General features: G+C 42.1%; 9 protein-coding genes, 1 long non-coding RNA gene and 2 other non-coding genes across 18 annotated transcripts; 5 read left to right on the top strand and 7 right to left on the bottom strand.

Moving 5' to 3' along the window:
- Positions 1-4759: 4759 nt before the first annotated feature.
- On the bottom strand, positions 4760-10936 carry LOC4333093 (GBF-interacting protein 1). Its single transcript, XM_015776970.3, has 9 exons — positions 10690-10936; positions 9768-9894; positions 8915-9041; positions 7935-8500; positions 7155-7470; positions 6753-6993; positions 6543-6632; positions 5586-6023; positions 4760-5489 (listed from the first exon to the last, which is right to left on the bottom strand). The coding sequence occupies exons 1-9, from the start codon at positions 10726-10728 to the stop codon at positions 5118-5120; spliced, it is 2316 nt and encodes a 771-aa protein (XP_015632456.1). The 5' UTR covers positions 10729-10936; the 3' UTR covers positions 4760-5117.
- A 4756-nt stretch (positions 10937-15692) lies between these two features.
- Positions 15693-15840, bottom strand: LOC112938449 (small nucleolar RNA snoR135). Its single transcript, XR_003241649.1, has one exon. It is a non-coding gene; the product is annotated as a small nucleolar RNA snoR135 (small nucleolar RNA).
- A 319-nt stretch (positions 15841-16159) lies between these two features.
- Positions 16160-18336, bottom strand: LOC4333092 (probable small nuclear ribonucleoprotein G). Its single transcript, XM_015772477.3, has 4 exons — positions 18229-18336; positions 18107-18129; positions 16510-16631; positions 16160-16386 (listed from the first exon to the last, which is right to left on the bottom strand). The coding sequence occupies exons 1-4, from the start codon at positions 18261-18263 to the stop codon at positions 16324-16326; spliced, it is 243 nt and encodes an 80-aa protein (XP_015627963.1). The 5' UTR covers positions 18264-18336; the 3' UTR covers positions 16160-16323.
- Positions 18337-18562: 226 nt separating this feature from the next.
- LOC4333091 (uncharacterized protein At2g37660, chloroplastic) lies at positions 18563-21899 on the top strand. 2 transcript variants are annotated; one of them, XM_015772476.3, is made up of 9 exons: positions 18563-18844; positions 19149-19235; positions 19327-19385; positions 20179-20274; positions 20456-20536; positions 20793-20852; positions 20936-21109; positions 21364-21459; positions 21560-21899. In XM_015772476.3, the coding sequence occupies exons 1-9, from the start codon at positions 18646-18648 to the stop codon at positions 21632-21634; spliced, it is 927 nt and encodes a 308-aa protein (XP_015627962.1). In that variant the 5' UTR covers positions 18563-18645; the 3' UTR covers positions 21635-21899. The 2 variants fall into 2 exon arrangements, with proteins under 2 accessions (XP_015627962.1, XP_066165135.1); XM_066309038.1 differs by lacking the exon at positions 20456-20536.
- A 15322-nt stretch (positions 21900-37221) lies between these two features.
- Positions 37222-39434, top strand: LOC4333090 (protein ELF4-LIKE 3). The gene is made up of 2 exons (XM_015772707.3): positions 37222-37421; positions 38582-39434. Exon 2 carries the CDS (start codon positions 38649-38651, stop codon positions 38991-38993), a length of 345 nt encoding a protein of 114 aa, XP_015628193.1. The 5' UTR covers positions 37222-37421; positions 38582-38648; the 3' UTR covers positions 38994-39434.
- A 25802-nt stretch (positions 39435-65236) lies between these two features.
- LOC4333089 (putative ubiquitin-like-specific protease 1B) lies at positions 65237-70835 on the bottom strand. Of its 3 annotated transcripts, none has more exons than XM_015773256.3 (10): positions 70141-70835; positions 69726-69805; positions 69540-69633; positions 69297-69395; positions 68626-68718; positions 68427-68546; positions 67843-67946; positions 67562-67634; positions 67238-67345; positions 65237-65698 (listed from the first exon to the last, which is right to left on the bottom strand). In XM_015773256.3, the coding sequence occupies exons 1-9, from the start codon at positions 70606-70608 to the stop codon at positions 67283-67285; spliced, it is 1194 nt and encodes a 397-aa protein (XP_015628742.1). In that variant the 5' UTR covers positions 70609-70835; the 3' UTR covers positions 65237-65698; positions 67238-67282. The 3 variants fall into 3 exon arrangements, with proteins under 3 accessions (XP_015628742.1, XP_015628740.1, XP_015628743.1); XM_015773254.3 differs by lacking the exon at positions 65237-65698 and adding an exon at positions 66861-67115; XM_015773257.3 differs by lacking the exon at positions 65237-65698 and adding an exon at positions 66861-67115 and having other exon boundaries at positions 67843-67901.
- A 4919-nt stretch (positions 70836-75754) lies between these two features.
- Positions 75755-80044, top strand: LOC4333088 (transcription factor MYB1). Its single transcript, XM_015773937.3, has 3 exons — positions 75755-76027; positions 76140-76269; positions 78992-80044. The coding sequence occupies exons 1-3, from the start codon at positions 75895-75897 to the stop codon at positions 79692-79694; spliced, it is 966 nt and encodes a 321-aa protein (XP_015629423.1). The 5' UTR covers positions 75755-75894; the 3' UTR covers positions 79695-80044.
- A 387-nt stretch (positions 80045-80431) lies between these two features.
- On the bottom strand, positions 80432-80504 carry TRNAK-CUU (transfer RNA lysine (anticodon CUU)). Its single transcript has one exon. It is a non-coding gene; the product is annotated as a tRNA-Lys (tRNA).
- A 2001-nt stretch (positions 80505-82505) lies between these two features.
- Positions 82506-83621, bottom strand: LOC136355641 (protein ALP1-like). Its single transcript, XM_066308470.1, has 2 exons — positions 83030-83621; positions 82506-82954 (listed from the first exon to the last, which is right to left on the bottom strand). The coding sequence occupies exons 1-2, from the start codon at positions 83571-83573 to the stop codon at positions 82506-82508; spliced, it is 993 nt and encodes a 330-aa protein (XP_066164567.1). The 5' UTR covers positions 83574-83621.
- Positions 83622-90291: 6670 nt separating this feature from the next.
- On the bottom strand, positions 90292-92782 carry LOC9270741 (uncharacterized). Of its 3 annotated transcripts, none has more exons than XR_001544425.3 (5): positions 92456-92782; positions 92158-92273; positions 91951-92019; positions 91115-91617; positions 90292-90525 (listed from the first exon to the last, which is right to left on the bottom strand). It is a non-coding gene; the product is annotated as an uncharacterized lncRNA (long non-coding RNA). The 3 variants fall into 3 exon arrangements; XR_003241277.2 differs by having other exon boundaries at positions 91930-92019; positions 92456-92780; XR_010739837.1 differs by having other exon boundaries at positions 90292-90498; positions 92456-92780.
- Positions 92783-96419: 3637 nt separating this feature from the next.
- LOC4333086 (MOB kinase activator-like 1A) lies at positions 96420-103656 on the top strand. Its single transcript, XM_015774624.3, has 7 exons — positions 96420-96746; positions 96879-96927; positions 97802-97910; positions 101391-101484; positions 102267-102400; positions 102549-102712; positions 103302-103656. The coding sequence occupies exons 1-7, from the start codon at positions 96721-96723 to the stop codon at positions 103377-103379; spliced, it is 654 nt and encodes a 217-aa protein (XP_015630110.1). The 5' UTR covers positions 96420-96720; the 3' UTR covers positions 103380-103656.
- Positions 103657-120844: 17188 nt separating this feature from the next.
- Positions 120845-123168, top strand: LOC4333085 (uncharacterized). Of its 2 annotated transcripts, none has more exons than XM_015772342.3 (2): positions 120845-121010; positions 121871-123168. In XM_015772342.3, the coding sequence occupies exon 2, from the start codon at positions 121920-121922 to the stop codon at positions 122835-122837; it is 918 nt and encodes a 305-aa protein (XP_015627828.1). In that variant the 5' UTR covers positions 120845-121010; positions 121871-121919; the 3' UTR covers positions 122838-123168. The 2 variants fall into 2 exon arrangements, with proteins under 2 accessions (XP_015627828.1, XP_066164827.1); XM_066308730.1 differs by lacking the exon at positions 120845-121010 and adding an exon at positions 121030-121635.
- The last annotated feature ends 20045 nt before the right edge of the window (positions 123169-143213 follow it).

The raw sequence follows: 143213 nt of genomic DNA, 5'->3' as shown, positions 1-143213 counted from the left end.
TCATAACCGACGGATTTCGGTGGGTGCGGTGCGGTGGACGGACAAGAGACACCCAAGACAAGAGTGTGCTAACCATGCCGAACCAACCGTGTGCAGCAGATGGAGGATAATTTTCTATTATTAAATATTTTTAATTGAAGTGTGCATGCAATACCAAATGAAGAATTGGCAAACACCGGTGGAATTGGCCAGTTGGCCCGGCTATTTTCAGCTATTTCATCAGTTTATTTGTTTCACATATCTAAAACAGTGTTTCCTGAAAAAAAATTATTTTCTTAGAAAAATAGTACAAACACGCGCTCACTCACCCCATGAACGTACATACGCACACTACCACTATGAGCACCTCCTAAAGACTGGGCTGTCATATCTTGAGATTGATGAAGTCCTCCGGAAGATTGGACCGATATATTGACGAAGTCACCATGGGCGCCTCGTTATCGACGGGTATGTAAGAATAATTAGCCGTAAATGCGAACACCTGTATCAAATCTAGAATTTGAACCCGAGAGGGCTGGTTACAACACAAGAAAACTAGCCAATTGAGTAATGCTCCCTTAAAAAAATTATGTAAGTATTGCTCAAATCCCTAGTTCTAAGATATTGTTATTAAGTTCATTTACCATGTTATTTAATTTATATCTACTAGCCGAAAACCTGTGTGTTGCAACGGATTGTTAAAATAGCAAAATTAAGTTCTTGTTAAAAATATTTTTTTAATTAATTGAAACAAAATCTTTCATCCTTCGAAAGAAATATCATGCTTAGAAAATTAAAGAGGTACCTACAGAATTGCAAACTACTGACTCACCCAAATCCTAATATCCTCCCAGCCTGTATATATTACAGCCTACACAAGCAGACACTGGTGGAGGTGGTGATGGTGGTGGTGTGCAATTGAGATCCCCTGCAGTACTGCACACTCCCCTGCATGTGCAGTACTGCAGGCTGACATATGGGCCCGAGGGCTATGGGGCCTACATGTCAGCCTGCAGTACTGCACATGCAGTACTGCAGACGACCTATGTCCGGTGGTGTGGTGCTTCTGGGTTATAATTCATTTTCAGAGTTCTATAACTATAATGAAAAATCTGACTTTTAGGGAGCTAGAGATTCTACGAATAGCTACAGTTGCAGCCACCATAAGCTACCTAAACATGCCCAACTTTTAGGGGTTCTATATGTTTCGTTGATGCTTATACTTATAAGCCAAAATTTGATTTTTAAAACTTATTTTTAAAGTTGATTTTGTGGTTTTCTCATTGTGGTTTATTTTACAACATTTGCTTTTACGTCGTTATGAAAACATATATAAAATTTTACCCATAAATTATTTTTTCTAGTAAATTGTACGAATAAGTATAAGGATAAACAAAATGATGGTTCCGCAAGTATTGTAGTATCAATCATACCAAGCCGAAATAATATCAATCTCATTTAGTATCTTAATTTTTTTTCACTATTCCGATCCATACGATCAAGTTCTTGTGTAATGTCCCGATCCTACGTAATAATGTGAAGTATTTTTAAAATCTAATAAGATCCCGATCATATGAGACTGTCACTCAAAATGATCTACCTAATATTCCGACTAGTATCTTTGGCTTGTATCTAATAATGAAACATTATTTAGTGAGCTTAAGAGTCTGAGACTCTGAGTAGCTCGTGAGAATCTGAAAATAAAAAACCTTTATTTTTCAGCCTTTTGACTTCAAGCTTATTTTCTAAATTTTATAATCTGGATGATAATATGAATTGTTCTGGAGCTTCTCATAATTAGAGTTATGTCACAGGCTCTCCAAACCGAGCCAGACCGTCCTTGAGCAGGAGATTTTTTTTTCCACTGCACGTATCAGCGCACATATATATCAGCCACATTTTGCCCACGCTCTGCTTGTTGGTCCAGCTAGCGAGCCTGATGATGATGACGACTTGATGAGATCTTTTGTGCCAACAACTTCCTCTAGAAAAGCATCTAAAAAATTGCAGATGGATAAGACCAGACCAAAATACCTTCCCTTTTTCTACATGTGCATGCCTACTACATCTAGATACGTTAAGCAGTCAGTAATCCAACAGCTATGGTGCCATTAATTTTCTTTTTATAAGCTGCTGGATAGGAAGGGCCTGTTTGGGTCAGGATCTATTTGGCATAGTTCTAGTTCTAGCTCTACCACCTCTTCTGAAGCTAAAGTCCAACCAAATAATTCCAGCTCTATCTAAAATAGGAGCAGAACTAGGTGGAACGCTGTCACAAAATAAACTAAAGAAGTGGATGGGTTTAGACTACTCCACAACTTTACTCTAGACATAATACTAGAGTTAAATTTAGAAGTTGAAGCTCTACTTCGAAGAATACGTGTTGACGACATTGGATTCAATGCAAAGGTCTTTGTAATATATACGCATGGCCATCTTTGCGATGTGGACTATCGGTATGTTTGGCCACTTATAGAAAATTCTTTAGGTTGAACAACTGCTAAAACAGGGTCACAAAATCAGTATGGTGATATGGTCCCTAGCCTTTTATATTTAGAAAATTATTTTATATTTGTAGACTGGGTATATGATTATATATGTGCACGCCTACCGTGATCCCTCGGTGAAAAACTTTTGATGCTTTAATTATAGCCATGTTTGGGGGAGCATTTTGCTTCACATTACAAACCAGTTTTAGATTAGGGATTTGTAACCCGTAGAGAAAAAACTCACTCAAATGTCCGTGTAATGTTCCATAGAGCTTAGTAGATTGCTGGTGAGCCAATAAGCTCAATAGTATCTGTTCTATACTCCCTCTTCCCAACCACCACTCCTTTATTTTTTGCGTGCACACTTTCTAGACTGATAAACAATATATTTTTTTAAAAAATAATATATTAATCTAATTCTATTTTTTTAAATTAGTACTTAATTAATTATATGCTAATCTATTGATTCGTTTATTCTGAGAGAGGGTTCTCAACCCTCAATACCGAATACACCTGTGGGCATCAGCAAGTATATGTTAATGAGGGAAGCAGGTCCTCTGACTTAACTGCTGTGCAAGTTGAGTCACTGACATGTGGGTCCCATGTAAGTCCCACTTTTTTATGGCCTACATGTCAGTGACTCAACTTGCACAGCAGTTAAGTCAGAGAATCCCTTTCCGTTAATGAGCTCAGTATTAATGTGGGACCGTGCTATGGGTGGTAGTAGGAGCAGACATCCTCCATAATTCTTATTTGCTCGAGACGGCATTAAGGTGGGGTCCACAGGATTTAAAAAATCATCGCTCATGGAAACCCTATGGATGAGCTCAGGATCAATCCCTAATTCCTCTCAACTTCTTCTCACTCTTTCCACCGGCACCACATTCTCCTTCGCTGTGACCCAGTGTCGCATTCTGCTATGTTCCCGCCCAACACCGCAATCCGCTCCGTCCCCGCCCAATGCCGCAATCCGCTCCGTCCCTGCCGGGAGCCGCAAACTTGTCCGTCGCCACCACCCAACGCTGCAATCCGCTCCACCCCTAACATCGACGCTGCAATCCACTCCGTCCTTGAAACCGACGCCACATTCCCCTCCAACCCCACCACCCAATGCCGCTGCTTTTTTTAATTTTGCTGTCAAAAAACATTGTGTACATGTCATATTTTATTTCCTTACTTAAGGTAGTAGTGAAGATGAAGCAATGAAGCACTTTAGCCGATAAGGTTTAATTTGAGAATGATAAATATTTTGGTGTCCTTGGTCTTGGTGTTATTTGCTTACGTGATGATCAAACTGGGATGGAGAAAGTAGTAAGTAGGGACATTTAATGCTTACTAGTTAGTTTTATATACTCCCTCATTCCTAAATTGATTATCATATAATGAAAACTAAAATTTCTCAAATTGATCATCGTATAACCGCATGGACATGGATTTCATCGGAGTACAATTAATACAGCACGGGAGAATGTGTGCATGCTAAAGGATGCGATTATGCATTGTTTTTAATCGATGCATTTATTACGGGAGAATGTGTACATATTGTGCATGGCGTTAAAATTATCCTTGGTCTTGATGTATAAACATTATAGGGAGATCAATATGGGATGAAGATAATAACATATTAACATTATAGGTGCCCTACCAATAAGGAGTAGACGGCCCCGTTGTTTCGCTTATTTGTGGAATAAGCCAAACGATATATTTGCAAACGAAAAATAATTTGTGAATAAAACTTTTATATACATGTTCTTAGCGATTTAAAAACAAAGATTGAAAAATAAATTTTGATGAAAAAAAACCTAAAATCAACTTCAAATTTAAGACTGAAAATTTAAATTTTAGCTGATGAGCATAAGTACAAGTGAAAAGATGAGGCGTGCTTTCACACACGAGCCGACTTGTTTGATTGATCCCTATGAGCGTTATTGCTACCGCCATTAAACTATTGAGCTAGCTCTATCAACAGCAGAAAAGTAGGGTTCTATCATAGTATTTGTGTTAAGCACGATCGCTTTCCACGAACTATAATCTTGTTTATCCACAACCACTTTCCACCTTCCAATCTGTCGTCTTAAAATTTTGAGATGCACCTTACACCTAACGCATAACCATGTGACGTTGATTTAACAATTTGTTACGTCGAATCATGGTTGATGGTATCTTTCACCCTGAACCTTTTATTACTGTGTTTAATTTAAACCTCACTAGTGAACTGTCCTAGCATATCTGATGCAGCACTGCAGCATTCAGGTGTATCCAGAGCAACAACTCGGGTACTCGACAAAATCTCCAGGGAACAGCGGAATTATCATGCGATTTGAGTTGAACTCATAAAGCATTTCGGAGCACACATTTCATCGATCAGAAAAGTTAAGATCGAACTGATGTATACTATAAAACCAGAAATAAATAAGATAGCAAACTGGCAGTCAAAATTGGTGTTTCCAATGCAGGACACGCTTTGGGCGGTGCAAGATGAACTGGAATACTAACATGTTTTTCCCTGCATCATAAACAAAAGGTGGCAAGTATCATGAGTTACTTGCATTAGAGCATAGCTCTTCAATCAGTTCTTTTCTTTTCTTTTTCTTGTCGATACGAAACCAGCTCACTTGTCGTCTCATGAGAGCACTGCCATCCAAATCATCATAAAAAACTGGGAGGAGCCCAGCCGAGATGGCTGAGTTGGTTTTGCTGAAATGCTCCAACCTGAGCTCCAGAAGCCATGGCTGCCATATCAATGCCGATATTTCCAGCCAACGGCGGACAGGCTGGCTGATGCACCATGGGTTGTGGGTTCTGCACCATGGTCATCGTTGTCGGCTGCAGTCCGTGGGGCATGGCTGGGAACTGCAGGTGAGCAGGGTGTTGAACTGGGCTGAAAGGGGCATGACCATTGTGCGGTGGCAAGTATGCTGTATGGGGAGACATTGGTTGGCCCATCATGTTGTAGAATGGTGTTGACGGCATGACGGGAATATCTGTAGGAGCCTGAATCCACACATCTGCTGTTTCAGCCTGCAACCAAGCACAAATATTATTCATGTTAAGGTACAGCATGTGTCAAAATTATGATCAGAAAAGGCTTGGTCTAAGGATGAAATATATAATTACCTGAGGGTTGAGTGTGTAAAGATTGTTGTCCTTATATTTACTCATATTGGCATCTTCGACACTACCAGTGCCACCAATTACACCAGTATTGACTGGGTAACCATTCTGATTTGTAAAACCACCGTATCCAGCAGGGCCACCAGGGAACATTTGCTTACACTGATGAGGTGGTCCATATTTCATGCCATTGGGTGCTAGCTGTGACGTTCCGTTTGGCATTACCAAATAGCTGCTGGCACTTGGCAATTGTGTAAATGCTGGATTGCTTGAATAGTTTTGAACAGCCACTGGAGGCACATAGTATGGAGAGAAAACATGTCGATATGGCAAGCAGTTTGGATATTGCGATACATGCATGTGGTACATTTGAGGCACTGGGTGCTGAGTTGCTGCAGTAACAGATAACTGATTGAAATTTGCAGCATGCAAGCCCATCACCTATCAACAGAGTTTCACACAATGTCACAGCTGCTAAGGAAACATTGATCTTGGACAGTGGATAAGCCCTAAGAAGAAAAAGCTAAACATCCAGTACTATAACTACAAGTAAATGCTGGAGCCATCAGTCAAGATTAGTCCAACCATTGATAAAACATAATTTCAGGCCAAAAGTGCAAAAACAAAAGATAAAATACTAGCAGGTAGTATGGAAAAGCAAGCTGCGTTAACAGCTTGGATTCCCTTTTAGCTTCTTTGGAGCTGTAACAGATGTTCACATAGACAAATGCAGATCTCTGATGCTTCTGAAACTTCTAATACAAGGTCAAATAACCAGGTTCTCAAAAACCGTTGCATTCACAATCTGCAAATAAATCTAGAGGAATCCAGACTTGAATATAAAGGCTGTTTGCTTAAGTGTGCTTTATGAATGTAAAATCGAAAGCGACGTATAGCAGACAGGCAGACACCAGATCATAATAACCGGACTTGAACATAAAGGTGGCATGGTGGTATTACCTCAGACGGATAAGGTATATTTTGGGTCGCCTCACTATCAACAGCTTTAGTGATAAATGGCATCTCATACCTAGAATCTGGCTCATATTCCTGGTACACGAGAAAAAGAATGAATGAATGAATGTCAGGTAAAACCACTAAGCTGAACCACGAATAAGAAACACTGCCATCCACTTAATATATTCTATCCACTTAATATATTCTATTCACCTTAAAGTCATGCACTGCTGAATTGTCCTGATGCTGGGGTTGAGGTGAAGAATGTGAGACCTGGGTTGAAATCATATCATTTGTCCTATGCTCTCCAAAAACACCTGGACTCAAGACCTCCATGTCCTCAGTCAATGGGTGCTGATATTCGGAAACTGAAACAAAGGAATCTGATTTCGGAAGCATGACACAAGAGCCAACAAGATCCGTCTGGTCAGTAGGAGGCACATCATCAGTTGATCTGCAAGAGTATAATGCGTCAAACTGCAATCAACGAATAATTACATGTGGCATGTCTCAGATTTAATTTGGACACAAGGATAACTTCATAGTAGAAATCTGAACACTTCAACAATAGTTATGATGCAAGATTATATCAAAGAGAAGATGCAGCAAAATCACCTTGAAGAAGAATGGGCATTAAACTCTCTGTTAGTTGAAGCATCAGGAGCTAATGTAAAAGCCTTCGACTCAACATCACATTCAAAATTACCAAATATAAGATGTGTTCTTTCTGAGTCTGGTACCCTGAGGTGTGCAGGTATGATGACATGCTCATCTTCAGAAACATTAGTTTGTGAAAGCTTCTTAGACAAACCAGCCATGTGTGCCTGATTACCATCAACAGATGATGCAGCACTAGAATGTACCACATTATCTGCATGATTGGCAGGACTGGGGCTTACTGATTTGGGTTTCCACTCCAATTGTGGGTTCACTGCATATAAACCACAATATCTGTTTAACAAAAATGCAGTTCTCCAAAAGATGGAAAACTAACTTAAATAATCTCTGCCCATCTAGAATTGTCCAAATACTTTGAAAGACAGTACATAAGAATTTATACAAAACTGAATGGCAACAATTAGCATCATTGGTTTTCAGAAAATATAAAACAGTGTTACATAGAGAAAATGTACAATGATGTGGATATATAATACAATAAGGCTCCAAGTCAAACTATGCATTGCTAACACTGGAAATTACTCAAATGAATATATTTTGTCATTAGCATGTTATGCTAAGCAAAGTGACCTAACAGGCTAACAGCTACTGCTCTGTTCATTTTTGAGCAGGAAAGAAGTTTATGTCCGAATGTGCAACAAAATGACATACCCACCATAATTGTACTTTTTACACATCTCAATTCCCAACCAAGTAAGTTTCCATGGAAACGCTAACCTTTTGGATGACCAACAGGAGTATTTGGCTTAGAATGATATTGACTCGAAGAAGATGGTCTACTGCTCAAGTGTGTAGATGAACTAGGACGGGAGTTTTTCGATGATACACCAGAGGATCTAGATTGCTGTCCATTTGAAGCATTCTCTTTTGTTGCTGTACTTGTTGGCACCTTAACTGAACTGTTTGAAGTGGATGTATTTGTTGCTGTATTATCAGATGGCCGTTGCCTAGCACCAACTACTCCAACCTCACGCTTTATTGCTCCAAAAGTCCCAGCTGATTTAGAACCAGGAGAGGGTACATGTATTGGATCTGACGAAGAGCAGCAAAGTTCACCAGTAAAATTATTTGTTCCTGATGGCACAGCAAGCACTCTGTTCTGATTACCCTTTGCTAGAACTGCATGTGAACCAACCATTGTTGTAATCATCCCATCAGATTGTCCCACTGTTTGGTCATTAGAAGGCTTGACTTCTTTGCGTCCATTATCAGCTTGAGCTACCCCACGTCCATTAGAATTTTGAGTAACCGGATGGCGTTGTGCAGGTAACTTTTCAGTTGAGCTTCAGAGAAACATGACAAAGACATATATGAACAGAAGTGATACTGGTGAAATTTTTGAAAGCAAATTCAGTTTCCATGAAAGAAAGCAAGATGTCAAACCATAAAGCAGTGAAACGAATAGTGCTATTAAATATTCAAGTAAATAACTACTGGTTGTGAATTGTATAATGCAGATAGAATAGCACATGGGAAAGAAGGCATGTCATTCAATTACACAATAAGTACATCTACAGATGTATTATAGTTTGTTCTATACAACTGCTAACACAATTTTTGATCATTTGATTACCTCAGCTGACATATTTTTCTATCTGTGTAAATACTCAAGTGCATATTCCAAAGGGAAAATATTGGAAGCAATATGTTTGATATTGGAAGCGATCTGTTCATTTCTACTATCATGCATACTCTACCTTTTGTCTCCAATATTGGAAGCGATCTGTTCATTGCTTGGGACTCCATTATGAAATGATCCTGGTATAGTCTCACCAACTACCTTCTGTCGATTGTCTTTCACAACACGAAACTCCCTAGTGACTCCTACAAATATCAGCTTTTAAAAATTAGACTATATAGCGCCTTGAATTGGTCACAGAACAGCTAAGTAGAACATAGAATAGTTGTTATTACTGGTAATAACAATAACTTCTACCCCAGGAGTCCAGGCTATGTTGAAAATGAGTAGCATTCAAGCTAGTAGAAGCTATTTTACAACCACCAAAAAGACAATTTATTGTGATGTAGAAGAGTTGCCAACCCTCCATAAATTCCTTATTTCATAACTGTTTGCCCAGGCAAATATATCCATCGTGTTAGTATGGCAGTGTAGAAGTACACTTACAAGCATGCAGTTGGTGGTAAGATGCCCAAGGGGCTAAGAATACAAGGAAACATGCATTTCTTTCTGTCTTAATCAACGATTGGCTGATAATTTGAATAATAACTCTGATTAAGCAATGTAAGGGTTTTCCCAAGATGGCATTGTTTGCAGATGGAATTCACAAAACCAATCACATGTCAGCATCAATAAAAACGATAATGAGCAAATCCAGTAACATATCATCTCAGATACCACAAGCTTGCACTTCGGGCAACAATAAGATGCAAACATTAACCACAGAGCACACTGTACAGAAAAAACAGAAGTGATCCTCTAACAGGGTAAAAATATTCACGCAATGCACCTGGAATAAGTACCACAGAAGACATGTTCACTCACTAGTTATTAAAAAGAACACTTTATGCTATTTACTTATGAAAGTTTACCAGGCAATGAATTCCGAAAGTAACCTCCTTTGTTAGTGTTCCTATTAAAAACTCTTCCAGGTCTGGCCCATTCTGCTTGCCTTTCCTTTTGTACTCTGGGATCATTGGAACCTTGGTGACTTGTGTTCTGCAATAACAGAACAAGCTAAGAATAGGAAAAGACTTGGATAAACACAGTAAGTCAGTAATCACAAATCATATTGTTGATGCCTCATTAACAAAGTAAAATCCTAAATATGAAATACATTTTATATCAAAATAGCAACAGTTAGCAGGCTATAACATTTTTGAGCTTTTCTTAATCAGAAAGCCAGTAATATTTATTAGCAAAAAACTAATAGCCAATTTGTATATCAAGTATGATATCCAAATCTAGTGTGGGCTTCCACTGCTAAAGTACCAACAGGACACGGTACAACGAAGAACCAAATTTTTACTAGTAGTGTCCACATTAAAATCCTATGACCCTTAAGAGGAAACATCCATCCATCTAAAAATTTATTGCAAAACACAAACATCAATCCTTTTAATTTCAGACCTAATAACAGGAAGGTCTGAAAAAAAAAGCAGCACTACTTATTATAATAATAAACAATAAAACGAGGTTTCACATAAGGTCGAACACAGTTAAATTCAAATATTAAACACGTTAGCATTCATGCATCATCATCAGGAGCGAATATACACAGCACATTCAGAACCCCATCTCTTTGTTATTGTCATGTCTCCATCAAACACAGGATCGGACCTAATCGCGGGGGCATAGGGTTTCAGCTGAACTCCAAACTGCACCCCCAACCCACAAATCGAGACGAGATTGGATTGGATTGGTTAATAAGAACAGAGATAACGAAATCGATTAAACCCTGAACGGATCTCCAATCTGCCCATGCCTCTTTTATTTTTTTCGTCCGAAACTGACCTGCCTCATCTCCGACCGGTCGACGCGCGCGGGTGGCATGGGGCTGGGCGACCTCGCCGGCGAGCGGCGCGCCGTCTAGTCTAAAACCTCCCACCCCCCGCTTCACCGCCTACCTCCTGGGCTGCTTCCGCAGTGGGAGTTACGGTGCGGTGGCCGGAGTGACGGCGGCGGCGGTGGCCGGGGAGGTGGGATTACGGCGGAGGCGGAGGTGGGGAATAGGGTAGAGAGAAGGGATTTGGGAGGGGTTGGGAGGAAAAGATAGATTATAATAATATTTATATATAACGTCGGTTTTGTCGAATTTTTTTCCCCGGTGAAAATTTGCGGTTTATACCTCGCTTGTTACCAGGATTTTACTTTGGGCCCCTTTATACTACATTCTTTTCGTTTTACACTCCATCCGCTCTCTCCTTTTGCTTTACTTTAGAATTTTTCCTCTTTTCCTCTTCTTCTCCGATTTCGACATGGCGTTATTGTTGCGTTTTCCCTATTTGTTCGATAGTACCAACGTGGGCAACAGGCTGGTATTGTTGCGTTCTCCCTATTTGTTCGATAGTACCAACGTGGGCAACAGGCTGGTAGCTGCTCGGCGCAATGCCATCCGATATCGCATTGTTGTCATGTTCTTTGTAGGCACTCTTATTTCATGTCCACTATTGTTGTTGTGCAAAAAGGCTAACGAACGCCCGCGTGCCACTCTTTTTAGTTTTTTTTGAATTGGGCTAACTTTTCTTTTTTTTTCCCTTGACGCACTTGGACTTTTGCGGCCAAATTTAAGTGGCTACACAAGGGCCTTGTGGCCCAACCTCTTTTTTTAAAAAAAATGAATATTTCTATATACAAAGTTTCCACAATTTATATTTCTATGTATAAAGTTTCTATACTCTATGCTTGTTTCTTTGTATAAAGATTTTATACTTTATGTTCAAAGTTGGTATGTCCAAAGTGTACGCATATAAGGTTTCTATGTATAAATAAGTTATATTATATATAGTTTGCATGGCAAAATTAAAAAGGTTAACAACACTGGCTGAAAAGGGGAAAGGCCAACATGCCCACAATGCATGTGGTGTATTCACGAGCACATTAGACTTCCCCGTTTTGTGGTCATTGGCGCCTTTGAGATGATGAAAATTAAGATTCAATAAGAGCACGCAAAATGAGAAAGTCATTAGCGCATGATTTTTTTAATCAAACTCGAAAATGGATCTATTTAATATTTTAGAGCAACTTTTATATAGAAAGTTTTGTACAAAACACACCGTTTAACGGTTTAAAAACATGCTAACAAAAACCGATATGGAATCTGCATCTTAATCATACCATGATGAAATCATCCTCTTCTCTTTTGTTTTGCAGCATTATCCACAACCAGTGTTGGCAACGTAAGTGTGTTTGAATTCAATGAGAAGTTCAGAAAGAGTTCAAGGTGAAGAAAAAGAAAAGACGGGTCCAAAGTGAAAAAGTATGCAACTTTCATAAGCAGAGTAGTCCAAAATACAATGTAGTTCTATGTTTCTACATGCTGCTCAAACATATCTGCGCAAAAGTAAAGCCGAATATAAAATAAAAAACATTTTGGTCTGTATTTTCATTTTCTCATTTTTAACCTTTTTTTTCTAAACTAAAATGAGCAAATTTAGAACGTTGAGCAGTGGTGAAGCTTGAAGACAACTTTGAGGGGGCTAATGTGCAAAATTAATTTGGTGTACGCTATTTACTGTTACCTTTGCTACTACAATCGTAAACAAATATTGTAGTTTTTGGAAAGTTGGAGGATCCATAGCTAAGCATCCACGCAGCTCTGCACCTCAAGTTAAATCCATTATTGTCAAAATGGTGTAGTTGTGCATGTGTGTATGAATATGCGTCTTTAGTGTGATTTTTTTAGTGGAAAAATATAAACGTCTTTAATGTAGTTAAAAAATATTGGTTTGATGAAACTTTTAACTGAATACTAAAAAAATGTAACAAATGTTAATGAATCTATATCTTTACCTATTATAAAAATTTAAGGTGTTTTTGCCTCTCAAAATTCGTACATCATCCTGATAGCGCACGCTTTAAGTTTCCATCTCCGTTCTGTGTAGTAAAAAAAAGCAACTCACGTCTGACTCCTTTTTTTTATCCGCAACCGTTTCTTTCTGTGTTTTTTTCCGCGTTTTTTTTTCGGCCCAGTGTTTTCCGATCCCTTCTCCACCTACTTTTTTTCCGTCCGGTTTTTTGTGGGCCCAGTTTTTTCCACCGTCCGATCAGTTATTTTTTTTGTTTTTTCATTTTTTTTGCTGGCCTGATTTTTTTCCCTTCTCCACCTGCTTTTTTTGTCCGATTTTTTAGTGGATCGCATTTTTTTTTGGTTTCGTTTTTTTTTCAATCTCCTCATCGGCACGCCTCAGCCCATTTAACTTGTTGAATTTAATTCTATAGGTAAGTTTGGTTTGCTCCGATTTTAGGAAAAAAAAGGGAAAGAGAAAATCGAATATATCAGAAAGCCCTCGAGAAGATTGAAAAACATTAGGTCGAATTGAATGGGGAGGATCAGCTCCGGCATTGTATTTTATGGAAACGGGACTACTTTTCCGAGGTTAAAGACAATGGTAGGATGTGCAAGCTGAATGCCGAAGAGAGGTAGCGTACTAGGGCGGTTGTAGGATGTGCAAGCTGGACCTGCATTATGGGTTGCGCCGAAGAGAGGTAGCGTACTAGGCCGGGGCTGAAAAGGAAGAAAGAAATAAGCTTTCCACCCAAAAACAATAATAATTTTTATTAACTTTTTAATTATAATGTATAGCGATCCCAATGTATAAAATTATTACTCAGCTCCTAATAGTTATTGTATAAAAAAATACTTTACCCGTTGCAACGCACGGGTATTTTTTCTAGTATATTATAAAACTACAACTTTCTCAATATGGTCCATATATTGAGAAAATCTTGTCGCATTATTATAGTTTGCATTTGCATATAGCTTTGAAAAAAAAATAGTTGTCATTTGTAAAACTTACTCGGTTAACATTCCTACGGTCCTACTCACTCGAGTCTTCTATTTAACATGATTGCTGACACCCATTTCCTCATAGTTATTTATAATAGCCCGTCAACAATTGGTAGTTTTCTCGCGACTGAGTGTGTTCATAATTCATAAACCCATTGTCCTTGAGTAAGATTGTGTGGTGATGCCAGGTTTCCTTTTATATCAATATGGTTGATCGGAGTTGGTGTTCAATTATCAACAAAGCAAAAGGTGTAACGAGATTGATTGGATGATGAAGGTTAGACATATTGGATGAGACTGTAATCAGGAGGACTAGGCATAGTGTAGTGTGGAGGATGGATGCTCCTACTTTTGTCCATCTAATTCTCGAGTGGAACAACTTTAGTTAATTAATACAACACCCTTTCCTAAGGAAACAACATAACTTTTGGAATATCAAATACACAATATTTCCCTTTTGTGCCATTAGTTTGAGGGCATGAAAAATGTTTTCCCTTATGTAGAGATGAAAACGATATGAAAACGGATGGACACCACATCTGTCGTTTCTGTTTTCACTTTTTTCTTCGGAATCAGAAACCCCAAATAAAAAAACAGAATTGAATATTGTCGAAATTGAAAACATAGCGAATACAAACCGACACGGATACAATAATGAAAATTTATCGGAACAAAAAAAACCCATCAAACTTTGTCAAGTCCACTTATTGTCTCAAGTCTCAACACTACATCACAAAACACAATCAGCTAGGATGCTAACTTAAATTGGGTTAGGCTATTAAGGGGGTGTTTGCATCCAGGGACTATGTCACATCGGATATTTAGACATTAACTTGAAGTATTAAACATAGACTACTTACAAAACTAATTATATAAATGAGAGTTAATTCGCGAGACAATTTTTTAAGCCTAATTAATCCATAATTAACACATGTTTACTGTAGCATCACATGGGCTAATCATCATAGATTAATTAGGCTCAATAGATTCTTCTCGCGAATTAGTCCAGGGTTATGGAATGTGTTTTATTATTAGTCTACGTTTAATACTAATTAGTGTCCAAACATCCGATGTGACAGGGCTAAAATTTTAGCCCCATCCAAACAGCCCCTAATATGATGGCCTTTGTAACTCTTAGAAATTCCGAGAAATTGGTTGGACAAAAAATTTCCACGTTTGCTTTTGTTTCTAAAAATTTCGGCTGACAGTTTCCGTTTTCAAAAACGGGTTCAGAATCCAGAAAATTTCCGAACTGTTTTCATCTCTTTTCTATATGTTTATTTTGGATTTATTTTGCATTATAGTTTTGTATGAGACAATCCTAGATAACAATAAAGTTATTACTTGAGATAGATAAGTGTAGTTATTAAATATAAATTAAAAAGTCATGTACATAAGCCTAATGTAAATAATTAGTGGTACTATCGTCACAGTGTGATGATAAAAACACAGGCTCTTTCATATTTGCTATTTTCATTTGAATTACTCTCCGGTTTATAATGTTTGACGCCGAATGCTGTCAACATAAACTTCATGATATAAACCAACGGATGGGTAAACTACTACATATTTTTTTTTACCCTTTTTTATATTTTAATACATTGTATGATGTATTTACATAGTCCTTCGCTTGAGCTGCGCTGTCGAGTGGAAAATCGTGATTATAATACATCATTGAGCTTAATCACCTCATGTTGTGTTAATCTTAATCACCGTGTCTTCGTGTTAAATGAATGTGTATAACTAATCTTCTCTGATAATTAAACATAGAGCACGATCAACAAGCAACAAGAAAATAACTTCCAATGCGCATTGACTGCAAATTATTGTAGCAGCACACGCTTAGGGTTGGGGGCCAACAACAAATTTTCTCGTTGCAAATCCAAAGTTGAATTTTTGAATTGCAGTTAGCAAGCATGAAACAGAAGACAATAAAACAGCACATTAAACGATCTATTCAAACTGTAGCTGCCCACTATACCTACAGCTATCCTCCTTGTGGTTAATCACATGTGAGGAAAATGATTGTTGGAAAAAGCTGATATCAAGCTTAACCCAACTGCCCACTCTCCTCAAATTTCTATAGCAGGAAACACTTTCGGCAACAAACGCACAGCATATAAGCAGCGTAATGCCGTTACACACAATCCTGCACTCTGCTTAATAAAACCTTGCATTCTAAGGTATCAACCATATCGAAGGCACAAGAGTAAAAATTGAAATAACTAGCAAAAGGCTCAATAGAACCCAAGGTTTCTTCGAATATTCTATATGCCCTCCGCAATAGGCGATGTAAATCAGTAACAAATCAAATAACCTACTTTAATGCATGCGAAGGACTGCCAAAAAACATTTATATAGTCATCTTTGAACCAGGAGCTGGCACAGAGGAGCCAGGCCTGCTGTGAAGATGACGAGCAATACACAACAGCTACAAAGAGCATGGTGTGGATCAGCACAACACGGAATTGGGGCTTGCAAACAAAAATATCAAAGGTTTGTCATTCCATATTCAAGAAACGAAGTCAATATTCCACACATCAGTTAAGGACAAGGTACAACAAGAACATCAACAGCATATACATCAGTTTTCTTGCTACCAGCTCTATAGCTACTGAATCAGGAATATGCCACGGGAGTCACTGGGATTTGGGCACTGGCTCCAATGCCTCAATCATCACAACACTGTTCCCCCTGACAACCTGCAAATGATTTAGGGGCATCAGCATATAATCAATGTATATATTGCAACTTGCTAGTAAATCTCCTTGCAATAAGTATAGAGTTTAAACAAATAAGCAAGTGATTCTTCACAGAAGGCTTACCACCATTCCAATATCAGTCTTGTCATTTCCATTGACCTCTACCGTGTTGTCCACCACCAAATTCATAAACTGATCGAATCCACGGAGCGTACCAACAATTACACGGTTTGCATTCAGCTTGACTGAAAAAAAAGTTGAACAGTGTTACAACTAGACACTAAAGAGGACTCCTCAATGTAAAAAGTACAATATTGAAACCCATCATTTCACCAAGATCAAGGTGATGATGATTAAAATAATGAAATGGCAAAACACAATTGGATTGAGGTGCATGACCCTTTCTAGTCATATACTTGTAGACTTCAATAATGAAGCTAAAAATGAAACCACCAATCAAGGAACCAGTCTTTTCCACTAAGGTCAAAATGACTAAGGAAACCTTAAAACATCACATATATGGTGATACCAAAGAACATTTCAGCCATGATGTAGCCATCTTACAAACAGGTTATGAGCAACCACAAAAAACTTGAAATGTTCATTCAATACCAGCAACATTATGGGCCTCGTCTTTACATAATAGTATGATTGACACAATGGAAGTTTAGAGTAGCAAAAAACAGATAACCAGAAAGAAATCACACAATAATACCATCTAGCATCAGATGCGAAGTTTGAACTATCATGTATCATGTAGAGTGGTAATACAACAGTAAATACAAAATGGTCAGGTTTACTTATTTTTTCCCTCGACAGCAACCCAAGATAAAGAAAAAAACAGTACTGTGCAACTATTATGCTCAAAGAAATGAGATGATTTGCATAAGCCGGCAAGTTTAAAAAGATTGATATGGCAGCCTATCAGAGTAACTATGACAATAAAAGCCTCATTTGGAATGAATCCATAGCTTTTTGGATATCATCATCATGTAGAGCAGCCAACCAATTTGAAAGTAAGAAGGAAAATCAATCACAGTTAATTACAAAGGAAACATGCCACTGAAATGAATAGAGTAGACACAGGAAACTGAAAAACAATGAAATACAACACTGTGGATATGAGAACACATGAATGAATGATAGCATAAATACTCAGACTAGATGTTACCATGAAATGGCATATCACAGAATGCCCATCAGAGTAACTATGACAATAAGCTTCATTTGGAGATAAATCCATAGCTTAGATATTGAGTTCATCACTTAGGGCATTAGGACATTGGAATACCAACGTAGAAAAGACAGCAAATATAAACAATCTAAAGAGGACATAACTGACAACAGCGACTCCACGCCAAAAGAAGATAACAAAATCAGGGCGCCTCTAATAGGGCTAATTTCAGGCCATAAATGTATGACCAATTGGTCAAAATGCATAAGCCAAGAACCCTAAAAACATACAAAAAATTCAGCTAATGAAACAAAATGCACACCCTGAACAACCGATCTATTGCTTTGAGCAATGAACAGCTTACCACAGTTGAATACCTATTCATCCTTGTTTTGAGCAAGAACAGTTTACTACACCTATTCATCCCATTCAAAAGCTTTGGCGCAGTTCTAGCTATCAGTAAACTATCTTCCAAAAGCGAATCTACCCGAGTACTACAATTACAATAGCTAAACCACGAAGGATTATTAATATTATTTTACTTACTCTGGAGCTTCTTGTCCATGTACCTGGCGACCCACCAAAGAAAAACTCAAATCAGTAAACCGAACACCAGTTAAAAATCGATGGAAACACACGTGAGGGAGAGAGAGGAGACGGAGGCTTACTTCTTGAGATCCGGGGGCTGCCCCGATCGGCTCATGACGGGAGTAGAGAGGGGAGGAGATCTGGAAGCGCCTCCACTCCTCTCGGCAGCAGCAAAAAACCCTCGCGATGAGGAACCCGAGCCGACGCGTCCAGTTTTAAAGCGAGGAGGCGGAGCAGCCGCCGCCGCCGCCGCCTCAAAACCCTAAAACTCCCGGCCCACGACTGAACTGGGCCCGTACCATCGTGGGATGCCGTCGGAGTTAGCGGCCCATGGCTGAACTGGGCCGTGAGAGTTGGCGGCCCATGACTGAGCTTGTTGCCTTATCCTCGTCGTCGCCGCGAGAGATCACCTCCGCCGCGCACGCGAAATCCGGCCGACGACGACGACGTGACGTCACGCGCCGCAGGCGAAGCAGCACGGTCCACCACCACCAGATATGCCGCCGCCCACCGCCCTTCTCCCCGGCCGCTCCGCCGCCCCGCGCCCTCCTCCTCCTCCTCCTCCGCCGCCGCAGCTTGCGTCCGCCGCGAGACTCTCTAGGAGGCCCCTCTTCAATGCCGCCACCGCCGTCGTCGTCCGGTCCAGGAGCAAGGACGAGGCCAGCTTCACCGACCGCATCCTCGACTACATCGAAGGTGCGTTTCCCCCCTTTTTTTTTCCCCTGAATCAACACAAAATAAATTCTCGATTCTTCAGTTGCTGGTGCAGGATTCATGGGCACGGGTAGCCGTGCAGTGATGCTATAAAAATGAAGAAAAAAAATATATCAAACTTGTTTATGTACTTTGGTAGTTTGACATGCAATTGCTGTCATTACATTGCCTTGTCTGTCAGTGGACGAAGTCTTTAAAATTAAGCTGATTTTATTTTATTGGACAGCTTAACTAGCTAAAGCATTATGTGACTTAGTTGCATTCTTCTGAAATATTCGTCGTATAGGGGGTCCAAAGTTGAGGCGGTGGTATGGAGCGCCCGATTTGCTTCCCAAGGATGGGAGTGCTGAGGATGGGGAGGATGAGCCTTCAGGTGCGTAGAAACAGTACGCTGCGTTCTTTTTTTTTTTTACCCTTTCCTAGACACTGTTTCTTATTTATTGCAAATTTGGGACGAGAAATAGATATCGAGGAGCCTCGAGATGCTGTGCTAGTCACCAATGGCGATAGCGAGATTGGACAGGTTGCCATTATTCTTCAAGTTACTCTTTTGTTCTGCTGCAGATTTGCTAACGAATCCAATGTTCACAAAGCCTAAAAGTTGCTTGCCATTCACTAGTGAGTAGTGACCAGAATATTATACTACAATCTTGATATGTGGGTACACAGCCACATGATCAGATCATTGGGCAATAATTTGAAACTTATACCATCAACTTATTGTTTCAGGATATAGATAATGTAGATCCACAGCCACATGTCAGGCGAGTAATTTGAGATTTAAGATTGGTGTATATAATTATTTCCATATAATATAATATCCTATATGGATTTCCGCTGAATATTCTTTCTATGCATATTCTTATTGGAGAAACCATTTTATGATTCAATCATTTCTCCTTTTTTTGCTGCATGGAACACAGACGTGCATGCACACCACCATACCCGCACACACACATGAGTGGCCCCCTTAACAAATGCTCAAGAGACAGTCTACGGATAAATTCACTATCAGGAATTTAGGAGAGTAAAACCGAGCCGTAATTTGTTTTTCTTTTGGGAGGTCGCTTTTGTGGCAACTTCCATCTACTTTGACAGCTTCTTGTTGAAGTAAGAAAGCTTGTATATTTGTACGTAACCCTTAATCTTAAGTAAATTTGGTTGGCCTAGCTTGGGTCGGCCCAGAAAGACTCCTGTTCTTTGTTTTAATAGTTTTCTTAGTGAACCTTGCAAGTTCCTTGTTTTCATCTTGAGTTACATGTTCCTTTTAACTTTTCTCGGTTGCTTCATATTAAACTGCCCATATTTTTTTTCAGATGGTGATATTATCATTAATCCTGAAAAGGGCCAGAATAAAAGCATTAGTGAAGGACAGGCGATCCACTGAAGAAGCATTTGGAACTTACGTGGAGGTGACAGCTTGTAATTCACACATATAGCTTTAACATGCTTTTCGTTCTTGTATACCACCTCTTTGGTGCATCAGTTATTAGAAAAAGGCCATAGATGTTTTTGGATGTTTTCTCATCATGCTTGTACTAACAATTTTAGTGAAATATTATCCTCATAATCACTTTCTCTGCTGCCTTGTAGTGCATGGTTGGTAATATGGAAGATAAGTCCTTCACAAAGAAAGCACTAAGGGGTGTTCGTGCTATAATTTGTCCAGCTGATGTATGTTACAAACTTTGTTTTCTTGGCCTATTGATTTATCAGATTACCTAATTACATTGACTGCAATTGATGATTAGGGTATTGGTGGGGTTTAGTATTTTTCTTAGATAACGATTATTAGATTTGAGTTATGGCATGAGAGATTGTGAACCATTTCTGTGCTCCATACTTACACGAAAACGTCGTATCGCTTCTAGAGTTCCCTTTCCTTCCTCATTCTAAGTTTTGCTTCCTTTAAACATTTATGCTTCAATAGGATGGTTTCTTCTCTGACTTGGACCTCAAGGGTGTGCAACACATTGTTCTGCTATCCCAGGTTTCAGTGCTTTTGTAACTTTGTCTAATCCAGTTCAGCTTAGATTCAATCACCAACCATATGAGATCTTGATAAGAATGCAGCTCTCTGTCTACAGAGGTAGCGGTGGTCTCCAAGCTATTATGAACAGCAAACTGCGGAAACTTGCTGAGAGGGATGAAGAAGTGGTTCTTGCATCTGGGATCCCATCCACGATAATCAGGACTGGCTCGATGCAAAGCACTCCTGGTGGTGATAGAGGTTTCGATTTTACAGAGGTATCAGCATGGCAATTATCTTACTTTAGTAACCTTGCACAATGAGCTAGGCAAAGACATTCAAATATTATAATGTTCGTTATGTAATATTAGACCATTAGTAGTTCCCTTCATTCGAAGCATGCTGTAGTTTCCACCTAGCAGTTTGAAGAGGCAAATTGATAAGAATATTTTCTTTTGGGAACATCAATTTGGTTTGCTGCTCTGATGTTCTGCTTTTTGGTAAACTCTCATATGATTCTTGAACTATGTAGGGTGCAGCAGCCAAGGGAAGAATGAGCAAAGAAGATGCTGCTACAATCTGTGTGGAGGCCCTGGACTCCATTCCCCAGACAACACTCATTTTTGAGGTAATTAGCTCAAGCATATGCTTCAAGGTTCTTATTTTTTAGATAATTACTAGCTCAAACAAGTTTAGGGCCTGTTTCTTATCTTCCGCGTATACTTCAGGTGGCCAATGGTGACGAAAAGGTTACTGACTGGAAGGCATGGTTTGCTGAGCGGACGAAAACGGTGACAAGTTAAGTATGATTGAAATGCAGTAATTTTTTTGTTGGGAAAGAAAGGATTGCGGTATTTCCACCACGAAGTCGTGTGGCAACGCAGTTGCGCTGAATCTGAAGCTCATTTTGGTTGTGGTTCTCTGAGTTTGCATTCTGAACTCTGAAATGGTGCTATGTACAGACTCACCTCTCAAAACCTGTGAATATTATGTAAATCGCACACGGTCGATCATGGTACTTGTACTTGCCCATTTATTCATGAGAGATTGAAAACTTGTGCTACTGAATTGAAATTGCAGGAAGCGTATTTCTGAAGGACAAAACGGAGTGGTCTCTTGACACGTGATTAATTAAGCATCAGTTAATTTTCTTTAAAAAAAATGGATCAATATGAATTTTTAAAACAACTTTCGTATAGAAAATTTTTGAAAAAAATACTGTTTAGTAGTTTGAAAAGCATGCCCGCGGAAAACGATAGATGTGAGTAAATGGGTTGGGAAAATGGTGTGCCGAACTTTAGTACTCCCTCTGTATTTTGAGTTTTTGTTTGCAACGTTTGACCACTCGTCTTATTCAAATTTTTTTTGCAAATATAAAAAATGAAAAGTTGTGCTTAAAGTACTATAGATAATAAAGTAAGTCACAAATAAAATAAATAATAATGTCAAATTTTTTTGAATAAAACGAGTGGTCAAACATTACAAGTAAAAACTTAAAATCTCTTATATTATGGGACGGAGGGAATATTGTTTTGTACAACTGGTTCCAGACGTTTCGTGTTTGACAAAATCCATGTATTGTGTTCTAACAATATTACTATAAAACAGAGAAACATGGCAATTGGATAAATATATCTTGTTCACTTTGGAACACTTTTTCTGTAACTTTTCACTTCGAACTTGAGTTTTTGCTCTCTTTTTTTTTTACTACATTTTGAACCATCCAAATCTCCTTGTGAGCGTATTTAGCAGCCTTAACAACATATGCATCCTCATAGTGACGACCTCCTCTAGTTATGTGCAAGTTACATCTTTGCCAGAGAAAAGATTGGATGTGGCTCGACATAAACATTAGTTGTGGCGGCTCCAAGGCATGGTCCATGTAGGCCTTCTACCACTCTAGATTTTGACATATTTGTATGTTCATATTATATTTTTGCAAAAATAATTACTACTCTCCTCAACCCAAAATATAAACATTTTTAAAATATTGCTAAGTCAAATATTTTTAAATTTAATTATTAATAGCGAAAAAATTAAAAAGATTGATCACATGAGAATGGTGTTACTAGATTTATCACTAAACAAACTATCACTGGTAGAGAAACCATTTTTACTCTCAGTTGGGAACCCCCTTTAGTCCCGGGTTTTCAACTGGGAGTAGCAATCCTGGTTGAAATAACCGGGACTAAAGATGGATCTTTAGTCCCGGTTGGTAACACCAACTGGGACTAAAGATAGGGTATCTTTAGTCCAACACCAACCGGGACTAAAGAGGATAGCCAGGTTTTTTTTCCTTTTTTATTTTCTCCCGAATCTGGGTGGTATGCATATACTTTTTTATTTTCTCCCGAATATGGGTGGTATGCATATCCCAAATCGAAGTAAGATCCCAAGTCCACATCACAAATCTTAAAGTTCTAAAAAATTACATCACAAATCAAATACATCACAAATCCTAAAAAAAATTACACACAAATCAAATTACATCAGAAGTGTCAGGGTTATGGATACCACATACCTAATAGTAGTTGACTAAATCTCGGTAGGACCCACCACATATGATGTCCTATACGGAAACAACCTGCGGATATAGGAGGAGTTCCGGATAAGGAAAGACAACCAAAGTTCTACATGGAAACGACAAGGACTACTCGGATTGTATCCATATTGGTTTCCCTAGTTTTACTTGGACAAGGGGACACCTATGGGTATAAATACAAGACCCACCATAGAAGAGACAATGCACACACCCACCACAATCTACGGAGCAACAGAAGCCACAACATACATGCCAACATACGCCAAGACAAGACACCGGATATCGACTTCAGGGATAAGCACGGCTAGTCCCCTACGATGTCTCCGGATACTGTCAAGAGAGATGAAAGCGCTGTCTCTGATCTCGTCGGGCACGAACTCGAGGAGGAAGACTACCCTGTTGTCGACTACGAGTCAGACCTTCAGACCGCCATATCGACAACAGTTAGATAGGCTACCCCAAATATTGTACTGGTGTGATTATGGTGAATAAGAGCAATATCGGCTTCGGCCAATAGGATGTAGGGTTATTACCTGACAATTCAGGGGTCCGAACCTGTATAAAAATCCCTGTCTCCATCTCTTTTATCTCAGTCTCACATATACCCTAGTACCAACGATCCCCATACTATGCAAATACTGGAATCGCGACATCAAACGTCGACAGTGGCGCGCCAGGTAGGGGATCTTTTGGTGCTTCAAGGTTTCGACAAGATGGGTTTAAGGGATGGATTCTCCGACAATGAGCTACTCGATGACTTCAGCTGAGGGGGAGATCCAACCTAACCAGATCAGAACCATCATCGTCATCGACAACTTGGTCTATCGAGATCATCCAAGCCTCAAGCTTCGCGGCGTACCGAAAGATGTCAGATCGTATGATGTTGAACGAGTACGCAACAAGGTAATTGGTAGATTGGTTTTTTAAGTTGATCTACTAATTCCGTAGATACATCCGGCATGTATCTACAAAGGTACGCAATAATTTATATACAAATTACCGTACCTATTTTTCAGACCATACGATATTATCATATATATGATTTATTATGTTTACCTAGAGCATGTTTTTTATACACTATCTATTGCGCGAGTGTCCCCGATGTTAAATCGACTACGGTCTAACGCTGGGGGCTTGCTTTATTTCCTTCCGTATAAATCATGCTTGTCTACGGTTTACATAATGCCCTGATATTTAATCTGCTCGTTATATCCTGATAATGCTAGAAGATCCATGCAGTTTTTTGAGTACATACTCGATATTATCTGCTATATGTCTTGTCTTCTAGAAAATATTTTTCAGGGACAATTGAGCACTCGAGTAGGTTGTGGTCAAGTACACCGCATTATCGAGAACGATCTCGACAGATGTAGAGTCGTCACGCCCAACCTACCAACGAAGACCGACGACCTATCTCATAGCACCGGCCATGGCTGGACTACTCGAGAAAAGGTTGGTAACGGATAATTCCTCGCGAACGCTATCGGCTTGATCACCCAACATGATTGCGAACGGACATCCAGATATGCTACAAGTTGGGTGTGTGAGTCATACTGGCCACATGAGATGCACATGTAATAAACCAACTCTAGCGCTCCCATTGGTGTTCGAGAGATGATTCTACTCGCTCGCTGGTTCTCGAACTAGTACGTAGCAATCTCCTGCACCGCCACCCTCATTGGTGTTCGAGAGATGATTCTACTCGCTCGTTGGTTCTCGAACCAGTACGTAGCAATCTCCCGCACCGCAACTTCCATTGGTGTTCGAGAGATGATTCTACTCGCTCGTTGGTTCTCGAACCGGTACGTAGCAATCTCCCGCACCGCAACCTCCATTGGTGTTCGAGAGATGATTCTACACGTTCGTTGGTCCTCGAAGCAGTACGTAGCAATCTCTCGCACCGCAACCTCAGATGGTCGAGGTACGACTACAGCAATAACGCAGCGGTCCTCGTACCACGACTTCAAATGATCGAGAGACACCTACTCACTGGTTCTCAACCAGTCAATCGTAACGATCTCTCGTACATTTACTTATAGTGGTTGAGTTACGACTACTACCTGGTTCTTGACCAGAGGTGTAGCGATTCTCCCATTATCTCTACTCCAACAGAGTTGATATCAGGTGCACAATATCGCCAAGTGTTTTACCCAAAGATCCCTTACCACAAAAGACACCTAGCGTTGAAACCTATCCTAATGTCCCTTTACGCCGTCTTGACAAGGCCTCTGAGGAACCTAAGGGAACTTCGGCTAGGGACGCCCAGAGCGGATAAGGCCTTGTTGGATCCTTCAGAGACGAAAGACCATGTAAGATCTGGTCGTGTAAGAGTTCTCGCCGTGCGTATTAACCAAGCCGTGTAATCGGAAATTGGATTTTCCAACTTCACGGCTGGGGGCTAGGATCAGTGCTTGTTCAACCAAGGTAGGTCAAAGGTCCAAGAGCCTTATCCTCCGAGAACGATTCTCCGACGACAAGGCTGGGGGCTAGGGAGAGTGTATAACTAAACAAACTGACTGATCGAAGTCGGTAAAAGAGTAGACGCTCATATACAAAACATTGGTCTGTAAGTTTAATTCATTTTCGGTTTTCCATACATTCTATAACATGTTACCCTTTGAGCGTTCGCTCGGAGGCTATTTCTATCTAATATTCTTTTCTGAGTATTGATTTCAGGAAAATTCTATTCGACATTATCGAAGACTTCATGTCTCTATGGTTCTACACCAAGATCGACTAAGGCGAGTACGACAAGTGTTGATAAGGCTTCGTCGCAGATTCTACACCTTCTCGATCGCTCGAGAACGGTTGGTGGATCTCGACAAGGAATACGGAATGAAGAAATGGTGTACCCGCCGAGATAAAATTTCTTGACTTCAATCCAAATTCTCGATTACAGTAAGACGGGAGACTTAGTCGTATGCTCTTTACTTTCTTGGTTGACGTCGGAGATTGACTCAGACAAACCCTTTAGGTGCCCGCACGAGGCTGATAAAGGAAGTCTAACGTTATCTCTGAACTCATCGAGAATGGTCATGAGAGCTCGATAACAGTTCCTCCAAGATCTGCGGTTGAGAATATGAACTTGCTCATTTGCATTGAAATCGGGGGCTACTGTCAGGGTTATGGATACCACATACCTAATAGTAGTTGACTAAATCTCGGCAGGATCCACCACATACCATGTCCTATACGGAAACAACCTGCGGATATAGGAGGAGTTCCGGATAAGGAAAGACAACTAGAGTTCTGCATGGAAACGACAAGGACTACTCGGATTGTATCCATATTGGTTTCCCTAGTTCTACTTGGACAAGGAGACACCTATGGGTATAAATACAAGACCCACCATAGAAGAGACAATGCACACACCCACCACAATCTACGGAACAACAGAAGCCACAACATACAAGCCAACATACGCCAAGACAAGACACCGGATATCGACTTCAGGGATAAGCACGGCTAGTCCCCTACGATGTCTCCGGATACTGTCAGGAGAGATGAAAGCGCTGTCTCTGATCTCGTCGGGCACGAACTCGAGGAGGAAGACTACCCTGTTGTCGACTACGAGTCAGACCTTCAGACCGCCATATCGACAACAGTTAGATAGGCTGCCCCAAATATTGTATTGGTGTGATTATGGTGAATAAGAGCAATATCGGCTTCGGCCAACAGGATGTAGGGTTATTACCTGACAATTCAGGGGTCCGAACCTGTATAAAAATCCCAGTCTCCATCTCTTTTATCTCAGTCTTGCATATACCCTAGTACCAACGATCCCCATACTATGCAAATACCGGAATCGCGACATCAAACGTCGACAACAAGTTTCTACAAAATTCATCACAAATACATCACAAGTTCACATCACACACAAATCAAATTCATCACATGATCCTGCAATAAATCACAAATTCTTAAAAAAAACAACAGAGGAGACGGCCGGCCGCTACCGCCTAGCCTCCACGCCGGCTGGTCGGCCACCGCCATGCTGCGGCGCCGCCTCCCCTCCGCACCGGCCGGCCCCCACGGCGCTGCCCGACGCCGCGCCACCGTCGCGGCCCTCCGCGCCGCTGCCCGCCGCCGCACCGCCTCCCCTCAACGCCGACCGGCCCCCGCGCCGCCGCCGCGGCCCTCCGCGCTGCTGCCCACCGTCGCACCAGCTTCCCCTCCGCGCCGGCCGGCCACCGCCACCCGTCCCTCCGCGCTGCCGCACCAGCCGCCGGCTGCCGCCTGGCCCGCTCTCGCTCCAAGCGGCTGGCCGCTCTCGCTCCGATCCAAGCGGCGCCAAGGAAGAAGGAAGAACTAAGGAAGAAGAAAGAAGAAAGGATAAGGACTTAGAGAGGAAAAAAGAGATAGAGAAAGAGTTCGTTGTGTGGACGGAAAAAGAGGATAAGTAATAGGGATTATATAGTACGTGTTGATTTTTATTCCCGGTTAGTAACACCAACCGGGAATAAAGTTAGATCTTTAGTCCTGGTTGGTAACTCCAACCAGGAATAAAAATCATCTAGTCCTGTTATGCTTATAAACTGGGACTAAAAATCGTTTTTAGTCCCGGTTTTTAATGGAACCAGGACTATTGTGGATTTGGGTCGACCGACCAGAGATGGTTTCTCCACCAGTATCATAGTATGTAAATCTTTTTATTTTGAAAAACTTATCTATATAAATGATATTAGTCAAAGTAGCATTTCGAAAACCGTCGTGAAGTTTTAAAAATCCTTAGATGTTGGGACGGAGGGACTATTTTGTACTATATTTTGAGCAATTTTTGTAAATTTATATTAAGTTTGTAGTGATATGGCAATTTCGAACATGAAGTAGGCACTGTTAAGGAAAAATTTCCAGAGCCGTCACTTAGCATTAAGGTGGTAAAATAACAAAGACCAAAATATTTAGTCCAAAGAAAAATATTAGGTAAAGGTTGGCTCTAAGCGAAACTTCAGTAACAGAAAGTGTCATTCACTCATTTGCTCTTGCATAAATGAATCTATCATGGAGGAGAACGTACTCCCTCTGTCCTAAAATAAGTGCAGTTTTGTACTATTTACGTAGAAACTTTTTTTATGATTAGTATTTTTATTGCTATTAGATGATAAAACATGAATAATACTTTATGTGTGACTAAATATTTTTAAATTTTTCACAAAATTTTTAAATAAGACAGACGTACGGTTAAACGTTGGAGACGGATATCTACGGCTGTACTTATTTTAGGACGGACTTAGTACTACATCATATGGCCCTAGCTTGCATGAGATTCACAGCGACAGCATTGGCATCTGGCAGTGTCTTGGAAAAAGTTACTCTAGTACCATTGACATTCATACCATTGACATGTCTTGAAAAATATTTTAACAATATTTCAGTTTTGTTTGATTTCACAAATACTCCACCCATTTCGTATTATAAAATGATTTTGACTTTTCTAAAATCAAACTTTTATAAGGTTGATCAAATTTATATAAAAACATAGTAACTCTTACAACACCAAATGCATTTAAATCTATTATTGAATATATTTTGGTAATATATTTATCTGGTGTCAAAAATATTACTAAGTTTTTTTATAAACTTTATTCAAACTTTAAAAAAGGTTGAGTTAGATAAAAGTTAAAGATTCTTGTAATATAAAACGGAAGTACTAGTATACAACAATATAAATATCAGTGATCAAAGTTTTGTCGGAGAGATTGCAGTATTATACTACCAATATGGAGTAAGAGTGACATGTTTTCATGATCAGATAAACGACTAGTTGTTTGGTTGGCAACTAAATTTGCCACACCTTACCTTAGGTAAGCTACAGTTAAATTTGCCACACCTTACCTTAGGTAAGCTACAGTTTTAGTCGATAATGTTTGGTTCATGCCACAAATCCATCTTACATAACCTTAGCCACCTGGCCATATGTCATATACACTCTATTTTCTTATCTAACTTTATCTAAGCTTAAGGTAGGGCTGTCAACGAGCCGAGCTCGAGCGAGCTCGTCTGCCTAGGCTCGAGCTCGATACAAACTCGAGCCAAGCTCAAGCCAAGCCTATAAAATGTTCGAGCTTTCAAACAGGCTCGGTTCGAGCTCGAGTCAACTACCGAGCTTGATTTTTAAATAGAACAATGTATATTTCAAAGGATAATCTTTAAAAAATAATTAATTTAGGGTTCATCATATTAGCAGAAGAGGAAAAATAATAAAATAAATATATGATGCCAATACAAGGCATACAAATAACATATTTGATCTCCCAATTTATTAAATAACAACAAAAAAAATCATATATTACTAGACTCGTTAGAAGCTCGAGCTCGGCTCGATAAAGCTCACAAGCTTTGGGACAGGCTCGGGCTTGCTCGTTTGGAGGACAAGTCGAGCTCGAATCGAGCCTAGGACGAGTCGAGCTCGAATAGCTCATGAGCCTCGAGCTTTTTTTGACAGCCCTAGCTTAAGGCCTGTTTGGTTGGGGACTAATGACGCCACATATTTTTTACTAAAATAGCTGAGCTTCATCTTGCCACATTTTTTTGGCAAATAAAATGACAAACTAAGCTTAACCAAAGTTAGGTAAGAAAAATAAAATATATGACATGTCTGTCAGGTGGCTAAGAGCTAAGGAAAGTAAAGTTGTGGCAGAAAACAAACACTATCTACTAAATTAGATGCTAACCAAACAACCCCTTAGTTTATCATTTTGTTTGCCACAAAATGTGACAAGACTGAACTTAGTCATCTTAGTTAATGTGTAGAGCATTAGTCCTCAACCAAATAGGCCCTAATTAAATCTCACTCAAAACAAAAATTGGGGTCTCATCAACCAACATAAATACTCCACTTTTCAGAAAGTCTAAAATCTACGGCTGCATTGACTTTGACTTGCATATATGTCAGTCAACTCATGAAGGTGATATGTAAAGTGAAGCAACTCTTACTTGGCTTATACAAGCATGTGGACATGCTTATTTGTTTTCGCTTGAAAACCTATCCGAATCATCATTAGAAAACAGAACTGTCCCAATCAAAGGCAATTGTACCACACGTCAGGCGCGCTCAAAGCAGCACAAAACAACCATATACTATCTTCGTCCCAAATACAAACAGATATGATACTAGTATATTTTAGGACTAAATCCAGATTTATAGTTATAATATATATATATATATATATGTTATATTTGTATTAGGTTACTCTTATATTGAACAAAGTATGAATTTGCAGTTTCTTAAAACCATATGTAACATTTAGATTAACAGTTAGTATTACCCTAACATATAATTTCCCCCATAAGCCATTTTATGTTTGTAATAAGTCAAAAATTTATATAAAAAATTGTAACAATATCTACTATATGAAGTTCCATTAAATTCATCATTGAATATATTTTTATAGCATATATATTTTTGGGTTTGAAATAATATTATATTTTTCTACAAATTTAGTTAAACTTGAAGAAATTTAATTTGAGAAAAACACGAAACGTCTTTTCAGAACGGAATGAGTATGGCAAACTGGATTTTTCACAATTTGATTCTTTTTAAAAACTGATTTCACAAATAGACCCCTAGAAAAACTTAACCCATAAATAGTCCTTTTTTGACGCCAGAGTTGCTGGCGCCACCCTTCTATCACCGTGGAGGTCAGAAACTTACATGGTAGGGGGAGCGCGCCAGCCTCTCTGGCGCCCCCCCCTCCCAAGTCCGAGTTCGACTGCTTGTTCTTGCTCTCTCTCCCTTCTCCTCAAATTCACTCAAGATTATATCGGTAGGAGACTTCCTGTTTTTCGTTGTTTTTCCTATAGTAAAAAAAACCAAAAAAAATAGTATCCTATAAAAAAATAGGGTTTGTTGAGTTTTTTCTTTTACACTCGAGTGTCCTTCCTTAAAACATGCATAACTTTCTTATACGGACTCGGAATTAGGCAAATTCTATACCCATGGACATGTACATAAAAAGTTACATCTGATTGTCCCCCGCTTCATCGGGTTTGGTGAAATTAGAACCTCCAAATTCCGCTTGCAAGATTATGTTTTCGAGGCGAGAAGCTTTTCGGTAGAGCTTTGGAAAATTCTACAGGTCACATATTACATCCATTTGAGTTTAACTTTTCTATGGTTGGTTCTTATGTGCTCCTAAGACATCTCTCCTCTACAGAGGAGAGGAAAAAAAGGGCGTGGGTTGGGAGGGCGGTGCTAGCCTCATTGGCGCGCTCCTCTGCCATGTCAGCACCGACCCGCCACGGTGGCAGGAGGATGGCACCAGAGTTGTTGGTGCCATCCTATTGGACCACGGTGCAAGCGACTTTGGCGTCCAAAAAGGACCATTTTTGGAATAAGTTTTTTTCATGGGTCTATTTGTAAAATAAGGTTTTGAAAAGGACCAAATTGTGAAAAATTCATGTATGACAAATCTATATTTCTAGAGAAATTTACTTAGGAAACTTTGTTTTTTTTGCAATTAATTATAAACTATATAGTTGGTTGATTTTGTTGATAGGTTTAATGCTTTCATGGATTTATCACTGTGAGTGGGAAGCCCAGCAATTGTCAGCAAAGCACTCGCCTGTTTCTCTTGTGTAAATGTTCTTGGTAGCCGCAGCATTTCTGCTCCTTGATTTGGCAGCAACCTAGTGGTATTTAAGGAGAGCGAGTGATGAGTGATCATCAGCTGATTTTGTGATGGCCTACCTGGCACAAGGGACATCTCCATGAGATTTTGACCATACAACCAAGGATGTTCAGCAAAGTGTTTCGGCGTTTATTGGAAGCTCTGTGTCCCAGTGGGTCAAGTAGAGGACCAAATGAAAATGACAAGATCCAACCATGCATTTAGCCGAAAGTTAAAGCATGAATCACGAGAGATATCATTGTTGGTCCTACGCATAAGCTTATACAGCTTCCAAAGACGCATATCCAGAACCAAAAAAAAAACAGAGATATCATTTTTAAGGCAATAGTTGTATACTTGTACCTTTAAGTTAATTTAAAATTAGTTATGACTTATACTCATATCCTATACTATAAAGTTATCCCCCGCTAACTCCTTAAACTTAACATGCAAAGATGCCACATCATCATCCACTAATTAACAAGATGCCACATTATCATCCATTAGCAATCATCACATTTAAACATCATGCAAACATGCTATATATTTATAGTTTTTATAATTTAAGAGCTTTTCAAATACAAACATATTAAATTATCATCCAACATAATTCACATAATGTTTCAATGTATATCTTTATTATTATGTTTTATAATACGCTATATACTTATATAGTTCATCATCACTTAGTGCTTAAATGATTAATCTATGGTCTAAATTATCTTTCTCCTTTTTTTCTCTAATCAAGTCATATCACAACAATTGTTTTTAGCCTTTAGATGATTAATCTACGGTCCAAACTATTTCCCTACTTATTTTCTTCCATAAAGTCATACCACCTTACTTTTTACGTTTGAGTCACCATCCTACATACTATTTAAATTTGAATTATTATAAACCACATTAATTTACTTAATCTGATGTTATCTAGCTATCTTACACGTTATTTATTTTATTGTTATCATATTAAATTTTCGCAGCAATGCGCGGGGTTTCACCTAGTATACTCCTATATAAAGCACATCTCAAATGAACAGGTCCAACCATCAATACGCATTTAGCACTCGTATCGGTCAATTATTACAAATTTCTAATGTCGGTGATTAGATAACAAACTTCTGGTACAGTACTGTAATGAACTTGTGTCTAAATTTAATGTTTAATGTAATAAAACGTTAGCCGAGCCATCCTATCTTACTATAAAGTTATAACCCACTAATTCTAAATCTCTACATACAAACATGTCACCTCATCATACACTAGCAATAATTATATACAAAACTTATGTAATCATGCAACATCATCTATAATTCATTAAATTCTACAAATCAACATCCAATCATCTACCTTCATATTATTTTTCACAATATTTTTAACATATATATATATATATATATATATATATATATATATATATATATATATATATATATATCCATCATTTTTATAATACTTAACATATATTTATCCATATAATCAAAGTGTGGGATATCATATTTCATCTACAATCTCATACAGAGTCTACTAAATTTATTTTTTTCTCTTAACATAATTTTTACTTTTAGCTCGATTATTAAAAAATATTAAAAGTTACTTAGTAATTTTCGTAGCAAAGCGCTGAGAATCACCTAGTTTACTTATAGGATTGAATGATAAGATGTAGAAGATAAATGGGGAGAAAAAGAACGAGTCACTCTACATAAGCTCTAAGAAATGCACAAAAAGAAGTGGGGTTGTATGAAAGCAAACTAATAAAAAATATTCTATAGTTTTAGGATTTGTATATCAGAGATACTATATTATTGTGTACATGATTTTTTTTAATGAGCAGATAAAATGAATAAAATTGGAGGTAGCAGAAGGGCCTCCACGCGCCACCGTGTCGCGTGGATTCGTTGTGCCACATAGGATAGGTGTTGTGGTAGAAGATAGAGAAGGTGGAGGGCCATGGCTTTGTGATGTTTCTCGGCTCCAAACAAAGAACCGAGCTCCTCAGTTGGAAAAAGGAATGGTGCTAGGCAAAAGTGGAGCAGGAGAAAGAACCGATGCTGCAACCGACTTGTGCGCCGCTGCCCTGCCACCCTGCGACCTCGCCACCTCAACTAGAGAAGGGAGGAGAGGACCGTCACCCACTGGAGAAGGTGAAGTGGAGGAGCCCGATGTTGAGATATCGCGCCGCCGCCCGATTTGCGATGCTGGAGCTGATGTCCAGAGAGGGGAGAGGAGAGCCGGGGTCTGTCGCCGTGCCATGGCTCGTCCTCAACTCTCATGAGAGGGGAGAGGCGACGACAATGGCGGTCGAGCTCCCACGCCACTCCAAATCTGTGCCACCGTCGTTGAGGTCCTCGCCCTCTAAGGAGAGTAGGAGTGGAGGGGCACCGGTCACGTGCCACGGAGCTCATCATCGTCCCCCGCTTGCGTGCTGCCGAGCTCAACGTCGTGCTCCGCTTATGAGCCGATGAGCCCGTCGTCCCCCTGCTTGTGCCAACCTCCTTGTCGTCGATTTGCTTAGTGGCTCTGCCGCCGCCTCGGCCTCCTCGACCACCGCCGCATCTCCGTGTGGGTTGGGCTCGAGCGGCGTCCAGGAGTGGAGAGGTGCCGCGATGGGGAGAAGGAAGAGGCTGGCGGCGGTGCCAGAGTTCATTGCCGAGGTGGGGAGAGTGGGGAGAGGCCGGAGGCTGCGGTATCACCGGTGAACTCGTCTAGGTGGGTGGGTGGGGGAAGTGGAGATGGTTGTGGACCTAGTGGTGGTGGGTGGGGTTGAGATTTATATTATTTTCTCCATTTTAAGGTGTTTGCTATAAAATTTGGATTTCTTTGTAATTTGAGAAAAATATGAGGGCTGAAATGAAAAATTGAAGTTTCTCACGAGGCCATTTGCGGTATGGGGAACCAAAATTTGGACCGTGTCTTTAGTGTATGTGGTATTTTTTAGGGTCCTCAAATGTGTAGCTTGCATTGCTTCTGCTCTAATAAACTTATTACTCTAGTGACTAGTGACTATGTTCTCTGGTAGAATATTCTCATCAGAACTGAATTTCAGGCAAAATACGATGGCTGGATCGGGAAGATTTGTTGGTTTGATTGTCTCTAATGTACGCAGGAAAGAATATCAAGAAACGCATGTCCAAGTACACCACGTGAAGGTAGGTACAGGCTGCCTAATTTACCAATCCGGCTTAAATTGCCTTTTCAAACAAAGCTATTCCCTCCGTCCAAAAATATAAGAATCTAGGACTTGATTGAATATTAGATAGCATGTCTAGATTTGTAGCACTAGAAAATGTCTCATCCCATCTTTGGTTCTTATATTTTGGACGGAGGGAGTATTATAACTTCCAAAGTTCCAATCTTTGGACTGAATTAATGAGTGTCTATGTGAGATGCAAATACACTTCTAAAACTGTCCAAAGCTAGACAATGTGAGACAAGTAGAACACCACAATGGAACCAAACTATGCGTCCACACCAGCATAGTAATTGAACATTGAAGAGATATTAATTGTAGCTTGGTTGTTGTAGGTACACTTGTAGAAAGAGGTACAACTCACTGTATGAGTAAGATTTACATGACTTGCTCATCATTTATTATCAGTTTCAACCAAAAAAGGAGAGAGGTGAAATTAAGGATTTGTAACCAGATCTCTGGTAAGGTTATCCAAATTTCAAGGATATACCTTCAGAATGAACGCTGATATTGTTGTCTGATCCAATCAACGGGGGCGAAATTAGCATTGTCTTTCATTTACCATTTGAAGAGTTGTTGAATCTCAAAAACCACGCCTCTGTTTCGTTCAAGTAATGAAGCTCTCTTTTCCTCCAAAAAAAACCACGCCTCAACAATATCACATTATATACCTTGCCCAGCTGGCTTTTATTTTGTTGCACGGAATGTGATGTAACAATTAAATCTATTATGAGTTACAAACCATGTGTTCTTCTTTCGCTCGGTATCACAAGATAACTTGCCCCTATGGTACACTGCCATGCATAAGCCTAAATATCCCATTGTACAACGTGCACCGATAACTTGCCCCTATGGTACACTGCCATGTATAAGTCTCTAAACCCATTCCCTTTAGAATCCTAGGGCTTGTTTAGGGAGTTTCTAGCTGCTGCAGCTTCTTCCAGAATCAGAAGCTCTCCTAAGAAGCTATAGTTGTAGAATTTAGAAAATGCACTAGAAACCAGAAGCTGCATACCAATCAGCTGCTTCTCAAAGTCTTAGCTAACCCAAATAGGCCCCTAGTCAGCTTTCATCCCGAATAATGGCTACCATTTGTTATCTTCATTTGTCTTTATTGTTATCACTATAACCTGTTCCATTATAGAAAGGTTTAAATTGCTTTTATGGTTTGTTTGTTTTGTTGCAAAAATCAATCTGATCAAAAGTTGGTGATGCTAAACTTTAGTGTGATGGCGATTTGATAATGTTAAGATGGTCGAGGTGTTATTTGATTTGGTACTTATAAAATTTAAAAATGTTATAAGTAAAATTTTCTGAAATTACCGATAGAAGTTAGTAAGGTTATAGTATGTTTGCATTATTATTCTACCATTTTTAGTATTGTTGAATTTTAACAACCCTTACTTCAGTGTGATGGCGATTTGATAATGTTAACCACACCCTTGCATTTGTTAAGAAGGCAATCTACTAACTTCTTTACGAACAATGATAAGAACATTTTAACAAGGTTTATATTTGATAAGTGTGTCCCACTATGTTTTGCCGACTAGCCGAAATCGAGTAAAGATGATGTTGGTTTGTACCGCATGAACAAATATACTCCCTGCGCGAAAAGAACTAAATCGTTGGTTTTTTATTGGATAGAGGGAGTACACCAATAAAAAGAATTTTTTTTTTCAGAAACATGACCACTGTACATGAGTAATTACTTTACCACCGGTAGACGGAAATGCACCGTGCCGGGCAGGAAAGGATAACCCAGCTGCAGCAGCAAGCAAGCACACAGACAGTGAGACGATGCGAGGAGAGAGAATGGAGATACAGAAGGAGATCGAGGAGGAGAAACGTGTCCGAACATGCCACAAATCTCAATCTCTCTCTCTCTAGCAAAAGATTCTACTCCTACTACTAATACCCTCCATCTATAAATCTAAATCTATAAGAAAAGAAAAGAAAAATAAGGAGAGCTTTTAAAGCTACAGAGAGAAATACAGAAAGAAAAGTATACTATTCCCCTCCGTATATATGAGGAGGAGAAGATGATGGGTCACTGCTAGTGCTGCTAGCCTGAGTAGTTTCGTGTGTCTGAGGATCTCCTGATCTCCTCCCTCCCTCTCTCTCTCTCCATCCCCATCCATCCTCCTTTTCCTCCTATTCCCCTGTGGAATCTCATCTTCTTCTTCATTCCACTTCTCTTCTCTCTCGTGGTCGCATGATCTCATCAGGAGCGCAGATGCTACGGCGTCCTTGAGGTGAGTCAAGCTCGCCCTTCCTCGCTTTCTCTCTCTAGTCCGGGAATTATGTTGGGAGAAGTAGTGAAATATGTTCTTGCTGCTGCTGTGTTCTTGCGAGCGACGAGTTGTTCTTTTCGTTTCTTGTGCGGATTATTAGGATCTTGGCGGGCCAAAATTCGCCTCCAAGTTCTTGTATCTTGTGCTCTGGCCGTGCCTAAGGTTGACCTGTTGAGACAGTTTTCACATGGATTTCTTGTGTCCCCCCCCCCCCCGGTGCGATTCTCGCCTGAATTTCTTTCTCGGTTCGGTCGCCTCCCCTCCCCTTTTGTTCTACTGATTCGAGCGAATTTTGGTCGAAAACCAATCTCATTCGCATCGGAGTAACGGATTTTGTTTTTTTGGGTTCTTGTTCTTGATTTCGTTCTATTTTTTGCTGGGAATCTTTCGTCTCCGGTTGCTCGCGAAGAATTCAATGGATCTCAGCTATTCCCCGAACTCATCATCCCTTCCCGCACGACCACTGTTTCTTTCTTCTTGAGTTCTTTGATTCTTTCCCCTCCAAATTTGACGCGCTTTGTGTTTCTTGGAATTTAGACTTACATGATTTCTTGTGTATATATATATATATATATATATATATATATATATATATATATATATATATATATATATATATATATATATATATATATATTATCCCCAACCATTGCGTTAATTTCGAGATTACATATGGGGAAAAAAGTTCCAAGGTTTTAATCATGTTTTTATTGGGTCCAAGCAAATAAAGATTCGTCAAGTACATCTGATCTTGTTGAACAGTGCTTTTGTCGTCCCATATGCCCCCCAAACAGTGAATCTTACATTTCCTCGCTACAGCTGCTCCAATTTGCAAAGATTTCGCGATAAAAACTGAAAAATCTTGCTTTTCATTCATGGAAAGAACTGCAAAATCTTCAGTGCTGTACCGAACAGATAAAGAAAAAACAATTAATTATTTCTTTTGCGTCAAGAACTCATCAGGCATCTGTTCTGTCGTCTCACCATTTTCAGCGGTGAATCGAATAGATAAAGAATGTACTAGTATTTTCTTTTGTCTCAAGAACTCGTCAATTCATCGCCCATCGAGCTTCTGTTCTTGTCGTCTCACTCTTCACCATTTCCTTCCATTTGGGGTGCAGAATTGCAGAGAGGCAAAAGAAGAACAAGCAGAGAGCAAGAACAAGCAGAAGCAGAAGCAAAGAGGCGATGGACGGCGACACGCTGTCGGCGGCGGCGGCGGAGGACGGGAAGGTGCTGCACGCGTTCCAGACGAGCTTCGTGCAGGTGCAGAGCTTGCTGGACCAGAACCGGGTGCTGATCAACGAGATCAACCAGAACCACGAGTCCAAGGTCCCCGGCGACCTCTCCCGCAACGTCGGCCTCATCCGCGAGCTCAACAACAACATCCGCCGCGTCGTCGACCTCTACGCCGACCTCTCCTCCCTCTTCGCCGCCTCCTCCCCCGGCCCCGCCGCCTCCGAGGGCGCCTCCGTCGGCACCGCCGTCCGCCACGCCGGCCACAAGCGTGTCAGGTCCACCCACCTCGACTGAACAAGAACCATTCTCATTTTCTCAATTAACCACCTCCAATTCTCCAATTCCAATTCCAATTTCGGCTAGCTTAGCTTAAAGATCGAGCTCTTGCTTGCTTGTATATCTAGCTATAATCTATAAATCTACATATGAGCAATTAACGCCCCCTCACAACTACTCCCGATGTTTCATATTATAAGACTTTCTAACATTTGCCTACATTCATATATATGTTAATGAATCTAGACATATATGTGTGCCTAGATTCATTAACATCTGTATGAATGTGGGTAATGCTAGAAAGTCTTATAACCTAAAACGGAGGTAGTACAATCATCTTCGGTTCTTTCTTGTAGCTGTTGTTTCATCTTGTTGTAGCTGATATGATGAGCTATTATATGGATTTTGATGCAACAATGCCAATACAAGAGAGTGAGCACTTCTCTGAATTCCCAAAAACATCATTTTTTTTTCTTTCCAATCTGAAGTTCAGTAACAGTGTATCAGCTTCTGTTCAGTTGGTTGGCTGCACTAAAAAAGGCTCCACTTGAGTTGAAAACCTTTTTGGTAAACTCCTACTTTTCTTTTAACTCTTTACTACTAGTAGTGGATCTTCCACTGAAAATGCTAGATGAACTGAAAACTATCTTGCTGCTGTTAGGGATAGATAGATAGATGACCAAATGTCATGGATGGATGATGCCATGATGGGGCCCAACAAATCTCTCCCTTTTCAAACAAAATACTATTATATTCTTTGAATTCGTACTGCTGCTATTTGGTCATACCAGAAACCAGTAGTAGAATCTGTTGCCATTTTCCTTTTTTTTCCTCCTCTCTTTCTCCTCTCTCTACATGAATGAATGAAGCCTATTCCTGTAAAAAAGAAATAAAAATGAATGAATGAAGCCTTCCTTTTAACAGCATCACTTTTTGCAGAAATCTGTTGCAGTGTGTGTGGGCATTCAGCATTGGATGATTGCACTTGTTTTCTCTGCTCCTGAAAAAATTGTAGTAGTGGAAAGTACTTTTTTTTTCTTGCCAATGGGATCAGGTCCTTTTTGGTGAGAGCATGTTTTTTTGCTATAAAGTGGATGCTGGGTTGTGCATGAGATTCCCCTGATGAGCGCATTTGACCCCATCTCGTAAATGTGTGTTTATTCCTCTTGCAGTACAGGCATTCGATTCATGTGAAGTTATGAATGTGTTCTTTTTCAATAAAGAAAAACTGGACCAAATGCAGATAAACAGACACCATAATATAGTTTCAGAATATCCAAAATTGTGTGAATTTAAGTTTTACAAATAACAGAGATACACCAAAACCAGCCGGAACGAAATCTTTAACAAACTTCCACGCACTCTTAAGTTGCCAATCATGCAGCACTTGACCAGAATCTGATGAACCAAAAGAAGGAAGCTGGCCAGCTTTTTTGACCACTCTTTTGTTCTGCACTTCTGCCAGTGAATGGTTTTGCAGAGGGTCATCTCCTGTACTACCTGTGCATTCTTCCCTCAAAAGGCTTGCATATCTCTATCTAAGCCAATGGCATGCATGGCTTTGTGAAACATTCTTGGGATATGCAATTAGGTTCAGGACACTGAAATATACTTTTATTAACAGAGAGAACTAACCGTAAGCACACAGCGGTTGTGTGCATCATGTCACAGAAGTAAAAGGGATCCCACTAATAAGTCCATGAACTTGCTTAGTTAATACTTCATCTGTCCCAGAATATAAGAACAAGTTTAACAATATAGCCAATTAATAGCTCCAAATCATTTATAGTCAATTTAATAGACAATTCATATACCTATAAATATATACTGCACAATTAATATATGGTCCCACATGTCATATACACATTGTGTCTTGGAGTCCGTGCTGCAGCTGGCTACAAATCTGTAGTCCGTTGCTATTATCTCTCCTCTTTTATCATATCGATATATGTTTATAGCTGGCTTATAGCCTACTATTGTGCCTGTTCTAAGGAGTTTTAGAGTTAGACACAGTTATTAGGAAAGCACATAGAATTAAATTGTGGAAGATTGTGATTGGTTGAGAAGCGAATATTGGTAGAAAAATTGTTATATTTTGGGATAAATTCAAAAGGCTAAAAGTTATTATATTTTGGGATGGAGGGAGTATTCCCTCCCGTAACAAACATCAACTAGCTCCATGCCAAAATATAAGCATTTCTAAATGGGAGAGTAATTTAGGATGTTAAACTTTTACTGTTCAATCCATTGAATTGTAAAAGTTTGACAACATCTTGTTTTAAACGTTGAATGTTTATGATCGGAGAGAGTACTAAAAATATGTTGTGGTGGTAAAATTTGTTTGGACCAATCGAGATCCTCTATAGTACATACTGTTCACATATAGGCCCGAGCATCTGTATAGCCCACACTTCCCCTTTGGACACCTTTGCATCCCAAAGCACATGAATTTTACAGGTTTTACACGAGACAGCTCGATTCTTGCCAAAAAAAAAGAGAGAAATATTTCTTATCTATTTATTATTTCGGCACCAAATCTCTCGTCCTGTAAGAGAATATTTTAGAAGTACTTGTGTTTTAGGGATAATTGTGTTCTTGTCCCTATTTACAACTGCAATTGTGATTTTACCCTTGTATTTTTAACTTTGTGATTTTACCCTCACTATTTTGAACTGAAGCTCAGGTATGCCCCTGTTCCGTCAGGAGGACTTAGGCTCTGTTCTTTTGGTTGAGTTGGGAACCCATCCCTCCGGTACGGAAAACGAAGCAGTCCATTAGCACGTGATTAATTAATTATTTGCTAATTTTTTTTTTCAAAAATGGATCAATATAATTTTTTTAAGCAACTTTCGTATATAAACTTTTTGCAAAAAACACACCGTTTAGCAGTTTGAAAAGCGTGCGCGCGGAAAATGAGATGGGGGAGTTGGGAACTCCAGGAAACGAACAGAGCCTTAATGGTGTTAACTGACAGGTAAAAGGACATCTATGCCCTTGCAGATTTGGCTTGTGAGGACTTTGTGTTTTGGCCGTGTTTCACGATTACAGTAGAAAACGGAGGTATGAACTTGCCCTGCATGCTTAATTATTTTAACAACGAAATCCAACTTGTAACTACACAAGAAATGCGATTCTCCAGCATATGTTTAAAAAAAATCAAGGGATTTATTAATTAAGAAACACTATGGACTGAGGTATGAATTCAATGCCTCAATGCCTGACGTATGAACTTGCCCTGCATGTTTAATCATTTTAACAGTCAAGGGATTTATGAATATGCAAACAAGAAACACTACTCTCATCTCTTTCTTTCAACAACAGAATAGCTTTCAACAACAGAATAGCTTTGTTGGTCCTGTCCAGTTTAGGAACCAACCAATAGTTCAAGGCAGTAAGAAAAATAAAAACTAAAGGGGGAGTGACAAAGAAGAAAAAGTAAAAGACAATAAAACTCAAATGTTCCTCTCCTCCTCTCCTTGCTGTTCTTCTCCTCCTTGTCACCATCATGCCTCAGGCGAGCTCCTCGCGGCCATGCTAATGGTGGCAAGACAGCCTAGCTAGCTACGCATATGCAGCAGTACGTATGTACTCGATCATCTGCTGTGCAGCGGTTCGGGTACTATAGCCGAGGCCGATGCCGACGAGCCCAGTGACCACCACGGCGGACGGCGACGGGCTAGCTCAGCTTGACATCGCCATTTGGCGCCGGCCCAGCCTGCTTCACCCCGAGCTCCTCCGCGACGACCGCGCGCTCCTCGCTCTCGCTTGCCCGCGTGTGCCGCCACCGCTCGCGAGGGTTAGGAATCGGGGACGGAGGAGTCAGCAGTGGCTTAGGTTGAAAGGTTTGGGATAGAGATGTCTTTTTACATTTTGCAAGTCAATTTCTTATTTTCTTAAACTCATTTAATCTGAGTCCACCTAACAGACGTTTAAACCAGGGGCAAACAGACCATTCAACGTCAAAAAGTGAGGGCAAAATCATAAAGTTTAAAAAGTAAGGGTAAAATCATAATTGCAAATGAAAGTAGGGGCAAGAATACATTTGCCCCAATGTTTTAATGTTTGTCACTGTCACCAAGATATATAATCAATATATACCTGTGACATTAATTTGCGAAGGGTTGGAGTTGACGATAGTTCAAGACAAAGGAAAATCATCAGTAGCGGTCCCCATTTGAACCTAAATACACTCTAGCTACTAAAATTGATATTTATATTCACAAATATTTTACGAGTAGCACGAGTCCTCTCGTCAATTGGATTATCTTTAAAAATATATTAGTATTTTCTTTTTGCATGGCTCTGGTTTATTCAATCGTTTGCGTGAAGATAATCTTGATCTACTCTTTTTCATAGAGGATGGAGACAGATGAAGAGGAATCCTGATCTTATCACTTTGTGCAGTGAGACCATATTCTAATCATACTCTTTCCCTTTCCAGTTTGTGACGCTTTTAAATGAAAGAGAAGAAATTAAACAGATTTCACAAAAGATAGCCTTTATTTGTAATTTTCTGTGATTTGAGGATTCTTTCGAAAACTGGGGCAAAAATATAATAAAGAGTAAAGGTGCCCACATCCGGCATTGCCCCATGACGAAATGCCCTAACAGTAACATAGTATATGTTTAGTTCTTTAATCCCCTCTGCTCCTGTCACTACCTATTATCAAATGGTCATATTTTACCACTTGATCTGGTTATCCTTCTGTTTACGACACATGATCAACTCACGGGACAAGGGATATAAGTTGTCCTCCTGACCTTAGGTATATACGCGAGTGTCGAGTGAACATCATCTACCATAATATCACTATTATTATAATCATTAGTATGTGAGTCCCACTCTCTTAGCATGTGTTTGGTTTGGAGACAAGATGTGATTGAGTTGGACTCATCCCTGTTTTTAGGATGGGATGATCACATCTATTTGTTTGGCATAAGGGATATAATAATCCTACTTTTGAAGGAATGGGCCACATGTCAGCGTGAGAAAAAAATGGGTTGGAATGGTCTGTCAGTTTTTGAGGGACCATGTCAGTTTTTGAGTGACCATGTCAACCCGGATCTTAGGGGAATATTCCTGACCATCCTATCCCACATGTCCCCAAACCAAATACACTTAAAAAAATGGGTTCAACCCAACCCGACCCATCCCAACCCTTTAACCAAACGCAACTTTATTGCCTCACAAGTCAGTGTCGTGTCATTATGATAGAGGATATGAACCATCGAGTGCCTCTGGGATGGTTGCAGAGTGGGAGATGGTTATAGTAAGACTAAGAAAAATTAAATGACTAGTGATTAGGTAGAGGAAGTATTACTTAATTTAGAGTATTTTTTTTAAACGCTCGAAATAACTATATTTTAGAATGGATGGGATGGAGTAATTGATGTTATATACCAGCATAATACTATTTAATTAACATAACTTATTATTCCGTTATGTCTTGAAAAATACTGTTCTTTGAGTAACTTTGAACTGACATAAATTTGGAATAGCCTCTATGGAACAAAAAAAAGTTAGAGCATCTGATTTGTATAGGAAAAAATCTCCAAAATCATTTGAAATAAATAATTCGAGCACACAATTGTCGAAACAAGGTTTCGGCAATACTAAAAGGGGGTGGCTATCAAGCTAGGAAAGTGGATGGGTTTGGAGACAAAGAATTTTATACAGGTTCAGGCCTTCTTATTCAAGAAGTAATACCCTACTCCTATCCGGGGATGATTCCGCCGAGTGTATTATTGATTGTATGATCTAGGAAAAAACCGCGCCCCGAGAGGCATCCGGACCCCTCCTTATGTAGGGGAAGGGGTCCGCTTTACAAAATACAGTCCATATCCCAAAGGAACATGGAATTACAGATAAAATACAATCGTAACCGACTAGGATCCCGGGTATTTCCTTGACATACAAGTTTAGAATCTAACCCGAGCCCTCATGAAGATATTCTATCTTTATTCGGTACCCTGTACCCAGCTGGAATATAACCGCCATGTAGATATGGGGTATCCATAATCTCTACAGTAGCCCTCGAGACCTTCGCAGTCGACGAAATAGCCATCTCAGAACAAAAAACAATAATCCGAGTGCTTCAACTCTTCCTGCTTTAGCCTGCCGAGTACTGGAACCAAAGACTGTGAAGGGCGAAAATAAAGCATGGTGCATCGAGTAGATGCACCTAATTAGGTGTAGCCCCCCGACTATGTGGTTAGTTAAAAAAACTAAACATAAAGTCAAGAACTGAGTGGTTTTACAACCAAACATTATACAGCAAAACACTCGTAGAAGTCAGTAAAATACCCAGCCGACTACTTCTTAGCTTTAATATATCGAGAAAAAAAATGAGAAGACCCGTGTGATAAACGCTCAAAAGGCCCTCAAATAGACTTATTTGACAGGAATCCGAGTAAAAACTCCAAAGACACTCCACCAAATATGATAAAAAGTCATGGTAATCAATGAGTCTAATAGCCTAAGCTATGACCCTCACCACAACCAAAATAAGCATATAAAATGCTAAGAGAATGACTATTAGCAAACTAGTCATCTCAAATCTACCCAAACAGCTTTTGCAGCCTAATAAAGCTTACAAAAATAGCATAACACCTTTCTGCCGGGCACCTTTTTATTTGCATCATAATAATTCCAAAGAATTATTGAACCGCGTTAAAAAGGATTTTAATAGCATCGGGCCACATCATTGTGAGCACAAATTGCCAAAGCAAAACGTGCCTAAATCCCTAGGGATCACAACGGGCCACGCTGATTGTAATATTGGGTTGAAGTACTGTATAGGCCCAGGCCCATTAGTACTCCCGATACCCTAAAAACACCGAAGTCCAAGCGTCACTTCGTCTTCCCCGCCGAGACTTTCACCATTTCCCCACTCCTTGCTACAGTACAGAACTGCGCCGATGAAGCTAGGGTTCATCAATCCGCTTCAATCCATTCCCAAAATCCCACGAAACTTCTCCACGCATCCACCGCTCCGATTCCCCATTCCCCTCGAGCTATATCTCAGTTCAAATCAAACCATTTAGCTCGCATCCATGGCGGAGGAGGGAGAAAGTTTCGAGAGCCAGTGGGCGCCTTCTGATTTGATTGAGGAAAATCTGAAAGAGATGGTGGCGCACGGCGTTCTTCCTACGAAGGAGATCATCGGGTGGCGGCCGGCATTTGGCGAGGCATTCCCAACCCCCGATACACACGAGGTCGTGGTATTTTCTCACTTTTTCTATGGCGGGTTTTCTCTTCCCACTTCAAGATTTTTCCGGGGAATTCTGAACTTCTATGGAATGAGCTTGCATCATCTGAATCCAAACTCCATAGTGCACATTGCCAATTTTATTCACGTCTGCGAAGCTTTTCTAGGCATTAGGCCTCATTTCGCCTTGTTCCGCCGCATCTTCTTCCTTAAACCCCAGCCAAACAAGAGCAAACCGTGCGTTGTCGGGGGCGCTGGTTTCCAACTCAGGGGAACACTAAGCCAAAAATATTTCTCCATGCCCTTCAAGACCTCAAACAAAGGCTGGCACGCTAACTGGTTCTATGTTCAAAATCCTGAACCAGCCCTTCCCGAGTACTCTTGTCTCCCTCCAGTCTACCAAGATACATGGAATTCATTGCCTACAGGAGATGAGGCAGCCCAAGCAGTGGAACTGATGGAGCGCATGATAAAGCTGAAAGAGCAAGGTTTGCAAGGAGAACAGATCACTCGGCACTTCATAAAAAGCCGGTTAGCTCCAATCAAAGAGAGGTCCCGCACAGCTTTTGAGTTTGACAGCAAACATGATCCAAATCGTGAAGATCCAGACTCTCTTAACTTTAAGGTTATGAAGGAGAGGATGTACAAGATCTTCTCGAATGCTACCGTCGTCAGCTATTCGCACTTGCTGCCAGTCGTGCCATTCAATGCTTTCAATCCTCCTCCACCGGTATGTAATCAAACATTTCAACTTTTCACAAAATATAACCTTGTCTTTTTGTTGAATCAATTAACAATGAAGGATATTACGCCCAGGAATTTGCTTTGATGAAGTCGGATCCCCCAGTCGTTCAACGCCGATCACCCCACCGCCAAACCGGTCAAGGGAGCGGGGGTCCCAAGATCCATTCTGAAGCCCGGCCAAATACCTCCAATCCAGCCGGTCAGCCAGATTCATGCAAAAGGAAGTTGGTGTCAAGTGACGACGAAAGCGATACTGCTAGAAAGCCTGGAGACCGAGAGGCAACCAAGAAACTGCCGAAGCAGGCTACTCCAAGGAAGAAAACATCCAGTCGTCCTGTGCCAAAGATCAGGAAGTCTTCTAGGTACAAATCATATAACGATCTCCCTTTGATTGATGCGCACCTAGTGCGGAAATAATACTGATAATCAAACTTGCAGGAAACCATCTGATATAGATCCTTCTGGAAAAGACTCTGACCCGACCAGCAGGGAAACGAACTTAAAAGAAACCGAGCCAATTGCCGAGGATCAGCCGAGTGACAACCAGCCAGCAACCGATAATGTAGGATCTGGTGATCAACCCCCGACCGGAAATGAGTCGGCCAAAGCTGGAGCTGGAATTAATCAGGAGCCCCCGACTGAAAACCAGTCGGACACTAGGCCAAGCCAAGAGATTCCAGAAGTTGGAGCTCGGGCAGACAGCCCTCGTAGACAAGACGCCAGTAACGACCCGATGCCAGGGTCCCCAGTTAAGACGCAAGAGTCGACTCATCCCCGTCCGGAAATCATCACAGGTAAACACCTTGCCTGAAACCATGTTGATCCAAATGACTCTGATCAATTGTCTAACCTTTGTCAGTGGATACATTAGGACCAATGATTGGTGATGAAGAAGAAATTCCCCGTATACAAGCAACTGAGGACTCACGCCCTCCCATCCTAGTCAAGTGGTGGGACGATGATAGGCAACCTCAAGGAATCGTAATAAACAAACAAAAAGAAGATGAGGAAGTATGCTTGCTGAAAAAGGCACTCATCCAGGCCACTCGCATTGTGAATGTAAGTCCATTTATGCATAGCTTTAATTATCCCCTTTCATATTTTGCTGAAACGCTAGTAAATTCTTATCGCAGAGAATCCACCTCAGGAATGAGGCAAAGACCACAACTCTTGAGAAATTAGTTCCCCATCTTGGAACTCTTGAAGCCACCAGAAGCCAGTTACATGAAGTCAGAGAACTTGCGAGGAAAACTGAGCATGATCTGAGGAATAGAATCTCCGAGCTTCAAGAATCCAACTATGAATTGAGTGGTTCATCCAAAGGTAAATACCATATCCGTCTGACGTATTCGTAAAACCTTCCTTGTCATATCGATTAACCAAAAAGCATTACAATGCAAGCCTCCAGGATTTCCGACCTAGAGAAGCAGGTCGAAGCCCTGGAGAAGGACAAGGCAGAACTTGCAAAGCAGAGGGACTTAGCCTTAAAAGATGTTGAAGGTAATGATAACTGATTCCCCATGTTCTTATAGCCACTTGTTGATATGAATTTATTCGTGCAGATCGCAAAATCAAGTCCCAGGCACAGTTTGATATCTTAGTCAACAAGATCAATAGGCTTGAAGGGGCCAGGGACAAAGTCGCTAATGCCGCTGCCCCACTCATCCAAGCCATGTTCTTCAATAACGCCGGTTCGAGTACACTTGACGCTTCCGAGATCTTCGACAAGCTGAGAGTCGCTCCGGATACTTACTTCAAGAATATCAGGGAGGCTGGAAGTATGGGAGCAAGCATGGCATTAGCTATGACCAAATCTTTATACCCCAAAATCGATATTGACGCTGTTGATGGGTTTGCAGACGGGACAAGCGAAGAAACAGCCCTCAACCTCATCAATGATGCGCAAAAAGCCGCTGACAAGATTGTTGCTGACGTAGTTGAGAGATTCCAGGATGTCGACCTTCGGCCGACTGGGTCTGATAATTCTGACAATGAAAAAACCGACACTGATTAGTAGCAGTGATTCTGATGATGATGGAAGATCAATTTGTACAATACTGATGAATTTATGCTGTGCTAGATATTTCAAACTTAGCCTCTGATTTCTTAAAAGCTTTTGTCAAACTTATTGAGCCTAAAACTCGCAAAAGTTATTAAAAACTTTCAGTCCTCATTGTCTAAGCCAAAAAATCAAGCAGGGCAATGATAAATCAAGTTAGCAAATTGAATTGATAAAAATCATGTTCCATTATTATTATAGTAGCCCCCCGACTGAAAACTTCAAGGAAAAACTTGAAGTTAGCAGTCGAAGAGGAAAAATACAAATGAAATGCCTAAGCATAAAATCGACGAAGGTGTTCAATATTCCAAGAATTGTTGACAAGAGTACCATCTTCACGCTTGAGTCGGTAAGAACCTGGCCGAGTGACTTCAGCGATTATGAACGGTCCTTCCCATAAGGGAGATAACTTATGCCGATCCTGTGTAGTTTGAATTCTCCTCAGAACCAGGTCGCCGACTAAAAAGGCTCGCGATCGAACATTTCGATTATGATAATGGCGTAACCCTTGTAAATACCGAGCCGACTGGATTAGGACTGCTTCACGGGCTTCTTCCAGTCGGTTGATATCATCCACTCGATCTTCTTCATATCGCTCCTCCCGGAAGTTACAAAATCGGAGGGATTCAAACTCTACCTCACTTGGCAGCATAGCTTCTGCGCCATAAACCAAGAAGAACGGCGACTGGCCAGTAGCCCGACTGGGGGTGGTGCGTAAAGACCAAAGTACAGACGGCAGCTGTTCTACCCACTTGCCAGTATAGGGATGCAGTCGGTCGAAAACTCGTGCTTTGATCCCTTGAAGTACCATGCCATTGGCGCGCTTGACTTGTCCGTTACTCATGGGGTGTGACACAGAGGCGTAACAAATTTTAATGCCAAAGTCTTCACAAAAATCTTTAAATATTCCGCCTGTAAATTGAGTGCCGTTATCAGTAATGATACGATTCGGTACTCCAAACCGATGTACAATATTGATGAAGAAATCTCTAGCTTTGTTTGCGGTGATTGTGACGACCGGTTTGGCTTCAATCCACTTGGAAAACTTTTTCCACAGCTACAAAGAGATGAGTATAACCCCCGACTGCCTTTTTGAATGGACCGACCATATCAAGCCCCCAAACCGCGAACGGCCAAGACAACGGGATGGTTTGCAACTCCTGAGCTGGCAAGTGAGTTTGTCGGGCAAAGAATTGACAACCCTCACATGTTCGCACAATTTTGTCGGCGTCGGAAACAGCTTTGGGCCAGAAAAAACCCTGCCGATAAGCCTTGCCAACAATGGTTCGTGCAGCAGCGTGGTTACCACAGATGCCTGAATGAATGTCTTTTTGCAATTGTCTTCCCTCTTCCAAAGATACGCAGCGTTGCAGGATTCCTGATGGACTTTTCTTGTACAACTCGGTCTTGTGAATGACATAGAGTCTGCTGCGCCTGGAAATCTGCTCGGCTTCATTTTTGTCTTGAGGGAGTTCTTGTTTGGTTAAAAATCTTATGAGAGGTTCTCTCCAGTCGGCTTCAATCATGCTTACGCCTTGAGTATTCATGGCTTCAATTTTTTCTTTTCTAGGCACGGTTGGTTCATAAAGATGCTCAACGAACACATCAGAAGGGATTGCTTCCCGTTTTGAACCAAAATTGGCCAATCTATCTGCTGCCTCATTATTGTGTCGAAGGACATGGGTGAGCTCAAGTCCATCGAATTTATCTTCCAACTTGCGTACCTCTTGTCGATAAGCGGTCATATTATCATCTTGACAGGACCATTCTTTCATGACTTGATTAACAACCAACTGAGAATCTCCTCGGACGATTAGCCGGCGAATGCCTAAAGAGATGGCAATCCTTAATCCATGGAGCAGCGCCTCGTATTCCGCCATGTTATGGGACGCAGAAAAATGTATCCACAATACGTAGCTCAATCTTTCTCCAGTCGGGGAAATTAGGACAACCCCAGCTCCAGCACCCGTAAGCCTCTTTGACCCATCAAAATGCATAGTCCAATATTCCATCTTCTCCTCTGGCATGTCTTCTTGGTACTCGGTCCACTCGGTGAGGTAATCAGCTAAAGCTTGTGACTTGATCAAAGTTCGTGGCTTGAAAGATATGTCCAAAGGCATCAATTCTAAGGCCCACTTCGCAATCCGTCCGTTTGCTTCGCGGTTATGAAGTATATCCCCGAGTGGAAACGACGTGACCACCGTGACCGAGTGACTTTGAAAATAGTGAGATAATTTCCTGACTGTAATTAACACACCATATAATAACTTTTGAACCTGAGGATATCTTGTCTTGGAGTTGGCCAAAACATCGCTAACGAAATAAATTGGTCGTTGAACTTTTTGAATATGGCCTTCCTCTTCACGCTCGACAACTAGGACCATGCTCACAACCTGGGAGGTCCCCGACACATATAATAATAGCGGCTCTTGCGGACGTGGCGAGGCCAAAACTGGTGGAGTAGTGAGAAGTTTCTTGAAGTCTGGAAAGGCTTTTTCTGCTTCGGGTCCCCACTGGAAATTGTCAGTTTTCTTCAGCAACTTGAAAAAGGGCATCCCCCATTCGCCGAGTCACGAAACGAACCGGCTGAGCGCCGCCATGCAACCAGTCAGCTTTTGGACATCTTTCTAGGAGCTCGGCGGTTTCATGTTGAGGATGGCGTTGATTTTCTCCGGGTTGGCCTGTATGCCTCTTTGAGATACCATAAATCTGAGCAGCTTGCCTGACGGTACTCTGAAGATGCACTTTTCAGGGTTTAATTTCATCCTGAAAGCACGAATGCTTGCAAAGGTTTCTTCTAAATCCGCAATCAGGTCATCCTTCTGCTTGGTCTTGATGACCACATCATCAACATAAGCCTCAACATTGCGGCCGATCTGAGTTGAAAAACATCTTTGAATCATGCGTTGATAGGTTGCTCCCGCGTTCTTCAATCCAAAGGGCATGGTGATGTAGCAGTAGGCCCCAAAGGGCGTAATAAACGAGGTCTTCAAGCAGTCGGATTCTTTTAGTCGGATCTGATGATATCCAGAATAGCAGTCCAAGAAACTGAGTAGCTCGCAGCCGGCCGTTGAGTCAATCACCTGGTCAATGCGAGGTAACCCGAAAGGATCTTTAGGGCAAGACTTGTTGAGGTCGGTGTAATCGACACACATGCGCCATTGCCCGGTCTTCTTCCGAACCAGGACTGGGTTAGCCAGCCAGTCGGGATGGAGGACTTCTTTGATGAAGCCTGCTGCTAACAGCTTGGTTAATTCTTCTTTGATTGCATCCTTCATATCTTGTGCAAAGCGGCGGAGTCGTTGTTTGATGGGTTTGGTGTCTTCCTTGACATGTAAAGAGTGCTCAATCACCTCTCTAGGAATACCAGGCATATCGGATGGTTTCCATGCAAAAATATCTTTATTATTCTGAAGAAAGGTGATGAGCGCGCTTTCCTATTTACAATCTAACTCAGCGCCTATTACAGCAGTTTTGGTAGGATCGGAGGGATCTAGTGGAATCTTCTTAGTTTTGTCGTCGCCTTCTTCGGTCTTTGACAGCTTGGTCGCAGGCACTTCTCCTTCGCTTGCCGTGGTCGCAGCCAGTCAGATCTCTTCGCGAGCGAGAGTGATCTCGTGGGTTTGGGCCATCTCGCAACTTTCTTTGTCACTTGTGACGGCCTGCTTGATGTCGCTCCGTAGTGATATAACTCCTCGAGGACCAGGCATCTTCATCATCATGTAGGTGTAGTGTGGGACGGCCATGAATTTGGCTAGAGCTGGTCGTCCAAGTATAGCATGGTATGCTGTCTCGAAATCGGCAACTTCGAGACAAACGTTTTCTGTACGAAAATTTTCCCGAGTGCCAAAGGTAACCGGAAGAGTGATCTGGCCGAGTGGTGTAGCTGATAATCCTGGGATAACACCGTGGAATGGTGCGTACTCGGCTTTAATTCCGTCCGAGGAATCTGCATATCGTCCAGGGTCTTAGCGAAAAGGATGTTGAGTGCACTGCCACATCGATGAGAGTTCGTCGGAGCTTGACATTGCGAACCACTGGGTCTAGTACCAGGGGGTACCGCCCCGGGTGGACCACTCGGTCGGGATGATCCGAGCGGTCGAACTTAATTGCTATCTCTGACCACCGAAGGTCTTGGGGCGTGTTAGGCTGAACCGCATTGATCTCCCGTTCTGTTAGCTTCTGCTTTCTCTTAGATTCATAAGACAGGGGTCCGCCGAAGATGTGATTGAGTTCTTTGCGATGATCTTGAAAACCAGTCGGGGCATCGTCTTCGTCATCTTTCTTGTTTGATGTGCCTTGATCTCCGTCTGAGGGCTTACGTGCGTTCTTGACATATTGCTCCGCAAATTGTTTGTAGACGAAGCAATCTTTGGCCACGTGGTTGGAGTTGGGATGATGCAGACATTGGGAGTTCATTATCTTGTTGAAGGTGTTGACGCGGGAACGTTGTCGGGAAGATGGAGAGGTTATTGCCACAAGTTCTTCGGGCTTACGCTTGCGATCCTTGTGGTTGTTACTGTGGTTGTTACTTCCACTCCCTCCTGCGGTCGGCGTATCCTTCTTTGGCTTCCAAGTGGTGCCCGACTGCTTGGACGCCGTAATAGCATCTTCGGCTTTGGCATACTCATTGGCTTTTTCAAACATCTGCTTGACCGTCTTGGGAGGTTTGCGTCCGAACTTTCCGACTAGGTCCTCGTGGCGAATGCCTTTAGTAAAGGCGGCAATGATGACGTCGTCGGTGATGTCGGAGATCTTGTTGCGTTGCTTAGAGAAGCGTCGGATGTAATCTCGAAGGGATTCTCCAGACTTCTGAACAATGTTGTAGAGATCGAAGTGTGTACCAGGCCGTTCAAAAGTGCCTTGGAAGTTGGCGATGAAGTGGTCGCGTAGCTCTGCCCATGATCCAATCGTGCCGCGGGGTAGCCCGTGAAGCCATGACCGGGCAGAATCTGCTAGGGCCACAGGTAGATAATTCGCCATGGCTTTGCTGTCTCCTCCTACTGCGCGGACTGCGAGACCATAGACGGTGAGCCAAGACTCGGGGTTGGTGGTGCCATCATATTTCTCGATTCCAGTCGGCTTAAAGTCGGCTGGCCAATCTACTCGACGCAGTTCACTTGTGAAGGCAGCAACTCCGTCCATATCGTCATCGTAGCGATCCGGTGAATGATTGCCTCTTGCTGCGCGGAGCTGGTTGATGGTGTCACGAAGATCGACGGGGCGCCTTCGATGTGGGGAGTGTGGACGTTCAACTCGACGCTCCCTATATCATTCGGGAGGCGAACGAACAGATCGTTCATCATGTCCCCTGCTCCTGCGACTAGATCCGGCGCCGGCAATGCTGAGGCTTGGCTGGTGATAGTCCTGAGATCGAAGGTGAGGGACTCGGCTACCAGTCGGGGTGCGGGTGCTTGCGGAGTTGGCTGGAAGCGAGGCAGCGATCATGGTCTTCGTCTGGTTCAAGATGTTGACAACATGATCAGCTTGATTGAGTGCTTCTTCCTTGAGGAGGGTGTCGAGGAGAGTGATTGCTGCAACCGCGTTCTGCTGGGGGGGTGCAAAAAACCACTGTTCCATCGACGTCTTGTTGCCCGATCAGCTCTCTCGCTCGTCGCCCGGATTCCAAGGCGCGCTGCCGTCGATCTTCAGCCTCCTTTGCAACTCGCTTGCGATCTTATTGCTCACGCTGTAGTCGTTCTCGCTCTTGTCGCTGTCGTTCTTCCTCCAGTCGACGACGTTCAGTTTCTTGTCGTGTGCGCTCTTCGTCCGCTTCTCGGGCTCGGCGTTGTTCCTCCGTTTCGTTGTCAGCCATGAATACGCCGCAGAAGAGAGGCGTGTAATTATCCTCATAGCTGTCGTCGAAGTTGTCGAAGTCGCCGTAGTCGAGGATCTCGGTTGGTCGAGAACTGACGTCAGGGGAGCTGAGGTAGCCATCCAACTCTTCCGTTGAGACTGTCCCAAGAGATTGGAGTATAACGCCAACCTCCCTGGATCTAGATTGGATTGGGGCCGAAGCCGAAGCTCGTCTAGATCTTCGAACGGGGGATGCCTTGGCTGTGAAGACAGTGGCCAAATCATCAGGAAGTCTCATCAGGATTGAAGGATAGGACCCGTCATCTTGATCTGGTCGCTGAGGGGTAGATTGGATCTCGTCCGAGTGGTTTGAAACTAACTCGGGAGAGACGATCTTGGAGTAGACATCGGCCGAGTTCGGAATACCGAACGGCGAGAGGACCTGGTTTCTCCCTGACTGGTTCGAATCCGAGTCAAGGAGAGAGAGCTTGCCGAAGTTATTGGTGATGAAGTTGAGGCTGCCGAACCGGAACGCCTGCCCGGGGGGAAGGCGAAGTCGTCGATGCTGGAGACGGAACCCATCGCACTTAGTCGGCAAAAACTTGACGCTGCCCCTTCTTGGCGCGCCAACTGTCGAAACAAGGTTTCGGCAATACTAAAAGGGGGTGGCTATCAAGCTAGGAAAGTGGATGGGTTTGGAGACAAAGAATTTTATACAGGTTCAGGCCTTCTTATTCAAGAAGTAATACCCTACTCCTGTCCTGGGATGATTCCGCCGAGTGTATTATTGATTGTATGATCTAGGAAAAAACCGCGCCCCGAGAGGCATCCGGACCCCTCCTTATATAGGGGAAGGGGTCCGCTTTACAAAATACAGTCCATATCCCAAAGGAACATGGAATTACAGATAAAATACAATCGTAACCGACTAGGATCCCGGGTATTTCCTTGACATACAAGTTTAGAATCTAACCCGAGCCCTCATGAAGATATTCTATCTTTATTCGGTACCCTGTACCTAGCTGGAATATAACCGCCATATAGATATGGGGTATCCATAATCTCTACAACAATTTTTTCAAGATTCTTATCGAATAGACTATTCAATATAAGTGGAGGAAAAAAAATTATTTCTTTCCTGTGTCTTTAAGTTGATGCTTTTATTCTAATATGTAACCTTTCAAAAGTTTTGACAATTTGTAAATTTTGTAGGACTTTGGCCCCCAATTCGAGAAAGCGATAGATGAAGATTATGTACGGGCACGCAAAACAAGAAAGCCATTAATAAATGATTAGTTAAGTTTTAATTTTTTTAAACTTGAAAAATTGATTTATCTAATATTTTAAAACAAGTTCTATATAGAAAGTTTTATCATGAAATGTACCATTTGGCAATTCATTTAAAAAGCATGTTAATGAAAATTGAGTTAAAAATTGTATCTTAATGTGGAGATTATGCGTACCACATACCCACACGGCATGATTATCCGACTAGTTATAGGGGATAACTTATATCTATGGAATATGTAACGGATCATGACTTGGGTATTATGTTTTCCTGTATATTATGGAGCGGCCTAAAGTTCTGGTTTGATAAGATTGTAAAGTAGATTTAGGAAACCGATACCATATTGGTTAAGGTTTCTATCTTGTAATCCTGCCCCCCATCCTATATAAAGTGGGCAGGAGGCCCTCTAGGGGGCATGAGACAACTAGATCGTCAGATCTATAATTCACTCGGCGGATTCAAATCCCCAAACAGGAGTAGGGTATTACCTCTCATTGAGAGGGCCTGAACCTGTCTAAATCCTTGTCTCCGCATTCATCCACTTTTAGGTCTCGTGCGCTACCCCCTTTTCATATTGCCTAAAATTTGTTTCGACAGTTGGCGCGCCAGGTAGGGGTGCGTCGAGTTTCCCGTCGAAAAGTGTGATGGAATCAATTTTTCCGTGTCGTCGATGTTGCCGAGCAACAATATCAGCCTCCTCCCAGTGCAAATCCGAGCCCACACGGTGCGAGTTCGGATCCACGCCTACACCGGGAACCACTCAGCGACCACGTGACATGCTGAAGCTCATAGGCCTGGATCGGTCACTGGCTTGCTGCTACCTGCAACTCAGTACACAGGAGATTTGGCCATGCTGCATGCCGAGTGAGAAAGCACACGCGTGCACGTTGCCTTTTGCATGTCACCTGTTGATTGTTCTCGCCGGGATTCGTGCCGAACATTGGCCTGAGTGCACATCTCTTGACCGTTTCGTAATTTTCCATATTTAGATTGATTTCTAATCTCAAATTAATCTCTTGCTATTTTTTTTTTGTTGTTGTTCGCATATAATTACGCGGCACTATTGAGGCGATCAATGCTGGTCATGGACTCGAGGCGTCTCAGCTTTTCGGTCGATCGGCCGTGAGTCTACTCCGCCGGCTTGTCCTCACCACCGCCATTGCTGATAGCAACAACGACTTCACCGCCGGCCTGCCTCCATCGCCGCCGACTGGTGTCCTTGCCTATACGTTTGGTTGGTCACACCACCGTTCATGGGCGTCCACGTCATCACTGACCGGCTGGCCTTCGCCGCCGCCGACTGGTGTTTTCGCCTGCACGGCTGGCCTATTATGCCGCCGTTGTTGGGCGTCTACGACTTCACCGCCGGCTTGCCTCCGTCGCCGCCGACTGGTGTCCTCGCCTATACGGTTGGTTGGTCACACCACCGTTCATGGGCGTCCACGTCTTCACCGATCGGCTAGCCTTCGCCACCGCCGACTGGTGTTTTCGCCTGCACGGCTGGCCTATTATGCCGCCGTTGTTGGGCGTCTACGACTTCACCACCGGCCTGCCTCCGTCACCGCCGACTGGTGTCCTCGCCTATACGGTTGGTTGGTCACACCACCGTTCTTGGGCGTCCACGTCTTCACCGACCAGCTGGACTTGGCCGCCGCCGACTGGTGTCCTCGCCTTCACGGTTGGTGTACTACGCCGCCGTTGCTGATGGCAACCATGTCTTCACTACTGGCTGCAGTCAACGCCGCCGACCGGTGTTTTCATTGCCATTGATGGACGGCTTTGTTCCCACATCAGCTACTTCTGCCATCACCAAGGGAATATTACAAAGCTAAGTCATCATTATTTTTCTTTATATGATATTTTTCTTTTCCTCTGCCTCACTATATCAACTGGTTCGCCGTTGACTAGTGAGTCGGGGGCTACAGATGTTATATCATATTTTTTAACAATTTTCATAACATTTATCTTGATTGCTCGCGACATAATCTGAGTACAAAAGTGCCTATCGGGTTATAGAGTTTCATCTTCCTATGCTTTCCATTTGGTTTGTTGATGGATAGTTGCCTTTGGGCCGATTCCTAGCACCCGAGGGCTCGTTGGATGGACCGAGTAACGCAAGGTGCTAAGTATTATTCAGAATAAATCAAAAGCATAGAGATAAGATAAATTTATTTTCTGCTCTTTACAATTGCAAAAGTACCCGAGTAGTAAATTCTGATTCGTGAAACTTTGTTCCATTAATGACGAACTCATGTCACTCATATGCATGTTTGGGAAGTGCCTAGGCCGACTCCCGATGCTTGGGGGCTATGACTAGTCGGACATAGTGTTTAAACGTATGGAGTCATCTGCTCGGGGAAATCAAAATTGACAAGAGGAGAAATACATATTTACAAATATTTTAAAATACTTGAATTTTTCTTAAGTACTGTATTTACATCAGATACTACTCATCCTATATGTTTGTTCTGCAGGATCTAGATCCAGATATGCATGATAGCGATTCATGGCTTTAATCTTATCTCTTACGCTTCAGGAATGGATCAGTCAGAACATCACCATCGGCGCCTCTTGTGCCGCCAACTGGTGTCTTCGCCTACACGGTTGGCCTATTACGCCGCCGTTGTTAGGCGTCTACGTCTTCACCGACCAGCCGCCGCGTCCACCGCTGACTGGTGTTTCCGCCTGCACGGCTGGCCTATTATGCCGCTGTTGTTGGGCGTCTACGTCTTCACCGACTGGCCGCCTCGTCCGCCGCTGACTGGTGTTTCCGTCTGCACGGCTGGCCTATTATGTCGCCGTTGATGGGCGTCCACATCTTCACCGACCGGCTTGCCTTCGTCGCCGCCGACTGGTGTCCTCGTCTGCACGACTAGCCTATTATGCCGCCGTTGCTGGGCGTCTACGTCTTCACCGACCGGCTTGCCTTCGTCGTTGCCGACTGGTGTCCTCGCCTGCACGACTGGCCTATTATGCCGCCGTTGTTGGGCGTCTACGTCTTCACCGACTGGCCACCTCGTCTGCCGCCCACTGGTGTTTCCGCCTACACGGCTGGCTTATTGTGACACCGTTGTTGGGCGTCCACGTCTTCACCGACCGGCTCGCCTTCGTCGCCGCCAACTGGTGTCCTCACCTGCACGGCTGGCCTATTATGTCGCCGTTGCTGGGCGTCTACGTCTTCACCGACCGGCTCGCCTTCGTCGCTACCGACTGGTGTCCTCGCCTGCATGGTTGGCCTATTAGGTCGCCGTTGCTGGGCGTCTACATCTTCACCGACCGGCTGCCTCGTATGACGCCAACTGGTGCTTTTGTCTTCATGGCTGGCCACGACGCCGCCACTGCAAATAGGCGTCACCACCTTCAACACAAGCTATCTACGTCTGCTGCTGACTGGTTTCTTCACTTCCATGGCTGCATGAGTCTGCCAGTGTTGATTGGCCTTATCGTCTTCACCGCCGGTCATCTCGTCTGCTGTTGACTAGTGCCCTCACCTCTATGGCTGGTTTATACTACTACCACTACTGATGGACGTCTTCGTTTTCGTCATCATTCTACTTCTTCCATCGCCGACTGGTTATGCCACCGCCGACTGGTGTTTTTATCTTCACAACTACGCGTTTTCGCTACCGGTTTGTTTATGTTGCCACCGACTTGTATTCACTTCATCACGGCTATGCAACTTTGTCATCATGGTGGAGCGACTTCATCTTCATTATCTTCGGCACCGACAAACTCTATTGCCGCTGCTTCGCAAGTTTTGCTACTTCACCAACCACGACGTCTACAAGAGCTTCGACATCTCGGCATGCGTCACCAAATATGATGCCGTGTTATTTTATTACAACAAGAGGTGTTACAATCTTCAATATTTCTACCCGGACATCTTCAACATGCATCTTTACTCAAGCAATGAGTACTCGACGACAAGAAGCTACAGATCTCGACTCTATGTTCAGTTGTTTCCCAACTAACCAAAGAGTCGAGGGCTACACAAATACAAGACTCTCAAAATTCGACAAGCTTTATGGCAAGATGAAGCAATCAATCAATCAACGAGTCAACTCTAGGAGTTATTATCTTCGTCTTCGCTTTAGAGCCAACATTTAATTTCAGCGACTCTAATTATTACACCGGCAATTTTGGCTTCTCCACGCCGCCACAATCTACTCCAAAATTCTCAAGTATCAAGTTCAAGATTTAATCTACATGTTCGGGAGTTTGGAGTTATCAACCAATTAACTCAGATTCAACGAGTTGGACAACATCATTTATTTTCCTCCAAATGAAGCATCTGCAACAGCTATAATACCAAGTTCTACTGCCATCTTCATAAATCAAGGAGCGTTGCATCAATCTTCTTTATGCACACACTCGCATCAAGGAAACTACTCAAGCTTTGATATCTTCTCAACAGTTTGATGGATTATTGTCACTGACATCATCACCAGCACCTCTACTTCATCGGCCCTGACATCTCTGCCGTTGCTAATGAGTGACTACGTCTTCGCCTCCAGTTGCTTTCGTCATTGCCAGCTTGTTATTTCACCGTCATGGTTGACCTACTATGCAAACACTGATGAGTGTCTTCGTCATTATCATCGGCCGCAATACTACTATTGACTGGATCATTGACATCGTCATCTTCATCATGTCGGTTGCGTTTGCTGTCGCCGACTATTTTCTTCATCCTCATGATTAGTGGATTTCATCATCGCTGTTGATGCGCGTCTACGTCTTTATTGCCGGCCTGCCTCCGCCGCCGCCGACTGCTTTGATGGGTGATATCATCTTCATGTTGGTCATTTCGTCTCCATGCCGACTGCGTCAGTTACTATCAATGGACAAATGTGACTACAATAGAAGGATAAGTTATATGCTCAGGGGCTTATCAACTCAAACACAAGGATCATACCTTCAAGTTGGATTTTGTTCTGAGATTATTTTCTATGCTCGAAGACTGGACTATTTATTATTCCCCGTAAGGGTTATCAACCGAATACTTGTGCTAGTCGGGATTCAATTATTATATCTATTTTGGAGTATCACATAAGGGATAATCACTCAGATAAGAAGCTATTCATATGAGCTACACTTGGTCTATATCACCCGAAAGATTTATTACTCGGGAGCATGTTACATGCGTCATCCTTTAAAGGGTGTCGAAGGCATATTTTTTGGCTTTGGCCTAATATGTCTGTAGCCCATATTTTCAGGTATGGCCTATTACGTTTTTTTAGGGACTTAGGCACTTTTTGCTTAGGCCAAAGTGCACGTGATCAAGTGCCCAATACCTTAAAATCCTTTTATACCGCAGTTACTCAACTTTTTAGGAGTTGGTACAATGCATCTTAAAAGGTGTCAAACAGTAAAGCTTTATATAGCTGCCCCGCTGACTTTTTTATATAAGTCAAGGTGTTGTTTGGATTTTTAAGCAATTGATTGGATACAATATCGTTGCTTTTTGCCACGTAAGTGTGCATTTTTATTGACCAATATTATGGCTTAGGCTAATTATATATCTTGGTCATTTTCCAGGCAGTTGGTAAATCCTTTATGAGTTTATTTACTCGGATTTTACACCACATATACCGTATATTTCCAGGTGTGGTGAAACCATGTGTCTTTTAGAGACTTAAGCACATCTGTTAAAGCAGTGTGCGCATGGTGTATGCCCAATACTTTGGAAATTTCTTTATTCACAACATAAAAGCTTCTTTATAGCTGTTTTGCGTGTGAATTTTCAATGATGTAGTCAACTTTAGGTTGCACGCATCATATTTTACAAAGCAGACGGTATATCACTTGAATCATATTATTCTAGGATTTACACCGCATATGCTATACATTGATATCAAGTCACTTGGTTGATTACAATTATCAAGACCACTCTGTTGGTTGGATTATTTATTCCTTGACTATATGCTTAGTTTGTTCAAGCTAACCACATAGTCGGGGGCTACACCTATAAGGTGCATCTAGTCGATGCACCAACTTTATTTTTCAGCCCTCCACAGTCTTTAGATTTGGTAAAAGTTCTCGGGAGATCATGGCAAAGATGATTGAAGTACTTGGCTTTGGAGTAATCTGGTTCGAGAGAAGATTATCTTTTCGACTGTGAAGGTCTCAGGGGCTACTGTGGAGATTATGGGTACCACATACCCACACGGCATGATTATCCGACTAGTTATAGGGGATAACTTATATCTATGGAATATGTAACGGATCATGACTTGGGTATTATGTTTCCCTGTATATTATGGAACGGCCTAAAGTTCTGGTTTGATAAGATTGTAAAGTAGATTTAGGAAACCGATACCATATTGGTTAAGGTTTCTATCTTGTAATCCTGCCCCCCATCCTATATAAGGTGGGCAGGAGGCCCTCTAGGGGGCATGAGACAACTAGATCGTCAGATCTATAATTCACTCGGCAGATTCAAATCCCCAAACAGGAGTAGGGTATTACCTCTCATTGAGAGGGCCTGAACCTGTCTAAATCTTTGTCTCCGCATCCATCCACTTTTAGGTCTCGTGCGCTACCCCCTTTTCATATTGCCGAAAATTTGTTTCGACGCTTAATCAGAAAATAACAGGACCTTCATAGAACATATAACCAAATTCTTGATTTCTTTCTATTCTTGCACCATGCTGTCCATGCCTTTAACATTTTAAGAACAGCTGCAGAGACCGATGGCAATGAGGATCTCAAAGTCTTAATTCATAAAAATGATAAAAACTGTTATGTGGGGATTTTCATACCACCGTCGTGCGATAAAGCGAAGCCTACAAGCGGGAACGGATGAGGGTGGTGTGACGTAAGTGGGCAGATGAGGCATCGCGCGCACAGGGGAGCGTCAACATCGTTTTCGGATTGCTACAGTTCTTGTTGTTTCTCAATTTTATCTAAAGTTTGTTAGTTTGTTGAGTCCTTTAAATTAGCAATTCGGTTTAGTTGTAAGCTTATATATGGCAGATCATTCAGGGAATAAAGCAAGCAATTATCCCCAGTTCAATCTCTTCCCTTCTCCTTCTATTCCGTTCGCCGGCATGGCTCCGGGGAGGCGAGGCGTGCGCCCTCACCCTCCCATCAAGCACAACTACGCTCTTAGGCGTTTGGGCCCCCATCCGGCGCATAACAAAAACATATTTCCTTGATATTTGCATATGCATGCTTTGAAATACATTTGTGTCAAAATCACACATATAGTCTATATTTGTATGCATTTACAATGTTGATGTGATCACTATCGTCTGCATTTCCCTACAATTTGGACCAGCCAATGAAAACAATGCGTATTTCTTTGTATACACAGTTTAGTTACCACAACTACACAAAGGAAATTTGGTGCAAAGTGAAATTTTGCCCTAATAAATGAATCTTTCCTTAACAAAGTGAACAAAATGTCTCCTTATTTGTAGAGTTATCAATGATCTGTTTGGTAGGGCACCAACTACTAAATCTAACTTTAGCAATAGAGCCACGGAGCAGCCCAAACTCCGCTCCACCTGTCTAGTTCTTTTTCTCATATCACTTTAGCTTGTTCCGCTTTCTTTTTTATGGAGCTGAAATCGTTTGGTTAGACTCCAGCTCTAGAAGAGATTGAGCTAGAGCTAGAACCTGCCTTGATTGTGAAAGTGTTGTGTAATGGCCAATGGAAAGTTGGGAATGTACCTGCCCCTTTCTCCTTTTTTTTTTCTCCTATCCCTGTCAAGATTTCAACTTGTCTAACTAATGCATGTTGGCAAAAGGGCTGAAATTTTTAGAGACGTTATTGGAAGCTTTAAAACAAAGACACCTCAATAGTTTTCAAGAAAGAAAACACAAATTAGCCTACACTTTGTTATGGTTAAATTAGTGAGTTAGTGTGTCTGAGTGATCCCTTCCTTTTCATGCAAGATGTCACTTGCTCGCACCCTATTCCATCTCTTGATTTGATGGGAAACAATATCTATCTCCTTTACTTGCAGAATAGTTGGCTATTACAAGTATGAATCACTAGCTCTTTAATATTTTAGCCTTTTTCTTTTCTTTTTTGCAGGGAATATTATTAGCATTTTCCACAATATGTCCACTATTGTATATTCCCTTTTTTTTAACCTTGTTTCTGAATATGCCATGTAGTTCCACTTTAACAAAGGCCTCATCGTTTGCCCCACAACATATCATTCACTACCAAAATTTAAATTTTAAAACTTAAATTTTAGAGTATTCTTAACATAATTTTAAAGTATTGGCTTTTAAGTCATTAACAACATTTCTATATAAATTTTTTACTCAAATTATTTTTTTATCAATAATAAGTCGTTTTTATATATAATCAACTCTCGACCGATTGGGATCTTCCGAAGAGAAAGCAACTTTGCATGACCAAGCTAGCTACAAAAGCACCAAAACTGAGCCCTGGTGGCCAGACCAGGGCCAGGGCCAGCCTAACACAAATGACAGATCGACAGCATTTTTCAGATAGAGGAGATTGCTGCTGGGGCAGAATAAAGATGAGAGTACAATCAGGATTTTTTTTCCCTTTTGAGGAATAAAGCTGGTGCTGATCCAGTGGTTGATAGGATAGTTGACTCTTAAGCTCCATGTGATTATTGCAATCGAACCCAAGGACGAGAATCTGAGAAGCTTTTCATCCACATGGGCCGGGTCCGATCTTCTTGTTTAATGATAATTTGCAACCCCATAATCATCAGCAAAGATTGCAGTAGCAAGATCCTCACCAAACTTGACAGCTTGATCTAGAGCAAGGTCTTGCACATTTCTGGCCATTCTTGTTTTAGAGTGTGTGCAGTGCAGTCAACGTTTAAAAATTTTGAAATTGATGTGTTCCAGATTATCAGAACTATATACGTCAAAGCTGTTTCCCCATATTGGCCGCTGAAAATATTTTATGGTGTAATATTTTTATATGAGTAATAGTCGTGTTGATTTTGAAGTACCGATCAATTTGTTTTCTTGGAGTTGTTTTCTTTTCAAAGTTATCCGTGTTGATACGACGATATTGACCAAAAGTCGGTAACTCCAGAAACCTTCCCAGTTCCCACCAATTATTACAAGACATACCTATAGTACGATGACGTGCATTTCACCTTTAACGATGCTATTTGTCGTGATTACTTTGCTCTTTCTTACGATGTGCGCTCGCAAGAATAAACATATGATATATCAAAGCACAGATGCTTCTGTTCCTGGCTAAGTCTTCGCTGGAACAATATTGTACTGATAGATGATAGTGACAGCCAAGAGCAAGCCTGTGAAGAAATATGTCATTTGGATGGATGACAAATTGACAACATGAAATTCATACTACTCCGTCTGAAAATAAGTTAATCTAGTACTAGGATATCATATTCTATTCTATTACTAGATTAACTTATTCTAGTACTAAATTAACCTGGCGTCAGAGGACCTGGACGCCCGCGGTGAGGTCCTGCAGGCGGCTGCACAGGCCGGCACAGGCCGGGGCAGGGGCGCGGCGGAGGCGGCGAGCGGAGCCGAGGAGGCGGACAGGCGCAGCTTGCGTGGCGGGCGGAGCCGAGGAGCTGGAACCCCCGCCGCCGTCTTACCGATCCAGCGGCGCCGCCGCATCTGCCCCAACCGAGCAGCTCCAGTGATCTCAGGCATCCTATGGTGGTGAGACGAACAAGAAGATCCAATATGTTTATGACATGTGGGACCCGCTTGTAAGCGAGACTAGTTATTTCAAAAGCTACGGCTGCTGAACCAAACGAGCTTTTCCAAAAGCCACAGCCTATATTCTATAGCTACTTTTCAAAAATCCACAGCCAACAGCTACTTTTTCAAAAGCCACAGCTCAATCAAACACACCCTTAAGCTGTTTTGCATGCAGATGTATACCTATTACCATGTATACTCCTTTCGTCCCAGAATATAGAAACCTAGGATCAAATGGGATGTATCATAATACCATGAATCTAGATATGTCCCTATCTAGATTGATATAACTAAAATGTGTGACATTATATTTTAGAAAGGAGGGAGTATTTGATAGGTTTTAAATCCTGTTCTCTTTTGTCAGCTCTTGAGAAATGATATTGATATCGTAAGCCGTCATATATTCGGGAATGTTTGATGAATATGAGTACGAGACACAGATCCAAGGCCATCTGATTCGTGTGTATGTTGATTGGCAGGTGATCAGATATTGACTCAAGGAAGGACAAAGGAAAGAGATTTAAAAAAATCCATCGCTTTGTCTGCATGTATCCATATGATTCTTCTCTCTCGATCGTTGTGCTTTGTTTATGCAGGGAAAATTTGAAATCATTTTAAGCACTGGAGCAAACGAATCCAAACATGCTGATTGCCAAGCCATTCATAGATCGTATCCAACTTTACAATTGCCTGTCCTACACGTACCAAGCTAGTTATTTGTAGTTTATTGCTAGAACCGCCTATACAGGTTCTTTTCTGTAAACAGCAATATATGATGTCAATATCTTTTGCTAGTAAATACTGCAATTTTCCAAATCCTTGATGAAAACACTTCAGCTTACAGTTGCCTATTATGATCTCATCCAACTGAATGTTGGGGTAGAGATGATAACTTCGTATGTGCTTACAGGAAGTATGTCGATTACTTAATTACACCAGCAGGCAGCGATTTGCGGGTTGTGAGTTACCATATTTCATATCCTGTGGTGCTGGGCAATATGAGTTCCAGAAAGACGATCACCTTCGACAATTATTTTTCAAGTTAGCCAATGGCTAATACTGCCAGAGGCAAAGGAGATGCTATAAGGAAAAAAATTTGATGGGTGACGCCCTTTTCACAAAATATAATTGATGTAAATCACCTCATATCTATTTCATAACAGTTCACTTGAATATTTTAAAGAATAACAAAATGTGGATTCATACCCCCTTTTATCTCTTTATAGTTCTAATTGGCGGCTATACATGGTATGGGTTAAGCATTCTTGTTCTAATCATCTAAGCTCTTACATTCCGACTTCTGTTAGCTCTGTCTTGTTCCCTTGGGGTCTCATTTCAATCTCTCCCTATTCTATCAAAATAAGATCCTAGAAAATGAAGGGGTAAAGAATTATGCAAAATTGTTCCAGCCACTTGTAATCAACAAAACACCCTAGTAGAAAATAAATACATCATTATGTCTTTTCCAATAGGTCGCAAGAATACCTACCTTGACAAAATGCCCAAGAGTGTGTGAACAAGAAAGGACATCTTTTCAGTCAGCTCTCAATCTCAGTATCTCCTTCGCTGTTCGTTTCCTAAAGTAATCCATATGTTCCTGCAAATAGTGATTGATTTAGATGACACCAAACACAATTAAGTACAAGGTACATGTTACTCCACTTTAGATGTATGAAAGAGAGAGATTGTGCTTCATCTTAGCAGGTTAAGACTCTTCATTTGAGATTGACTTAATAGTGCAAACAGCAAATCAATGAGTGAACAGATTAAGCATATATAATAACTTGAATCCAGTATTTTGTACTATACTCACCTGAGTAAAGCATAGGCCAATACCTCTACTGTGGAAATCAATGAACTTAAGCATAAACATACCACAATCCCACCTATTAAAAGAGAAATTCAGTGTCAGACATATCCATGCGGACCATGCTTGGTCATTGATATGCACAACACAAATGTCGATAATGTATTAATGCACTGAGTGATAAAATTTAGACCTTCATCTGTGTTCATTGCAGAACCGAAGGTAAACCATTATTCATTCCATACGTAATTCTGGTAGGTCATATGTAGCATGTAAAGAGAACGTACCCATTCTGCTGCAAAGGACAAGAATCTGATGATATTTTCAGCCATGAACTGGTGTCTACCTGTATGTTACTCTTGTCATTCAATTCATCCCTGATATATCTAGCCTGAGAGGAATAGAAAACAGAACTTCACTTGAAAATAACTGAAAGCTTGAAATAGCACCTGATGGGTAAATTCTAATTAACATGGATTACTGCTTCGTAAGTCACAATTTAAATTTCAAAGAATAACTCTGAATCATGTCAGATTTTAAGATATCACAAATATTTGTGATAACGTAAGACCTTTCTCATTTCTATAGCACCAAAAAATAAGTCCATGAATGCATCAGGGGTAAAATTTTGTCCACCCTTTAACTATTGTGGGAGCTGGAGATTTATGGCATCCAAATAGAGAGCACCATAACATACTTAGCAAAATTAATTTGGAGCAATTAAGTCCAAATGCTATGACTGAATCAACTGTTAAGTCATCAATGTGCCATCTTACCAAACTAACGTCTCATAAGTCGGACTTGTAACTGAACTAATTGGAAGTAACTGGCTCTCTAATCCAGTAATATACTTGTAATCAGCTAAGCTTACCAGTATTCTCAGCACAGCATGGTCCATGCCGCCAAAAGAATCAAGGTATTGAAAAGTTTTATCCTTCATGTTTATTATCGCAAGGCACCAATGCACATTTCTATGTATTGGAATAAAGATCTGCACAATAAATCTCATGATTTGTTTGAAAGACAAACAGACATGAAAAACATTGAAAAAATAATAACAGTAACATTACTTTCTCACACTCAACAAGCCCATAGCCCAATCTATTGAGGGTTGTCCATCTTCTTACAGATTGATAGTCATAACCAGTTTTTCCACAAGCAAGCTGAAGAGAATTCAGAAAATCATGAAGGTGCAAACTACTGCTAGAATTCATTTGATATCTAAGCAAGGTTATTAATAAATAGTAAGGGATAGTAAGGGATGTTACAACCTACAAGGAAAATTAGCAAAAAAAAAAGTAAGAGAATAACAACCACACAAAATTTGTAACTCAAGAAAAGGGTCATCAATTAAGTAAATACAAGGCACACATCAACATATATTAAGGATAAGGTAGGAATTGCGTGTTCTCAAACAAATGTATGGTACCGTATGCTTGAGTGTTGAAACACAGGTTTTTTGTGCAAACTAGCCAACAATTTCCACTATCGAAGGAAAAGAATCACAGGTTTTCCTGCTAACTGGCAGATAATTCCTACTATGGAAGGAAAATAATAAATTCCCCTCAAAAAAAGGGAAAAGAGTCAAGTAATAATTGCATAAATATCACTTGATAGTGCTTCAAAGAGACAACTGATAAGCTGAAGATCATAAAATGGTGTGTGTAACAGAACTACAGAAATATTGAAAAGAACATTCCATCATACAGCACCGGAAAGAAAAATATGCAAATTATCTAACCTTCTTATAAAAGAATGTATTGAAGAAGTGGCATTTCAAAAATCTTTTTGGTTCTCTTTGCGCCCTCTCCTTTAACAATTCAAGGTACAAATTAATGACCTGCAAGGAACAAAAGTAGAATGCTGATGCAGTCTTGGTTCTGTGAAGCATGGAAAATGGAACCACTAATGTCAAGATCAGAAAGAATGGGACATTTGTTTAACATATTCTTCAGGATTCCTTCCATGGACAGGCCGTATTCACCTCATCATTTAACCAATTACAAGTTCTCAAGCACCAGATTTTCTCTTTAGTAATATCAATATTGGAAGGTCCATGCATCACTATTATTTTCTTACTGCAAAAAAAGAAAGGGAAAATCAATTCCTGATTGTGCTAAAGATATAGGAGAAGTAATCAGCCAATTAAATTCATGGTTGCCTACAATACCTTTGATCACTGCCATACAAAATGTTGTTTACTTCACTTTCTTCTTCATTTGTCAGAGGTGTAAAAACTTCACATAGATCCTGGAATAGTCAAGGATAAAATATGACAACAAAGGTCAATTTGCAGTGCTCAAATTAATTTAGTTAACAGTATTTGACTTCAAAAGAAAAAAAAATGAACAGGCTGGAAATGCAAGTACTTAACTTTTTACTCTCACTTGTGGATTAAAATACTTGATACAATATAGCTAATATAAATTCCTACTTATCCACTTATTTCACTAAAAGCAATTTGGATTGACTCAAACGTATTACCATCTTTTGAAACTATGTTGCATTGTCAATTTTACTGTGCAAACTGACGGTTCAAGCAAATTACATGCCAGATGTACTCAATTAGATTAAAAATTGGGTACCTGCTTGGCTGTATCGTCGGCTGGCGGCGCCTTACCACGGTCACTAGAGCTCTTCCGGAGCACCCGCGAGATGTAGTTTCCCATGCCTACCAGGGATTCCTTCCGGCGGCAGCGGCAGGGGCCTGATGCGGCTGCCGCGAGGATGTAGCGGAGGTAGAACGGGCGGAGGATGGGGAGGTGGAGGAGGGAGATGATACTGCGGAGGCGACGGCGGCGGCGACAGGGAAGGGAGGTGGGGCGGCAGGCGTAGTGGAGCGGGCGCTGCTTGCGGCGGTGACGTGGGGCTGGGGCGACGACGAGGGCGAGGCGGAGGCCGAAGGAGCGAACGGCGGGGAAGTGGGTGGGGCCGAGGAGGACAGCGCTGCGGCCGCGGCGGCGGGTCGAGCCGTCGTCAGCGCCACCGCCACCGGCACCGGCGCGGCGCTTGCGGTGTGGGCGATTCGGCGGCGAGGTGGCGGAGGGGGACATGGGCGCCCAGCCTGGCTCCCGGCCGGAATTCCCCCCTGTCGGTTAGCCTACTGAAGCAGGCAGGATGAGGCCGGCGGCTCCGACATGGGAGTGGATCGAAGGCGTGGACGGCGGCGGAGGCGGCGGCGGATGCTAAGAGCGCGCGGCCGCGGGAGGGGAGAGCGCCATCGGCGAGTAGATCGAGGCGGCGATGGAGGAATGGAGACTTGAAGTGGGGGGGAGGCGGCGGGGCGGGGGCGGCGAGGAGCGGGAGGCAAAGAGGCTTCCCGAAGGTCTTTTTCGAGTGGAATGGGCTCGGAGGTGAATTTAGTGGGTTACGGCCCGTGTAAGCACAATGTTGGGCTGGTATTAGGCCGAAAGGAAACTCAAGTCACATGTTTGTTGTCCGTAGACAAGGGGAAAAAACTCACTCCATTGTTGCTACGATGCATCACAGTGAATTTGATGCCATGTTTGTTACTCTTTCTGTATCATATTATAAAGTTATTTTAGGTATCATATCATATTCATATTACATACTAAAAGTCCATTAAACTTTATAAAAGCGCTCTTAAGTTGACATGTAGCGTTCAAAAACACTCTCAAGCTGATACGTGGCGTTTTAATTAATTAGAGAAGATGATAAGAAAAACAAAACACATCATTTGATTTTTCAATTAAATCGGTAGGTCCAATATTATAAACCATTAGATTAGATTTATATTAAAGAAAAATAGACACTATGCCCTACCTGCATAGTAAAAAAGGGGGGGGGGACTGAGCTGGCGGTTGAATCAAGAAAAACCGGAACCGGCGACCTTGATGGCTCAGTTCAACAAAAAGACCGTCCCTGCAATCGAACCGGTAAAAAACCTGTGAACCGGGCGGTTTTATGGGAACCGGTGAATTGGGAGTGGTTTTTGAAGAATCGAACCGGTTTTAATTTGTCCTACCAGTATAGCATTATGAATTTATTATGTTACCACACTACATTTTTTTTTGATGTTGTGGCCATATAATAATAGATATACTAGTTTATTTATGCATATTTTCACCAATTTATGATGATTCTATATTTCAAATAATGCAAATCAAATATAATATTAATAAATAAAAAAACCGGCAGTTCGACCAGTGATCCGGTGGTTCAACCGGTGAACTAACAACCAGAGCGGGTCAACCTCTAGCCCGGTTTGCTGTGCTATGCCTACCTCCCGTACCATCATGTGTATGTACCTACTCGCGTTCCCCTATATGACCTCCCCTTCTATTTCCTATCTCTTCTCTTTTTATGCTATATTAGTTAGATGGAAATTCATTTTGTGACAATAAAATTTAAAGAGTAAAGTGCACAGGCGGTCCCTAAACTTGTGTAGGTGTGTCAAGTCACCTAGGTCCCTGAACTCTCAAATGCATTTTGAGCCCCTCAACTTGTCTTGGGTGTCATATAGATCCAAATGGGCTCCAACTCACTCCGTGTGCTGATGTGGCATGCTATGGTGGCGCTTATGTGTTAATAGAATCCATATGTCAGTCATATATAGAAAAAATTAAGAATATTGCTTTTCTCCTCTCTTTTTTCATTTATTTTTTCAAAATTGAAAACATCCTTTTTCTCCTCTCTCTCTCTCCTCTCTTTTTAAATTTTATTTTTTTATGCGAATGACATGTGGATACCACTGACATGTAAGCGTCACCGTGGCATGTCACGTCATCTCATCGAGCGGGTTGGAGCCCGTTTGGACCTACATGACACTCATGACAAGTTCAGAAACCCAAAAATACATTTTGAGAGTTTAGAGATCTAGATGACACATTTATACAAGTTTAAGTACTGCCCATACACTTCACTCAATTTTAAACAACTATAAACACCGATCAAGTACGGTAGAGTATGTTTTCGTTTTCCTTTTTCCTAAAGAACACTATTAGACATTTTCTATTAGACGTGCCAACCATATGCATGGTTCAGTCACCATGGGCCTACAAGATGCACCACAGGAAATCAATCTCACTTATTAAAAGAAAAACTTATAAAAACATTAGTCTAAACCGACCTCCTCTACATGTACAAAATTTTATCCACTTACAATAATTTTAAAATAAAGTGATAGTTAATTTGAAAATAAAGTGATATTTAATTTGAAAAAAGTATAATAAATTGATAGCTAACTTTTATCCACTTACATCGTTAAATATTTACAAATAGTGCACCGTTTGAGAAAAAAAAAGTTTGCACTATTATATGATCTATATTAACCAATTTATATTTAAACAAGTGAATCTGTTATTTTAAACTATTTTTTTAATTAAAAATATTTGCCTAAAAATCTTTTGCTTAAGCCAGTGGACCTATTATTTAGAATATGAGATCTATCTTTTGATGAAAACAAAGCCTCTAAGAACATTTATCTGACCCTCTGCACAATGCACATGTACATCTTTGCTTTCGCATGTATGATGAAGCTTCATACATGAGACAACTAAGGTGATCTGCCGAGGTGACAACGATAATAAATGTTAAAGAACTATAAACATTTGAATCATATAGTTAATTTTTATCCATTTACATCATTAAACATTTTTAAATAACGTGGGGTTTGAAAATAAAATTTACACCGCCATATGATCTATTTACTCTTCACGAGTAAATTGCATATTGGGCCACCTTTTTTTACCATTGTTTCAACTTGGACCAGGGATAGAGTAACATTTTCACTTTAAACCACCTATATTTACATATTGTTTTATTTTGGGGCACTCTTCCACCTTCAACTCCATCGATCTTCTCTCTGGCCTCCCTGAATTATATGCCGCACTCATTCTCAAGCTCTGCTGATGCCTCACTATCTCGAGTCCCGTTGTTTGCCATACTCTACCTCGAGCTGGAGCTTGACCTCCCAACAGCCAGGGAGATCGATCTCCTTTCCAAGCACGAGGAGGTGACGCCGACGGAGCTTCGGTACGAGCACTGATGATCACTTGTTGGCCTGCTCATGGTGGTTCCTCTAGCCCTTTGCAGTCAAGAAAGAGAGAAGAAATAGAGATAAGAGAGAGGGAGCTGGATGTGGAAGAAGAGGCCCAAAGTGAAACAAACATGTAAATTTAGGTGGTCCAAAGTGAAAAAATTGTTCTATCCCCGGTCTAAATTGACAGAATGGTAAAGAAAGGTGGCCCAATATGCAATTTACTCTTCACATATTGACTAATTTATACTAAGTTCAAACCTATTTTGTAAAAGAAATAGTTGCCCATCAATTTCCATTTAAACAATGGACCAATTGTTTAGATCTTTAGATCTATCTGTTGTTAAAACGAAAGCCTCTGAAGACATCTCTCTCCGGTCCTCTACATTGCGCGATCAGTCGCGCGCCCCCCTCTCTACGCGACTGGACATGTGTCGCACGCGGAGAGGGAGCGGCGGACACGCCGCGAGGGAGAGGAGCGAATTTTCCATTTTTTTTCTCTTTCTCTTTTTTTTTTCATTTCTGTTCGTTTGGTTTTTTTCCTCTGGTTTTTTCGTTTATTCGGTTTTTTTTCCGGTTTCTCTTCTGTTCGGTTTTTTACAGTTTTTCTAAAGATGTATAAGTACCAAGTTTATATTCGTATGTATACCAAATTTATATTCATACGTATAGAAATTTTATATACGCGTATATATACAAATTATATATGCGTATATAAACTTTCTATACACGTATACAAACGCGTATACGAAGTTTGTATACGCGTATACAAACTTTATATACGCGTATACAAACTTTATATACGCGTATACAAACTTTATATACGCGTATACAAACTTTCTATACGTGATGTATTTTTTATTTTTTTTATTTTTAGTGCGTATACAAACTTTGTGTATGTGTGTATATATTTTTTCTGCATTGAAATATATTAAACCAAAGCGATCACAACAGCTGCACGCTACCACTTTGCCAAGGTGAAGATGTATCAAATTCATCAAAGTATAACGTTTAGTTTGTTAATAACGTCAAAACAAATTGAAGGGTAATGCACAGAGAGAAGAATTAACCAGCGTGGTTTGATTTTTCACAACATGTAAACCCGTGTGAGCTAAAACAGATGGTCAATTACCTAATTATAATGTACTAGGGTGTATTTATATTTAGTACTACTTATTCACGTAAGTGAAAAAAAATATTAACCAATATCACTAGACCTATTATCAAAACAAGAGTGTTATAGGGGAGCCTAGCTAAGACCCTGTTATTTTTTTTATTCTAGATTTTGGATTTTTATTTGCACGCTTCCCAAGCTATGATACTTTTCGTGAAAAATACTATATAATTATTTTGGTATACTTTTCTATAACAAATTCTCAACTTTGTAAAAGTTAATTGATTTGTTTATACCCTCAAATAGCCATTATACAAATCATATGATCATAGAAACAAACTACTCTCTTCGTCCTATAATATAAGTATTTTTGGATTTCGACATAATTTTTAGATGCTACTTTGGTTAACAATATATATAAAAGTAAGATGTTTTAAATAAAGGGAGTTGCATTTTATGATAGTTTATTCAATGATAAATCTACTAGTAACATTAATTTTAACTGATTGATCTTTTTATTTTTTTTCTATTAATAGTCAAAGTTAAAAATGTTTGAATTGACACTATTTTAAAAATACTTATATTTTGGAACGGGTGGAGTATAATTTTAAGTTCAACCGTACAAATACCCGCGCATACAGGTCACCTTCCCAGTTTTGTTAAAGAAGATTCCCTAAAAAATTCCAGGCGCCGTTTGGTTAAAGTGGTCGGTTGCGTAAGGCACGAACAGTTGGGTTAAAGAGTTAAATTGGTTGGTATTAACCGCTGATGGTGAATGCCAACCTCAGAATCTGTATGTGGTCACTCTGCAAATCAAAGCTACTACGGATCCAGAAAATCGATTCGTTGGCATGTCTATCGATGTCATAATATGTTAATTATGCCTAGATTATAGTGTTATAGTATATGGATAAGAAGTTTTGCAATAGGTTTTGCCGAAAGTCTGTCGCCTGACACCGACACTTATACTGTAGATCCGCCCCTAACCACGGCACCAATGATTGTATCTGGTTAGTGGAGTAATTGAGACGACCAAATCCATCCCCTTGAGATAACCACATCATCTAAGAACGGAATGCCTTGTGCAAATTGGAGTCACTACATATGACATAGCCAGACGTGTCTCCTGCTCTCTGCTTGAGATCAACAAGAGAGAGAGAGAGAGAGAGCAAGAGAGACGCTGCCGCCATTGGCATTGTTTGTAGGCGATCGATCGAGCAATCGTGGATGGGGAGGAAGCCGTGCTGCTCCAAGGAGGGGCTGAACAGGGGGGCATGGACGGCAATGGAGGACGACATCCTGGTGTCCTACATCGCCAAGCACGGGGAGGGCAAATGGGGAGCCCTCCCCAAGAGAGCCGGTCGGTCGTCGTCTTCTTCCTCCTCCTCTCTACTCTCTAGCTTTGCCTTCGATCGGTGGTGAACAGCTGATGAAGTGATGAGATGAGATCGCCATGGATGAATGCAATGCAGGGCTGAAGCGGTGCGGGAAGAGCTGCCGGCTGCGGTGGCTCAACTACCTGCGGCCGGGGATCAAGAGGGGCAACATCTCCGGCGACGAGGAGGAGCTCATCCTCAGGCTCCACACTCTCCTCGGCAACAGGCCTGTCTCTGATCCTCTCCTCTCCTCCTCTCCTGCAAATTAATCCAGCCCGGCCTACCACTTTCATTTCCTGCTTGCTTATCAGTAATTTAACTCGCCAATTCAGTGTATGTACTGGAGTAGTTAGTGATTGATTTGCATACTTGATAGGACTGCTTTGCTCTGCATGCCTGCATATCTGCATTCCTGCGTTGCTGAAGAAATTGACGATGCAGCCATGATGCATTCTTGTTCAGTAAAATCCTGTTTCTCTCCTCTCTCTCTCTCTCTCTCTCTTTTTTTTGGCGCCCTGTTTCTAAGTCCGTTCTAAATCAGCCAAACTCCGATGCTAAACTCTAGGGGAACAGTAACATGCAGATTGCAGACAGCCTGACACTAGTGTTCAAGCCAAATGAATGATTTTATTTTCTTTTCTTGCGAGCCAAATGAATGAATTTTAGCTAGAGCGTACAAGGACATGATCACTACTGGCGGATGACCATAGTTCTGATGAATCTCGCCGAGATTTTTTTTCTGCTCCCACAAAAATGCTGCAGTTACTCAGGGGTTGTTTGGTTCGTGTCCTGAGGGCCACGCCTGAGAAAAACTCACGCCGGACAGGCAGCATTGGGAGATGCAACACTTGCCTCATAGGCAGCCTGAAGCTTTGTGTGTTTGGTTCATGCACATACCTGAAGAATAATAAAATATCAAAAAGCAACTTTTACTAGAGCAAAGCATAGAATAAATGACACATGCATCATTAAGAGTAGCTGCCTGAAGCTCAGGCATCCAAATTCGATGGCCTGGCTCAGGCTAATAAAGTTGCCTGAGGATTTAGCAGGCTAATGAAGAGTCAGGTCAGGCTAGCTCAGGATACACCAGGGCACAAACCAAACACGTAGTTGTTGGAGCTTAGGCAGCGCTCCGGCCAGGCATGCAAGCATCAAGACGCGAACCAAACAGCCCCTCAATTTCTTTAGATCTGAATTGTTCAAAATTGGGTTTTCCTTTCAAAATTCAAATGTTTTTCTTTAAAATACTCTGACAAGGAATCATTTTTTTCCCCAAAATGAGATCAAGAATTCTGAGAATATCACCGAGAATTTTATTGCTAGACGTATGTAGAGAGGGTCCTTTAAAAGATTGCACATCAGTATATTAGGGTTATGGACTCATCATGATCATCTCCCTAGTAACTAGCTTGCTCTCTTTAGCACATGATGGAATGAAGCTTTCTATTCGTTTCTCTTGGTTTGATGACAGATATCACACATCTGTCTGCTCCATGAGATGAGAAACAGACAAAGTAGGCCAACACAGCCATGACTAAGCCAACAACTAATTGCCTCCAATTAACAGAACCACCTAAGCACACTTTTACCCAAATCAGTCACCACCTGCACAATTTTCCAGATCAGCTGTCTCTCTAGAAGAACAAACCTTTTGTTGTCAGTGCAGTCTCTGCTCTCCAGATTAGGGTAATCTGAAAAGAGTAATTAGGTCAGCAAAGTTGATGATGACAGATGGAATCATACAAGGCTGCTTCTATATATACACCTAAAGCCACAAACTCACACAAGAAAGAAGAGCAAAGTTTTTGCCTAGGATCGGAAGAGCACATGATGAATGCACAACCACTTCTCTCAGACGTGGCAAGCATTGTGCTTTCACATATGGAAAAGTGCAGCTCACATTGTGCATTGCAACTTAATACCCCCTCCGTCTCAATTTAACGAGACGTCCTTGTTTTTAGAAAAATCAATCTAGACAACTTTTAACTAATAATTATTTTACGAACACGTAAAAGCCTTACGTATCATAGAAAAAAAGAGAGGAGATTTTACAACTACGACCTGCTAACATAAATTAGTATGAAGACAATTGGACTCTTAAAAACAAAAAGGGGATAAAATGAGAAATAAATATATGGTCAAATATCTATGTTTATATTATCCATTTCTATATCTAATGTGATGCCTATCATATAATTATATTCGTATTTTTAAAAGCTTATGCTAATTTTATAGTTATTGGTACGTATTATGAAATAAATAGATGGTCAAATATTGAAGACCGTATATTAAAAATAATAATAGGCCTGAAACTTTACGACACATGGAGTACGAAGCGAGGGAACTTATAAAACTATAGTTGGTCAAATGGGCGGCACGGCACGGCCGTGCCTAGGCCGAGGTTAATCAGGTCGGCATGGCCCGACCGACACGCCGGGCCGTGCCGTGCCAGCCCACGGGCTGCATACACAGCAGTCCGAAAGACACGACGGCCCATTGTGCTTCTAAAAAAAAAGTATATTTTTTATCCCTCAACTCTGTTGACTGTGTTCATATGGCTGGAAAATAAGTCTATTTTGTATTCTTCTTCTTTTTGGCCTTGCCTTATACGGTAATTAAGTCTATTTGCATCCCTATAGTTGTTGTGCCGGGCCAACCCACCGTGCCTAGGGTGCAGCCCAGGCATGGCCCGGTTGTTGGATCTGGCTAGTACGGGCACGACCCCAGTCGGGTCATGCCATGTTTGGGCTGGGCCAAAATGGCGTGCCTTGGGCCGGGCCATGGGCCTCGGGCCATATGGCCATCTATACTTAAAACTTGTTTACTGCTGTAGATCTGCAATACGTAGCGAACCAAAACTTTTGTGTTGTTCTTTTCTTTTTCAAATTTGGTCGAAATTGCTTCAATTTTGAAAACTTGGTAAGACTTGTATGGAACTATGGATGCAGATGGTCGCTGATAGCCGGGAGGCTGCCGGGGCGAACAGACAATGAAATCAAGAACTACTGGAACAGCACCCTCAGCAAGCGGGTCGCCATGCAACGGACCGCCGCCGCCACCAGCATGCCGGCGGCGGCCACCACCAGCAGCAATGCCGACGCCGCCGGCGCTGCTGCACGACGCCGGCGATCGCCGGAGCCCCGCACGGTCGTCGTCAGCCCAATCCGGACCAAGGCGCTGCGGTGCAACAACAACAGCAGCAGCGGGATAGTGGTGGTGCAGCAGGCAGGCGCCTGCAGCCACGGCGGCCGTCCGCCGGAGAGCGGCGCGCCGGGAGACGCGGCGGCTGATAAGGTGGCCACGCCGCAGGCGGTGCAGCAGCAGCAGCAGCAAGAGCTGGCCGGAGCGGAGGATGACGACGACCTGCCGGTGCCGGCCGTCTGTATCGACCTTGACTTGGACGACATCGAGCTGGGAGGACTCGACGGCTTCCTGATCAGCCCGTGGCGCGGCGGCGGCCACGACGACGGTAACGCCGCCGCCGGAGCGGTGCCGAATCTGCCGATGCCGATTGGCTATGAGCTCGGCGGCGCCGGTGGCGGTGGCGAGGCTGGAGCTGTTGACCTGGAGGCGTTGCTGGGGCAGCTGGAAGCAGAGGAAGACGACGACGGTGACCACCACCACCACCACCACCACCACCACCACCAGTAGGAGGAGGAGGTGCCTTCTTCGCTTGGGGACGAAGACGACGACTACTTGGAGTTCGCGCCATGGCTCCTCTGATAGCGGCATCCATCCATGGATCATTGTGGAATCGAATCAGTCGAGCTGAGAGTTGAGAGTTGAGAAAGATCGATGATTGCTTTGCTGGTCGTGTGTTCCTGCGAGTCGGATCATCGGCACGAAGAGAGATCTCATCGATTAAGTAGGCGCAGAAGGCGTACGTTGAAGCTTAGCTGCTGAAGAATTACTGACGTAGTCAGATGACCATTTCCTTATATATTGTACAGATTATAATGGAGCAGATTAAATAAATCTAAACACACCGCATTTGATCAAAATATGAAATGGTCGTAGTATTAGGATTAGTCCCATCCGATCCTAGATTGTTCTATTTTGGAGGGGATGTAGTACTAAGAAAAATGTGTGTGAAAGAAAAGCATTGATCAAAATATGAAATGTTTTATTAAGTGAGAAGAAGGCGAAATGGTCTATTAAGTAAGAAAAAGGTGTGGAAAAGGAATGCATTGATCAAGAAATGTTTATATTAAGTGAGAAGAAAAATACGAAATGTTTTATTAAGCGAGAAGAAGGTGAAATGGTAAGAAAAAAAATGTGTGGAACAAAATGTTAAGTGAGAAGAAGATGAAATGGTAAGAAAAATGTGTGGAACAAAATGTATTGATCAAAATATGAAACGGGTGTGAAAAGAAATTAAAAAAAGAAGGCGCCCACCGTGGGGCTCGAACCCACGACCACAAGGTTAAGAGCCTTGCGCTCTACCGACTGAGCTAGACGGGCTTGTTGATTTAAATTCCATTTATCCTTATTTGTCGTAGAATGTATCTGATTTGATTAGCCTCAAAACCACCCCTGTTTCCAATTTTTTTTTAAGATAATGGATTTATATTAAACCTAGCCTCTACACCTGTGAGAGGGTGTACACAACCAAACAAGTTTCCAAGAGTACATAAGACTCATCAAGTTATATGAGGGACAACACGAGCTACGAAAGTTTGCATAAGACTCATCCCGATACATGGGCAATATCACATAAAGATATAACCCATATTAAGAATCATAGAAAGCTAAGCTTCAATCCTTCTTCTAAAATTTCAGCCATAAGTTGCATAAAACTCCATTACTCGTGTCTCCAAAATTCTACAATGAACTTGGATGGCATCTCCATCGTCCTCTTTAAAAAGCAAGACCAAAGTCTTGCACAATGAGTCCCTCTGAAGATTACCTGCATGAAAGAAATTGGATTGGAGCCATTAAAGACTACATCATTCCTATTAAGCCATAAAACCCACAAAATTGCCGCAATGCCCATATAAATTTATCTTTTAAGTCTAGGTTCAAAACCATTCAACCAATTTCCAAACATATGAGCCATGTTATGGGGTTGGCTAATTCTGAAAGTAAAGAAACATGCACTTCAAATGTACCTTGCCATGAGACAGTCAATGTATCGACTCTTTAGAGTTACAAAAGTAGCAACTTAGGTTGTTCTCGGCACCCCTTATTCCAAACCTCTATTCCTCGTTTTCTGCGCGCACGCTTTTCAAACCACTAAACGATGTATTTTTTTTGCAAAAAGTTTCTATACGAAAGTTGCTTAAAAAATCAAATTAATCTATTTTTTTTAAAAAATAGCTATTACTTAATTAATCACGTGCTAATATGCTGCTCTGTTTTCTGTTTTCTATGGGCACTGGGCAATGTTCTTGTTGGGATCCTACTCTGTTTTCCCAACTCTCTCATCTCGTTTTCCGTGCGCACGCTTTTCAATCTGCTAAACGGTGCGTTTTTTGCAAAAAGTTTCTACACGAAAGTTGCTTAAAAAATCATATTGATTCATTTTTGAAAAAAATAGCTAATACTTAATTAATCACACGCTAATGGATCGCTCTATTTTCCGTGCGCACGGTTCCTATTGGAACTGGCTGTGTTCTTTCCCCCTCTTTCCTAACTCACTTCCTTCGTTTTCCGCGCACACGCTTTTCAAACTGCTAAACGGTGTATTTTGTGCAAAAGTTTTTTTATTGGAAAGTTGCTTTAAAAAATCATATTAATCCATTTTTCATGTTTTTTTATACTAATACTAATTAATCTCACTATAATAGTATGCTTTGTTTTCCGTGTCGGGAGGCAAGGTTGGGAACCATATGCCTCCCGAACACAGCTTTTAACACTAGCGAGGTACAGATTATAATGCAGCAGATTACCCCTGTATCCACTTGTGCTAAACACTAGTGATGTGCTGGGCCAGCACATAATCTGAGTCCCATTTGGGCCCAAAATGGTGGGAAACTGACAGTCCAGGAATATTAGAGAGATAGCACAACCACTGCCACTTACGCCGTGTTTAGTTGCCCAAAATTTTTGGGGCAAGGCAAAAATTTTCGGGAACTGCACAGTTTTTAGATTTTGGGAACTAAACATGCAGAAAGTTTTGGCAAGAAGTTTTGGGCCCCTGACACAGAATTCCTGAATTGCCCATATTTAATGCCATGCATGCATGGCTGACTTTCAAACTTGCTTCATGGGCGATGCTGTTGCTGCAAACAAATAATGAATTTGGCATACATGCATGGTACAGCAAACACAGCTGCCATGCGACGTCACACACATACTGACATACAACATAAATCTCTTGGCTTACATCCTCCATAACAGTAGCACATTACAAATGCAGTCAACAATTATGCAAGCAATAGAAATCCACAAATAAGTTGTCAAACATACACATCAGCCGCATACATGACAGTCCATACGCATGTTCCAAATGACAAACAAAATTCAAGAACCGTGTACCAAAGCAAGTGCAATGGAATCACGAAATGCATTCATCAGATCACAATCATCAAACACTTCTTCGGTCTTAGGTTGATCGGCACTAGCTTGTGGCGGCACATAGTTCTCATCACGGTCACAACGATCGAAGTGCTTGTCACGTATGCCACTTTTCCTAATGAAGTTATGTAGCGCACAACATGCAATTATAATTTGTGTCTGTTTACGAGGATCATAACTAGGGATCTTCTCCAACATCCTCCACTTCATTTTCAAAACTCCAAATGACCTTTCAATGACATTCCTAAGAGATGAGTGTGCATAGTTGAAGTTCTCTTCCTTACCTTGTGGTTCAGGGGCGTCGCGATACTCCTGAAGATGATACTTGGTTCCCTTGTAAGGAGCAAGGTAACCTGGCCGGTTAGGGTACCCAGAGTCGACTAGGTAATATTTCCCTACAGCATCAAACATGAGTTAGTATGACATATTTCAAATAACAAAGAAGGAACAAGTACCATTAAAGCATATACCTGTAGGTGAATGTGGAAACACATGGGTGTATGTTGTGTGGGCATCATCAAATACTCTCATGTCATGTACCGAACCTGGCCATCCAGCTAGTACAAATGTAAACCTCATGTCAAAGTCACAGACAACCATCACATTTTGTGTTGTCATGCCCTTGCAGCACAAGTGCTGCACCAACTTGTTACTTGGCACCACGCAAGGTACATGAGTCCCATCTATAGCCCCTATGCAATCCTTGAAGTAGGGAAAGAACCTACGGTTCCTCAGTCTTGTATGCATTGTTGTGAATTGTGGGTCAACCAGCTTTATGACATCAACGGCAAGCTTGATGATAGATTGCAAAACTTTGTTAAACAGTCTACTTACAGTCCCCATTGACCTCTCAAATCTGTCCTCAGCTTGTCTAATAGATTGCGGGGCACCAACCATCCAAAGAAACATCGCAAGTGCCTCAACCGAGGTTGACTTGCTACTAGATTTAAGCTCATACGACTGTACCAATAGATCATGCAGGCGAAGGAACATAGTTGGACTCATTCTAAACATGTTATAACAGGCCTTTCTGTCCCCAAGTTTTCTATGTACCCATTCCAAACCAGTCATGGCAGGTTGTGTACTCAGCTCTAGTCAAATGCTTGTCAATGTGAATGGCATACCGGTACATACCGTACACATAACCGTCGTCATCATCATCCATCAATGCAATGATTAACTCGTCTATCTCATCCTCCCAACGCTTAAGTCGACGGTGCGACTCCTCATAACCTGATTGGTCATCATCCTCCACATAACCTGATTGGTCATCATCCTGTCAAAACAAGCAATGCAAAATATTAACAATGAAAAATACATAGACATGATTAATATGCATTTCTTTCTCAGCCATGCATTACATAGTTCAAATCAGCAGCATACATAGAGTTCATTAATAGTAGTACCATGCTGATGTTTAAATAACACACATCAGGAACATAGTCCAAACACACAAATACATGCACCATACATCCGAGTGAACATACGGCCATTAGTACATAAAGTAGGAAATATAGCCATGACAAAACATTAGCTGGACTAGTTGTCGACCCCTGCATATTTCTTGATGATGAGCATCCTTCCTTCAGGCTCAGTGACAATGAACAAGTCCATCACACTTTGATACTTGATGATTTCGAGGACGCCCATGAACAATGTTGGGGTCTCAGAGGGAGTTACCCCACACTCCTTTGCCAGCTCGTTAACCTTTGCCACCTTCCGCTCAATAGCTTTGCGTTCTTCCTGCATAGCATCCTACTTTACTTGCAACATGGTCTCCAGGACACTGAGTTTGTTCCCTGAAATTTCGTTGTACTCACTCATGTTTCTGTCCATTACCCTCACCGCTGGACTCCTAGACTTCTTACTTGGACTCGAGGCTGTGGTGCTCGTGCTGCTTGTCCTTTTGTTGCCGACACTAAGAGGAGTCAGCTCATCGTCGTCCTCATCATCATCCGCTTCATCAGAGCTGTCGCACTCTACAGGCTGGTCAGCAGTCGCAACAAAGGATATAGAACCATCCACTGCAACACCCTCAAACATTCTGTCCATTTCAGGCAAATATTCAGGCAAGCCTTTCCTAAACTTCTTCCAATCAGGATGTCCCTGTCCAACGAAAGCACATGTCATGGCCTGCTAAACTTAACATGTGTTCACAACATTAGAGAGACATGACCAATTTACCTTGGTGTTGGCAGCCCACCAATCATCCTCGGCGACAAAAGTCCCATCAGGGTTCCTCCCTAAGCCAGAGCTGGAGCGGAGCTTATTACAGAATGCCCATTGCTTCCTAAGTTGCCTGTGTCTCCCCATGAATTGCTCCCTGTCGTGAACTAAACCAGTGGCTTGGAAGTACCTCTTAATGATGTCCCTCCAGCCATTTTTTTGCATAATACCGCGAACATAGTTTCCTATGTCCATTTGATGGCACCAGATGGAACAGAAGGTGCGAGTATTTCTCGCTGACCAATTTGCCTTATCTTTCCTAACCTAAATGCATCAATAGTTATGGAAAACAACACCGAACATGTGAACTAAGTTTGCATTTAACAAAATTTTAAACTAGTTGGAAGCAGGCAATCAATTGTAATTGGAATTGTTGTACGTACCGGAATACCGTCGTTAGCATCGGAGTGCTCGGCCGCAAGGTCTGAGACATTGCGGCGCACTGATGCGCGTGATGCAGGCCGTGCGCTCACGGCCGCGCCGCCTCCACCGACGGCCGCGCCTCCTCCTCCGACGACCGCGCCTGCGACTCCTCCTCCAGCGCTTGCGGCCCCTGCTCGTCCTCCTCCGGCGGCCGCGCCTTGTACTCCTCCTCCCCCCACGCTGTGAGTGGGCCGGATTCCGAGGTTGCGAGATATTCACCGGGGAGGAACTCGAACGGGCGGTGGAGGAATTTCGATGTTGTCGTCGTCGGCCTGCAGCATGCCCGCGTACATAGCCATTTCCGGCCATCTGTCGCTGTCGTTGAGGTCGAGCGACTCGAACCGCACCCGGGAGGTGTTGCCGCTAGAGGAATCAGGCGGGGGATGCGCCGCGTCAGCGCCGACCGCGCCCCCTTGGCGTGCGCACCAAGGCCCGGACGCAAGGAAGTCCTTGGTGCAGCCGTCGTGGCCGTACACGTCGTCGTCGTGGCCGTTGCCGCCTTCGTCGCCATTGTAGCCACCCCCGTAGCTGGCCATTGCGGGAATGAAGGCGGATCTGGGTGCCAACGGTGAATCGGAAGGGTGGGCGGCGGCGGTTGGAGGGATGACGTGTGTCGGCGGGGGAGGGACGACCACACAAGCGGTGGAAGAATTGGAGCTGGGCGGCAGCGGTGTGAGAGACGACGGGTGGCTCCGCTATGAGCGACGAACGCCGAAGCAGCAGAACCTGCTGGATCTGGGCGGCAGGGGTCTCACGGACGGCGAGCGGCGGCTGGCTGTTTTAGGGAGGGCGAGAGGCGGCTGAGAGAGGGAGGGCGAGCGTAGGGGAGGAGGGGGTCGATTTGGGAGGGGGCGGTGTCAGGGATGGCATGCGGCGGCAGTGGGACGAACGAAGGGGCAAGCGGCTACGTTGGGGATTTTGGTGGAGCGACGAGGAGCAGGGTGAGGGGTACTACTCGTCCATGGGTGAACAGTTACTGCACATCTGCCAAAAAATTTTGCCCCTCGTTTAGTTCACAAAACGCAAAAAGTGGCCCTATGCCAAAATTTTTTGGCCCATCCCAAAAGATTTCGCCATCTAAACCGGGCCTTAAACCACCACCTTCTGAGGGGGAAGAAAACAAAAAGGGAGCAAAATCTTCCAATAGTTAGCACAGTGCAACAAAAAGGCCGCAGACCAAAATAACAAAGTCACAACTGCCATCCAGCTAGGCTGATTTGCTCTGGTCCATCCAGCGAGCTAACATTATATACCATCATGAACCCACGAAGAATATGCAAATATATAATGTTATATAATTATTGCTCATTTATTTTGAGCTTTGATTTGACCACCCATCATCAAGAGAGAACAAAGAAATGCTCAAACTAATTAAAGATGTGTCTGAAATCAAGAAGAAGAAGGCACTGACTCTCCGCTAGCTTAACTCGCTGAATTAGCGGCCTTTGATCCATTTGTTAGCCATCCAAATAATGATTTAGGGTGTGTTTAGTTCCACACTAAAATTAGAAGTTTGACTAAAATTAAAAGTTTAAAAAAAAGTTGAAAGTTTATGTGTGTAGAAAACTTTTGATGTGATGGAGAAGTTGGAAGTTCGAAGAAAAGGTTGGGAACTAAACAAGGGCCTAGCTAGTTGTGACTTGTGAGCTAGCTTCCTGACTATGGCTCCATCGGATGGTCTAATAAGCCAAAGAAAAAGCCAAATTTTAAATTTTCAAACTTAATTTTAAGAATGATTTTGAGATATTTTCAACGTAGTTTTTTTTTTCAGTATTGGCTTTTAAGTCACTAAGAACATATATATATAAAAGTTTTACCTATAAATTTATTTTTATTCCCTTGGCTTATTAGGGAAAAAGCCAAACAATGGGGCCTTATACTTAACTAAAATCATCATCCCCGAAAAAAAAAGAAAAAAATCATCTTTACACGTGTATGGCTTCTGATGCAAATAGTGTCGTGGACTTGGTGTCTAGAGTCTACGATGTTAGCTAGTTTCAGGTTCTCTGCAACCCGTGAAGTTTTATGCAATTCTAGCTAGCCGGACAATACAATCATGATCATAATTAGATTCTGGTTTATTAACAACTTGGAGCTAAAAAAATCTAAGTCACTACGTTCCCCTTCCAATAATCCAGTTCTAATCATTTGATATCTGCAGGGAAAAGAAAGCATGAGAACATGAGATCATCGAACAGCCTGGTGTTACAATCATCAGAAAAAGCGCAGATCTGAATATTTAGGACTGTCAAGTGTTGGAGCTGCTGCTGCTGCTGCAAACAGAAAATAAGTTAATATTGGTGGTTAATTATATATTTGGGACTCATTTGTTTATATGACTGCTTAATTAGCAAAGAAAGCGCAATATCATCACAGCCTTCCTAGCCTTGAGATGACTTTGTCATCTATTCTCTCCGTTTCTAAATATTTGACGCTGTTGACTTTTGTAAACATGTTTGACCGTTCGTTTTATTTAATTTTTTTTATGAAATATGTAAAACTATACGTATACATAAAAGTATATTTAACAATGAATCAAATGATAGGAAAAGAATTATAATTACTTAAATTTTTTGAAAAAGGCAAACGGTTATACATATGTAAAAAAGTCAACGGCGTCAAATATTTAGGGACAGAGGAGGTACTCCATATTGAACATTGTTAATTCTTCCAAAGTAGCTAGAGTAATGATTTCATTGTATATAATTTGAGAAGATTGCGTTTGTGGACGGAGGAGAACTTAGAGCATGTACAATAGCAGGCTAGAAGCCAACATATTTTAAAGAGATAAAGGAAGAGAGAGAAGAGCAGCGGGCTACAGATCTGTAGCCAGCTGCAACACAGATTTCAAGACGTAACGTGTGTATAATAGGTGAAACTAGGTATTAATAGTATAGTAAGCAACTATTGTATGAATTGGCTATTACATTGGCTATAGATGGTTTGAAACTAGTAGTGGGCTATACTATTAAACTTGCTCTTATATATAATTGCAGTCTTTATTAGCCATTGCATGAATCCCATCATATGAAACTATCTTCCTTTTCACTAGATAAAAGTGTCATTCTTTTTTCTCTGAAAACTAGAGAGCAAAGTACTTTGCTTTCAGGGCAATGTTTCTTTTTTTCTTGAAAGGAATCGCTCAGGGCAAAGAAAGATACTTCCTGTGAAATCTATGCCATATTCTTATAAAATTTCTTATGAAATTAAGGTGTTTAATTAATTATCCACAGTGCATGATCAGATTTGTCGTCTGAAAATTTCCTTAGAACACGGTCGCATATATATGCTGGCTGTCACCTGCAGGGATTGAGAGATTTTTCCGGGACTAATCCGATCGAACTGCCCAACAAATCCAAATCATACATAGCTGTCGCCATCCAGGTGTACTCCGTAACCTGGAAGCTAGTAATCTTTTATCTTCCTTGCACGCCACCTGCATAAAAAATTTAGTAGTACAAAAGTTAATTACTTTTCTTCCTTTATTGCATCGTATGTACATTCATCGAACTCCTATATAGCATCACCAAAGTGTCGACAAACTGAATTACAGATTATATCTGTACTCCTTTAAAAAGACTCAAATGATGGTGGCAGTGAATCTGCCACCCCACATACTCTCATTACAATTTTTACATATTACCCCTTAAACTTCTTAATATTACATAAAAATTAAATTTGGATGGATAGCAACATATAAAATTAATGTGGACATTTTCCTATAGGGAAAATGCGGATAACATATTATAGGGAAAATGTGCATAACACTTTTCACGGAAAATATGATTTATTAATTTTAGAAAAAAATGCTATATAAATGATGGTGGCAATGAATCTACCACCCCACATACTCTCATTACAATTTTTACATATTACCCCTTAAAAACTTCTTAATATTACATAAAAATTAAATTTGGATGGATAGCAACATATAAAATTAATGTGGACATTTTCCTATAGGGAAAATGCGGATAACATATTATAGGGAAAATGTGCATAACACTTTTCACGGAAAATATGATTTATTAATTTTAGAAAAAAATGCTATATAAATGATGGTGGCAATGAATCTACCACCCCACATACTCTCATTACAATTTTTACATATTACCCCTTAAAAACTTCTTAATATTACATAAAAATTAAATTTGGATGGATAGCAACATATAAAATTAATGTGGACATTTTCCTATAGGGAAAATGCGGATAACATATTATAGGGAAAATGTGCATAACACATTTCACGAAAAATATGATTTATTAATTTTAGAAAAAATGATATATTTTTCCTTTTATCTATTGGTCAATTGAACCGTCGTACCCTGTTACATATACTTTCTTGTTGTCACTATAGCTGTCATGCCCATATGTATTTGTCTTTTAGTTGATCCAACTCATCATTGTGGTGCATACGGTGAAACCCGTGAAACCGCTACCCTATTGGTGCCTTGAGTTGCCATCTTTGAATGCGTGATGTTGCCCTATTAGTGGCTTGTGTTACTGTGTGTCCCTTTATCGGTGTTGTAGTGATCAATTTAGTTCCGCTAGAACATGTGATGTTGTCTCTAATCAACTTAGATATCAGCAGTATTTCCTATGATTGATTCGATTATCAACTATGTTACTTTCTGATTGTTATCAGGTCAATCCATTAGCCAACGGTACCATTACATGCACGCATGCATGCTTCCGTTACAACATCTATTATTTTGTTGTCACTATAGCTATCATATCCATATGCGTAACCTTTTAGTTGTCCAACCATCAGAAACTAGTACCATGCCCGTGCTAACGCTACGGTGATGGTAAATGTTTATGGTAATCACATAATAAAAAGTGAATATGTTATTCTAGTATATAATTTTACTGAAATACATATCACTCCCAAAAGATGATATAGATGTCTCATATCCTTCTTTTTTCATTGACAATATTTACAGCTGTAAAGGCATTTAACTCAAAATAATATGAGAACATTGAAAAGCATTTGCATTGCTTTCCAACACAAAAACACCAAATCACATAGATATTAGGATGTTTGTTCTCATTAATCGATCCTGCTGATGCATCTATAAATGTAGAAAAATGTTTTAATTGTGCTCTATATATAAACGAAGAATTCCTGTGCTTGTGCACATTGTTATAACAAGCAAACATGGCAACCCCTCATACTACAAAAGAAAACAACACATTTTCAGAGAAACAACAGGTCTAGATCAAAAATAGTTCAGCAGTAGGGAGTCAGCAGCTCCATCTCATGAACCATTTGAAGTTCCTCATGTCCCCCGTACTGCAAAAGAGTTCCCTCCATGAAATTCTGCCAAAGTGTCAGCGGCAAATTTTATCATATAAAAGCATAAGAAATGGACACATGGGCATACAACAAAGGAGTTGCCCCATTTATTTTTTCAATAGTATCAAATGGCCCATGAACTACCATTTAGACATCAATAATTAATAGATGGACTACAGAAAACATGATCTAGTTTAAGACCAGCTGATTCAGTTCAAGATAACAGACAGATGCGGCAAAATTCCAGCGAGGACTATTGGGCAAAATGAAAATCAGTACTGCCACAAATTCTTGAACCGCATATCAAAACACATCTAAAAATTTGAAAGCTCCAGAAATCTATCACCAACTTATTTACATTAAAAAGCGTTTCATCAGGCAGCCTGGTTTCATGGGTTTTGAGATCTCAGGAAGAGGGATGCCAACTCCCTTCCACAAAAGGTTAATTCTATTATAATATTGTTCTTAATCACATGAGACTAATCACACAAATATACAATGTGTACATCTTCAAACTAATTTGCTGATTTGCAAGCAACATAATGGAAGAGGAATTAGTGTATACTTTGGTTTGATTTGCAAGCAATATAATAGAAGAGCAATTAGTGTATACCTTGGTATGCACTGCGTCCGGGCACAAGAATGGCACCAATCGCAACAACAGCCACAGGAGCCACTGAAGAGAGTTCATGGTGACATGGTGCCAGAACTCAGCACGATTGTCATGGAACCGATAAGGGAAGTGCCACTGTTCACCACCATTAAGATGAGTTTGGAGATGAGTCATATGGCATGAATTTGCATAGTCATAGCACTATATAACATGAATTCAGGTTGTTGAAAGGTGTATAGTGGTTCCCTATCCTCCATGTAGACGCACTGAACTTCTATAAAACAACAAATGCCCACAAGCTTGTTCATCAAACTGGAAGAAATAACCAATACAGAATATGCAAGTGGTCAAGCATGATTAACAAATTATATTAAATGAGCAAAAGAACCATAATTTCTGGGTCCAAAGCAAATGAACCAAAGCAAGTTGATCAAATTCTCCCTTCAACCCTTCCTCAATCCTTCACTTGAACTCTGATTCACCAGAGTGAGCCCTTCACAGTCCTGCATATAATTTGTGGTCAGCATAACATTTTCTCTTTTAGGATAAGCCCATGAAAAGTAAATCTGATGAATTATCTCAGATTAAACTTTTTGAAAATTACTATATTATAAACCACTGGCATTCTAACATCCACAATTGCACTGAAAATGGAATAAATTGATAAAAGGAAGCATCACCTGACAATAAGAAATGGTCAATATTTGAATATAAATAACCAGCAAATGACTAAATTGTTTAGTCAGCTTATCAGTGTAGGAATCAAAATGTTACTTCGAAAAAACTAATAATTTGCAATGGTGTTCAAACTTAACTGTCGAATATGCACATCGTACCATGATCTTATTCGTGCACACCTGCCATTGCACGCCCAGTGCCATCTGCCACTGCTTCCGTTGATTGATCTGCATATATCATGTATTGCTTTGGCATTCAGATATTTCTTTGGCTAAATATATAAATCACAAGCAGTACATGGTTCATGTATGCAAAGCTTCATACTAATAACACACAAGCAGTAGAGGGTTCACAGGTCGGGTCACCTCTGAACGACTGAATGTGTCAAGGCCGAGGTTGATGTGCTGATTTGGTTCACAACCGCCTCGACCATAAGCACATCGCAACAGTTTGCGTATGGGAAGCAGCTGTTCAGACTGATCTGGTAAAGGAGGATTAGCAGATATGTCTCAGTACATTAGCAGAAAAGTGTGAATAGCACAATCAACATTGGTCACCCAGGAAAACGGTTCATTAATCAAACTGATGAAAAAAATTGATAGCATCAAAATCTACTCTGCAATATGTTACAGTATCCGAGACTACAGGAGAAATCTTCTTTACCTTTACTGGAGGGGAGGACCATCAGCGGTCGGCGTGAGGACCAGCGGATGGCAGGGGGCGGGGGTGGTGATCGCAGGTGACGGTGAGGGATCGTCGGCGACGGCGCAACGGAAACCGTCCGGCGGCGTACCAAGGGAGGAGGGATCGCGGGTGACGACGACGGCGGAGGGGCGGGATGCGGCGCCGAGAGCAATGGGGCCGTCGCTGTTCAGCTGTTCTGGCGAGGTGAGTCGACGGCGTCGACGAGTTGAGGCGACGGCTGGAGAGAGGGCGGGGAGAGAGGGAGCGATGGGAGAGAAGGAGCGGAGCGGAGCGGAGATTGCGCGTGAGAGGAGAGAGAGAGAGAGGGGCGATCCGTATCGCTGGAGAGAGAGTACGCGGGAGGTGGGAGTAACGTGGTGCGTTGGATTTGATTGGGGCAATCCTGACCGATCAATGAGGAATGAGGATGTAACACACCGTTGGTGAATTATAGGGTAGATACTGAACACTTTTTAAGCTACTGTAGTGTAGAAGAATGGATTTTTGTAACATCAACAGCTTTGTATTTTTATTCTATTGTCAGCATTTGTCCGTAGCAACCCTGCACCGTACCTCGCACCGGACACTTTCTCCGGGTCCATCGCCTCCATGATCCGCCATTACCGAATATAGGAAATTTTAGTGAAAGTTATGAACTAGTGAATCCTTTGATAACATGTAACATAATGTTTGCAGGATAACCTATTTCAAAATAGCGAACAATTCTTTTAGCCTACGACATCGTAGAGGAATGAATTGTTGTAACGACAACCACACACCGTAACTTGCACCAGACACTCCATAAAATAAATGTAACGACAACCACACGCCGTAACTCGCACCAGATACTCCGCCACCTCCATGATCCGCCATCGCTAAATATAGAAAATTGCATTTTTTTTTCAACTATAGAATAGCAAACCAAATCTATGCAATGGTTGAAGGAATCGGATCTATATGTAACGGTTGAAGGAAGGATGCTTACCTTGTTGGCGTGCGGGATCAGTGACCTGCGGGTGCGAGGGGTCCCGGTGGCTGGTGGCGGCGTGATGGAAAGATGAGGGATTAGCGATGACCTGATGGTGGCATGGTGGCTCGACGGATCGATGACGACCTGATGGCACCATAGTGGAGAGGGATCCGGTCAATCCGCAGAGGATCGACGATGAACTCACAATGGGCGATTGGTGGCAAGCGCGATGGCCGGTGGTTGCGCGGTGGAGGAGTGCCCGGATTCACCTAGGAGGGGATCCGACTCATGATGCTCCAAGGCGACTATGGCGATGAGGCAGGGTGTCGCAACGTCGATGTGGCAAGGGCACAGGGCGAGGTGGCGGCGGCGGTGACTGGTTGAGGCAGCGCGGTTAGGGTTAGCGAGGGAGCGCGTGAATGAGGGGAGCAGGGAGGGCGCAACCGAGGTGAGGGGTGCGGAAGGGAGAGGGGAGGTGGGAGGTGGAACCGATCATGAGCATTGGATTTCACACGGATAATCTGAACCGTTGAGTGATGAATGAAAGAATGAGTGATGAGTGAAAGTATTTGTTGAACTATAGGGTAGATATGTTGATTTGTGCTGTTGTATGTAATCAACTTAATTAGATGCCAAATGTACCTTGTACGATTGTTTCCGTTATCAACTATGTCGTTTTCCGATTGTCATCCGGTCAACCCATTGGGCAACGGTACCGTTATATGCCTGTGCTTCTGTTACTGTATCTAGTATTTTTGTCATCGCCATAGCTATTATGTCCATATGTATAGCCCTTTTAGTTACCCCACTTCACTAGAGTTACTCAACTACCGACCAACAGAAATAGCGAACAATTCTTTTAGCCTATGGCATCGCAAAAGAATGGATTGTTGTAACGACAACCACACGCCTTACCTCGTACTAGACACTCGTAAAAGGAAAAAAAGTACGAATTACCCCCCCAACTATTATGGTCATCCGAATTACCCCCTGAATCACAAAACCAGACATTCTTCACCCCAACTATGTAAACCGGATGAATTACCCTCCTCGACCCAATCCACGGTGGTTTTGGTCTACGTGGCGTACACGTGGCAGTACAGTCAGCATTCTATTTATTAAAAAATGTGGGACCCACATGTCGTATCCTCTTCCACTATTCCTCTCTCTTCCTGTCTCTTCTCTCTCTCACCCTGTCTCTTCCCCTCTCTCTCTCACACGCGCACGGCAGCAGGCGGGGCGGCGGCGGAGCGCATGCACGCGGACGGGGCCGGAGGTTGTGGCGAGGATGGCGGCGTGGCCGAGACGCACACGGCGGCGAGGACGGCGGCATGCACAGCGCGGCGGGGCGTGGCGCGAGGAGGCGACGCGACGGCGGCAGCACGCGGGCACGCGAGCGTGGGGTGACGGCGCGCGGACGGGGCTCGAGGTGCCGCCGCCGCCGCCGCCGCCGCCGCCGCCCTGCTTGTGCTTGTACACCCGCTTGAGGAGGTAGAGCGTGCCGCGCGGTGCTCCGGCGAGGTAGCAGCACTCGCTGGCGCGGTCGCGGTGGTCGTGTTCGTATTCCCGAGACATGATGATGGCATTGCCATTGCCGTCCGCCTTGACGACGTAGTGGTAGGGCGAGTCAATGACCAGCACCGACTCAAGAATCTTCGGCGACCTGCAGACATTGCAGTTGAACTTCCAGCGCGCGACCTTGCCGGAGAGGTGCACCGTATAGAGCTTGCCATCCCCGTGCCTCGCCATGTCGACGATTCTGTCCAGCTTGTTGTTGATGAGACGCCATGAGCGCTCGCCCGTGCGGGCTATGGCGAACTCCCTCTCCCTCCTGTACAGGACGGCAACGGTGGCGCCGCCGTTGCTGATGTCGACGACGACGGCCATGAGCAGGATGAGGTCGCAGAGGCCGTCAAACGAGAACGCCACGCCCGGCCCGCCGCGAGCGACGACGACAGGCGACGTGACGGCATGCGGCGGCACGGGGCGCGAAGAGGCGCGGCAGCGGCGATGGCGTGGATGGGGCGGCGCGTCGAGGAGGACGAGCGCGCGGGCCAGAGGGAGGTCGAGGCCTTGAGCCTGCGGCCGCGTGCGTGCCGCCATGCGCACCGCGGCGCCGTGCGTGCTGCTGTCCTCGCCGCCGCCTCCGGCCCTGTCCGCGTGCGTGCGCGCCGCTGCCGCCTGCTGCTGTGCGCGTGAGAGAGAGGGGGGAAGAGACAGAGAGTGAGAGAGAGAAGAGAGAGAGGAATAGTGGAAGAGGATATGATATGTGGGTTCCACATTTTTTAATAAATAGAACGCTGACTGGACTGCCATGTATATGTCACGTAGACCAAAAGCACCGTGGATTTAGGTCGATGGGGGGGGGGTAATTCGTCCGGTTTATATAGTTTGGGGTGAAGAATGTCTAGTTTTATGGTTCAGGGGGGTAATTCGAATGACCGCAATAGTTCGAGAGAAAGGGGGGTAATTCGTAATTTTTCCCTCCGTAAAATAAATGTAACGATAACCACACGCCGTAATTCGCACAAGACACTCCCCCACCTCCATGATCCTCCATCGCTGATTATAGAAAGTTTTAGCGGAAGTTATGAACTAGCGAGCCCTTGACAACCTGTAAACATAACGTTTGCAAAACAACAGGAGAGAAAAGGAATATTAATCTTGACAGCGGATAAATAATTAGCAAAAGAAAAGAGAGAGAGGGGATGAAGGTTAAAAATGGGAGTGATTTGGCATCCAGAAGGATGACAGCAAGGACAGGGGAGGATGCAGATCATATATCATCATCATCAAGTGCAAAAGGGGTGGAGCTGCTAGCTGTTGATGGATCGATGATCCATCAAAACCCACCATCAAAAGCCCGAAGTAACGACGAGGAAAGGAGGAAACACATGAAAAGGCCCCTGACCTGCCTGAGAAGCTGAGATACATGAGCAGAGGCAGAGGCGAGCGGAGAGCGTGATCATCCATCCATCCATCCATCCATCAGTCGAGTCGAGTGTGCACCAGCCGCCATCGATCGCTGCAACCCCAACCCCAACGCGAGGCACGCGCGCGCGCGGTGGTGAACGGTCACCGCGCCAGCCTGTTCGATCGATCGCCCGCGGCCTCCTTCTCCTCCTCGGCGTGGTGTCCACATCCGCGTACGTACTTTACACATAGGCGGCTGATCCGCGGCTGCCTATATAAGCCACGCCTGTGGAGGCAGCCATCCATCCGTCCATCTCTCTCGCCACTACTCCAGCTCCACCAGCGGAAGAAGAAGAAGAAGATGAGCTTGTTTGGGCGGAGCTCCAGGTAGGAGACGACCTTAATTTGCCTGCTTTTCCTGTTGCTCTTCTGGAAGTAGAGTAGAGTAGATCGATCTGTGCTCCTACATGTATTGACTGTGGGATATCGATGTTGTTGTTGTTGTTGTTGTGCTTGCAGGAGCCAGCTGACGTTCAGGCCCAAGAAGAGCTCCCCTTCCGGGAGCAAGGTACGTGTGTACGAGATAGTTTCCAATTCTTGTTCGTTTTTTCGTCGGCTTAATTAATTTCTCCGAGTTCTTGCATGGGAGATATATATGTCACATAGAGCATCAGGGATCAACGAGTAATTAGGGGATGGGATGATACGACGATTTACCGTTGATACAGCTATCCACATCAGGTGCTAGCTTTCCATGATCTTAGGCTAACCAAGTAAAGGGTGAAGCCGTGTTTTTTTCTTTTTTTTTTTTTAAAAAAAAAGATGGGATGAGATGAGATGGGAGATGAAAGGGTTTTAGTTTTACCAAATGGCTCAGTTTCATATTGTCCCTTTATTTATCCGTCTTCTTTTTTAAAAAAAATCGTCTTTTTTTTTAAAAAACAATAACTATGTTATGAAAATATCAAAGTAGAGGCACCGATTTTCTATCTGTTTTTAAGCTAAAACTCTATAGGTGACAGAGTTATGTTTAAACACACACCACCCATGCATATAAATAGATTTGCATGTAGCATAATTCTGACTGCGGCGACATGTTGTCGTTAGGTACTATGTAACTAGCTAAGAATGTCGATATATCTTTTAATAAAAAAATCTATATATTTATTTATTTATTAAAAAAGTTTTTAAAAACCAAAACAAATCTCTTGTTCCCTTGTGGGTAGTTGGCTAGCTTTTTTGTAACGCCAAAGTTGTTCATGCATGGTGGCATGCACAATGGCTGAAATGGACACATCTAGGAAAGGTTCGATCCACTCAAGAGTACTTATTAAATTATGTGTAAAGTGTATTTGGTCCGGGGTTTAGCTTTTTGCGTGCTCAGTTCTGAAACTGTTAAGTGTTTCAGTTTCCAACAAATTAAACGCGATGCTTGCTTGCAGGGCTTGCCGCTGAAGAAGCACATCGACGCCACCCTGGGCAGCGGAAACCTGCGAGAGGCGGTCCGTCTGCCAATTGGAGAAGATCTCAACGAATGGCTCGCTGTCAACAGTAAGCTACCATCTCAACTAGTACCAATTTCATCATAACCTCTGATGTAATGATCTGGGGATCCTGTTCTAACTTCTAACTGTTGTACTTCTATATGGTAGGAGAAAGTATATATGTTAGTCTCTCAAGAATATGGGTCATTGCTTCTTTCATTCAGATCTAAATAAATAAATATGAAAACCATGTAAAGAAAAGTAAACATGATGTCATATAATAGGGCACAAACATGCAAAATTAAATTAGAGTTACACAAAGAGAACACACGAGAACAACAAAACCAGATTGTGAATAGTGCAATCATATTCATACTTATTGAATTTGTTGTTTCTGTGTGCCCTTCTGTAGCTCTAATTTGGCCTTGTATGACTGTGCAATGATAAGTGATCCAACAATCTATTTTGCTGAATGTTTTTAATGTTTTTAACTATTTAAATTGAATGCAAGAAAAGATGGCACGTTTTAGAGGGCTTAAAGTCCACTTCTTTTATCTAGTAAGAGAGAGAGTATATAAAGCTCTGAAGAATATGTCCTTGTTTCTTTCATAGTTTCATTCCAATCTAAATAATTGTGAAAACAATCTAAAAAATGCATAATATTAAATAAACATGAAGAATTAAATTCAAGCTACAGAAGGAGAACAGACAAACAACAAATTAAATAAGACTACGAAAGGTGCCGTGACATTCGGAATTGAATTTGTTGTTCTTGTGTGCCCTTCTATGGCTCGAATCTGACCGTGCATGTAGGTGAAACAACAAGATTGATGCATTTTATTAAATACTTTTAACTAGCATGGTGGCCCGCGCAGATTGCGTGCCTAACATCATTATATTTTCCCTCATAAAATAGCATATATGTTTTCTCATTATATTATTAAAATATATTACAATGACAACATAATTTTAAATTTTGCAATAACTTTACGAAACTACTAATGTGTAATATTCATATTGTATTTTATATACGTGTTAGTTATTAATTTTTTTAATATCAAATTTTAGTTATTTGTAAATTATATATATTCCTATATGGACTCTAGACTTGTCTTTTAATATTTTTTTAATTCTGATTTTTTATTATTTCTAATTGTATTTCTATGTAGACTCTAAACTCATCTTTCAATATTCTTTAATTTTTAATTTCAAATTTCAGTTACTTCTAAATTGTATTTCTATATTGACTTTAAACTTTTCTTCCCATGTTTTTCTTAATTTCGAATTTTAGTTACTTTTTCTTCGATTAATGTGAGAACTTCTAGGTCATGAGAGCGAACGTGGAGGCTCCTTTTATTCCGAATTTTAGTTAGTTTTAAATTCCTATATGGATTATGGACTCTATACTCTATTTCTAATATTCCTTATTTTTAGATTCCGAATTTCTTTTTTTTCTTAATTGTATTTCTATATGGACTCTATACTCTACTTCTCATATTCCTTATTTTTAATTCTGAATTTCTATTATTTCCTAATTGTATTTCTATATGGACTCTAGTCTCCTCTTCTAATATTCCTTATTTTTAATTCCGAATTTCAGTTATTTCCTAATTGTATTTCTATATGGACTCTAATCTACTCTTCTAATATTCCTTATTTTTTAATTCCGAATTTTAACAATTTCTGAATTGTATTTCTATATGGACTCTAGTCTCCTCTTCTAATATTCCTTATTTTGTAATTCCAAATTTCAGCTATTTCTAAATTGTATTTCTATATGGACTCTGTTTTTTCTTTTTCTCTGATTAATGTGAGAATTTCTAGATCATGAGAGCGAAAGTGGAGGTTCCTTTTTATTCCAAATTATAGTTAGTTTTAAATTTCTATATGGACTCTATACTCTACTTCTAATATTCCTTATTTTTTAATTCTGAATTTCTATTTTTTTCTTAAATGTATTTCTATATGGACTCTATACTCTACTTCTAATATTCCTTATTTTTAATTCCGAATTTCTATTATTTCCTAATTGTATTTCTATATGGACTCTATACTCTACTTCTAATATTCCTTAATTTAATTCCGAATTTCAGTTATTTCCTAATTGTATTTCTATATGGACTCTAGTCTCCTCTTCTAATATTCCTTATTTTTTAATTCCGAATTTCAACTATTTCTAAATTGTATTTCTATATGGACTCTGTTTTTTCTTTTTCTCTGATTAATGTGAGAATTTCTAGATCATGAGAGCGAAAGTGGAGGTTCCTTTTTATTCCAAATTATAGTTAGTTTTAAATTTCTATATGGACTCTATACTCTACTTCTAATATTCCTTATTTTTTAATTCTGAATTTCTATTTTTTTCTTAAATGTATTTCTATATGGACTCTATACTCTACTTCTAATATTCCTTATTTTTAATTCCGAATTTCTATTATTTCCTAATTGTATTTCTATATGGACTCTATACTCTACTTCTAATATTCCTTAATTTAATTCCGAATTTCAGTTATTTCCTAATTGTATTTCTATATGGACTCTAGTCTCCTCTTCTAATATTCCTTATTTTTTAATTCCGAATTTCAACTATTTCTAAATTGTATTTCTATATGGACTCTAGTCTCCTATTCTAATATTCCTTATTTTTAATTCCGAATTTCAGCTATTTTTAAATTGTATTTCTATATGGATTCTGCTTTTTCTTTTTCTCCGATTAATGTGAGAATTTCTAGGCCATGAGAGCGTACGTGGAGGCTCCTTTTTCTATTCCTTTAATAATATAATAGATTATTTTAGCTATTTAAATCGAATGGAAGAAAGGCTGGCAGTATGGCACGTATCATTGAGAGCTTTATCACTTCCTATACGTAGCAGGAACTTGCTAGTCTCTGATTGTGAAGCAACATGCAGTCAAGTTGTCATGTGTAGTTCACTTTTCTGGACTGTTCTTATTTGACATTTTTAGTCGGTGATTTGAGATATTTTACGATATTATCTTGAGGTACCTAAATTTTTCACTACAAAATTTTATATTTTAAGATAATTACTAGTATATAGAGATATTAAATTTTACATTAGAAAATATGGTAGTATCTTATCAAAGAACAGTAAAATCAGTCGTGACTTGACGCACTAGAAATATAAGGGCAAGTGCAATGTTAGTTGCCGACTTCAGCAATATTGTGGGCCAAGGGGTCAGATGGTATTAAACCATCGCACCCTTCACATTGTTTATGCGTGTTGGAGAGGAATAAGGTGGGCCCAGCTAAAAAAAAATCACCGATAGTAAAATTCCCATGACTGCTGCGTGACTCCTTCCCGCGAGTTCTGTCAGAAACACTGTACAAATAATATTGTTTATCTCTTGTTCATCGGTAGTAGCTGTATGACCAGATTTTAACTTTTTGCCACTCTCACAATGCTTCCTACCGGGTAGGAAGAGAGCATGTATTGCTTATTACCGGCTAAAAAGCCAACAATGTGGATGCCCTAATTGCACTGCTGTTTTAACATGTACTCTCTGAATTCTGATGTCCTCTATCTGCAGCCGTAGACTTCTTCAACCAAGTGAACTTTCTGTACGGAACCCTGATGGAGTTCTGCACTTCATCTACCTGCCCGATCATGTCTGCCGGACCAAAGTATGTAGATATCACTTCTAATCTTTTCACTCCTACAAATCCAGCGAACCAACATACTCCCTCCATTCCAAAATATTTGACGCCGTTGACTTTTTTAAAAATGTTTGACCGTTCGTCTTATTCAAAAAAATTTAAGTAATTGTTAATTCTTTTTCTATCATTTGATTTATTGTTAAATATACTTTTATGTATACATATAGTTTTACACATATCACAAAAGTTTTTGAATAAAGTGAACGGTCAAACATGTTTAAAAAAGTCAACGGTGTCAAACATTTACGGCTTGTTTGTTAACTCGAGGGAAGGGGATTGGGAGTTTACATGAGGGAATTGATGATGAGATTAAGATGAGAATTTAATTTTTAATCCCAATATCTCGTTTGGTAGAGGTGATGGAAATTGATAGGGAGTTTAGTTGAAGATTAGGTCAATAATAAAAACGGATGGCTGAGATTTGCTTAGACAAAGTAAAGAAGGAATTCCCTCCCAATTACCTGCTCCTACCCAGGTATTGAAAAGGAGGGAGTTCCTTCCTTAGTTCCCCATCCCCATCCCACCTAAATTCCCATGTCTCCCAACCAAACAAAACACTTAATAGCCTCATCCCTTTAAACTCCCAATCCCTCCTAAAAACTCCCTCCAACCAAACGGGCCATTAGGGAAGGAGGGAGTATTACACAAGAATATTTCTGAATCAGAAATCGATCATGTACTGTTTCAGATGTATTCTCTGAAATAACTGAGAACTAAGGAACGAAAACAATTTTTGTTGACAAATGCAGGTACGAGTACAGGTGGGCTGATGGAATGAAGGTGAAGAAGCCAGTTCAAGTGTCTGCTCCAAAGTACGTGGAGTACCTGATGGATTGGGTGGAGAGCCAGCTTGATGATGAGGCCATTTTCCCTCAAAAGATTGGTAATTAAGCTAATCTCTGACTGAGAATGATCAATCGTTAATTAATTTGTTCGTTGCAGCACCACACTACAGTAGCAGATTAGTTAAGCTGATGATGAGTTTTGATGGAGAAATCGTCAATCAATTAATGTAACTGACTAAATTGCAGGGGCTCCCTTCCCTCAAAACTTTCGCGAGGTGATCAGGACCATCTTCAAGCGGCTCTTCAGGGTGTACTCCCACATGTACCACTCGCATTTTCAGATGATCCTCAAGCTCAAGGAGGAGGCCCATCTCAGCACTTGCTTCAAGCACTTTGTGCTCTTCACTTGGGTAATTAATTCTTCTTCTTCCTCTTCTTCTCTCTCTCTCTCTCAGAGATCTTGAGGGAATGATATTAATGATAATCCTTATATGTGCAATTTTTTTTCAAAAGGAACAAAGATGGGAACAAATGCATTATGTCTGCCTAAGATTGAAGGAACACCACATATGAGCCACATGTTTTTTTTAATGGAATATTGGAATGCAAAAATAAAGGAATGTCTTTGGTGCAATCATTCAAATGCCTTTCCTAATTTGTTTGAATCAGTTTAGTTCTTTAGCAGTTGTGATCCATCATTCTGCATGCAAAGTCAACTTTTGTTCTTAAGAACCATCTTTGTAAAAATTAAGGAGTTGTTGGGGACACACAAGCATTCCATTTGCTGCATTATTTGTTCCCTATGAGGCTATGATGATGTTTTTAGTTTGATCTCAACCTCCTTTTTAAATACTTGCATTTAGTTGTAAAATGAGGGTCGAATCACATAAAACAAGGCATGCACATTTGTCCATCAAATCTTGCTGTAGCTCAGTGTTGAATTAATTGAATCTTTTCATCTTAGGCTAACTGCTATGCTTCACAATTTTTTACTTGCAGGAATTCCATTTGATCGACAGGGCAGAGCTGGCTCCTCTCAACGAGTTGATCGAGCCGATAGTGTTTCGGTATTTTTAAGAGCGCTCCAACAACTGATGAGGCAAACTTCAGAGAAACCTTGTTGTTTTTTGTATGTCTCTGTTGGCCCGCAGGATTAATTTGCAGCCCATTTTCCCCTTTTCGTTTCCTTTCAAATTTGATGAATTTGGATGAACAGTCCGATTCATCTCCATTTTGGGAGTAGGTTAATTGGTGCTGTTGTACTCAGTTCAGAAGTACTAATCTGCAGTTGCTTTTTGTTGCAATCTGTTGTGATTAGTTCAAATGAAATCTTGGGTTTCGGCGCCTTTCTAAATTCTAATCATGTCCTGATCGTGGGCTTGGACCAATGGGCCATCAGTTAGTTCCTTTCTGAATAATATCATTGATGACGTTGATGTAATTAGACCTCGTTGTAGCCCATTTCGTGTTGTGAATGCAGGCCCAAATGGATAACAAAAATGAGAGAAAAAAAAGTACATCAACAAGATAGGTGGATTAGAAAGACAGATTAATTTGTTACAGGATTTACTTGAAAGAACGAGATAGCAACAAATGGATAGCCATGTTTTTTGCAAACTTGTTACAGGATTATGTAAAATCAAAGGTGTTTTTGATTATTACTCTGTGATGAATAATTGGGCATTGGAGATTATTGGTTTTGTTATTTGGAATTTATTCACGAAGTGGTTTTGGAGATGATTGGATTTACAGGTGAATCACAGGTTCTATTATTTTATGTGACCGGTCAGACTGGGCAGGTGTTGCCAGTCAGACCGGCGGTATATGCGCGGTCAGACCGGCAAGCCCGCGGTCTGACCGGCCGACGCTGTGTCGGTTTCGGTTTCGGGTTGTTTGTTTGGATATCCGTGATTGTTTCATGATTATGGCTTCTAGATGGATACTATACGTATGTAATACTGTTGTTTGCTACTAATGAGTCAAGTTGGAGATAGCTTGGTCTTGGAATATGGTTTCTTTGTTTATTTCATGTGTAGGTGACTCGATGCCTCAGGAGAGTATTTGCGGTGATGGACCGGGAGTCGGCTTGGGGTTAAGACGACGTCCGTGGTGGTCAGAGATCATGCGGGATACTTAGGATAGAGTTGATGCACGTGGTTGATGGAGATTCCATATGGCATACGATGGAGGTATTGTGTGCGTGTGGGACGCGGAGTCGAATTTGGAAGGAGTCCAAATTTGGTACGATTGGTTATGTAAAGTTTGTTTCTTGTACTAGAGGGTTTCCTAAGGTGTTTAGGACTCTTAGTATGAGTTTGGTTCATGGCTTTAGGCTGCCTACCTCATGTATAAATAGAGGGGGAGCGTGAGGCTTCCCGTTATCGCTTTAGAGAGCAATTGTCACACCCCAATCTGGTACCGCCGTACAATGGCACCTGACTGGAGCGTGTCGTAGGAAAAACGGCGCGAACCGCTTCCAACGAAACCGCGATCTCAGTACCAGTCCCAGGACATAGCGCTGGTACCCACGGTGACAAATTTGAATCATTGCAAATCCTTAACATAAATAGAGGACTTATTTACCTTAACTTAGGTTGCAGCTCAGAACAACCCGAGAATGCAACCGACGACGCTGACGAGGAAACACCAACAGCAGCAGCAGCAGCGGAACCAACGAACGAACACCCAACACCACAGGCGACGGCTGGGAACCAGGACGAAACCCTAATCTTCACTTCACTTTATCTTCTCTTCAGGGCGGAGGAACTATATATATATATTTATATAGAGCAAGGGTGAGTACTTTCGTACTCAGCAAGTCACGGGAACTTAGGTGTTTAATGCAAGCTTGGAAGAGAGGCAAGGTTGTTTTGCAAATCTTTTGTTTGAAATCATTTTGAAATCACTAAGTGATTTATTTCTTTTTAAGTTTGGGTCGAAAAGAGACTTGCGTCTCAAATCGACTTAAGAGATGCTTTTCAACAGCTCAATTGGTAATGTACCGACCTCCTGAGTCAGATCATTACTTCTCGGCTCCCAGAGCCATTTCACTTGATTAAGCGGCTCCCAGAGCCTTATTCGTTTTTGCGGACTCCCAGAGTCCAGCTGCCCAGCAGCAAAGCAATCCGCTTCCACTCGGGAAGCCTAGTCTATGATGCCCACAGACATCCCGAATCACACAGATTCGTTTCTAACCACTTAGGTCATCCATCTGCCACATAAGCTGATTCTGGTTACGATTCCCACACCACAACAACTTTTCACAAAGCACAGGCAAACAAATCTACGCAACGGGAATCACCTCACATCCGCCCATGACCGTGGGCACGGCTGTTCGAACAGTTAGTTAACCTCTGCAGAGGGGTACACTTTACCCACAAGACACGAACTTACTCCAGACACTGGCTGGTCCACCCGGCTCCCCTTCCCCCTCTCTCTCCCTGCGCCCCTCTCTTGGGCCGCCTCCCCGTAGCCCGTGCCGGCCTAATAAGATCGGCCTAGCCGCGCAAATCCTCTCGGGCCGCGCCAAGTCGCTCGAGAAAGTCTGATTCCTATCCCTCCTTCCTTTTCTTATCCAAAGGGATTAATAAATCCTTTTCCCTTTTTCATAAATCAATTCCTTATTCCAAAAATTCCATGAATCATTTCCTTTGGTCCCGCACGTCAGTGACCATCAATAATATTCTTGAGAATATTATTCCATAAACCATTTCTCGTGTTCTAGAAAAATCCAATAAATCATTTCCTTGTCCAGAAATTCCAGTTAAGATTCCAAAATTCATATCTCTCGATCCGTTCGTCCGATTGACTTCATTCCACTTCCAGTATTTCCGTAAAATTGAGATCTATTTAATGGCACTATTATTTAGTCTAAATAGGATCTTTCTTGTGGTCTTTTGTTTAGGTTTTTGATTGTTTGTGTATAGTTGCGGTTACCGGATTTTCGTCGATCGCGGGTTTTCTCGAAGATTCGTGAAGCTCCGTGAAGACCTTGAGCTAGGCAAGTCACCCTTTGACCAATTGCTCCTATAATTGAAAAATCATTATTATTTTGTTTGCAACTTGCATTATTAGAATCACACACTTAACTTGCTTGGCCTCGGTTTGCATGCTAAACCGACGGACCTACCCAGTAGTCGCACTACTTCCTGTAGGCTGACATACCCTGATCCCTTGTCGCTCCACCATTGTGGTACTTCGGTATCCGTGCTCTCTAAGCGCGTATACCAATTATCCCACATACACCGTTGTTTGTCAAAAATTTGGAAAATGGGTTTGAGAAGCCTTGAAAACCCGACATGTGGTGTCGGTGTGTTTGAAAATAAAATGAATTGTGAAAACTCGCGATGCGGGGGTTGTGCCTATGTGGCACTGTCCCGTATTCGCGTATAAGGACCGATTCCTGTGGGAAACTCATCGAACATAATCAAAGTGCAACCACAAGGTGGAATGGGACACGCTGGCTAAGTAACTAGTCTGTTCAGGGAAACCTCGCATGCCAATAGTTGGGAACGCCGGGGCGGGGTCGGACAAACCGGGTTCCTGGTAAGGCAAGGACGAGAAGCTTGCTCACTTACCGATCAAGGTGGTTGGAGTTGATTTGTGAATGTCTAAAATGGCCTATATTTATGTGAGGATTTGATCCTTCTATGTGGCATGAGGTATCCCTGGGTCGGCTTGGAAAAGGCTTTGTCGCGAACCTCTGACACCGGCCAGTGTCTGGAGTAAGTTCGTGTCTTGTGGGTAAAGTGTACCCCTCTGCAGAGGTTAACTAACTGTTTGAACAGCCATGCCCACGGTCATGGGCGGATGTGAGGTGGTTCCCATTGCGTAGATTTGTTTGCATGTGCTTTGTGAAAAGTTGTTGTGGTATGGGAATCGTAACCAGAATCAGCCTATGTGGCAGATGGATGAACTGAGTGGTCAGAAACGAATCTGTGTGATTCGGGATGTTTGCGGGCATCATAGACTAGGTTTCCCGAGTGGAAACGGATTGCTTTGCTGCTGGGCAGCTGGACTCTGGGAGTCCGCAAAAACGAATATGGCTCTGGGAGCCGCTTAATCAAGTGAAATGGCTCTGGGAGCCGAGAAGTAATGATCTGACCCGGGAGGTCGGTACATTTCCAATTGAGCTGTTGAAAAGCATCTCTTAAGTCGATTTGAGACGCAAGTCTCTTTTCGACCCAAACTTAAAAAGAAATAAATCACTTAGTGATTTCAAAATGATTTCAAACAAAAGATTTGCAAAACAACCTTGCCTCTCTTCCAAGCTTGCATTAAACACCTAAGTTCCCGTGACTTGCTGAGTACGAAAGTACTCACCCTTGCTCTATATAAATATATATAGTTCCTCCGCCCTGAAGAGAAGATAAAGTGAAGTGAAGATTAGGGTTTCGTCCTGGTTCCCAGCCGTCGCCTGTGGTGTTGGGTGTTCGTTCGTTGGTTCCGCTGCTGCTGCTGTTGTTGGTGTTTCCTCGTCAGCGTCGTCGGTTGCATTCTCGGGCTGTTCTGAGCTGCAAGCTAAGTTAAGGTAAATAAGTCCTCTATTTATGTTAAGGATTTGCAATGATTCAAATTTGTCACTGTGGGTACCAGCGCTATGTCCTGGGACTGGTACTGAGATTGCGGTTTCGTATGAAGCGGTTCGCGCTGTTTTTCCTACGACATGCTCCAGTCAGGTGCCGTTGTACGGCGGTACCAGATTGGGGTGTGACAGCAATTGAGTTGAGTTTTGAGTTAGGGTTTCGAGTTTAGTCGAAATTTTTGTAAGGAGTGCTATTGGTGCACTTTGTAAACACAGAGAGAATCAATAAAGTTGTCATCTAGTTTAAGAGTTCTTCGTTTTGTGTTTCACCAGGTTTCGGTGGTCTAACCGGCGGCATCGCGGTGGTCCGACCGGCGGGCACACAGCGGTCAGACCGGCTTCGGCGACATGAGGCAGCGACGAATTTTGGCGGTTAGACCGGTAGATCCACACCGGTCAGACCGGCGGCTACGCTTCGGTCAGACCGGCTAATCTACTCCGATTAGACCGATCTCATCGAAATTGAGGGTAACTTTTATTTCCGCAAAAAGTTTTCGGTTTTCGGGTATACCAACCATTCACCCCCCCTCTGGTTGGCTTAGTTCTTGTGTTTCGATCCTACAGGTGGTATCAGAGCCTTGTTTTCTTCTTTGGATTTTTATCGATCTAGAGTTTTTTTTTGCCATGGCTACTCCTACTAGGTTTTCAACTAAGCCTAATGTTTTCGACGGAACGGATTTTTCTCATTGGTATAGTAAGATGCAATCTTATATTATGGCTGAAGATTATGATATTTGGAGAAAAGTTTCTTATCCTTATGTGATTCCTGAAGAGATTAATACTGCTGCTTTAAAAACTGAGTTTGAACAAAATTGCAAAGCTCGCAATATTCTTTTGAGTGGGATTTCTCGTTCGGATTATGATCGTGTTGCTCATCTTCGAACTGCTCATGAGATATGGAATGCTTTGAGTAATTTTCATCAAGGAACTAATAACATTAAAGAACTTCGTCGAGATCTTTTCAAAAAAGAGTACATTAAATTTGAGATGAAACCTGGAGAAGCTTTGGATGATTATCTTGTTAGGTTTAATAAAATGTTGAGTGATATTAGATCTGTTGATTCTTCTTATGATACTAATTATCCACAATCTGAGATTTCTCGTCACTTTTTGAATGGTCTCGACATATCTATTTGGGAGATGAAAGTTACATCTATTCAGGAGTCTGTTAACATAACTACTTTGACTTTGGATTCACTTTACACAAAATTGAAAACACATGAGATGAATGTTCTTTCTCGGAAAGTTGATTATAAGTTGAGTGCTTTGGTTTCTTCTTCTTCTTCTTCTTTGGATATTGATGCTTCTTCATCTAAGCCTTCTTTTCTTGCTGTTTTTAATGCCACATCCGATGATCAACTCGAACAAATTGAGGAGGAGGATTTGGCTTTGGTTGCTATAGAATTGCTCGAGCTATGAATAATGCCAGGAACAGGAAAAGAGGTGGTCCAAATCGTTGCTTTGAATGTGGTTCAATTGATCATCTTCGTTCGCATTGTCCTAAGCTTGGGAGAGGCAAAAGAGAAGACAAAGATGATGAGAAGAACAACAACAACAAGCCGAAGGGTTCATACCAAGAGAGGAAGCTGGAGAATCTCAGGAAGGCTTTTCAACAAGTTTGCGCCGCCTTCGAGCCACTAAGTGATGTAGATGGTGAAAGTGGAGATGATGATAAGGGAATGAATATCTCCGATGTTTGCTTCATGGCGCGTGGTGAATCTGACACAGAGTATGAAGATAATGAGGTAAGTGCTTTTGAGGAAGCTATTAATATTTTGAGTGAAAAGAATAAGAAGTGTGAGAAGATGTATATAGAAAACAGGAATTTATCATTGAATCTCTTAAATCTGAAATTGCTAGATTAAAATCTCTTATTCCTAATGATGATGATTGCGAAAATTGTGAGGTTTTAATGAATGAGATTTCAAAAATTAGAGATGTTAATGCTGCACATGATTTGAAAAATAAATCTTCTCTTGCCTGTAGTTTTGCTTTGCACACACGCACTTTGGATGAGTTGTTTTTAACTAAAAAGTTGTTGCAAAAATATCAAATTGCTTTTCATGCTAGTTTGATGTTTAATATGATTTCTGCTAAAAAGTTAAAACAACCTCATGATGTTTTGGTTTGCTCAACATGTGATTTGAATAAGATGAAATTGAAAGATGCTTTAGGTCGTGTTGAGTACATGGAAGATGTTGTGAAAAACAATGAAGTGCTTTCTTGCCCTAAATGTCGTAAAAGCAAAGGTGTCATGGTAGATTGTGAAAATTGTGCTAATTTGGAAAAAGAGGTTTCTTATTTGAAAAATTCTTTGCTAAGATTTTCTAATGGTAAAAAGAACCTCAACATGATTTTGGATCAATCAAAGGTTAGCACACATAACCGTGATTTAGGTTTTAATCCTTATGCTCATAATTCTAGACATCCTCCTGCTGTGTTAGGTGTTGGTGCTAGAAGTGAGATTTTGGTTAAACCTAATACTAACAAAACTGTGTTTAAATCTGCTGGTATCATGTCTACCTTGAATGCATCTTCTTCAAAATCCAATGTTGTGCATTCAAAATCTCCTGTTGTTGCTTGTGTTGCTAAATCTCCTAATGCTTCCAATGTGTCTAATCATCGTGAAAAATATACTTGTTCTTTTTGTGGCAAAGATGGACATATTGTTGGTTTTTGTTTCAGATTAGCTCATAAACAGAAAAAGGAGAGAGAGATTGCTTTTGCAAAATCAAAGTGGCAAAAATCGGGTTTTCCCTCGAGGAAACCGGTCAGACCGCAGTGGGTCCCGCGATCAGACCGGCGACCGGTCAGACCGGCTGCTGAGCACCGGTCAGACCGGTGGTACAAAGGCGGTCAGACCGGTACAAAGGCCCCCGGTCAGACCGGCCACTGTACCTCGGTCAGACCGGCCTCGGTGGAATTTTTCTGAAAATTCTAAAATTGATTTTGCACGTGGATATATGCCTATTAGATCTTCTGGTCGTGTGTCTCAGTACTGGATTCTTAAATTTTTATTATTATCTAACCCCAGTACTGAGGCTTCGACTTCTGCTTGTGTGTAGGCTTTGGTGGCAAGGAAGTAGAACGTGTGGATCGTGGATTCCGGTTGTTCGCGGCACATGACCGGTGATAAAAATTGGTTCTCCTCTATCAAGAAGGCATCCAAGACTGAATCGATTATCTTTGGTGATGCTTCTACAAGTGTCGTTCTCGCTACAGGTTTGGTAAAGGTAAATAAAAATTTTGAATTGAAGAATGTAGCTTTGGTTGAGGACTTAAAGTACAATTTGCTTTCGGTTTCACAAATTGTTGATAAAAATTTTGAGGTTCACTTTAAGAAAACTAGAAGTAAAGTTTTTGATTCTTGTGGTGATTCTGTGTTGAATATTTCTCGCTATGGAAGAGTGTTTAAAGCTGATTTTGAAAATCTTGTTTCACCTGTGATAACATGTTTGGTTGCTAAGTTTGATAAAGATGTGATGTTTTGGCATCGTAGACTTGGACATGTTGGTTTTGATCATCTCACTAGGTTAAGTGGTTTGGATCTTGTTCGTTGTTTGCCTAAACTTAAGAAAGATCTTGATTTGGTTTGTACACCGTGTCATCATGCTAAGATGGTTGCTTCTTCACATGCTCCTATTGTTTCTGTGATGACGGATGCACCGGGACAGCTATTACACATGGACACAGTTGGTACAGCTAAAGTGCAATCTGTTGGAGGAAAGTGGTATGTGTTGGTTATTGTTGACGATTTTCTCGATATTCTTGGGTTTTCTTTATGGCAACTAAGGACGAAGCTTTTAAACACTTTCGTGGTTTGTTTCTTCGATTGGAGCTTGAATTTCCTAGTTCTTTGAAAAGAATTTGAAGTGATAATGGTGGTGAAATTAAAAATGCTTCATTTGAACAATTTTGCAATGAAAGAGGTCTTGAACATGAATTTTCTTCTCCTCGTGTTCTACAACAAAACGATGTTGTTGAAAGGAAAAATCGTGTTTTGGTTGAGATGGCTAGAACGATGTTGAATGAATATAAAACTCCTAGAAAATTTTGGGCTGAGGCGATTAACACTGCTTGTTATATTTCAAATCGAATTTTCTTGATATCAAAACTTGGAAAAACTTCTTATGAACTTCGATTTGGACGTCAACCCAAAGTTTCACATTTGCGTGTTTTTGGTTGCAAGTGCTCTGTCTTGAAATCTGGAAATTTGGATAAGTTTGAGGCACGTCCTACCGATGGATTGTTTCTTGGTTACCCTGCACATACTCGTGGCTATCGTGTACTTATTTTGGAGACTAACAAAATCGTTGAGACTTGCGAAGTTTCTTTTAATGAGGCTAGTCCAGGTACTAGACCCGATATTTCAGGTACACTGTCACAGGTTCAGGGGGAGGATGGTCGTATTTTTGAAGACGAGAGCGACGACAACGACGACGATGAGGTTGGCTCATCCAGTCATACCGGGCGCCAGGCCGGTCAGACCGCCGGCACACCTCCGGTCAGACCGGCTCATGAGGAGTGGTCAGACCGGCCAGGGTCGTCTGCTGAGGGTTCTGTTGATGCTGTTCGAGATGGTCCTCTGGAAATTACTACTTCGACCACTACTGATACAGAACGTGGATCAACTTCAGAAGTTGCTGCTCTTTTGCACATTCAACGACGACATCCGCCGGAACAAATCATTGGAAATATAGGTGAGCGGACTACAAGGTCTAATGTAACGACTCGTGATGTTTGTGCAAATTCTGCATTTGTTGCTTCTTTTGAACCCAAAGATGTGTCACATGCATTAACTGATGAATCGTGGATTAACGCTATGCATGAAGAACTTGAAAATTGTGAGAGAAACAAAGTTTGGACTTTAGTTGAACCACCTTATGGACATAATATCATTGGAACCAAGTGGGTTTTCAAAAATAAATAAAATGAGGATGGTTTGATTGTGAGAAATAAAGCTAGACTTGTTGCTGAAGGTTTTACTTAAGTTGAGGGTTTGGATTTTTATGAAACTTTTGCTCCTGTTGCTAGAATTGAGGCAATTAGACTTTTGTTGGCTTTTGCTGCTTCAAAAGGTTTTAAATTGTATCAAATGGATGTGAAAAGTGCTTTTCTAAATGGTTTTATATAGGAGGAAGTTTATGTCAAACAACCACCAGGTTTTGAAAATCCTGATTTTCCCAACAATGTTTTTAAATTGTCTAGAGCTTTTGTATGGTTTGAAACAAGCTCTTAGGGCATGGTATGATAGGCTTAAGAACTTTTTGTTTGCAAAAGGTTTTACAATGGGAAAGGTTGACAAAACGTTTTTTGTTCTTAAGCATGGTGATAATCAACTATTCGTTCAGATTTATGTGGATGATATCATCTTTGGTTGTTCGACTCACGCTTTAGTTGTAGATTTTGCTGAGACTATGCGCAGGGAATTTGAGATGAGCATGACGGGTGAGTTATCGTACTTTTTGGGATTGCAAATTAAGCAAACACCTCAAGGTACTTTTGTGCATCAAACGAAGTATACGAAGGATCTTTTGAGACGGTTCAAGATGGAGAATTGCAAGCCAATTTCAACACCAATTGGTTCTACAGCTGTGTTGGATCCTGATGAAGATGGTGAAGCTGTTGATTAAAAGGAGTATAGAAGTATGATTGGATCTTTGTTGTATCTAACTGCTTCTAGGCCAGACATACAGTTTGCTGTGTGTTTGTGTGCACGCTTTCAAGCTTCACCTCGTGCTTCACATCGTCAAGCGGTCAAGCGAATAATGAGGTATTTGAATCATACACTTGAGTTTGGAATTTGGTATTCTACTTCATCTTCTATATGCTTAAGTGGATATTCCGATGCTGATTTTGGAAGTTGTAGAATTGATAGGAAAAGTACTAGTGGAACATGTCATTTTCTTGGTACATCATTGATTGCATGGTCTTCTAGGAAACAATCTAGTGTTGCTCAATCAACTGCTGAATCTGAATATGTTGCTGCTGCTAGTTGTTATTCACAGATTCTTTGGCTTTTATCTACTTTGAAAGATTATGGTCTTACTTTTGAGAAAGTACCTCTGTTTTGTGATAATACTAGTGCTATCAATATTGCTAAGAATCCTGTTCAACACTCACGCACAAAGCACATTGATATTCGTTTTCACTTTTTGAGGGATCATGTTGAGAAAGGAGATGTTGAATTGCAGTTTTTGGATACAAAGTTGCAAATTGCTGATATTTTCTCTAAACCTTTGGATTCTAATCGCTTTGCTTTTCTTAGTGGTGAATTGGGCATAATTCATCCTTTTGGCATGGTTTGAGGGGGAGTTTGTACCTCATGGTTTTATCAAGCAATAATATGATAATGAGAAAAAAATTGAGAAAAGAGAGCTTTGTTTATGCATATGGTATTTTCTTGTGCATGCTAGCAATATTTTGAAGGTTTATTTGTCTCTAGCATAGCTTGTATGTATTCTAGTCTTTTCATGAGATTTAGATTTTGCTTTTAAGGGAGATGATGCATGACACTTAAATTCTACTTGAATTAAGCAAATATGCTATGTTGATGCTAGCATATGGTTTGATCTATAAATGCTCTATATATATGCTTTATTGACTTGTTATTCCTCAAATAGCTTTCATTGCTCATTGTGAAAAAGAGAATAAAAAATATGAAAAAAATGAATACCGAATCCTTGGAAACAGTCTTGACGATAAGGATGTATTCGATGTGAGCAAAATAATGGGTGCCGAATCCCTGGAAACAGTCTTGACGGCAGGGACATACCCGGAATAAAAGAGAAAAATATGAGAAAAAGGCTTAAGAAAAGAAAAAAATTGAAGAAAATTCTCTTGGTTATTTTGTGATAATGGTTATTTGAGAAAGAGTGATTAATGCAATAGGTAAATGTGTTTAGTGTTTATTCTTAAACTTATGTGCTTGTTAAGATGTTGCATTATAAATCGTATGAAATCATGAATTTTGATTGTTGATTTAAGCTTAATTATAAAATCCTTGGTTCATGGTTATACTTTAATGCATGCTTGTTCTGTTATAGATGGGTTCATCTTCTTTTTATTGCAACACATGACTTGATATGCTATATGTAAGATAAGCTCTTGAACATTAATGAACATAATTCCTATGCTTGATGAAATCATTGTCAAAAGGAGGAGAAGTAATGTGCAAATTTTTGGATTTTTGGGAGAAGCAAGGTGAATTTTTGGAGAGTTGTTGAGAAGAGCATGTTTTTTGTTCAATTGGGAATTTCTTTCTTTTAAAAAGGGGGAGAAGTTTTCTTTTGGTTTTTCGAGCACGATGTGTACGTTTGTACGAAGTGTGCTTTTTACCACTTTTGTTTTTATTTTTCCAAACACCAAAACATTTTCGATGGGTTTGCCAATGTGTTCATCAAGGGGGAGATTGTAAAAATCAAAGGTGTTTTTTATTATTATTCTGTGATGAACAATTGGGCATTGGAGATTATTGGTTTTGTTATTTGGAATTTATTCACGAAGTGGTTTTGGAGATGATTGGATTTACAAGTGAATCACAGGTTCTATTATTTTATGTGACCGGTCAGACCGGGCAGGTATTGCCGGTCAGACCGGCGGTATATGCGTGGTCAGACCGGCCAGCCCGCGGTCTGACTGGCCGACGCTGTGTCGGTTTCGGTTTCGGGTTGTTTGTTTGGATATCCGTGATTGTTTCATGATTATGGCTTCTAGATGGATACTATACGTATGTAATACTGTTGTTTGCTACTAATGAGTCAAGTTAGAGATAGCTTGGTCTCAGAATATGGTTTCTTTGTTTATTTCATGTGTAGGTGACTCGATGCCTCGGGAGAGTATTTGCGGTGATGGACCGGGAGTCGGCTTGGGGATAAGACGACGTCCGTGGTGGTCAGAGATCATGCGGGATACTTAGGCTAGAGTTGATGCACGTGGTTGATGGAGATTCCATATGGCATACGATTGAGGTATTGTGTGCGTATGGGATGCGGAATCGAATTTGGAAGGAGTCCAAATTTGGTACGATTGGTTATGTAAAGTTTGTTTCTTGTACTAGAGGGTTTCCTAAGGTGTTTAGGACTCTTAGTATGAGTTTGGTTCGTGGCTTTAGGCTGCCTACCTCATGTATAAATAGAGAGGGAGCGTGAGACTTCTCGGTATCGCTTTAGAGAGCAATTGAGTTGAGTTTTGAGTTAGGGTTTCGAGTTTAGTCGAAATTTTTGTAAGGAATGCTGTTGGTGCACTTTGTAAACACAGAGAGAATCAACAAAGTTGTCATCTACTTTAAGAGTTCTTCGATTTGTGTTTCACCGGGTTTCGGCGGTCTGACCGGCGGCGCACCAGCGGTCAGACTAGTGGCATCGCGGCGGTCCAACCGGCGGGCACACAGCGGTCAGACCGTCTTCGGTGACAGGAGGCAGTGACGAGTTTTGGCGGTTAGACCGGTAGATCAACACCGGTCAGACCGGCGGCTACGCTTCGGTCAGACCGGCTAATCTACTCCGGTCAGATCGATCTCATCAAAATTGAGGGTAACTTTTATTTCCGCTAAAAGTTTTCGGTTTTTGGGTATACCAACCATTCACCCCCCATTTGTTGGCTTATTTCTTATATTTCGATCCTACATATTAGAATGACAATAAAGCTGGATTACACATAGGAAATTAATTCTTCAGATTCTAAGACAATCTGAAGAAAGAGGAAAATGTGGTAGAAAGGACATCACGTCGGTTTGATTGTCAATGAGGTTCGTCCATATTGCTGGAATGCTGGACGAGACTGACGACCTCGCCTCTCGTCATGTATCGTCATCTCTACTTGTTGGCAGCCATGCAAGTTATTGTTTCAGGTTTTTTTTCAGTTAAAAAAAAGAAGTGAACTTTCTGTTGTTGCACAATTGTAGTGGCTTGCGATTAGAAAATTTAGAGGAGTTTGAGGTCGAATTGTCATCTCAATGACTCAATTTCCCCCCTAGCGAAGCGGTTGCATGAGCGGAAGCAATCCTCCTTGCTTTTGAAGCTCGACATTGCGCAGGCATTCGATTCCATCTCCTGGCAATTCATTATAGAGGTTCTGGAACACAAAGGGTTCAGTAGCCGTTGGTGTGCTTGGATTGCCATGCTTTTCCGAACAGCAAGCACGCGGGTCCTGATCAATGGCATACCAGGGAACCCTATCTTGCACCGGCGAGGGCTGCGCCAGGGGGATCCAATCTCTCCCATGCTGTTCGTCCTCGCTATGGACTCGTTAAGCTCTCTTTTCTCTAAAGCAGAGAATGAAGGGCTGTTACAGCCGCTGCACCTGCCCTACCGAACTTCCCTCTACGTGGACGACGCGGTCGTTTTCATTCAGTCGGATCCTGAGGAAATCAGCACAACAAAGGAAATCCTACACATCTTTGGGGAAGCAACAGGGCTTAGGGCGAATTTCGCCAAGTGTGCAGCTCTCCCAATTCAGTGCAACGACGACAACATTGCACTGATCCAGGATGAACTTCCATGTCAGGTCACAGCATTCCCTTGCACTTATCTAGGACTGCCCCTTTCCATCTTCCGTCTTCGCAAAGAAGACCTGCAGCCGTTTGTGGACAAGGTAGCCTGTCGGTTGCCGGTATGGAAGGCAGAGCAGATGGCGCCCATTGGTCGGGTCACTATGGTAAATGCGGTATTAAGCTCTATACCGATCTATCTGCTGATGGCCATCAATGTGCCAAAGTGGGTGATAAAGAGAATCGATAAGGTCCATCGCGGCTTCCTCTGGGCCTCCGGTGCCGCTGGGCTTGGCAACTGAGGACATCGCCGGAAAAGCCATGGCATGGACTCAACGTTCCGATCTCGCAAAAGGAGAGGAACCTGCTCCAAGTCTCTTTGACATGTCGAGTCAGCAATGGAAAGAACGTGCTCTTCTGGGAAGACAACTGGATCCAAGGGTCGTCAATCCGCACCCTTGCGCCGGCTATGCATGCAGCGGTCGTAGCAAGAACGCGGAATCGCAGGACGGTTCGCGAAGCACTCCAAGGTAGAACATGGATCCGGGATATATCTGGGCTTTGGGAATCCAAGCTATCCTAGAGTACCTCAGCTTGTGGACATCTTTGCAATCCTTGGATGCCCTATTGGAAGAGCCGGTTTCAATCATCTGGAGATGGGAGTCGTTAGGAGAATACTCAGCTCGCTCAGCTTATCAGTCCATGTTTGTGGGAAGGGTCCAATTCCAGGACAAGCTTATCTGGGGGTCGTTAGCACCACCCCGATGCCGCTATTTCCTGTGGTTAGTGGCACTAAACAGATGTTGGACGGCCGATCGTTTGCAGAGACGGGGTTTACCACATCCTGATTGGTGCGTCCTGTGTGATCAAGGTGACGAGACGATTGACCATCTCCTGGTCGCATGCCCGGAGTCACGTCAACTGTGGTGGTTCGCACTCCGAGAAATTGATTTGTCGGACATACTGCAATTCAACGAACCCTCCTTCCTCTTATGGCTTTGTGATAAGAGAATGAAGGTTGCCAAAGCTCAGCGACGAGGATTCGACACTGTTGCAGCTTTGATAGCTTGGACTATTTGGAAGGAGCGGACAACAGGGTCTTCAACCAACAGCAAAAGACCTGGGTCGAAGTGGCAAAAGTGATGGCGGCCGAGGCCGAGCTTTGGCGCTTAGCGAACGCGGCCATGCCGGAGTTACCTCTACCGACCACGGAGTGGCGGTCGCAAAATTTTATAGGAGATTAGGCCTTAGATTTTGTTGTCCATCCGGTACCCTGTCCCCTACTTTATTTTCATTTTCAAAACTCTGTAAATAATCTTTATTTCTCTTAATACAAAGATGTGCATCTTGCATATTCCAAAAAAAAAATTCCCCCTAGAATTATTGAAGTTGGGTTTTGATTGGAGTTTGAAGCTTGTCAAGGGACAGATAGATACTAGTAAAGTGAAGTCACCACTGTTATTATTACTTGGCTCCTCCTCGTCAAGACGGACGCTGACCACACAGGCCAAGGCAACCTTCTAGCTAGGGTCAGAGTGTGTATTGTAATGCTGTATACGTAAACAAGGTGCGGCGGCGCCAACAGGGACGGCGAGAAACCGGCGGTCTCATCTTTGTCTCAGCTTGCCAACTTGGTTTGTTATCCAAATACTCCTCCTCCAGAGATGGCATCTGGAGCATCAAAATCAGCTACTACTAGTAGTAGCTAGCGTTCTGAAGTCTGCACCGTGCAGGAGGAGTACATAAGCAGGCAGACATGCAGCCTCTACATCTCCAAATAGTCCCATACGGTACTTTCATCTCTGCTGGTGTCTCTCTTTGGGTTATCTTCTTCTTCTTCTTCTTCCCGTCTCTCTTTAGGATCTCGAGTTTGCTGCTTGTGCTGTCCCTGAAGAAGGAAACTAGCTAATAAGTGCATGCAGTAGGTGTTGGCGAAAGGGGATCAAGGTAACAAACACCTCTCTGCACTTCTGCACCTGTGCACGGTTACCCTCTGTAAATTGTGGTTATACTTGTCATAAGAAATGCGCATCCATTTTGTAGTTTTGTGTAGTAACGAGTACATAATGTTTGCGTCCACTGCTACTCTAATGGACATACAAGGCAACGTGATTATCGAAACGGTACTTTAGAGAAAAAAAAAGTTACTAAATTTCTGCAGAAACGACATGGCAAAGCAGCCCGCGATGAACGATGGCTATCCATGGGAGTAACATTCACTAGCCAACCGTCTCATCTTTTCGCTTATACTTATACTTATCAATAAAAATTTAATTTTTCAACCTTAAATTTGGAGCTGATTTTAAGATTTTTTTCATCAAAGTTTTTTTTAGCTTTTGCTTTTAGATCGCTAATAACACGTATATAAAAGTTTTATTTACAAATTGCTTTACGTTTGCAAATATGCCATTTCACTTATTCCGTGAATAAGCAAAACGATGGCTCCGTAGGAGATGTTTGGTTGGTTATCACATTTTAGTCATGCCATAGTTTTTTTTAGACATGTATTTGCTTCGTTGTCGTAACTGTGTTATGCCATACTTTCTTATTCTCGAGATACACATGTCACACTCTTAAATTTTAAGCTCACTATACTACACTTACTATTAACTACTACCTCCGTTTCAAAATGTTTGACGCCATTGACTTTTTATCACATGTTTGACCAATCGTCTTATTCAAAAAATTTAAGTAATTATTAATTCTTTTCCTATCATTTGATTCATTGTTAAATATATTTTTATGTAGGCATATAATTTTACATATCTCACAAAAGTTTTTGAATAAGACGAACGGTCAAACATGTGCTAAAAAGTCAACGGTGTCAAACATTTCGAAACGGAGGGAGTATTTCTGAGCTACACTTGTACCACCCTACTACAACTGGTGTAAGCTTAGTTACGGTCAAGTTAGATCTCAACACGAAAAAAACTTATAACTCACTCCCTCCGTTTAAAAAAAAGAGATAACCTAGAAGTTATACAGTGAATCTGAACAATCTCATTGTATTAGGAGAGACAACATGTATTTGCTTATATGTTGTTTTTTTTTTTTAAAGGATGGAGTAGAGCGTAGCAGGGCAAAGTTCGAGGCGCTGTGCCGTGCTCCAAATCATCCATATCATGTTTGTTCGTTTGTCCGTACATATCTGATGCTAAGTTTTTTCTAGTCCTCCTTATCCACAACCCCTCCTCCTCCTCCTCCTCGTGCTTCTTCCAGCTCCAGGGCGTGATTGCGGGTCGCAACCCGACACAGGTACCGTGCCAGGCTGCCATAGGCCAGCTCCAGCATCGGCGCCAACAGAGTCGCCCACAAAACCGCTCCCTTTTTTTTCCCTTTCTTTGTTTGTCAGTGTCCACTGCCATAGCACTACACTGGTGGCGATACTGATACGTGCAGAGAAGCAAACCAACGAGTTCTCTCACTCGCTATAAGTGGGAGCCTCTATCTTATCTCCACTTCTTCTTCAGACTTCTCAAAGAAGAAGAGTCAGGCTCCTCTTCCTCGGCATCCTCCTCCTGAATTCTCCTTCTCGGATCACCTCTTCTCTTCACCTCCTCTCTCTCCCATCCGCTGCAACCGCCGCTTACAAACGAGAGTTTAATTGGTATTTTAGTCTTCTGCACATCCATCGGTACGTTCTTTCTTTCTTTCTTTCTGCATGATTCAGTTTTCCCGTTGTTGATTGCGATGATCCAGCCATCTATCCGGGACTGGTTTCCTCTCCCTTTTTGTTGGTCTCTGTTCTTGGGTTGGGTTTTCAGTCCGGGGAATGAACTCGCTCGCTAGGCTGGAACTCTGGATCTGGTGATCAAACGGCGTCTCTGAAAAATCAGGGTTGATGTGGTGGGGGTGGGGTGGGGGGATCGAGTTCATGTCTCTTTTGTTCATCTTTGATGGGAGAAAAATGAGTATAAGAATAAATTGCGATTTGATTTGATTAAACTTAATTAATTATTTTTTGTTGTCCTAGAAATGATGAAGTGTTGCTGTTGGGAGGGAGGTAGTAATAATGCTTGCAGAATAGTCGCCCTGTCACAATCAATCGTCCATTGAGGATAAAGCGCTTATCCAACCACAGCACCACACTATGGCACCTAACTAGAAGAATCTTGCATCCCACTCACTTTGCCACTTGCGAGCTGCTCACTCTGAGCTCTTCAGATATTTAGATCCAACTTTGCTTTTGAGTTTGGATAATTAATTAATCATGTTTCTGTTCTTATAATGAAAAAAAAATCAGATTGTTAAACACAAAGGTATTAATAAAAAGGTTCAAAACACCAAAACCTCATCTTTGATTGCTCTATTTTAACCACCACAGAATAATAATCCTTTTCTCTGAAACCTGTAATTCAGTAGTACTTGTGTCCATTGATTTATGATTGCCCATTTTTATCAGATAATTATACTTGTTGGATGCTTACAAGGTTTACTAATGTTTTGCCTCTTGTTTTCCGTTTGTATCTCATTATCTGTATCTCTCTGAAACAGAGCTCATCATCAGATTGAAACAAATAAAGTGAAGTATTTGATCACTTATATGGCCCTCAAGACGCTGCAAGTTCCATCTAGCTTTGCAAGGCCGATCAACCGCAGCTTCATCGGTTCTTCTTCTTCTTCGTCGTCGTCGTCTCAGTTTTCTCTGCGGCCAAAGCCTGCATCGGCACGGCTCGCCGCAAGTGTCGCCGGAGAGAGGCGCCTCGAATGCAGGGGCGGCAGCAGCCTGCACGGCTGCGTGGACGAGGGCGCCGCGGCGGCGTCGAGGAGGCGGCAGGAGCAGGCGGTGGAGATCCCCATCGTTCTGTTCCCGTCGGTGGTCTTCCCCGGCGCGACGGTGCAGCTCCAGGCGTTCGAGTTCCGGTACCGGATCATGGTGCACACGCTGCTCCAGGAGGGGGTCACCAGGTTCGGCGTCGTGTACTCCGGCGGCGGGGTGGGGGGCGGGGTGGCGGCCGGCGAGGTGGGGTGCGTGGCGCACGTGGTGGAGTGCGAGCGGCTCGTCGACGGCCGGTTCTTCCTCACCTGCGTCGGCGGCGACCGGTTCCGCGTCGTCGGCGCCGTCAGGACGAAGCCGTACGTGGTCGCGAGGGTCCAGCCCCTGGCCGACGCGCCGCCCAGCCAAGAACGCGGCGGCGACGGCGGCGGCGACATGGTGCGCCACCTCGTGGAGCGAGTGGAGGAGCAGCTCAAGAACGTGGCGGCGCTGTCGGACAAGCTCGGGTGGAGCCGGCCGCCGCTGCCGTTCCGCGCGACTTGCTCCCCGTCGTCGCTGTCGTTCGCCGTGGCGAGGGAGGTCGTGGAGGACCGGGAGGAGCAGCAGGCGCTGCTCCGGCTGGACGACGCGGCGGCGCGGCTGGCGCGAGAGGGGAGGTACCTGGAGCGGAGGAGCAGGTACCTGGCCGCCATTGCGGCGATCAAGGACGCCCTCGGTGGCCACCTCTACTGCAACGACAAGTAGAGACGACGACGATCGAGTGAGTACTCCGTTAATAACCGGCCACTGGTGAGGACTCCCATGGCCATAGGTTTCTTTGGTTTTGTTTGGCTTCTCTGCTTCAGAATTCAGAGTTCAGAGTTCTAATGTAAATATTTTTGTAAGTTCCTCGAGCTGTTTTTTGTGGTGAAAACTTTGCATTGAGTAGATGTATTTAGGAGTACTTCATAATGTACAGAAGGATTGATGTACCATCTGCAGGTTACTCATCAGGTGATAAATAAGAGTACACCATGTAACATTGTAGCAAAAAAAAAAAGAGTGAGAAATCACACAAATGTTTGTGCAAGGTCCAGTCAATTGAACACTCGCGCTTACACCTGAAGTTTGCACGCTGAAAGCTTATATTTTCGATCCGGATTCAGATTCGGATTCAAATGTTTTGATATGAAGTATTTCTATGCTAAAAGTTTCTATGTATAAACATTACAGGTACTAGCAAAGTATCCCCAGATATATGTTTCGGCTGAACTCCATTAACAATATCGTGCATCGGTGTTGTTATCATGTTTAGATCTCCTATGGCGTTCTACTGCGTTTTTTTATTTAAACGTTCTACTGTGTTTGGTTGCTAATGTCAATTTTGTTGCCGATTTTATAATAAGTGGTATCGGAACCTAACCATGGAAAGAGATCCAAGGCAGAGGTAATATGGAGGTGCCCCACACCGCGACTACTCCACATAATATCCAAGGAGGGACATTGACGCAAGGTGGAGCTCAACGGCGATATTACTGAGTTTGATTGGTGGAGTCGAAAATTCAGGCGGCGTCTTGAACCATTCGATGGGCTACAATCGATAAGGAAGCGATCAGACGTGGTGCTCGAGTCAATGGCGGTGGAAGCAAGTGGTGATTCAATCGATGGTGTCGGACATTTTGGGCAGGTAGCTCGAACTTTTAAGTGAGCTACTTTCAACGGGGAGATGGTTAGAAGTGATACTTAGTGTTGATTGAAGCTAGAGGCGATCACGATTTTGTTGCCCTTGCATTTGTAAATTTGTGCCTGCAAGTTTGTTAAGTTATTAGGATTCATTTCATGCATGTTAGGTGTTTGTTATCTTCCCCGTATTCTATAGGGTAGCTCCAATTGAGTTGGAGAGTGTCGCATGCCTGAGACGGGTGAGTTCACGTCAAACGAGTAGTATGCAACTTGTGCGCCACAATCTGACAAGTAGGATGGCGCTCAATTGTGACAGGTGGTGGAGCAAGCATATCAACTAATTTGTTAGGCCATGTTCCTGTATTTGTGTCAAATAAAAGAAAGAAGAAATCTCTACATCAAGTTTAAGCAACACCAAAACTTTTTCTCCTCTGAATTTAGCTTTGATCATCTTCGAGTGTTTGTTCATGAGCTATGAGTGCAATCCTATGATTTGCTAACAAGTGGTATTAGAGCAATATCGGCTCAGGCTGGTGCCACAAGCCACAGTCACCGCTCTAGGCTCATCGAGGGTGCTGCCAGCAAGCCCATGCGAGGAGGATGCCGCAGGCGTCGCGCACACCACAAGGCGGTAGGCACAGGTGATCACCCTCACTTCCTTCGCGCTGCAATTGTCATCGGGAGGGTGGAGAACAAGGCGACCGTGAGCTCACGGACAGACGGATGGTGAAGGAGGTGTTTGGGGGAGGGGAAGGGGGTGGATCAGCATACTACCCCACCCTCATGAAGACAAACTACTGCGAAAGCCATGAAGGTGATTGTACAGTCCGGGGGTCTATGGGAAGGCGTCAAATATTGTGATGTTGAGTTTTAGGAGGACTGGATGGCATGGGAGACCATTCTCCGGCCATCCCGATGGACATGCTCTCAACTCTCGCACACATGGAACTCCATCAAACTGATGCAGGTAGGTGTGATCGTGTGCACAAGTCCAAGGCGCATATTCTCCTAAAGCAGTACGATGCGATCAAGTTCAAGGATGACAAATTTTTCGAAGAGTTCTCACTTTGTCTCAATGACCTCATCACCACGAGCGCCACCCTCGGTGCCCGAATTGAAAATAGTAAGGTTGTTCAAACTTCCTCAACGTTGTCCTCAGATTTTGCTCTCGATTGAGCTCTTCTCAAAATTAAGGATTTCTCGATTGAAGAGGCCACTGGGCGACTGTGCAACACCAAAGACAAGCTAGCGGCCAAGCTAGTCGCAACATCGGAAAGCTCATGCGCACCGACGAGCAGGGGTAATGGTAACTGCCGCGCTCCAAAGTTATGCTAAAATTATAAAACTGTAGTTTTATTCAAAGAAATTGTAGTAGACATCAAAATCCTTATTTGAAGGGTAACCCATCTTCTTATCCCTCAAACCCTCTCTAGCGTGGGTCTATTTTTCCTATTCATGCTCATGACAAACGGACAACAATATTTGATAATTTGCTAGCAAAGTATGGAATGGAAATTTGAAGGGCTATGAGATAACAAAAGTTTTAACCCAATTCACAATAACTATTAGCACAGAACAATGTATTTTGAAAAGAAAAATAGTGATTGGATTAGAATATTGCAATTGATGTTGACACTACAAAAGTCTTGATTGTGGCTGCAATAAGACTAAGTGGATGTGGCCACTCTTTAACGTCTTCCGTTGTTAAGCCATACAATAAGAGAATACATAAATGTTCACTTTGGCGTTAGCAAAAGCAATGTGCACAAAATGAAATGAGAAGGTGTTATAAAGCGTGTCTTAAGAAACTTGATATCCTACGTGCAAAATAAAAACATATTTGATCAATTAAATTTATGCTTAGCAAGGCTTTACCCATAGAGTGTCGCTACTAATATCATCTTCAAAGCACTAGTCTAACATTACGATAAAAACATATAGAAAGTTTTAGGTGACGAGCAATATGCCAGAACCAAACCTATATTTCCAAACAATGATTTTAACTAAAAATTGGTTGTTTCTCTTTCACGATATACACACGAGCTAAGAGATATAAATCGTCATGTAAACATCCGGAATTTCCTAATTGAAAGGTTTTACTAGCTATTCGTGCTAAGTGACTACGTAAAGACGCATCGAGACTTATATTCATTCAACGAAACAATCTCTGGCTGTATATTGCACCCGATGATAAATTATTTAGTAATGCTAATAAAAGATGGGTTTAACATCATACTCATAATATTACACAATATAAAAAGGTTACTTGAGAGGCAATTGTGGCAATTGTGTTTTCCTTTATAACTAATGTCTTATTGTTAAATAATCTTATCATTTTTTTTCTAATTGTGACGAGGTAAAATACTTTAGTTCTTTTTAGCTCGTACTCTAATTCTATCATGATTCTGTTATGAATTTATTGTAAAATTTGTAGTGATTACATAATAAGATTATGATAAAAAAAGATTATATGATTAGGCTTTCATGAATTAACTATTTGTATATATTCTTAGATTTTGTTTCCTAAATTCTGATTCTTAGTGCAAGTCTCTGAATAATTCTCTCACATTTTCTCCTCTCAAAGGTGCAAGTCTCAACACTAGACTTAGCCATCTATTTATAAGCAGAAAATGGTTGGTTATCCCCTATGAGAAACCCAAAATGCCCTTATATTTCATAGCTACTACTCAAGCCAAATCTAGCCATCCATCTCTTCTTTGGCTTCAAAGGAGTTGCACATCCATGTTTCCTTGAAGGCAACATGTCAGGCTTCAATCCAAATGAAGTCATTCGCTCCACTCGTTGGATTCATGTATCCCAATACATGCCCTCCCACACAGATCGAGTCATTGTTGGTATTTCTTAACGACATTACTAGAAATATAATTTTCAGCAATGGCACAGAAATACTCCTGGTATATTATGGTTACAGAGTTTATCCGCAAGCGCAAGGATATACCATTATAGCATTTCACCCGAGAGTATTCCAAGGGTATCGTATTTATTTTATCCCGTGGGAAGATCATGTAGAGAGAACTTGACTAATAATTTTTATATTACTTGTGATAATCATATTCTAAGCAAGGGTTAAGATAATCCAAGGGTAGAATGACACACAAGCATTAACTACTCATTCTCATGATATATTATCTAAGCTAAGTGGAAAGAAAAGAGAAAGAAAATCTATTCCTATACTTCTAATATACATAGTATAAACACATTTTAGTTATCTGATATACTAACTAATACCCTCTATCCGATGCCCTCCTTGTACTTCGAGAAGCTACCCCTGACTGCCGAGTTCCTTACGATAGCCCGTCATGACCATACAACCGGGGCTAAATACGGATGAATACCCTCCCTAGGGAATTAACTTAGGATTATATACAGGCGCGGAGGAATACCCGTACTGAGCTGTCACCATCAGCGACCCACCTCTCATCCGCAGCATATAACCCCAAATAATGATATCCCATAATCTAGAGACCATGTCTAGACTACCAGATACTACTCTAATATCATCGTCATGACATAGAGTAATTGCATAAGCAAATATTATACCCGCACCAAAGCATCTCCCAGATAAGCTAGCCGTATATTCAGTATAACATGAAAATTATGTAAAGTAGGCATTCATATACTCGAAAAGTATTTCAATACCATAAATGTATAAAGAAGAGTATTCTAATAAAAGCACAAAGCTTACAAAAGAGGAAAGGAAAGTTACTAGAGCCATACCCGAACTCTTCCGAAGACTTCTGGACTCCTGATTTCTACTTTATTCTTATTCCACCAGCTAGATACTACTAAACTAAACTTGAGAGAAATGAGAGAGCTTTTGCTTGAGGTGTGTGTTGAAGTGAAGAGATGAGCTCCTTTTATAGCTGAACTATGATGGTTGTGACGGTTGGAATGGTCGGTAATACCCTCCAACCGTCATTGGGGCTTCATCTCAACCGTCCAGCCAAAACCTAGATCCAACGGAGGCGAGGGAGGTTCAGCCGAACCTTCCAATCAGCCCACCTTTCGGCTGGCGGCCTCCTCTATTGCTCCTTTATGTAGACTTGTGAATTTTGGCTCAATTCATCGTGTCAATTCTGAGTTCTTGACCCATTCATACATAAGTCTGATTCTCGATATCGTCCGATTGATTTATCGTTTGAGTTAATGTCGATTCTCCTCCACTTTATGGTTATTGTCTGCAAAAGGTTAGTAATCATAATACTAGTGGAATATTATTATTTTAACATATTTATGCATTGCAAGCATCACTAGTTCTCCTCTATTTTGGTAATATTGACGGTCGAAACTGATCGATAACGACCGTCAACAGTCATTTATTAATTAATGGGTGTTGACGGTCCTTAAATCATAATATTTGACCGTCAATACCTGCATGTAATGAAATAAAACATGGTATCCAACTTAGTGGTAGGGATTATTACTAATCAATTCCACTAGTGTTGGTGAAATATGTGTATGCAGGTATTTTAAGGAGAAAACACACCCGGCATGCAAAGAAACACACCTTCGGCCAATCAAACGCGAGCACACGGATTAGAGGGCCCACAAGACAGGTGAAACCGCCATGGAACGAGTCATAACTGCCATAACCGCCATCAGGGCCCACCAGTCAGTGACCCTGCCAAAGGAGAAGCCAGGAGGTGGGGCCTAGGGTTCGGCCGAACCACCACAGGTGCCCCTCATCCTGGCCTTCCACGTGTACGTTCCTGATGAGGCCTCAATGACAGTTGGAGGGCATTTAGGACATTTCCCATAGCCTAACCGTCATATGGAGCCTATAAATAGAGCTCCTCTCCCTCACTTCACTCACACACAACTTTGAGTTGAATTATAAGAGGCTCTATTGTATCTTTTGTACATTAGAATAAGGTAGAGAATGAGGGGAAGCTCTGGAGGAGTGCCCGGAAGTTTGGCGCTCATCCGACTTCTACCTCGACGAATGTAGCTTTCTAGGAGGAATTCTGGAGGAGTATCGGAGTTGTCAGTACACTCTGCTCCGGGTTCGGAGAACTTCTTCTATAAAGTAAGCATTCGTGTTCCTTTCTTATGTTATTTAATTACTTTGTTTAAGTAAGATATATTTCCATCTTTGCGGGTTCATTGTTTAGTATTCATACTAAGTGCTCTAGTACTAGGACTCCGGATAGAGAAGTAAGTTCCTGCGCAAGTATTAGAATAGTAATTAATAACATAGACGTGGTGTCTAGGTTAGAGATTACCTTTGTTTGTTGTGTATCCCACGGATTTGTCAGAGGTTGGCGGCAGGTGGTGACAGCCCTGAATCCTGTCCTAGTAATCCTCCACGTTCGGATACATCATAGAGCTATAGCCGGAACCACGCTGGCAGACCAGCAGGGATCGGTGCCCGAAGCAACAGATAAGGAATTACCTTGCTTAGCGTAGATAATTAATACACATAGAAAGTCCTCTCTAGCCTGCCTACCTATAGTTGTTGTCCTTGGATCGTCTTAGCCTTAAGTAGATTACACACGTTCCCTGAGTTCGATATCCTTTTGGGGTCACCCGAAGGTGAAGTGTGAAAGTGCATTAATCCCCCTAGTGGGTTTTGGTGATTAATGACAAATGTGGTTAAGGGACTAATGAGTTTATTGAGCTAATTTCAGGTGCATTAGTCCAAAGTGTGGAAGATGGATCTTAGAGACCCCCCAAAAGAATAAAATCAAAGCGGACAAGAACTCGAGGAGTGCATAGGATAGTTTATTTCTTGCAATCGAGTTTTAGGAAAAACCGCTATTAAGAGGGGTTCCAGGTGATGCTATGAGATGTGTCAAGTGCTCTTAGTTGAACCAAGTGACAAGTTTCCCTAGGAGTTATTTTTTCAAATACTCCATCTATCCAAAAATGCAAGTCTGGAACTTCCTGTCTTCCAGGTCCGGAAGTTCCGGTCTTGTGAAAAAGATTTTCCTAACTGTAGTCCGGAAGTTCCTATCTTCCAGGTCCGGAACTTCCTGTCTAGTTTCCAGTTCAAAATTGTGAGTAATTGCTAGATGACGTCATCTAGCCGTTATACATAACCAGCTCGTTTTTTTGCCATTCCACTTTCACTTTTCGACTCGAGAGCTGTTGCTAGCCTCTCCCAAGTGTTTCTTGCCTTCTCCACTCAATCTTGAGCCTAATTCTTGTGAGAAAGAGAGATTGAGAATGAGAGAGGAAGATTTGGAGATGTGTGAAGACTAGGATCTTGGGTGAGCACTTGGAATATCTCGTGGGCTGTCATCTCGGTGCTTATTACTCTTGGAGATGATCTCCTAGACGGTTAGGTGTCGCCCGCGAGAATCCGTTGCATATTGTGGATGTCCCGGGTAAGTTTGTGAAGGATCTCCTCTCCTCCGAAAGGGAACGAGGTAAGTTAATGAAGTTCTTGTGCTGAGATTCTAGAGGTTTTCCAAGTAGAGCAACTCACACTTGTGGCGAATTTCTAGAAGTAGGTTGAGTTGGATCTTGGTGGTCACTCAATTCTAGAAATTTGCCTAGGGGTGTTTGGGGTTGAAGGCTGTGGATTTCCTCTGGGGTTTTTGCACAAGTGAGGCAAGGGGTTAATTGAGACCCAGCTCTTTGGAGGTCCTCAACGGAGAGTAGGATTGCACGATTTGAACTTCGGGAAAAAATCGCTCTTGTCTCTTTCTGTGATGTTTCTGTGGATGTTTCTGTGATCTATCCTCTGCTTAGAATACCTGTGCATCATCTTGTGAAGATTGGCTTAGTCTCATGTTCCGAAATTTGAATTTCATCTTTGTTCTGTTACCCGGAAGTTCCTGCCTAAGAACATTGGAAGTTCCGGGCCTGGCAGACCAGAAGTTCCGGTGTTCCTTACCAGGAAGTTCCGGGTCTGTTTGAATTTTACCGCTACGATTTGTTTTTAAGTTTTCAGGGACAGCCTATTCACCCCTCTTCTAGGCTTCATCAGCATGTTCAATTGGTATCAGAGCGAGGTGCTCTTGATTCAAGCTTCACCGCTTGGAGTGATCCACGATGTCGCATCTAGAGGGAACCGAAGAGTTGGAGCACAAGGGAGACGCTTCTAGCACCAAGGAGATTGGATCAAAGGGAGCTACAATTCACTTTGATTACAGCAAACTTAAAGTTCCTCCTCATAACTTTGTCTCCGTGCCTTCCGGGCGTGCACCTCATTTTGATGGGACACATTATGCTGCTTGGAAGCACAAGATGAAGTTGCATATAATCTCTTTGCATCCAAGTATTTGGAAAGTTGTTTGTACAGGTATTGATGTACCCCATGATGACATGGAGCTCACTTCGGAGCAAGAGCAACTCATCCACCGCAATGATCAAGTTTCCAATGCAATCCTCTCCGCCTTGAGTCCGGAGGAGTTCAACAAGGTTGATAGACTTGAGGAGGCCAAGGCGATATGGGACACTTTGCAATTGGCTCATGAGGGATCACCCGCCGTTCGTGAGGCCAAGATTGAATTGTTGGAAGGGAGGCTAGGAAGATTTGTGATGGATGACAAGGAGACACCTCAAGAGATGTATGATAGGATGATGATCCTTGTCAACAAGATTAAAGGACTTGGAAGTGAGGACATGACAAACCATTTTGTGGTCAAGAGACTTCTCCGTGCTTTTGGTCCAAGAAATCCCACTCTTGTATCAATGATACATGAGAGGAAAGACTTCAAGAGGCTCACCCCAAGTGACATTCTTGGAAGAATTGTGTCTCATGAGATGCAAGAAGAGGAAGCTCGTGAAGTGAGGCAAATGGTGAAGAATGCCGCCATGATAAAAAATCAAGAAGTGGCTTTGAAGGCAAAACAAGAAGAAGAGTCAAGTTGTGAAGAAAGTAAAGATGAAGAGATGGCTCTTATTGTCAAGAGATTCAAGCACTTTCTTCGCAGGAGTGGCTATGGCAAAGAAAGGAAAGATGATGACAAAGGAAAGAGGCAATCAAAGAGAGCTTGCTTCAATTGTGGCGAATATGGCCATTTCATTGCCGATTGCCCCAAAACAAATGAAGCTAAGGGTAAGGGAGGCAAGAAGAAGCCGGAGTGTGCCCATGTGGCGGAGGCACACATGGCGGAGGTGTGGTACTCCGAAGATGAAGAAGATCCCAAGCCCAAGCCAAAAGACAAGGTTGAAGGAGAGGGCGGTGTTGCTACCGTCGCTTTCAAGTCATCTTCTTCAAGCAAGGAGCGTCTCTTCATGGCCCAAGGCCACAACTTGAGTGATGACAACGACGACTCCTACCACTACTCATGCTTCATGGCCCAAGGCCGCAAGGTGATGACTCAAAAGCTCTCTCACACCTCTCTTAATGATGACTCTAGTGATGAAGAAAGTGATAATGAATTAGATGATGTGCTTAAGAGCTTTAGCAAACCCGCTATGCAACACTTGGCTAAATTAATGAGAGCTTTGGATAGTAAAGAACAATCACTCGAAAGGCAAGAAGAATTGCTTATTCTTGAGAAGAAAAGAAACCTTGCCTTAGAGGAGAGCTTAGCTAAAGAATGTGCTAAAAATGAACAACTAGCTAATGATCTCAATTTGGCTAATGGTTCTTTAGCTAGCCTTAGGGATGTCAATGAAAATCTTCAAGAAAAATTTGCTAATTTAGACAAATGTCATAAAGATCTTGAAGTTCAATTTGACACTCTTTAGAATAGCACCTCTCAACCAAATGTGGCTTCTAATACTTCCAACCCTTCTACTAGCAATGGTTGTGCTAGGTGTTACAATATTGATTTGAACTCTCTTGCTACTAATGTTGATGCTATGCAAACTCTCAAGAAAGAGAATGAGAGGTTGGGCACATTGGTGAAATATGGATGCATGAAGACGTACCATTCAAAAGATGCCCTTTACAAGACCATCACCGCTCATCCTAACAAGGATGGACATGGGCTCGGGTTTTCTAGTGGAAGTCCTGTGTCTAAGCGTGTGATGGTAAATGGGAAAGAATGCTTAATGTTTGTGAGAGAAGGTAAAGCTCCACAAGCAAGTGAGGTGACTCTTCCCTTCACTGGTCAGACACCCGGAAGTTCCGGGAAAAATGACCGGAAGTTCCTGCCCTGTAAGACAGGAAGTTCTAGACATTTTGACAGGAAGTTCTGGGCTTCTGATAGGCCGAAGGGGCTGACCGGAAGTTCCGGGTATAATACCAGGCAGTTCCAGCCAGAGGTTCTTTACTATGATTCATCTGTAATTTCCAAAAATTCAGAGGGCAAGGTGGTTGCTTATTTTAATGGGAATTACAATTATGAGTACCACACTTGTGTGTGGGTGCCAAAGGCTTTGGTAACTAACATCAAGGGACCCAAACTTAGACAAGTTTGGGTTCCTAAATCCCAAGCTTGATTTCTTTTGTAGGCATACTCCTTCGGTGGCTCAAGTTGGGTTGTGGACAGTAGCTACACCAATCATATGACGGGAGAGAGGAGTATGTTTACAAGCCTTGATGAGGAGGGTGGAAGTCGTGAGAATATTGTTTTTGGAGATGATGGTAAGGGAAAGGTAATGGGTCTCGGTAAGATTGCCATTTCCAAGAATCAATCTCTATCTAATATCCTCCTTGTCAATTCATTAAGCTACAATTTATTATCCGTTTCTCAATTGTGTAAGTTAGGATTTAATTGCTTGTTTACCAATGTGGATGTGACTGTTTTTAGGCGAGATGACTCTTCCGTAGCATTCAAGGGTGTGCTAAAGGGTGATCTCTATCTCGTTGATTTCGACGTGGATAGAGTGAATCCGGAGGTATGCTTGATTGCTAAATCCTCTATGGGTTGGCTATGGCACCATAGGCTAGCCCATGTTGGAATGAGGAATTTGGCATCTCTTTTAAAAGGGGAACACATCCTTGGCCTATCTAATGTTTCTTTTGAGAAGGATCGTGTGTGTAGTGCTTGTCAAGCCGGGAAGCAAGTAGGAAGTCCACATCCTATCAAGAACATCATGACTACAACATGACCACTCGAGCTTCTTCATATGGACTTATTTGGGCCCATTGCCTACATAAGCATTGGAGGTAACAAGTATGGTTTTGTCATTGTTGATGATTTTGCACGCTTCATTTGGGTGTACTTTCTCCATGACAAAAGCGAAGCTCAAGATGTCTTCAAGCGTTTCGCAAAATAAGCCCAAAACCTCTATGATCTCACTATCAAGAGGGTGCGAAGCGACAATGGTGGAGAATTCAAGAATACTCAAGTGGAGGAATTTCTTGATGAAGAAGGAATCAAGCACGAGTTCTCCGCCCCCTATGATCCACCCCAAAATGGCATTGTTGAAAGGAAGAACCGAACACTCATTGAAGCCGCAAGGGCAATGCTTGATGAGTACAAGACTTCGGATATCTTTTGGGCGGAGGCCGTGAGTACCGCATGTCATGCCATCAACCGCTTGTACCTCCACAAGATCCTAAAGAAAACTTCATATGAGCTTTTGAGTGGTAAGAAGCCTAATGTTTCATATTTTCGTGTCTTTGGGAGCAAATACTTTATTTTGAGTAAAAGGCCTCGCTCATCTAAGTTCTCACCTAAGGTGGATGAGGGATTCTTACTTGGCTATGAATCAAATGCACATGCCTATCGTGTCTTCAACAAAACCTCCGGTATTGTTGAAGTCACTTGGGATGTGACATTTGATGAACTTAATGGCTCCCAAGGAGAGCAAGTTGTTGTACATGTTGTAGGTGATGTGGGTCCAAGTCAAGCTATAGGTACTAAGGCTATTGGAGACATACAACCAGTCGAGATGCAGGATGACCAAGAAGATAGGGATCAACCTCCGTCATCGACATCCAATAGCCCTACAAGTGCTGTGTCTGCTGAGCCGGAAGTTCTGGGTCCTATTGACTGGAACATCCGGACATCTCCAGGCCTAGAAGTTCTGGGTCCTCCAGTCCGGAACCTCCGGACCTGTGACAGTGAAGACGTGCCAACGGCGCAAGTGGATGGGATCGATGCTGCGGGCACTTTAGAGCATACTGATCAGGCTCAGATCCGCTCAGTGCGCCATCCAAGGATACATCACACAGTCCAAAGAGATCATCCCGTCGACAACATTCTTGGTGACATAAGAAAAGGGGTAACTACTCACTCTCGTGTCACAAGTTTTTGTCAACATTACTCGTTTTTCTCTTCTTTGGAACCAACCAGGGTGGAAGATGCGCTTGGTGATCCGGATTGGGTGATGGCTATGCAAGAGGAGTTGAATAACTTCAGTCACAACCAAGTATGGACTTTGGTGGAGAGACCCAAGCAAAACGTCATCGGCACCAAGTGGATCTTTCGCAACAAGCAAGATGAACATGGGGTGGTTGTAAGGAACAAAGCCCGGTTAGTTGCGCAAGGGTTCACCCAAGTCGAGGGTCTCGATTTTGGTGAAACCTTCACACCTGTCGCTCGCCTTGAGTCGATTAGAATTCTTTTAGCCTATGCCGCTCACCATGATTTCAGGTTGTTCCAAATGGATGTCAAAAGTGCCTTTCTCAATGGACCGATCTCGGAGTTGGTCTATGTGGAGCAACCACCGGGGTTCGAGGATCCAAAGTTGCCAAACCATGTGTACAAGCTCCACAAGGCGCTCTACGGGCTCAAACAAGCCCCTAGAGCTTGGTATGAATGTCTCCAAGATTTCCTTTTGAAAAATGGTTTTGAAATTGGAAAGGCGGATACTACTCTCTTCACTAAAAAATTTAAGAGTGATTTATTCATATTCCAAATTTATGTCGATGACATAATATTTGGTTCTACTAATGCCTCTTTTTTGAAGAATTTAATAGTATCATGACTAAAAGGTTCGAGATGTCTATGATGGGTGAGTTGACTTTCTTCCTCGGGCTACAAGTGAAGCAAGCACAAGAGGGCACCTTCATCTCTCAAACAAAGTACGTGAAAGACATAATCAAGAAGTTTGGGATGAAGGATGTCAAACCTATCAAGACGCCCATGCCTACTAACGGCCACCTAGACCTCGACGATAATGGTAAATGTGTGGACCAAAAGGTATATCGCTCCATGATAGAATCCTTGCTTTACTTATGTGCATCTCGTCTCGATATCATGCTTAGTGTTTGTATGTGTGCCCGTTTTCAAGTGGAGCCTAAAGAGTGCAATTTGATTGCAGTCAAGAGAATTCTAAGATATTTAGTTCATACTACTAATCTTGGCTTGTGGTATCCTAAGGGTTGTGACTTTGAGCTTTTGGGCTATTTCGATTCGGATTATGCCGGGTGTAAGGTTGATAGAAAGAGCACAACCGGGACGTGCCAATTCCTTGGGCGGTCCCTTGTTTCTTGGTCCTCCAAGAAGCAAAATTCCATTGCTTTATCCACCGCCAAAGCCGAATATGTTGCCGCCGGTTCTTGTTGTGCCCAACTCCTTTGGATGAAACAAACCCTAAAAGATTTTGGCTACAACTTCACCAAGATTCCACTCCTATGTGACAATGAGAGTGCCATCAAAATAGCCAACAATCTCGTTCAATACTCAAGAACCAAGCACATAGACATTCGCCACCACTTCTTAAGAGATCATTAGACTAAAGGAGACATATGCCTTACCCATGTGAGAACCGAGAGCCAATTAGCCGACATTTTCACCAAGCCTTTAGATGAGAAAAGGTTTTGCGAGCTTAGGAGTGAGCTCAATATCTTAGATTCTCACAACATTAGGTGATGGGTGGTTGGCTAATACATAGCCAAACATGTATCACTAAAATGTAAATTAAAAAAAATTGAGCTTTTGTATCTTGAGATCACTTCTTGTGTAGAAGATGGTCTTGATACCAGGAATAAAGCTCAAACATTCCCCCTTTCATCCAAAAACCCTTTTGTGAAAAGTTTTTGCGAAAATTCTTGTGTGTGTTTTTATTGCAAAAATTTGGTTTTTATCCCTTTCTTGTGATGTATATTGACCATTGTTATGTATTGTTGATTGTTGGCTGGTCATATGCATCATAAGTCTCTTTATGTCCATAGGTTTCCATTTCTACTCGTTGAATTCTCATCTATTCCTTTGAACTTGGGCCTGACTGCCCTCTATTCTGTCAGGCCGGAAGTTCCGGTCACCCCAGTCCGGAACTTCCGGGGGTCGGGGGTATAAATACTCGGGGGAGCCCGTGACCTCCTCTCTCTCTCCTCACTTCTTCTCCTCCCCCGATTCCAAACCCTAGCCGCCGCTACAGTGCTCCTCTCGACGATTTTCACTTCCAACCGTGGAAATTTGATTCCTCTCCGTGGAATCAACCACATTGGTGGCTAGGAGATTCATCCCGCAATCGATTTGCGATTTCCTTCACTCAAGGTAGCCTTTTTGATCTTCTCTTTTGGTTTCATGTTTTAGCCCCGATCTCTAAATATGTGAACCTAGGGAGAAAACCTTTTGGATAGAATTGTTCCTGCTACCTTGTAGATTGCTGATCTATAGGATTTTATCACATGCACTGGCCTGTTTGAATCCACTGTTCTTCAGCTTTGCAGACCGGAAGTTCCGGTTTTCATGAGTCCGGAACTTCCGGTCTCTGTCTAGCCAACCTGCAATCTTTGTCTCTTCCAAATTTTCTCTTAACCATTGCACTCCAACTTTGTTGATTCTTGTTGCAGTGGTCAGTATGCCTCGTGAGAAGAGACAGAAGCTGTCACAGGATGTTCCTACTGACACGAGCCCCCCGGTTCGTGGTCCTAGGGGGAGATTGGGCAAAGAAAACGTTGGAGATTTTTACAGTGGGAGTCAGATTTCGATTCATGCCAGGAGGGCTACTGGCATTGTCATTCGCGATGCTCCCCGTTCTTCCTCTCCAGTTGCATCTGATTCTGATGATGGTGGAAATGAGAATGAGCCTGGGACTGAGAGCAATCCTTTGAGGCTTTTCAAGAAGAGAGTTGTTGATCCTGATCCTAGGCGTCCGAGGGTGAACTATCTGAAGAATCTGCTCAAGTGTGCAAAGGATAGGATTGTGAGTCCTGACACATTACCTGCTGACTCTCAGGATGACAGATTCAGAACCTTGGTGCAGGTGGATTGGTACAATTCAGTGATTATGGGGAGATCTCATCCAGTGGTAGAGATGAAGTGGCTAGACTGGCAGTATATGTCCTCAAAGAACAACTCAATATTCAATGAGGTGCGCAGGGTGTGTGAGCGCAAGCATGTGGCAGATCTGTTAGCATTGCAGTATTCCTGGAATGAGGAAGTGATTGGTCAATTCTACTCCACCGCTATCTTCGGCACCACCAAGAAAGGAATTCATTTTGTGAAGTGGACCATTCAAGGGCAGCAGTACAAGGTCACTATGGCACAATTTGCTGCAGCTTTGGAGCTAGATGATGATGACCTGAGTCGTCCACATATCTTTGAAGAGGATGCTTTGTCAGTGACCAGCACTACGTTCATGTATGAGAAGGATGCTCCCAAGGATTGTTTGGGGACTACTCATGGGTTGCTTCCCTCCTATAGAGTGCTATATTCTATCTTCAGGTGGTCCTTACTTCCCAAGGTGGGAGATGCTACAGCTCTTCCAGGTAGGCATGCGCTTCTCCTCAGTCGCATGCGCTACAACAAGCCTGATTTCAGCATCATGAAGCTTATCTGGAATGAGATTTATGAGACAGTGTGTGAGCCAAAGAGGGGTTGCATCTATGCTCCTTATATCATGAAGATGATTGAGGCAAAGGCTGGGATTTGTTACTTCAAGGACAATCAGCACAAGTCTTTCCGTCCTCATGCTCCCTCTTCTTCAGCTACTCCTTCTACCAGGGCGACTCGTGCTTCTACCTCAGCCGCTCCTTCTTCCTCTGCAGCAACACAGCGCTCTGAGTCTTCCTCTCCCATAAAGAAGGCTCTCCGGGCTATCTTTTGCATGTGTGCTAAGGCAGCTAAGAAGGTGAAGAAGATAGAGAGGCGACAGAAGGAAGACTGGATTGCAGCAGGCAAGGATGTCTCTGATATTTGTGATGATGAGGAGTTTGTTGATCCTTTTGCTGCTTATGAGGTTGCTCGAGACATTGCTAGTGGTGAGGGTCCCTCTGGCACTACTCATTCCTTCAATGAGCAGTCCTCCCACTCTGAGGAGAGCAGTGATGATGATGATGGTGGTGATGGTATCCCTGACCAAGAGTCTGATGCTCCTACAGAGAATGTGCCTACCGATCCAGATGAGGCAGTGGACGCCACCGGGCAAGACATTGACTCACCTCACTTCGACGACACTGAGATTGTTCCTTCTGATGGAGATAATGACGAGGCTTGATTCTCTTCTTCCCTTGTGGTTTTTTCCCTTTTTAGTGCCTTGATGCCAAAAGGGGAGGAAATTGCAATCGAAGGGGGTCAAATTTCTGTTTTTGCTGCTTGTTGCCTGCTCTGCCTATTTGTCCGGAAGTTCCGGATATTTTTATCCGGAAGTTCCGGACCTGGCAGCCCCTAAATTCCACTGTCGGCGTGTCCGGAAGTTCCGGACCTGGCAGTCCTTTGGCCTCTACTCTTATTAGACATATGGACATGTAATAACTCTCTATTTGTGTGGATGTAATGACTGTTAGATGCTCTTAGCTGCTCTTTATATTTATTGCATTTCCTTTATGCTATGAGTGTCTTATTTGTTGTTTGTGATGTGATGTTGATTTTATTCTTTTTGAGTGCTTATCTTGTCATATCATATGCATATCATATTGACTCTACTGTGTATTTGCATCCCACGAATGAGTACGGATGAAGGAAACTCTCCACGATTGATCCCTTATACATATGCATATGAGTTTCACTCATATCTTCCATATACATACACTAAGGGGGAGTTTGATTCACCTCTAACCATTCAAAACAAAATTTATATCAATCTTTTGTATGCTTTAACCATGTTGTCATCAAACACCAAAAAGGGGGAGATTGAAAGTGCATTAATCCCCCTAGTGGGTTTTGGTGAGTAATGACAAATGTGGTTAAGGGACTAATGAGTTTATTGAGCTACTTTCAGGAGCATTAGTCCAAGGTGTGGAAGATGGATGCTTGGAGACCCCCCAAAAGTATAAAATCAAAGCGGACCGAAACTCGAGGAGTGCATAGGATAGTTTATTTATTGCAATCGAGTTTTAGGAAAAACCATACTATTAAGAGGGGTTCCAGGTGATGCTCTGAGATGTGTCAAGTGCTCTTAGTTGAACCAAGTGACAAGTTTCCCTAGGAGTTATTTTTTCAAATACTCCATCTGTCCAAAAATGCAAGTCTGGAACTTCCTGTCTTCCAGGTCCGGAAGTTCCGGTCTTGTGAAAAAGATTTTCCTAACTGTAGTCCGGAAGTTCCTATCTTCCAGGTCCGGAACTTCCTGTCTAGTTTCCAGTTCAAAATTATGAGTAATTGCTAGATGACGTCATCTAGCCGTTATACATAACCAGCTCTTTTTTTTGCCATTCCACTTTCACTTTTCGACTCGAGAGCTGTTGCTAGCCTCTCCCAAGTGTTTCTTGCCTTCTCCACTCAATCTTGAGCCTAATACTTGTGAGAAAGAGAGATTGAGAGTAAGAGAGGAAGATTTGGAGATGTGTGAAGACTAGGATCTTGGGTGAGCACTTGGAATATCTCGTGGGCTGTCATCTCGGTGCTTATTACTCTTGGAGATGATCTCCTAGACGGTTAGGTGTCGCCCGAGAGAATCCGTTGCATATTGTGGATGTCCCGGGTAAGTTTGTGAAGGATCTCCTCTCCTCCGAAAGGGAACGAGGTAAGTTAATGAAGTTCTTGTGCTAAGATTCTAGAGGTTTTCCAAGTAGAGCAACTCACACTTGTGGCGAATTTCTAGAAGTAGGTTGAGTTGGATCTTGGTGGTCACTCAATTCTAGAAATTTGCCTAGGGGTGTTTGGGGTTGAAGGCTGTGGATTTCTTCTGGGGTTTTTGCACAAGTGAGGCAAGGGGTTAATTGAGACCCAGCTCTTTGGAGCTCCTCAACGGAGAGTAGGATTGCAAGATCCGAACTTCGGGAAAAAAATCGCTCTTGTCTCTTTCTGTGATGTTTCTGTCGATGTTTCTGTGATCTATCCTCTGCTTAGAATACATGTGCATCATCTTGTAAAGATTGGCTTAGTCTGCTGTTCCGAAATTTGAATTTCATCTTTGTTCTATTACCCGGAAGTTCCTGCCTAAGAACACCGGAAGTTCTGGGCCTGGCAGACCGGAAGTTCCGGTGTTCCTTAACAGGAAGTTCCAGGTCTGTTTGAATTTTACCGCTGCGATTTGTTTTTAAGTTTTCAGGGACAGCCTATTCACCCCTCCCCCTCTAGGCTTTATCAGCACGTTCAAAGTGCTGCAGCGGTATTCTGTGCGCTTGCGGATTTATCTGTGGTCGTAAGAAATACCAACAATGGATGAGCCTCCCACATCAATCAGATGAGACCGCATGGTTCCAGGTAATCCTGGACGTACCTCGGTCTCGATGTTGATTCATGTGCACGCCTACACAGCCATGTGACCACCTCCACGTTGAGTTGCCACCGCCTAGGTCTTCCTGTCTTCTAGCCCACTTGACATCTCAGCAAAGCCACCAAGTACAGCCCCTTAGGGCAATGAACAATGCAATACACAACTAGAAGGAATCTCAAAGTGCCACTTAGGATAAAGAACTTTGAAGCCACATAGTCTATAAATACGGGCTACTTATGGTGGGACCTACAAATATTTGATTTTTCAATACCAAAATTTTGCACTCAACACCCTAGACTCTAGAAAAGAAAATCTCTCACCTCCCTCACCTATTACCCTCACCCAATTCGTTCTCCACATCTGGCCTCCATACTCAATCCCCTCTCTCTCCCACCGCCGCAGTCTCTCCCTTCCTCTAGCCTTGTGCCAATGCTGGCACCACCTCACCCCTCCACACCCCCTGCTAGCACCGCCAATATTCTCCTTCCTGCACCCAACGAGATCATCTCCTCTTCACCACCCAACCCCGGTCGAGAAGCCGAGAAGGGCTCGGCAACTAGCTAGCGCAATAATGAGGAGGTGGAGCTTGCTCCTCAACAGAGCAGGGCAAGGAAGCCTCCCTAGTTCCCGATGTCGCCGCCATCCCCATTCAAAGTTGTGTTCAAGGAGATCTCGAGCACCGCTACTTGTCGCCCCTTCCAACATCTTCCCCATGTGAGCTCAAGCTCCACCACCAACCGTCGGCCCTAGCTATAGATGGCCAAATGGGCCGCCTGGCACGGCACGACCCAGGCCCCGCCGTGCCTGGGCCGAGGTTAGTCGGGCCGGCACGGCCCGACCTATATGCCGGGCCGTGCTGAGCCAGCCCACGCGCTGGACACACAGCCCAGTCACAACCCAATACGACTCATGCCGGGCCGGCCCGGCCCGAAGGCACGACAGCCCATCGTGCTTCTCCACCGGATAAGTCTATTTTTCGTCCCTCAACTATGTGGGTTGTGTCCATATGGCCGGAGCGCCGCCGCCCCTCTCCGCCCGAGCTCCGCCGGCCGCCTTCCGTCGTCGTCTTGCCATCGGGCGCTCGGTGAGCATCTCCCCTCCAACCACTCACCTTCCTCCGCTGCCTCCCGGCTGTGCCGCCGCGCCGGTGGTCGCTGCCGGTGACCGTCGCGCCGCACGTCGCCGCTCCCCGGCCGGCCGGCCGGTGGGCCGGTTCCTGCTCGCCCGTGACCTCCCGATTCACCCCGGGTGGATCTGGGCCGTCCACGTGGCCCTCCCCGTGCCGCCCGGTGTCACTGCCCTTGTGGCACCACGTCGGCGCCACCTCGTCCTCCCCGTCCGCCGTGACCACCACGTGGCTGCCACGTGGTGCGCCCGTGGGCAACGCGCGCGTGGACCGAGTCCACCGTGCGCCGACCTTTTTTGAGCTACCGATAGGTGGGGCCCGCTTGTCGGCGCCACCTATTCCCCTCGGTGAAGTCATAAACCATTAATAATTGCGAATAAATCATTAATAATTTTAGAAATTCATTTAATGGCTCAAAAACCTTCTAAAATTCATATCTAATTCATACGAACTCCGAATTGAGCCATTCAAGTTGCAAAATTCATGTAAAATTGAGTTCTACATGTTTGTTTACTTTTTATGCACTGTTTCCTTGGTTTTTATTAGTGTTTTTCCTCGGTTTGCGTGCTAGCGCGTAGATTTTCACGTTTCAAAAGATCGCGTTCGCAAGGATCAGAGTTCAGAAGATCAAAGTGAAGAAGCAAGGCAAGTCACACATTCCCCCTCAAGCATATTGAGCCTACTCTACGAATGTTTTATTGTTTGCAAATAAATATGCATGTTTTGCTAATTACATGGGAATAGGGTTTACCTATCTGCTCGCTTGTGCCTTGTTTATTTGATATCTGTCCTTTGTTAACCTTGGGTAATAAATCGAATAGCTTGTGTTACTTATGTTAACCTAGCTAGAACTATATGCTTAGCCATGCTTAATTACCACTAGCTCAGTTGATGGGATAATTACAGTATTAGAC

The sequence above is a fragment of the Oryza sativa genome, chromosome 3 (genome assembly GCF_034140825.1).
Source record: "Oryza sativa Japonica Group chromosome 3, ASM3414082v1".
NCBI lineage: Eukaryota > Viridiplantae > Streptophyta > Magnoliopsida > Poales > Poaceae > Oryza > Oryza sativa.
The sequence above is the reverse complement of the archived record's forward strand: the minus strand, read 5'-3'. Positions and strand labels throughout refer to the sequence as shown.

Coding starts and splice junctions, on each gene's coding strand:
- LOC4333093 (XM_015776970.3), bottom strand. CDS start 10,728: ATGCCACCCGCGCGCGTCGACCGGTCGGAGATGAGGCAG. Junction 9,895..10,689: donor ACCGGTCGGAGATGAGGCAG/GTCAGTTTCGGA, acceptor CTGTTATTGCAG/AACACAAGTCACCAAGGTTC. Junction 5,490..5,585: donor TTTACACACTCAACCCTCAG/GTAATTATATAT, acceptor GCTTGGTTGCAG/GCTGAAACAGCAGATGTGTG.
- LOC4333092 (XM_015772477.3), bottom strand. CDS start 18,263: ATGAGCCGATCGGGGCAGCCCCCGGATCTCAAGAA. Junction 16,632..18,106: donor CATGGACAAGAAGCTCCAGA/GTAAGTAAAATA, acceptor CTTTTTTTTCAG/TCAAGCTGAATGCAAACCGT. Junction 16,387..16,509: donor AGACTGATATTGGAATGGTG/GTAAGCCTTCTG, acceptor AATCATTTGCAG/GTTGTCAGGGGGAACAGTGT.
- LOC4333091 (XM_015772476.3), top strand. CDS start 18,646: ATGCCGCCGCCCACCGCCCTTCTCCCCGGCCGCTCCGCCGCCCCGCGC. Junction 20,275..20,455: donor CATTTGGAACTTACGTGGAG/GTGACAGCTTGT, acceptor GCTGCCTTGTAG/TGCATGGTTGGTAATATGGA. Junction 21,110..21,363: donor GAGGTTTCGATTTTACAGAG/GTATCAGCATGG, acceptor TGAACTATGTAG/GGTGCAGCAGCCAAGGGAAG.
- LOC4333090 (XM_015772707.3), top strand. CDS start 38,649: ATGGACGGCGACACGCTGTCGGCGGCGGCGGCGGAGGACGGGAAGGTG.
- LOC4333089 (XM_015773256.3), bottom strand. CDS start 70,608: ATGTCCCCCTCCGCCACCTCGCCGCCGAATCGCCCACACCGCAAGCGC. Junction 69,806..70,140: donor CCGACGATACAGCCAAGCAG/GTACCCAATTTT, acceptor TGACTATTCCAG/GATCTATGTGAAGTTTTTAC. Junction 67,346..67,561: donor TTGGCCTATGCTTTACTCAG/GTGAGTATAGTA, acceptor CACTATTTGCAG/GAACATATGGATTACTTTAG.
- LOC4333088 (XM_015773937.3), top strand. CDS start 75,895: ATGGGGAGGAAGCCGTGCTGCTCCAAGGAGGGGCTGAACAGGGGGGCA. Junction 76,028..76,139: donor AGCCCTCCCCAAGAGAGCCG/GTCGGTCGTCGT, acceptor AATGCAATGCAG/GGCTGAAGCGGTGCGGGAAG. Junction 76,270..78,991: donor CACACTCTCCTCGGCAACAG/GCCTGTCTCTGA, acceptor CTATGGATGCAG/ATGGTCGCTGATAGCCGGGA.
- LOC136355641 (XM_066308470.1), bottom strand. CDS start 83,573: ATGTTTAGAATGAGTCCAACTATGTTCCTTCGCCTGCATGATCTATTG. Junction 82,955..83,029: donor GTTTCCACATTCACCTACAG/GTATATGCTTTA, acceptor TTGATGCTGTAG/GGAAATATTACCTAGTCGAC.
- LOC4333086 (XM_015774624.3), top strand. CDS start 96,721: ATGAGCTTGTTTGGGCGGAGCTCCAG. Junction 97,911..101,390: donor CGAATGGCTCGCTGTCAACA/GTAAGCTACCAT, acceptor CTCTATCTGCAG/CCGTAGACTTCTTCAACCAA. Junction 102,713..103,301: donor ACTTTGTGCTCTTCACTTGG/GTAATTAATTCT, acceptor TTTTACTTGCAG/GAATTCCATTTGATCGACAG.
- LOC4333085 (XM_015772342.3), top strand. CDS start 121,920: ATGGCCCTCAAGACGCTGCAAGTTCCATCTAGCTTTGCAAGGCCGATC.